The sequence below is a fragment of the Galendromus occidentalis genome, unplaced genomic scaffold, assembly GCF_000255335.2.
Source record: "Galendromus occidentalis unplaced genomic scaffold, Mocc_1.1 scf7180000077086, whole genome shotgun sequence".
Taxonomy (NCBI): Eukaryota; Metazoa; Arthropoda; class Arachnida; order Mesostigmata; family Phytoseiidae; genus Galendromus; species Galendromus occidentalis.
Genome location: NW_003805074.1, coordinates 236,576 through 375,312, shown reverse-complemented (window position 1 = coordinate 375,312; position 138,737 = coordinate 236,576). Strand labels below are relative to the sequence as shown.

At 51.6% G+C, this 138,737-nt stretch overlaps 11 protein-coding genes across 13 annotated transcripts in view; 4 read left to right on the top strand and 7 right to left on the bottom strand.

The window, feature by feature from the left end:
* The window catches only part of LOC100898494 (gamma-aminobutyric acid receptor subunit rho-1-like), a 4,061-nt gene extending 145 nt beyond the window's left edge, over positions 1-3,916 (bottom strand). The window contains exons 1-9 of the mRNA XM_003740769.1: positions 3,845-3,916; positions 3,562-3,709; positions 3,356-3,465; positions 3,083-3,267; positions 2,861-3,006; positions 2,655-2,747; positions 2,375-2,556; positions 2,128-2,262; positions 1-98 (exon numbers count right to left, since the gene is read on the bottom strand). The exon at positions 1-98 is cut by the window's left edge and continues 145 nt beyond it. Coding sequence (XP_003740817.1) covers positions 1-98; positions 2,128-2,262; positions 2,375-2,556; positions 2,655-2,747; positions 2,861-3,006; positions 3,083-3,267; positions 3,356-3,465; positions 3,562-3,709; positions 3,845-3,916 — 1,169 coding nt within the window. The remainder of the gene's footprint in view (positions 99-2,127; positions 2,263-2,374; positions 2,557-2,654; positions 2,748-2,860; positions 3,007-3,082; positions 3,268-3,355; positions 3,466-3,561; positions 3,710-3,844) is intronic.
* A 15,163-nt stretch (positions 3,917-19,079) lies between these two features.
* On the bottom strand, positions 19,080-36,050 carry LOC108863846 (CAP-Gly domain-containing linker protein 1-like). Its single transcript, XM_029110721.1, is given in 24 exon segments — positions 19,080-19,150; positions 19,266-19,401; positions 19,508-19,599; positions 19,704-20,073; positions 20,231-20,317; positions 20,437-20,857; positions 20,982-21,133; positions 21,226-21,299; positions 22,003-22,074; positions 22,190-22,355; positions 22,939-23,010; positions 23,381-23,786; positions 24,000-24,364; positions 24,452-24,583; positions 24,809-24,919; positions 25,196-25,264; positions 25,604-25,711; positions 26,013-26,153; positions 26,267-26,422; positions 26,570-26,714; positions 27,017-27,136; positions 27,749-27,751; positions 28,028-28,116; positions 36,036-36,050. Coding segments are annotated over 24 exon segments (3,573 nt in total).
* A 9,343-nt stretch (positions 36,051-45,393) lies between these two features.
* Positions 45,394-49,853, top strand: LOC100898346 (retinol dehydrogenase 16). 2 transcript variants are annotated; one of them, XM_003740768.2, is made up of 6 exons: positions 45,394-45,620; positions 46,804-47,040; positions 47,886-48,119; positions 48,311-48,463; positions 49,086-49,248; positions 49,336-49,853. In XM_003740768.2, exons 2-6 carry the CDS (start codon positions 46,806-46,808, stop codon positions 49,682-49,684), a joined length of 1,134 nt encoding a protein of 377 aa, XP_003740816.1. In that variant the 5' UTR covers positions 45,394-45,620; positions 46,804-46,805; the 3' UTR covers positions 49,685-49,853. The 2 variants fall into 2 exon arrangements, with proteins under 2 accessions (XP_003740816.1, XP_028966575.1); XM_029110742.1 differs by lacking the exon at positions 45,394-45,620 and having other exon boundaries at positions 46,756-47,040.
* Positions 49,854-56,335: 6,482 nt separating this feature from the next.
* Positions 56,336-59,525, top strand: LOC100899964 (short-chain dehydrogenase/reductase family 9C member 7). The gene is made up of 6 exons (XM_003740701.3): positions 56,336-56,448; positions 57,804-58,040; positions 58,117-58,344; positions 58,454-58,606; positions 58,732-58,894; positions 59,080-59,525. Exons 2-6 carry the CDS (start codon positions 57,806-57,808, stop codon positions 59,411-59,413), a joined length of 1,113 nt encoding a protein of 370 aa, XP_003740749.1. The 5' UTR covers positions 56,336-56,448; positions 57,804-57,805; the 3' UTR covers positions 59,414-59,525.
* A 177-nt stretch (positions 59,526-59,702) lies between these two features.
* Positions 59,703-60,913, bottom strand: ND-ACP (NADH dehydrogenase (ubiquinone) acyl carrier protein). The gene is made up of 3 exons (XM_003740699.2): positions 60,708-60,913; positions 60,139-60,303; positions 59,703-59,955 (listed from the first exon to the last, which is right to left on the bottom strand). Exons 1-3 carry the CDS (start codon positions 60,861-60,863, stop codon positions 59,836-59,838), a joined length of 441 nt encoding a protein of 146 aa, XP_003740747.1. The 5' UTR covers positions 60,864-60,913; the 3' UTR covers positions 59,703-59,835.
* A 249-nt stretch (positions 60,914-61,162) lies between these two features.
* On the top strand, positions 61,163-62,816 carry Urod (uroporphyrinogen decarboxylase). Its single transcript, XM_003740697.2, has 3 exons — positions 61,163-61,520; positions 61,657-61,849; positions 61,992-62,816. The coding sequence occupies exons 1-3, from the start codon at positions 61,452-61,454 to the stop codon at positions 62,777-62,779; spliced, it is 1,050 nt and encodes a 349-aa protein (XP_003740745.1). The 5' UTR covers positions 61,163-61,451; the 3' UTR covers positions 62,780-62,816.
* Positions 62,817-78,866: 16,050 nt separating this feature from the next.
* LOC100899599 (nuclear distribution protein nudE-like 1) lies at positions 78,867-80,107 on the bottom strand. Its single transcript, XM_003740698.2, has one exon. The coding sequence runs from the start codon at positions 79,746-79,748 to the stop codon at positions 78,921-78,923; it is 828 nt and encodes a 275-aa protein (XP_003740746.1). The 5' UTR covers positions 79,749-80,107; the 3' UTR covers positions 78,867-78,920.
* Positions 80,108-82,383: 2,276 nt separating this feature from the next.
* RpL9 (ribosomal protein L9) lies at positions 82,384-84,122 on the top strand. Its single transcript, XM_003740696.2, has 4 exons — positions 82,384-82,409; positions 82,850-82,905; positions 83,244-83,633; positions 83,958-84,122. The coding sequence occupies exons 2-4, from the start codon at positions 82,860-82,862 to the stop codon at positions 84,089-84,091; spliced, it is 570 nt and encodes a 189-aa protein (XP_003740744.1). The 5' UTR covers positions 82,384-82,409; positions 82,850-82,859; the 3' UTR covers positions 84,092-84,122.
* A 623-nt stretch (positions 84,123-84,745) lies between these two features.
* RpL10 (ribosomal protein L10) lies at positions 84,746-86,492 on the bottom strand. Of its 2 annotated transcripts, XM_018638529.1 has the most exons (3): positions 86,341-86,393; positions 86,025-86,214; positions 84,746-85,451 (listed from the first exon to the last, which is right to left on the bottom strand). In XM_018638529.1, the coding sequence occupies exon 3, from the start codon at positions 85,444-85,446 to the stop codon at positions 84,787-84,789; it is 660 nt and encodes a 219-aa protein (XP_018494045.1). In that variant the 5' UTR covers positions 85,447-85,451; positions 86,025-86,214; positions 86,341-86,393; the 3' UTR covers positions 84,746-84,786. The 2 variants fall into 2 exon arrangements, with proteins under 2 accessions (XP_018494045.1, XP_003740814.2); XM_003740766.2 differs by lacking the exons at positions 86,025-86,214; positions 86,341-86,393 and adding an exon at positions 86,411-86,492.
* A 445-nt stretch (positions 86,493-86,937) lies between these two features.
* Positions 86,938-89,275, bottom strand: Fancl (E3 ubiquitin-protein ligase Fancl). The gene is made up of 9 exons (XM_003740765.1): positions 89,052-89,275; positions 88,898-88,942; positions 88,716-88,766; positions 88,369-88,606; positions 88,102-88,244; positions 87,769-87,933; positions 87,507-87,637; positions 87,191-87,409; positions 86,938-87,096 (listed from the first exon to the last, which is right to left on the bottom strand). Exons 1-9 carry the CDS (start codon positions 89,086-89,088, stop codon positions 86,938-86,940), a joined length of 1,188 nt encoding a protein of 395 aa, XP_003740813.1. The 5' UTR covers positions 89,089-89,275.
* A 6,795-nt stretch (positions 89,276-96,070) lies between these two features.
* On the bottom strand, positions 96,071-98,342 carry LOC100899173 (uncharacterized). Its single transcript, XM_003740695.1, has 2 exons — positions 98,195-98,342; positions 96,071-97,990 (listed from the first exon to the last, which is right to left on the bottom strand). Exon 2 carries the CDS (start codon positions 97,959-97,961, stop codon positions 96,522-96,524), a length of 1,440 nt encoding a protein of 479 aa, XP_003740743.1. The 5' UTR covers positions 97,962-97,990; positions 98,195-98,342; the 3' UTR covers positions 96,071-96,521.
* Positions 98,343-138,737: the final 40,395 nt, after the last annotated feature.

The following is a 138,737-nucleotide window of genomic DNA, read 5'->3' as shown; positions in this document are numbered from 1 at the left end:
ACTTTCGACGATCTCGACCAAATCTTCTCAGACATCTCCCCCATGAGTGCTTCATCGTCCACGGCGAGAATATCCGTCAAACCCAGAGTCATAACGACCTGAGCAATTCGCTCGCTGATCTGCTCCTCGTCAAGAGGATTCAACATCCCGACCACCTCCCAGCCCGCATGCTCAGCCGGCGTAGTCATGCGAGACCGACCGGCCGCTCGCCCGCGAGCTTCGCTCCTCGCATGCAGAATTGCAGAACTTGTGTCCCCGCGACGGTAGCGTCGTCGGCGATCAATGAAACGAGGATTAAAGCGAGGTGGCCATCACGCAGACTCTCCGCCATCAAATGCCGGAGGGGCAGGAAGAGCTCAGTTGGATTTTGTTACGATTCCAAGCTAGAGCGAGAAAGTCCGGATGAGCTCCAGTACACTCATCCACCTGGAATTCTTTCGAGCGCCTCAGCCGCCGAACGAGTCCCTGGCGCGCCCACCCCGGCGGATTCACCGCAATGACCAGAATTCGGAAAAGCGCGTCGTTGCGACGCTGAACTCCACGCGGCTCGTGCGAATTTTCCACAGGGATCCGCTCCGTTTGCGGATGCATTGCGAAGGGAAAACCAGGACAGCCATTTCAGACGAGCTATACGGTGCTTAGCTAATTGTGAAAGGATCAAAAGTTCGGAATCTAGACAAACGAGCGGTTGAGAGAGAAACGGGGTCCTAATCGCGAGGAGCAGATCAGCAGGCCGGCCACAGGTACGAAGGGATGGGGGCAAATACCTAGCAGGCAACGTTTACCAACGTCGCGCCAGATTGCGAAACGGGGCGGACGACTTAGTTAATGCATATTAGCGCTCGAGATGAGTTGGCGTCTTCGCCCCGCCGCCTCTGCTGACTTCTTGCTCATCATCATGTGTGTAGTAATACTGAGGATGACGGACGGTACGGTGCGGGAACGAAAGAGGGAAGTTCGGCTGGTAGCTCAGAGGGTCTGTTGGCCCCGAAGAGCGAGTTATAGAGTGAGTGAGTGAGTCAAACGCAGGAGCGGCCGTCAAACTGCCTGTTGAAACCGTCATTGGACAGGACGACGCCACCGTGAGCAAGTTTCCCCCATTATCGACTTTTCCCCGAATCGCCCACCCAGCCTCTCATTCTGATACATCTTCTTTCTCTACTCGTCCCGCTCGCGGTAGCCATTCTCATACACGTCTTCTCGCTCCGCGCGTGCGATCTCATCTCTCTCCGGCCGATAATCGTCGTCCGCCTCTACTCTTCCGCTTGAAAATCCAATACAGGATCTGAGCGCGAAGGACAAAACGCCGCTACTCATCCGACGGTCTCGTTGTCGACGATGTCATTCCAATTGTCACGCGGATGACGTTTCCTTGGGAGAAGGGGCGAGAGGGGGGGCGATGCGGAGTCTGCCTGGTAAGATCCCACATTTGATAAAAAAGATTGACTGGTGGAAAATCAATCGATATTCTTAAGCAGCTCGAGATAAATTGATGTGCGCCGACGTCAAGTTTCCTTCCCGCATGGAGGGACCTCGGAGGATATGTCGAGATCGATGAGCATTGCTCACGCGAGAAGCCGACTTGGACAGCGCGACATCGAGCCAGAGGTTCGTTGGTGCAGGGTTAGGGCCAGGCCGAGTTGCTCAGAGCAAGTCAGCCGTGAGTGAAAGCCTCGGATTTGACTAGAATAACGGCAGAAACGTTACGGAGTAGACGAAGTTGAAGACGACGAAGAACGCGGGGAGCAGCCAAGCGCAATGCCGATCGAAGCGTTCCGCAGTCGCCGTGCTATTCCGAACGGACCTTCGGCCGCTGTTCTGAAAAATCGCGAGAATCCTCGTGCTCAGAATAACAAACAGATTCCTGTCTACTTGTCCGTATAGTTCGAGCGCACGGTGTTTCGCCCGTTTGCCTGCTTTGCTTGTTCTACGTGGTCGACGTCTATGCTCGCTCTTCAGGAGACGGTCGTCTTCCGCAGAGTTCACAAAGCAAAAAAAAGCAATGCTCGGGAGCTCATGTGCGACGGCATGTCCACCCTCGTCTTTCGTATTTTTGTTCTGCGTTCGATCGAGTAAACTTGTTGGTTTGTTTTTTCTCTCCGCGGAAAGCAAGACCGACTCACTCACCCGCTCAATTTCCCGGATGGAGAGTCCCTTCGACAAGACGCTCTGCGCCACTGAGCTGATGACGAATCCGATGCAGACGTACATGTAGATGTCCATTGCGGTCGCGTACGGAACCGGAGGTATGCCTTGCCGACCCTGAGGACGAAGGTTCTCGCGAAATCGCAAGAGGGCGTCTGATACTCGCTCGCCGAAACGGCCATCTCGAGATTCGAAGTTGCATGCGGAGGGAAGGGGGGGGATGGCCTACTTGAATAAAAACGGTGAAGATCGCCTGGAGCAGGGTGACAGAAACATTGATGCGGTCAGTGCTAGAGGTAAGTTTCATTCGGACCGGGGCGAATGAAACGATCACGATGAGCAGCGATGGGACGTAATGCGAAATGAAATGGTGGAAAATCTGACGGTGGAATGTAATCGACACGCAGACACCTGGGGACAAAGATCTCGAAAGAGGTAATTCCTCCTCACAGCATCGTCGAACGAGGCGCGAAGGAATCGATATTAAACCATGGCTCTGGACAACTCACCGTCGAAAGTCAAGAGTTCCTCATTCCATCGTCTGTATCCCCTGTATTCGCACCGTGTCACATTGACTGTATTTTCCAGCAGCCTCTCATTCCCTGGAATAGTGGAAGCGTGGGCGCTCGAGCGACATTCTCTCACCAAGCCGTTGCTAAATCTGTCCGAAGAGGTGCGGAAAGATCGAATCGATAATCTTCGGCTTTCAGCTCACCCTCATAGGTCAGGTTCTCGGCGGGGAAATTCAAAGTCAGACATCTCTCCCGCGACACTGTCGTGGTATTACCCTTGACCCTTCCGGCAGGGTACATGAAGCTCCGAGCTCGCAGCTCACAGTATTGCGAGTCTCCAGGATACTGACTGGCGATAGGGAATTTTCAGAGGTCTGTCGAGGAGCGTACACTGAATTATAGTCGAAGATGGCTCCTCAGCTCACACGAAATTCATGTTGCATTGCACGATAATCCTCTGCTTCAGGTGGTAACTGAAAGAAGCTCCCGGATTTCCCCTCCCATCGAAGATTTGTCTGATGATGAGGTTCTTGGTCGGTACTTCTTTGGTGGCTATCGACACATGATGCGCATTCTCGAAGAATGGATCGGGCAACCAAAAGTGATGGATCTGTCCAAAAAATCCGGAAAATCAATACGAATGACCGGACGCTCTGAACCTGTGAATCTGATTTTCTCCCGGGATCCGTGACACCGACGTCCACTCCACCTTGTTCGTCGGGATGAATACCGAGCCCAAGGAGCCTACTTGTGGGATTTGCTCTCGAGACATCATTGTGCGCATCCGTGCCCAGAGCTCGGAGTCTATCTGAAATAGAAATGGAAATGTCAAGCCAGGTAGATCACCCGGGAACACCGTCATCGGAGTCGAGAACGTGAGTTCTCGCTCGTCGGGTAGCGCTACTTCCCTCCCAATGCAGAACTAAGCTGCAGTCTACGATAAATCCGGGGTTCACGTTGTCCGGATCGCTGATTGAGTGAAGGACGAGCGATGCGTTAATCACCACGCCCGTAGGACGCTCGGCCGGATTCAGGGATGGAGAGCTCAGAGCCTGCGGGGAAAGAAATTATTTATCCACGCGCCTGGCATATTTGGAGCAGCGACTCAACTTGCGCGAGCGTGTGAACACAACATCACAAATGACTGTAGCTCCGGCACGATGATCTGATAATTCCTAGGATCTCACATGCGAGACTATGTGACTCATGAACGCGATCCACAGCAGCGGGGACGAACTGCGTCGGAGAGATCTCGACATCCTAGTGGGGCTTGGAGGCCTTCGCGATTCCGTCTGATTCCGTACCGAGCGTCTGCTCGTCGATGCTGACTAAATCTCTTATTTGCGTGTTTAATTATGTGATCGTCGATTGAATCTCCTGCAGCTCGGCGATTCGATCCTACCGAGAACTGATAAGCGATCGGGTGAGGCAATAGCTCGAGCTCATACCGCTTGGATTTGGCGAGGAATATTTCTATGAATTCGTTTTTCAGGTAAAACTCTATGGAATAGATCTTCCAGCGTGACCTTTTGGAATCCGGTGATATTTTTGGGCGATCCGGGCCAGCGGATAGATTGTGTGAAATTATTGTCGAAGCCGATCTATTTTCATGCAACTGATCGGAGCCCCTCGCATGGCGACACCTTCCAGTTTCACCCGAACTCAGGCTCGGAGCTCGAAGAAAGCGAAGTTTTCCCTCAATTCTGGTCCGCGATGCTTTGGGAAGTTTGCGGATACGTTTTCCACGGGAGCGTAGCCGCGTAGATGGATATTTGTGCGGACAAACTATTTAATTTCCTGCCGCCATTGTTTGCTCGAAAGTTTCGTATCGTCTTCCAGCAACGACCCCGTGAAGCGGAGACTACAGCGGAAGTTGGAATACGCTCATATTGTGGGAGCGCTATGCGGTCGTTCACGGTCTTTCATGCGACAAGCATGGCCTCCGAGTTCATGGTTCATGACGACTAGAGGAGTCAGTGAATACGCGACCATAAACGAGAGGTTCGGGTGCATGAAATCATGAGTTCCTCGACTCCGCGCCTCGGAAACGATGTTCGCTAATGCCGGTAGAAAAAGCTCACGTATGTTTTCATCTTGCTATGCGGAGTGACCGACCCAAATGAATCGGTTCTGCTCGGAATGTTCCTAACGATAGACTTCCGAGTAAATCTCCGCGGCCTCCGGTATGATGGCAAAGCGCTCAGGCTCGGACCTCATGCTCTCAGCTCAATCGCCAGGATGAGCTGGATGCACACTCTACCCCACCGATATACACATGATCGAGAGCGCCGTTCCGGGGTACAAGAACAGAACGGAAAACTATATATAGCTTCCTTTACAGGACCTGTCATTTCAGGTAGCAATTAAATGCAGCTGTCTTTGTCTGCACAGCTTTACGTGGGAGCTACAAGAACCGAACAAGGTCCGGTTTCGGTAACTCGCTCCGAGTGAATTCTCTGCGTGGTGGGGAAAAGACTTCGATAGGCAAATCAGCCCTCCCGCTAAAATCCCCCGGCCTCCCAAAGAATCATATCAATCCATGGTGAGCCGAAATCCAACTTCTGTTCAGGATTTCATCGAGGAGTGAGGCGTAATGTAAAATCCGCGGCCACCGATGGAAGCACCTAGCTGTTGCTTGCTCTGCGGACGTCACCGATACTGTGCCGATTGCAAGCCCCTATAATAATTGACATATGGATCACTCAGCAGATTAGGTTTCCGCAACGACGTGCGCAGCAAACAGCTGCATTGCGCGTCCGTCGCCATCGATTGGGTTAATGGACAGAACGCGAGGTGTTGCTTGGCCTGTATCCGTTTGTGGACCGGATCGATTCGATCTACTCACGATTGAGCTCATTGATCGAGAGCTTGCTCCCGAAGATATTTCCGCGGGGACCATCTCGTTCCAGGATTGGCTCCACAGGCTGAACGAGTCACCAAGTCGTTGAGGGAAAAAAACGTAATAATCCTCTCGCGTACTGCTAATGAAGATCGGCGGTCCCGTACTACCGCAGGCTCCGAGTGATATGGGGAGCGGAAGCTCTCCTTGTCCATTCCGAAGTCATTACATACTATCCCACAGCTCGGCAGATGCGATGCGTCCGTGATACTTCGACACATACGAAACAAGCCGGTGATTATCCCGCCTCCTCCCTACGCTATTTCGCTCATCAGCGCGATGATGCCGCGACTCCGAATGAGCGTGACGACCGCTAGCTCGAGAGCTCTATTATCGGAGTTCCGTTGCAATTGTCGATGCGTCTTTTCCTTGAGCTCGCGTCCCGCGTATCGGAGTCTTCTATTAGAGCTCCGTAAACTATTCTATGCAGAGTGGTGATTCGGACTCATTTTCCCAGGATTTTCGATCCAGGAGGGTCATTAGTGAATATTGTGCTCCGCATATGGGATCCCGACGAACTGCATCGATATATTCCGATGTAATTCGGTCGTAGAGGATCAACGGAAATATCTGGCGAGCTTGGAATCCAGCTTCAGTGTCCTTCCATCGTTTGACTCCAGGTTCAAGAGGAGATGCGTTTTTTTTTACATAGCGGAGCTCTTCATCAGGGATCGCTCGCAACGTTGTCCAATCCTCAAGGAGCTCAAAGGAGCGCCCATAACTTCGGTCGTGAGGAACTGGATATTATCTCCCTATGACAGGGAAACTTGCGAAAACGATTTGAAGCGGCGGGGCAAAGGAATAAGCGCTCAGCTGTTTGAGGACGGGGTAGAGGAGAAATGTGGGACCGGGTGGGGCTGCTCCGGGACTAGCTTGCCAGACAAGCTTCCCGTTCGCACTGACAGGCGTGTTCCTGTCTGAAAACGTGAGGACTCTCCAATTCGAGGCAGCGTACTCCTTATCGGAACGATGGAGATCGCTACTGAATTGATCCTGCAGCTATCTCGAAGTCGGCGGTACAAGCTCTATCAAGAAGTGACTTCGACGAGCCTCGTGCTGGAGAAATCGCTGGTGCGAAACTGATGGCATTCAGTTGGCCGAGAAATAGAACACCAACTGGCATGAACATCCCGAAACAACACGCGACCGACTCCCTGCAGCCGGATCGCCTACCCGGATCCATCCGCGGTGGATGGCGGAGGCCTGAGAGGGAAAAACAGAGGCTTGCCGCGGAAATCCCGAAAAACATCGAGACTCCCGATTCGAGAGCGAGCCCAGACATGTTTCTCGGCGTCCGTAACCCTCGACCTCGAGCGGTCGGATCTCCCTCAGTCCTGTCTCCTGTCGAAGAGCTTCAGACTGACAGGATTTCCTGGGGATGTATCGTTTTTCATAAATGTACGTAGTATTCTGGTTGACAGCAGAGACTGGAGTGGCTTGGTCGACGCCACGCGGGAAACCCCTTCCGCGAAACTCACGCGCACACGTACCTTGTGATCTTTACTGCGGTCGATTCCAACCGAATGGAAAGACCGTGTGAAACGTCTGCGGACTTTCGCAGACTTTTCCCCTGACGTCAAACCGTGTTGTCTTTGTCAATACAAGGTCACAGCAGACGGAACTTATAAGTCAGTCGGCATTCTTGCCTCAATCAGCGATGCGGAAGATCATAATCAGACTGTAAATACAAGGTTTATTGGTACGGCAAGCCTGCGAAAGCTGGAAAAATCCGGAGTAATGAGGGAAAACGCCTGGAAACACACCGAGGTCGGATAGACCGAGCTGTCGACACTACCGTTCGACCTGCATATGCAATCAAATCCGAGCAAAATGTGATTACCCTGCGCGGAGCACGACTTCTTCAACCGCGGGGAACGTGTCAGCTCGCTGCAGAACGGCAACAACGCGTTCTATAACGCGTAATCGCCGACCGACCAGGCCCCAACAAACAGCGTGCGCATCGCCATTCAATCCGAGCAGCGCGTTCCCGTAGCTGGCACGGCCCGCTCATTCCTCCGTCCTTCAATATGCGGCGCTTCCGTAAGCATTTCTCCCCGAGTGCGTGTGCAGGTTCCAGCGTCAGTGAGGGCACCACTCGGAGATCAATTGAGCAGCTGATGGAGTTCGGGACAGAGCACGCGTGCTGGAGGTCCCTCCTCGGAATGGGTTTTCCTCCTCGGAGGGGATTTCGATCGTAGAGGCTGTACATTTGTATTCGACCGCTCCGGGATGGACAGAGCGTCGGAGAGGAAGAAATTCAGCTGCACCTCTGTTCCTGAAAAGAATTTTCCTCTCACCCGGCTCAGAGGAGCGGAATTTCGCGATGGGGGCGACCTGGAGCGCTTTCCGCACCCTCCCGCTCTCTGCTTCGATTCGTCAGTAAGAACGACGTACGCTTTCGATTCACCCGACGTTGGACGGAGCGGAATCTGAGGAAGCCTCCGTTGTCCCTCTCTGTATCCCACACAGGGGGGAGACAAATCGGAAACTGCCCCAATTAGGCGTTTCCCTCGAGGTCAGAACCAAACGCGCAGGAGTATGTACGCTGGAGTTTTCCTTTGTGACCGAAAGACGATTCTCGAGCGATTCGGAGCTTCTTCTCATACTATATTTTTATCTGGCTTCCGGCAGCCAAATCTCCCCGGAGATTCCCATACCTCACTCAGGGCCAACCAGTAGCCGAATTAAGCCCTCAACACCACCCAGAGACCTCTTCGTGATGTTTGAGCACTGCTGCCGATCGAGAAGCTTCTGTAGGTCCTCAGCTTGCGAGTCTTTCGAATAGGCGACAGGGAGAATATCTCCACGAATCGACGGCAGACCAGAACATCATCAGATCGTTCCAGGGGAGACATGGAAAGTTAGCAGCCTATTTCTTTAAAGGACCTTGTCTCATAGGTTGGAGTGGAACTTGAAAACGTCGAGGGCTCTCTCAGAAAACGATCGGCGACCATCTCCGTTTAATCGGACTCAGCTTTGACTCGCCCGAACGATCACGCGTAAGGTCAATGCGGCCGCCATCGCCTTGTCTACTCGAGATCCAGCCTGACTCCCTCTGACTGAAATCGGTTCCAGCGACGAGGGCATTGAAAAAACTGCAGTTCAGCAGCCTCAATTCGGAGACGATCCGACATGCGCATCCATTCCTGCAGATAAGGTTACTGACGACCATATTCGGTGGTCCCGCACAAGGCGTTGAAACGTTTGGAGGAAGATACCGATCGAGGTTCGAGAAACGCAGATCGTCCTCTGGCGGCCTACCCACTCAGTCTGATAGAGTCAATAGAGGAGGTTTGCCAGCAGGATTACGACCGATCAGACGAATTCTTCCTTCACGATATCTATGTATCTGTATGCCCTTTTCCTGTCCAGAAAGAATAATTGAGCAAGAAGCAAAATAACCTCCCGGATGTTCGTTTCCGCTCCAGTGGGGAGCCGTTTCCCACCCGTTCTACTTAAATTAAAATCTCGCAGACAGATCAGGAAGACAAGGGACTTCCGAGGAGGGACTGAACAAGATAAAACCTAAGGTCAGTGGAATGGCGGAGATTTATGGGAGCACTCGGCGTAGGAGCCGCAGACGGAGCGGAACCTTTGGGGCGCTTTTAGTGAAGGATAACCGTTAGCTCGTTTTGTCAACCTACCACTGCTGAGTATATAGAGATTCCGGCAGTAGGAGCTTCGAAGAAGGTTGGAGAGCTAGAGGCTGAAGTAGCGTGCGAAGGTCCCCCGAATCCTCCACCGTATGTGCGGGAACTCTCTTCCTTTTTCTCAGAGCACCCGACGCCGACTTTGCTATCGTAATTTTTCCCTCTTGACCTTTGGCTTGTCACGGCAGACGGCGAGCTACATTCGAGCGCATGCTCAAGTTTTCGGCTCCGGTTCGTCTCGGTCACTTCACAATATTCTCTCGACCGTATGAGCGACGCACGCTCTTACGCAACAACAAAGTCATTTGCGAAAGAATTCTCTCTTCGAGAGCGGACGTCTGAGATGGACGCAAGGGGGCAACGAGTGGAGGTACTGCTCGCAAGTCCCTGTCACGGAGGCATCCGGTCCAGCAGGCATTCGCGGGCCTGACAAGCAGACCCGTCGCCGCTATAAAGCGAAATGTGAAGAAGCAGTACAGGACTTGGAATGAATAGAGGAATGAACGAGTTCTTGAGAACAGGAGGAATAACCCCTGAGGACATCCTTCATCGTTGAAGCGAGAAATACCTCTCATCACATTGAAATCAACCAAGACAAAGTCTATGCTCATGGATACTCCAGGCTTACGCTGCTCGTGTCTGCAGGAACCGTCTTTAGAAAATGAACGCATCATTTACCTGCGGCCCCAGAGGAACCACAACCATGTCCGGTGTTTTGTTCTCGATTGAGAACGGCGTTTCCTGCTCAAAAGCCCCGGCTGCCGACAATTGGAGCTCCAGCTGTGGCCGACCATGCATCGGATCGACTCGGGCGTATGGATACGAAGGTGAGGCTGTGAGACTCATTGGATTCAGAGACCAGGTTCCGGGAGCGAACGGAGTAATCATTTGTTGTCTTTTCAACGCCATCGCCGGAATATTCGGTTTTGCACCCTGGATGAGGTCTCCCAACTTATCGCTATCAGCTGCTCAATCCGATCCGAACGGAGAACTTCAGCGTATATAGCCTCTGGGAAAAACGTCGGATCGGTTGAGCACTATGGGACGCACTCTTTGTTCGCCTCCTCTCTGATGATTCGTCGATCTGCAATTTTCCCGAAGACGCCATATCTTTTTCGCGGGGTTTTTAACCGCATCGTTGGCTTCTGAGCATCGCAATGCTGACTGCAACGGAGCGAGCCATCCAGCCGCACGATTTTCGGCTTTCAGAGCGCATTCGGCTGAATCACGCTTCAGCAACTTGAATATTCATGAGACGGAAAAAGGCAGACGAGCGGACAGCGAGACGGAGTCGACGTTGGCAAGAAGAGAGCCTGCTCTGAGACAAGGTAGGCGTTCGACGTCTCGAAATTCTATACGATCCATTATTTCTTCTCCGAACGGATGTAGTTTTCTGGAAGGAGCGATGATTGAATGTAAGCCCTCGTGCTACGACGCAGAACTTCCCCGACAGGACTCGATTCGGATCGATTTGGGAAATCCAGTCGAAAAATTCTCATTGGAGACTGACTGGCTGGCAACGATATTCCCTGACCCTCTGAAGAGAGTCCAATAATGGGGAATCCACTACCGCGTTTCCCGGAAAGAAAATCAGAAGTCGACGATGGAAGTCGGAGGCACGCGAAAACTCGGTACATGGGGAACTCGAAAACTTAATTGGTGAATTCCCGCAAGCAAAGCATCGCTCCAAGATTGAACTCGACAGTCGAAATCTCCAGAGGGCACGAGTCGACAGGAAGCGAACAAGCCAGCCAGCAAGAGCAAGACGCCGAAAGGAAACTGTCATTGCCAGAATTAAATTTCCTTTAAGCCTGAGATGCAGTTCTTGCCACGAGAACGAATTTGCATTCGAAAAACTTCTGAGCGGGAAGACGAAGCGACCGATCGACGCGCTTTCCGCGACACGTACAACTCGTGTTGCGCATACAGCCCGGCGACCAATGGGATCTATTCGTCAGACATCTTGGACGTTCTGCCCGCCTGCCCGCCCGCTTGCCTGTCTGTCATCATATTCGTCGCAGGATTATCGAACTGCCAGCAGTCTCGAGAGCGGGCGGGTCCCACGCCTCCTGCAAGGTCCCTAGACTAGCAGTTCGGAGACCGTACGAGTCTCTCCGTATCGAAACACGTCCTTGGAGGAATTGAGCCCGCAGCGCTCATAGGACATCTCTCATCACCAGACGACTCTGGAGGGAAATATTTCGAGCCCATATCTGATGCTTATCGTGCTCTGCTATTTTTCCGTTCTCTTCGAAAAACTTCTTCTTCAGATTGTTCGAACGGAAAAGCTTCGGGGTACCGCAAGCATGCGATCCCGTATCGAGAAATGCCAAGTCGCGTCGCGGTCAAGCCATCCGAAAGCCTCGACGCATCGCATGGGAACCCTCAATTTGATTCTTGCATACGGGAGGCGACGCAGAAGCCCCACTTGCTGCTCCGGCCGCAAGCAAACCTATCGGTGGACTGAATGGGGAATCCTCTGAGCGCTCTCGTATTCAAGTCCCTATTCGAGCCTATATCGGGTTATAGGCAAGGGAAAGCAGCAAAAGAACTGTCCGTGTCCCTCCAATAAGAGCATCGGACCAAACTTCTATGCGTTGAGGCGAGGTAGCCGAACGTCCAACCGAGCGGCCGCCCACCCGCCCGTCCGACTGACTGCCCGACCGAACGACCGACCGAGCGACCCACCGTCGAGTAGTAAGGATGATGCTAAAGCTGCTCTTATCGGTGCCCAAGAGAATCCAACGGAAAACGAGGGAGGGGAGTAGTGGAAATGGCCACCCGTTGGGACCGCGATAGGTCTTCGATTTTAGGCCCCAACGGATCGTCCAATGCAAGACCGAAGTGGCAGTGTTGCCTCGGCGATTTCTTCATCAAAAGCCTCCAAGGGCAACGGATTCAGCGGGGCCGGTCGACGACCCGAAGGAGATGTTGTATTCATTGAGGTTCGCAGTGTGCTCCGTTTGTCGCTCGATGTCTCTCTCTTCGCGAGTCGTCAAGCTGGGGACTTACCGTGAATTCGGGAGACTCGGACGCGAGCAACCCCATTCGGCCACTACCATCGCACCGTCTTCATTTTTCGCAACGAAGTGCAAATGCGTCAGGGTCGAGAAATTCATTCCCCACGGGGTGGCCGAAAAGCCTCGGACGCAACATCATGCAAATAGCGCAGGCATTGCAAGCGCCGACTAGGTCGTATACTTCAACGAAGCTTCCTAAAAGAGATCGCTTACGTAATCGCTTCCCGAGGGCGCGCGGTCTGTTCTCCGCGAGGCCGACTGGCCGAGCAGCTGAGGATTCTGAACGAGTCGGGGCCGGAGACTGCGAGTGTTATTCAAGGTATTTCGCATTCCCGGATTTGTGCTCGTGCTGTCAGATTTCTATCGCCATCTGCGTATTTCCCTAGATTCGATGGGTTCGTCTGTTTGATTCGAATCGGTCTGAATTTCCTAAGTGAGAAACGAAATCTGAAACTCTTCGTCTTTTTCACTTCGCTCGCTATTCAAGGAAGTCGATCAGAACATGAGAAGAACATCCGAAACGAATCATCCCTGCGGAAAGCATAAACTAACCACGGCTATACATATATTCGTAGAAGTCTTTCCCTTCAATGAGAATCAGTCAGAATCAAATCGACTCTGTGTGCTTATCGGAGGTTTGTAATTAGGAATTTTCTCCGGTAGATACTCGACCCATTGCTCTCGGGAGCCGTGGACAATCGGAGCAAAGGGTCATCCATATCGGAACATTCGCTCCCTCGGAATGCCACGGGGTGCCTTAAGATATATTCGAAGAGCTGTTCGCCTAGCTGTCTGGGCCCTCGCGTCGGCGTCGTTGAGATATTAGGAACATTATATTCTCGCTTCGATCGCTTCCGATGCTTGCGAACAGGCATCGGGATCAAATTACAGAGAGAGATTCCGATGAGTTTGCCGATGTACCCATGCTGATCGATCTCATCAAAATGTCCCGAAGCCTAGAAGATGCGTGAAAAAGTTGAAAAGTTGCGAGAGCCAGCCGGAGTGACACGGGATAGGTCAACCGAGCGGGACGCCATATCTGCTCCCATATAGGCGAGAAGTCAATTCCTCGCAGTTTCTCTCTCCTTTCTTCTCATCCGCCGCGCTCGCTGCTGTTTGCGTCAAAAACTCGAAGCATGCAAAGGCTCTGCTATTTGTTTTGGAATTTTTCACGCGAAGGATTCTCTCTTCATTTCCACCACAATTCCTCCCATTGCCTGTGGCGCACAACCGTCGCCTCTTTTCCGCGCTTTTCTTGGGCAACGAACTCGTCCGTGGAAGTCAAGAGGTGCATGCATTGTCGTCGCTTGAAATTATTCCTCTGAAGATGCGCCAGACCCAATGTCCTCGTCGAGCACCCTCGTTGGTCGACGGTGCCGCAATTCTACCTGAACGAGAGAATAACGAAAGGCTCTACATCTTCGGCGAAACTTTACGTCTACCCCGCCGAGTGCGCTACCCCCGCTCCTCCGAAAGCTGAAATTATTCTTCAAATTGGAAGTTTCGAGCAACAGGAGCGAGAAGAGAAGTGAAGAGAGCTCCTTAGAAAAACACGCACGGTTGGATCGATGGCGGGGCGAGGCCGTCGATCGTTGCGGAGGGAGTCGCCGTCCTCGGAGCGCGTTAGGTAATATTGTTCTTCTCTTGAGCCTGCCACTGAAAGCGATGGAGGGATCAGAAGCGGCGGTGCCGACGCGGCGATGGCACAGAGAATGGGAACAGCTGCAAATCGATGTTGAAGAAAGTGGTCTAGAGAACTGTTTTCTTCTGTGTAATCGAGATAATTTCCGGATCTAAATCGAGATTTCCTCCATGGCCTTCAGGAGTTTTTGTGCGTCACGACCGGAAACGTCCATCCGATCCATTTTCTTCCTCTGTTTCTTGCATCGGACGCATCTCCTTGACTGTATCCTCGTAGCGCAATCTACTCTCGTTTAGCTCCTGTGTATTTGGTCTTGTCCGAGAGATCCATTTGCCTTCTTAGCAATTTTGTGCCTTCATTTTTACTTCTCGTCATCACCATCTTCGTCACGTTCGGGAAACAATCGAATGGGAAGACAGAGCATGCCGCCACTCGCTGATTCACTTTTCAGACATGGCATGCGAATTCTATTGGTTTAGGCGATAAGATCGAATTGATCTAGACTTTGTGAAAACTTCCGGAGCGACTTGGAGAATTCGAGCCCGCTCCGCCAGCAACAGCCCTAGCGCGAAACGGCAGCCGATCTCTCTCTCGAGAGAATCTCCGCAGACTCTTCAGCAGAGTATTTCCTTCTCGAAATCGCGTTCTCTAATTTCGAGTTGAAGAGTTGAGATTCGCCAAGAGCCCACAGATCCGGCCAGATAAGTTACCCCGGAGCGAACGAGCCGCCGGTCGCCGTTTCAACGCAAGAGTTCAGCCGGAGCTTCTTCCGTTCGTTCCTCTGACCACCGAGTTTGATCCTCCCGAACGCTCCACGCCGACTGGATTGCCGGCAGAAGAAGTAGCCGTCTTCCTAATTAAATTTAGATCCTCTCACTTCCAACGGTTCCTCGTGCCGTCAAGTCTTGTGGACGCGTGAGCTCTCGACTCAATGTTTCCCACTCGACTGTCCTCCAAAGAGGAGCAAGAGGAAGAGGAGAAGGAGGAGGGACATCAGCCGCCTAGACACCAATTCCAGGCCCTACGAGGATTAACGCGCTGTGATCTTCTCAAGCTTGTTTTTTTTTCGCCACCATTCCAGGAAGCCTCACCCGACAGCGATCCAGTTTCCATCTAATCCATCTCGAATCCCATCCTGGACTTCTTTCGAAGAGAATTGGGAAATTCAGACCTACGCCACCACATCTTTATCTCCAGAGCCGAGTTTTGGTAATTGAGCTCCATTGCCGCCGCTGCTGAGGAAAACCGTAAATCGTTCTTCTCCGTACTCGTTGAACAAAAGCAGCTAATGATGGAAAAAAAATTGCAGGTGCCCTGCGTTTTCAGTTCTGACTGGAGAAGGAGACTCGTAGGACTGCGTCAGGGGCTTTTATTTATTCATGTATCTAGAGAAAATTTGGTTAGTGATAACAGAAATATGTGTGATTCATTAAAATTTCGTGTTTGTCGATTTTCCTAACGAACGTTGAATCGATGCCGCCGACGATTTGTCTGGCTTGGGCGTCTTTATGTCTACCTCTCTGGGGACATCCGTCTGTTGCGAGCCTTTCACTAGTTGAAATAACGGAATCACACAGTGTATCACTTAGAATGATACAAGCAAACCACAATAGGAGAGAGGGAGAAAAATACGCTACTAACCGATGCAGATTACCACCACAAGTATCAGTATCACCGATACGGCTCCTGCCGCCAAACGCGGCTTCGTGCGCGCATACCGGCACCTTTCGGTGACCGTTTCCAGACCCAGCGCTCGTCTTCGTAATTCGATCGAGTCTCGCTTCGGAGTCGTCACAAATTGAACGCCTTTCGCCCTCTAAATCAGGACATGTTTTTTAGGGCTCATAGTGGGGAGAAGATATTCTAACCACTCAAAAGGTCTACAGATAGCTCACGCTCGTCTTCGCGGTCTTTATTGCGAGCATCGGTCGTGTCGCGTTTCCCATTTCTCGTTTTTCTGTTTCCCTTTTCGTTTCTCTCAACAGACAGTGGTTTGGTAAAATAAAGAGTCTCATTGGCATGGGCACCCCCTTTTGTTCCGATTGCAGACGGTGAGTTTGTTTGGTCAGCTTTTCCGGACTGGCAGAGGGCTCAGAGACTGGCCTCCCCATTTGCTCCCTGCGGGCAACACATTCCGCGCGGTTGCGGGGCCTGGGAGGTGAGCGTTCTTGAATTGCCTGCTCACGATACGGACGACGAGCCTCAGCATCCATGTCTGGCGAGATGAGTCCGGGGTTTGAGTCCGGGGTCTCCCTGACGATTGCGAGGTCAACATGGCGCAAGCCTGTACTGGCTCTCTCAACCACCCTGTTGAAAAGAGCGCCGGTATAGGGCCCCGACGTGAGGAATTGACTGAATGGCAGTACATATTCCAAAGTAGTTATGTGTGCTTGTTGGAGCGTCTGCTGCGTTTCGGGGGTGCCCATGCCAATGAGACTCTGTATTATTGTGTGGCGGGATTGCACGTTATACGAGGAGTGTCAAACGCTATAACCTTTCGACCACCCGTCGGTAAGGGTGAACCACCCAGCCAGACTTCAAGGTGTTTGTGTACATATTCCGAAGTTGTTATATGTGTGCTTGTTGGAGCGTCTGCTGCGTGTCTCTGAACGGATTGACCAATGGCGGTGGCGGTCTGTGATTGTCTTCTGGATGGGACTTCCTGATTGGTGGGCGGGTCTTAGTCGTTTCGATATCCGTAACACTACTTCCGTTGCATTTGTTTACTTTTGGCAGAGACCCTATATCTGTGCGACCTAGGACGCAGTCCTACGTCAAAATATCGATCCTCATAAGAATATGCGAGACCCTGAGCAGCATCCGCGCGAAGTCAGTGTCGGTACCCAGCGTGAGGCTCCACGTCCAGGGATATTGTAGGGAATCGCTCAAGCGGCATTCCGAGTAATTGAGAATTGAAAGTCTAGTTCAGTCGACGTCTTTTTTCCAGCGCGTACACCAAGTTCAGGAGTTGTGTCAGCGAACCTCTGCTCAGACTTTGTGGGTCGCGTGCTCGAACAATCATGGATCACTCGATGGCGTTCCTGATCCACAGATGCTCTGCGAACTCTTTCTCGTGAGTCTATTTCGGCCCTTCCCAGGTTCGACCCCTTGGGGAGACGACGTTGTCACGCCCGGGTCCTAGCCTACGTGCTGGAAACATCGATTTTCATCTGATTTGAACTCTCGCTCGAGCTGAAAATCATTCCCGGGAGCTCATTCCCGGCCCCATGTCGACTATGTCATCAACCCTTTTCTTACGAAGGTTTCCATTCTCCCGCGATAGGTTGTCGTATGAGTGCCCGAAGTCGCGATCCTACGCGAACTCCGGAATCTCTCAGTCGAGTCGATCTTCATCGCCATCGTTCCCACCTTCATCGCTCGACGATCCTCCGACGATCATAGAATCGCAACGCGTCCAATCGACGTCACGCGCACACCGTCCGTCGTCCGCCAGCAGCCGTCTCCTACGGAGTGAAGAAAACTCTGCCTCGGTCCCTCTGTTTGACCACAGCAATCTCATTATTTTAACGACGACAACTATCATCCTTCCGGCTCTCTTGCATTTATTTAAAATTTGAGATTATCGTGCCGCTTCTGGGAGGTCAAAGTACGGCGCCGTGGTCAGCGAACGGGATCACAGGGCGCTCAACACCGAAAGAAATGCTCATTGAACATAGAAGCTCTCTGCGAGCAAGAGGAACATGTGAAAACACTTTTATCGGAAATAACTCTATCGTCCATCCCTCGTCTGGAAAATACGGGAAGAACGTGTACGCATTTCGATGTAGTTTATGACCGGGCAGCTATTCCTTCCAAGTTTTGAGCCAGAGCAATGAATGCTGAGTGATTAATAAATCCCGGTTCTAGGAATAGAGTGAAACCTCATTCATATCGTGCTTCGGCTCAACTTCCGATTAGAAAATTTATTATCCTCTTACGCTTCGACGAACCTCGAAGAAAAACTCTCGATCCCAGGCGTTGCAAATGAGGGAGGGATCACACGGATCGTAACATAGTGACTAGTCGTTTATTTACAAAGTTCCCGCTGACTCAGCTCCAAACGAAGACTTCCTACACTCGACGAACCTTGAGAGAAGGAAGAACTTATGTACTTAAGCCTCTCGCTTGCAAATCAGAAACCTGAGCCGGGACCAGGTACCACGGTCATGAATCACGGGTTCTGCCCCTGGGCACGATGATGAGGATGAGAAGGATGTTCTTGATGACTGATCGAATGGGCATGCGGGAACTCGGTCGGTCCGTTCGATGATGGATTGAATGCAAAATGAAATAGACGAGGGGTCTTCCACATGGAGGCTAACCGGGGTTTGCTAGCGCGTTGTGGAATGCAAATGAAATTTTGTGGTACAGGTTGATTTGGAGTACGAGAGCACTCTGAACACACTACCACCCTCCGAAACAGGAGTTACCTGGATGCCTAGGAAACGCCTCCGTGGGTGGTCGTGCCGTTCGTAAGCTTCTGGCTTTCGCCGATGATGAAGGTGATGATGAAGAGAATTGGCTCAATGATGACGATGATTGGATGATACATCGCGGCGACGGGGATTGCGTGGCTGACGACGGATGGTCCGGATCCGATCGCCCAGACTCGGCATGCATTCCCTTCTCTCAAACGCAGTTCTTCCGAGTCAAGCTGATTCCAACGCTGGTTTTAAGGTTTCCGAGCCAGAAATCCTATTCGCGGAGGGCAGGCTGAAGTGCGATTTGCAGCGGAAAAAATCACGGAATATCTAGAGCGCAAATTGCTTTCACATATAATATCTCTCTACTGTACAAGGTATCGTAATCTCTTCTGGTGACCGACATGCCACCAGCACACCACAAAAGCGCGCTTCGTGACGGCAACGATCATCGTTGACTCTCCTATTGACTCCATCCTTACGAATAATCGGGATGTCTGTCTCTGAGCGGCGTGTCGTCGGATCGGCCGATGGGCCGGTCGGTCTTTTCCCTGCCCCATCGAGTCCTCAATATTCCCTCAAGGTTTCCTGGTGGGAGAGAACGCTCGATCCCACCCCTTATGTGATGGTACAGTGAAAAAGTTAAAACAGGCTTCACAGAACCGGTCAACGGGAGGAGGGGAGGAGCGTAGTATAAAGAGGTTACGGATCAGCTATTCCGTGGTGCAGAAAGAGTTCCTCTTTCCTTCGGCGCCGATGCTCGGCTTCTATGGTTGATGATTTTTTAAAGCTAATGATACATTGACGCTGTCATTCGTTCATTGTCTTCCTGCGGGCAATCGCTCTCGACATTGCGGTTCACTGGAGGGCGAGAAATGAAACTTAGATCCCCATCCGAGGTAGAACGATAGCGTACATTTAGGAAACGAAAACGGCTGGATTCCCTGGAGACGAATATACGCGTGTTACGACTCACCGTCCTCTGTCGAGTGAGCACTGTTGGCCCGTTGTGACTTCTTATTCTGACCAGTCTTCGATAGCCCTGACTGGAGACCAAGGTCGGGCCCCGTCGCTGTGTGCCACGACTGCGACATCACTGATGCGCTGTCCACCTGACGAGACCGAAAGTTTCCGTCAGTTCTCTCCGTCATCGAATTCGAAATTCGAAACGATCGGTGGAGTTAATCATTTGGACATTGTCGAAAAAGAAGCGCTCACCTTAGCGCGCATCTGATAATTCACAGAAGTTCGAGATCTTCCCGCGCTCCGAATCTCTCTCGAAGGCCGGGAAGTTGGTTGCGCCTCAACAACTGGAAAAAGAATGAGAAGTTCGGATAAACGCGATTGGATATCGTTCCGGAAACACCCCTGAGATCGCATCGGACGTGAGAAGAAAATCCAGATCCCCACTCACTGAATGATGTTGACATAGCCGAGCTGGTTGGGCCTTCTTTGTTCTCTTTGAGCTTGAATAGCAAGACGTCGCGGTCCCTGCCGAGGTTTGAGATCAGTCTATCTTTGTGTTCGGCGATTTCTTTCAGTTTGGCATTTTCCTGAGCCAACTGATCCTGAACGGCCAATTTCTGCCCTATCATTGCCGAGAGATCCTCGATGCGAGCTTTGTATTTATCCATAGCGTCTTCGCTACGCGCCAGTTTATCCTTGAGTTGTCCATGCTCGATTTCGTAGATTCGGAGCCGGTCGATTTCTTCACGGCGCATCTCAATGACCGCGTTCAGCGAATCGACTTCCTTCATGAGCGACTCGTTCCGTTCCCTCAGCCACTGAAATTGCATTGTAGTCACTTCGGGATCGAGTTATTCCTCAGCAGAGCTTGACTTCTCTCTCCCAAATCAGCACATAAACTCTATGATAGAATGATGATGAGGAACCATTTCGAAAATTGAAATTAAATTATTCGGCCCAGCGAATCGTCCGTACAGCGATCTTAGAGTCGGTGGATTGCAGCACGCTCCGCTGGAAATCCTCGGCTTCTCGTTTGACCCGGCAGTACTCTTCACTCCGTTCCTGGAAGCGATAAAATTCCGTATCAACCTCCTGGGACCCGGAGTAGGGTTCCTGCGACAAATGAAACGCTCACGGAAAAAAATGAGAACGTGACCCCGGAACTTTTGCTCTTGCTTTACCTTGAGGGCGTTTTCGAGATCAGACTCGCGCTGACGGTAGAGCTGAGCTTTGTTCTGCAGCTCGCGTTCGTAGGCAGAACGGACATCGGCCATCTCGCGGGTGTGACTGTCGAATATTTTCGTCATTTCTTCCCCGCGTGATGCCACCTCCTCGGCAGACATTTCCGCAAACTGTTCTTTCATGCGGTCGACTCTAGCTTGCTGATCTTCATTGATTTTTGCGATTTTCTGCAAATGTTCCTCTTCTAGCTGCCGCGTTCTGGCGGCGTGTTCCTCCTTAGCCTGTTCCAGCTCACGTCTCGTGGCTGAAACTTCGTCCTTGACATCCTGCTTGAGACGTTCGATCTCCTGATTCGCGACCCGGAGCGCCTCTTCGGAGAGTGTCAAGTCAGCACCCAATTTATGAGTGTACGTGTCCGTCCTGCAAGGATCGAAATCAATCAGTGTCAGCTGTTCCGGTAGCAGCGGCGGAAGTCGTGGAAGTTGTGTCTCATCATCTCGATTCGTCCCGTAATCGAAACGACCCGAAGGGAAAAAGAGCTCACTTCTCGAGTTTATCGTCCCACCGTTGGAAGGCAACGGTCAGAGCGCTGAGAGCGTGTGCAGTATCACGGAGTTCCAGTCGGACTCGGTTGAGCTCTTTGGTACGGGTTTCGCATAGTGCGCCAAGCCGTCGAATCTCAGCATCGAACTCGTCCTGAAAGTTTCATTCAACGTGAGATCTTACGATGCGTGAGACAGTATCGTCAGCCGCCTCAGAGTAGATTGGATCCCTGAGACAGAACTCACCCTTGCGGGACTTGTTATAACTTCTTTCCCGGTTTTCGTCCTCGCAGAAGGTTTCGTCAGGGCAGGCCGGGCGTCTGAAACGGGATCAGAGTTCGAGGATTTCCGAGCTCCTCTTCGACCTAGGGTCCGAGCATTTATGCTTGTGGATAGTCTTTTTTTCGCAGCTCAATGAAAATGAAAAGCAGAAATAACGCAGCGATCCCAAAAGCCCTCATTAATGAGCGTAGGAGGCCTCCTTATCACGTGGGGGCTCTAATGCTTGGGCGGAATATCGGCTGGAGGGAGCTCGCGACGTTTTCTCTCTCTGGGGTCGACACTCATCATAGGATCGAAATTTTGACATCTCCTCGGCGCGGATTAGACTCCACAGCGGAGCTCTGGATTTGGCCTCGCTGGGACTCTGACTTCCGACAAAGGAGTTCTTTCCCCTCCTCAAGTCCCGGACTCGAGTACCTGTGCTCTTGTTGCTGAGTCCAAGTTTAGATGGAGCTTTGGAGTTTCTAATTGCTGACGGTCTACCGGCTGGATTAGGCGCAGTGGGTGACAATTTTTCTGGCACTGAAATCGGTTCGATGAGGAAACTTAAAGCTGATTTCGTGCTCATGAGTTCTGGACGGGGATGAATAAGCGTGACGGACGCGAACGTCAAATCTCGTGAGAAACGTAACCAAAAACTGCTCTGATTGATTCGAATGTCAGACGGACGATGATTACATTGAAAGCAACCAGAGTTGTGCTCTGCCATTCCGTGTCTCGACAAATCGACGGAGAACTCACTTTTCGGAGGCGGCTCGGCCCAAGGTCTGCTATATTCGCGCTTTGGGGGTCCCGGCTTCGCCGTTGGCGGAGCTGAAAATTATCAAGTCGGGAGGATATTGAAATCATCACTGTGTCGATTGGATCCGATATTCTCTCACTGCTGTCTGAATTGAGGGACTGGAATTTATTCACAGTCTTAATTTACCTCTCGACGCACGAGATTCTGGTCTGCTTTCGTCGAGTTCATCCTCTCGGGGAATTTCCCCACACACGGAGGGATCTGCCGTGCGCTGACCGCAGACCGAACCGCGGGGAGACCGTCGAGCTTCTGCTCTCGCCGCCGCGAGATTTGAGTTGATTCTGCTCTTTACCTGAGGGAGGTAGAGGAATGTTTGAAAATTCAGCTGGGGGTCGATGTTAGAGCCAGAAAAGTTTTGTGCCGTGGAATAAGCCGAACCAAACGCGAGTTCCTGCACAGGATGGCAGTCCATTCTGGTCGCTGGCGGGGAAGGGGGGGGGTTGGGCGGTCCAGGAAAGAAATCTTCCCCCCTCTTCGTTCAACGACGGGTTCGCTTTCGAATGCCCCAAGCATACCAGGAGCTACTCAGGCCCAAAGCATTGAACGAAGCATGCGGAAGCCTAGAGGTAACTTAGAGAGATGGGAACTTCAAAGTCGGGCGAGACGATGAGTTATACCTATCCAATGCAGTGATGGAGCTATCGATAGATTGACCCGATACAGAATAACAGGGAAGGAAGAGGGGTGTCGAGTGAGGAACGGGAAGAAAGAGAGGGAAAGTCCATAATGCATCCAATCTCCGAGGGCTTGTCATCGCTCACGAGAAGGACAAGCCTCGGAGATGATGTTTGCCAAGCCCAAGGATTCTCGGGAGAAGGTGCCAAGCAGAGTCGCCCTCGGATGAACGTGCCAAGCAGAGTCGCCCTCGGACTCACCTCGGTTTTCGCTTTCTTCTTCTCCTGGAGATTCTGTTGGATTTTCTTTTCGACCTCATCCCATTTATTTTTCTGGAAGCATCACAGCGACAATAGCAGCATCCGGCAACACCCTTCAGTGATCTCAAGCCTCGCGCGCATTTCTGATTACAGCCATAGGCTACAGGCTACCAATTCTACCTTCCCATGAGTCTACAAAATGATTCTATTTCCAGAGAACCCCGATACATTTCGGGCTAAACGAGACCCCGCCGATTACTATCAGTTCTTCTACCGTTGAATATCCACGATGTAGCTCCGTCCCCACGGAGTCCTGCGTCATCGTTAGGCCACGTGCCTCGCGACCCGATTCATCATGTCCGCATATCCCTCTGGCTTTATGACTCGCTTCTCCGAGACTCCAATGACTCGAATCATTCGCTGGACTCCGCGCCGAACTCACCCTCTGAGGTCGAGGTCTCCGTTCGACCGGGCTCTCTTTGGTTTCCTGCAGCATGGCCTTGATCTTGCTGCCGACGTTGACATTCGGTTTTCTGACCGGGGTCGGGAGAGCTTTAGGACGAGTAGCGGTTTTACGACGTTCCGCCGTCGACTCTTCGTCAGCAGTAGCAGTTTCCGTGAACTCGCTCGTGGAGACGGCCGCAGCTTCCGAGAGGTCCGCGTCTTCACCAAGAGCCTTGATGAGGAAGACTCGTTATATCATGTCGCATGGGAAATCTTCAGGAATCTGAAGGTGTCGATCTCTGTCCGTATTGTCACTGGTCAGGCTCACCCGCTGGTCGCTTGGAGTCTCTTGCTCGTCTTCGTGTTGCACAATTAGAACTTCTGGTGGTTGCATCGATACGGATCTGCAATCAAGAGGATTCATCCCATGAATCTGCTTCTGAGGTGCTATTCAACGAGAAGACGAGAGTTTCAAGAATCTCGAATCCACGAGAGCTCCGATTTTTTATGTGAACGCTCTCTTTCCATCAAATTAATATCCGAGAGGGGTCGTGCGCTTGGCTGTCTATGTCCTCATAACATCTATTCACGAGCACTTGAGATGGAAAGTTTCGAACCTTTGCAAGGACGGCGGCCCGGTCGTATCACACATGACGCCGCTATCCTGGGAACAGACTGACTGTTTCATAACGGAGTCACCACCAGACCCGCCCGGTTCGCCCAACTCACAGTCCCCCTGAAAACCCGTATCAGCCGAGGTCGGTCTGCAGCCTCCCGCTCCTCCTCCCTGCGCCCCTGGTTTCTCGAGCGAAGATGTATCCTCTGAACTCGTGTCATGTAAGAAGTTCTCCCTCAACGAAGTCATAATGATGTCGAACACATTATCCGAGATGCGGATTTCTTCCGACGAGATAGTTTCTCCTTCTTCCGGTAATTCCGCCACCTCGTCAACCGAAGTCGAGCTCGGTATCATTCGAGTGTCCTGCAGGTGGTACATATTTATTTCCTTCTCATCCTCCCATTTCTGAAATTCAATCCGTCGAGATCGATGGGGGAAAACTCGACAAACCTTCATCTCACTGGTTCTGAGCCCTCCACAAGTCGAAGTGGCTTCTTCGTTCTCATCTTGGAGCTCCTGAATCGGCGAAAGCGACGCGTCCTGGCTTGCTGGACCCGGTTCGAGGAAATTCGAGCTCTTCTCCTGGAAGATATCGAACGAGGTGAGAACCTTGGTCAGCGATAGCTACGTTCTTCTGTCTCTCTCTCGGTTGTCGATTTTTCCGTCGCTGGTTGGATGATCTGGCACTGCAGGGAGCTGAATCGTCCCTGTTCCGAAACTGTACCGAAGCTCCAAATATTCGAGGCAGTCAGATACAAGGGTTGAGACCCATTGTTGAAAATGAATCGAAATTGGAAAGAGAATCACCTGCGAGCCAGGGAGATCGTCATCTTTTTCCGGAATGGGCGATAAAGAGCTGTCGTTCGTGGACGAAGCCGTTCCACTAGTGGCCACCGCTACAGCTGTTACTTGAGCCACCTGCAAAAGAATCAATCATGGACCTTCGAGTTATGGCACAATGGAACCATTTCAAATGGGGAAATCATGCTTCCTTAATCTACAAGGGCTGCATATAGACGGTCGCTTTCCGAGAATCCGACTTCTTCCACAACTCGAGGGCGAATCCCAGGAGTCGTTCCGGTCCCCTCCCCTACACTGGCGCTCGCCGGCTCGTCCTCCCAGCGTACCTTTACAGTTTTCTCAATCGATCGAAATCTCTGATCTGTGCAGGGGCTGGCTCATCGCGAAACCTACCTCTGAGTCTTCAGCAGATGTCCGCTCTTTCATGATGCAGTTATCCTCGCTCTTCGATCTCACTGGCGCCTGAAAAAAGAACATTGAAGACATTGGAATTCATTCACATTAGAAAAGGTCCCGAGCCGGAAGCGAATCGCTGATGTGGAAGAATTCATAGACCCGGGGCTGCACTTGAAATCTAGGTGTCACTACAGCTTCCGTCAGGGAACACTTTCTCCTCTGCGGAGCTTGGGAGCTCGGCGGCTCGCAGCAGCGAACATGACGGGCGATTCAATCAGTGGACTTTGAATTTCTGATGCTCTCGGGATTCCCTGATTGGAGTTCAAAGTCGAACAGAATAAATCGGATCTCGCTAGGAATCAGTGTTCAATTCCTAACAAGCTGGGAATTCTGCTGTATACGTACCTGGCGCTGCACGAGTTTTTGGAGGCCGAACGACAGTGACGATGTAATCTGTTTACGGTCTTTCTGGCTGATCTGTGAATTGACACACGAAATGTGTCCTGCGTAATACTGGAAAAAGAACAAGGATCTCCAAATAGGCGGGATTCGTCTACGGTGCATGCGTCCGACGCCAGTTACGCTAACTATTTCTCGATTGCTGATTGATAGAAAGAGTCCATCTGTCCTAAGCATAGCGAGGTAGAAACGCGGGGGAAGAAAAGGAAATCAATCTACTAGGCACAAAGGCTCTATTCGAATTGGGTGGCTATTTTCTTCTGGCATCGGGCTCACAGCCGAGAGCCTCAGGGAATATGATCAAGGATCTTCGGTCGACTTTCACTTCGGAAAATCTGGATCGTCGCGGAAATACCTCATCGTCTTCGTCCTCCTCCTCCTCTGATGGACAGGGCTCATCACGGAATTGGTTGCGGAGGACCAGTGACCTCTGAACTGTCTTCGGGCTTGCGTGCTCGTTGAATTTCTGCAGTGAGTCCTTCTTGTTTTCTTTGGCCTGTGGAAGAGACGGGACCAATTGAGCTGTGCACTGGAACACCGGACCGATTGTCGGGCTGGGGAGAGTTCCAGCGACCACTAGACGACCTTTGGCGGAAATCTCAGCTGTACCTTCGATTTAGATTCTAAGTAGTCTTCTATGCGCAATTCTTTCCTAAAGCTGGATGCACCCGTCGTCGAAGACAGGGATGACGTCAGGGAACCCGATAACGAAGTTGTCAAGGCACGACTGTGACCCCGTGAGTTTTCCGGGGACAGCGTAGAAACCTGCAAATGTCAAGAAATCGTCGATGGTCCAACGATAGACTATTCACACGATTTCAAATGAAGAACCACTTGGGAACTCCGACGCCAGAAGAGAACCGCGGACGTAACCGAATACGGGACTGGAGGAGCCGACGAGCGCTACTGTACCTTAGCCAAGGGAACGAATATGCCATGATTGGGCGGACATCGGAAATATCGCCGGCCATTTTTCTCGCCGTCATTCTTGCCGATCGGCTCTTCAAGTTCTACGCCACACCAAGTTCCCGCCGTTCCAGGTATGAGACCCAAGTATCTGGAAGATGGGATCTATTCATTCGGGTATTGTCCGACTTCATCGAACAGTCGTATCGAACCACGATGGGGTTCCTCGAAACAGATGGAATAGTTTGAATAGTCTACGATCGGTTGTCGGTAGCCTGAAGAATAAACCAAGCGCTGTCAGGATGCCGAAACTGGTCGCGAGTCGCGAGACAGGTGCGTTGAAGCTCCGCAGACTAGCTCAGCGTAATAAGCACTTGTACGACGTAGGTTCCGTGTGAGCCCCTCATTTTGGAAAGTCTGCAGAGTCCGACTCCACCCTTAGATGAAACTCACCTCAATACACCGACCATGTTGCCGTCTACGTATACACGGCTGCCCAGAAGGATATCTGCCGATTCCGTCTCCAGGGACGTAGGGCCGCTTTCTCCACTCTGACATCCGCTTGATGTGGATCTAAACGGAAGAGGGATTTTCTCGTCAGCGGAGCTTTCTCAAAAATAACGAGCTGCTTGTTTCGTGGCTCAGCAGGTTTCCCACAGCATCTGGTTGCCTCGGTTCCCGGTCTGATAGGAAGCCTTCGAAATCCTTCCCGAGAATCGTATGAGCTCCCAGCGAGTTTCCATGGGATCCTCGAGGACAATTAGTGTACGAGTAGAGCATATTTTGATTCCGGCTCGGGGGCTGGTTTCCGCTGGACTCAAACAAAATATCCGTTGCTCTTGTGTACCGAATGCGACGAGAGCTCCGTCTCAATGGCGAATCCTTCAGGCGATAATGATATTTTTCCCTGAGCTCTGCCCTTTATCTACGACTTCACTGGTATCGCTGGGAAGGCGTCGCTTGCGGGACAGTTTGAGGAGAGAAACCGCGGCAGCTTGTCGTGCAACGTGACGGATCTTGCTACATTTCGTTGAAGACCTGCATCAGCCGGAATCGGACCCGGACCTCGTCCCATCGGGAGGCATTCGTTTTTTCGAAGAAACTCCGTTCTATGAAACGGTATTGCTGACATCGAATGGTGTTGCTCTTGCACGAAGCTCCCCAAAGCCGTGGACCCCAAATAACCCCCTATGTATTGTGAGCATCAGATACATGAACCCGGTGGACCCCTCCGATGAAAAATCGCCATGAATCCCCGGGGGACAACTCTGGGAAACACTGCCTGGCATTCTGCAAGGCGGGATAGTCCACCACTGGATGATCGCAACAATCACTCGATCATCCTTTCGTTCCGACATCCGAGCTCGATCGGATGCGATATAGAAGATCTGAATTCAAAATGCACCAAATGATGAAAATCGTTTTCGATTACGTCGGTTGGGACCGACCATAAACATCGCTCACCTGGATGGAAGGAATGCAGCAATTGAAGTTTTCGGACGGGCGCCACCTTGACTCAGCATCCGCGAGGGCCGGGGGATGCTCCGCGCACTCTGTAATGAAACGTAAATAACGTGTTAGAAGACCTCGCTGCCCGACAGCGCTCCGAGAGTGTTCCAGCAGACTCGGAGGCCTGACTCCGACAGTCATCCGCTACCGAGCCTGTGATTTTTGACTTGAACAAACGATTCGGCGAACTTCCGTTCTGCAGGCGCGAACAGCCAGCACCATCTTGACCGGATCGAACGTGATTCCGAAAGGGGTCGGACAAAAATGTTGATTCTTACGAAATCGGCGATAATGTTCGTTGTCAGACCACTTGTGAAGTAGATAACACTATTTTATTGATTCGCGATGGGCTTTCAACGGGACCCTTTCATCTCTTCGCTTCTGTCTCCATCCCGCGGCTCGTGCGAAGATTTCTCCCCGACCGTCGGTGGAGAAGCAGAGCCGCCGGCTCGCCACGAATTTCCCGCATTCGGAAGAAGTCTGCGATGACAACAGCAGCATTCATGGAACACTTTCGAGCTCAGAAAGAAAATCCACGATCACCGCTGCTTGATTCCATGAAGAAACCTATCCACGGCCAGGGCGGCATCGGCTTGAGTAGCGATGTCAAGAACGGAGGTGCATCACAGCAGAAAAAGAAAACCATTGCGGACGAAGAGACGACTCTTCAATAAGCGGATGGTTGTTGAAGGTCCCATTCCCTCATCGGATTTCGCAAATCATAAAAATCGAACTTTTTTCCCCGTTGTTCGCGGATGAGCCAATTCTGTCGATGTTCCCCGTATTTTCCGCCAGGTAAGAGTCCGCAATCCAGAAACCGAAGTCATATTCTCCCGGGCGATCGACAACAACGGAAAACCCATCAGGAGTCAAGTGATCACCTGGGGAATCTTCTGGCTCCGGGATGCTGTGCGGATACGGCGACGTTTCCCTTCCCGAAACAGTTTTCTGAATGAATATCTAATGGTCGTGGGAGCGGGATTTTTTAGCGTAACGGTTTTCATAGCGTCCACGAGCATGTCAGCGGGACGCAACATTGACATCGTTGACATCATCTGCTAGTTTCGTCACTCTCATCACCGCGATGATCGACGCCAAGATTAGGTAATGATCCATCGCCCAGTGTGTCGACGTTTACACGTAAATACGGTTTCCCGGATCATCGGAATATTTGTATCGCCGAGGCATCATTCGACGGATGGGCAACGCAGTAGGTCAGCAGCCACGGAGACTCGCGTGTCAAGACGCCGCTGCCCAAGGCGGCAGCGCAAACTTGCCCGGCGCTCTGGGCGTTGACTTCAACAATGCTGGGGAAGGTAGTCATTTGCCTCATTGCGCTGGGGCTAATGGCGGCGCTCCGAAACGAGGCAAGCCCTAGTTGACAAAGACGACAAGCCGGAGAGGATAATAGCCATTCACCATCGTACGTCAGTGACCTGGTACGATCTTCCAGTCGATTCGAGCGACGACGTTTTTCTTCAATTACGCCTCATCGGGTGCTCCTGTGAGCGCTAATCCACAGGATGAGGATCTTGTTTCTGGATTCTCATCATATCTGACTCGCGTGCGACCCAAACCCGCGGGGAAGATTTTTAATAGTTGTAGGCCGAGAATTCGGGGGCGAGCCCGACTCGTCTGCCGAATAGAGATATTCCGGCTGTGACCTTCGGGAATTGCGAGTCTCATTCGGGATTGAGCTCGCTTGATCGAAAGTTCGCGAACCCGCGTGAAACATTTTTCACTCCGGGTCGCCTCAGACGGACATTGGGATTTTGAAAACACGGTTGTGAATAAATTCTGTCGACATTCGGAGACCAGCGCGATCACCGAAGCGGCCACGCTTCTCTTCATGAACGGAAGCGGCGATTCAACTATACTTCTCAGAAATAATAGGGATCGTAGCGTCGGTACTTCGTCGGGAGCTTCCGTACCCCGCGTCATTGGACTTTGTGTCCTTCATCGTCGGTGCTCCCTCGCTTTGCTCACCCAATGCCTTCCTGGAGAAGCCCGGGCGGAACCCCTATCGGAGGAAAAAGAGCCTTTCCTTCTAAGCAAGACGTCGCATCGGAAAATCCCTCGGAGAAGTTTTCGGTCACGGCATTTCCAGTTCCAAACATCGTGTCCAGATCGTGGTCGGAATGCTGTAGGATGCCGAGGGAATTCTCCCTGTACCCTGTCCCGCGTTTCCATCTGATCCTTCATGGGCTGCTGTCAACCAGGTCGGACTTCCATCGATCGCCAGTCGGACCTCTCCTCAAGAGGGTATTCCAGCCGTGATCCATCTGAGCGTTTCGGCAGTCGTCTCATTTCAAGGATGGAGCCCCGCAAGAACACAGACCCCCGTCCGGAAGAACTCGGGATTTTTCCAGAGTGTATGACAGTACGCTCGTGTTGACTGATAGGCATTCGGAATCAGGCTCGGTCCGCTCCCCCTCATAACCCCCCTTCTCCGCCACTGCCGAGCCTCGTTAGTCAGCAGCGATCCGAGTGGCGCTGCTTGAACGCTGCGGATCAGGTGAGGGCTTGCCTTTCGTGGTGAGTCATCGACGGCTGCAGCACTAAGCGACCTGGTTGGCGAGCAGCTTTCAACATGGCGACGAAAGGTCTTGTTGAATCGACGACAACGACTATGGTGCCACCAGCGGTCACGACGACATCTCTTCTTGTCCAAGAACAAAGAACTCTTTCTAGTCGAAGGACCTCAACCGAAAGTCCGTCGCTTCTCTGGGCCAGATACGAAACGGAAGGCGGCAGTCTTCGACGGACTCTGTCGTGAAACTCGGTAGAATATTCGAGTTTTCGTTTTCTCTCCGGAATTTCATGGGGCATTCACGTCATATCAGTTAACGGTCTTGGCTCGGGACAGGGGACCAGTCCGCGTCAAAGGCAAACGGTCCCCGGAGGCAACTCAGGGACAAGTTCTTCGCATTTTCTGACGTCGACCGAAAGACATTTTCCGCATCGAGTCGCGCTGCCGGCGCCGGCATGAACTCGCCTTGGAAACAGTAGTCAACGCTCGAGTGGAACTGGATCGTTGCTCAGGGGGTTTTCGCGCGAGCACAATTTTCGTTCCATCGGTTCCAAACGACGCAGAACTCGAGCGTTTGGGGTTCAGTGAGCACCCGATTCCGTCAAAGCCGGTATCAAGTCCAAGAACTTGATTGGACGATTATCGCGGAAACATCGGTATCGAAAACATTTTCGATTCGCGCTTTCGAATCGCAACAACGTTGAGCGCAGGTTCGGATCGCACTAATTCTCAGCGGTTTTCCGATCCTTACCTATCGCTGACGTCACTCATCGATATGTGAGAGTTGGGGCAGTCGGAAGTGTCGGCGGAAGAAGTTCACTCCGATTCGCACGTCGGCGCTAGTCTGATTGCGGTGTTTTGACATGGGCCCAGGAAATGGCGGTCAGCGGTGATGCAACTGGAGCACTTTCAAGCGACCGTCTTCGAAATATGTAGACAGGAGTATATCAGCTGATCTGTCGGACAAACTTTACCCTACGTGGAGCCGCCGCCTGATTGGACTAGGAAGCGCTGATTCGCGCATTCGGACACTGATGTAGCTCATCTTGTTGTAAAGGTAGCCAGCTCTTTATATTATGTGTAATCCTTCGAGCAAGAGTGGGTCTCTGATCTATGTATCAATCTTAAATCCAGGATAAACATATTTAGTTTGATGAGGATCTGGCCTAGGGAGGGATACTAGCCTCTGGTGGTCGCAGAACTGACTGAGCTTCCGGTTACGTTCGTCGTGTGTGGGCTCGGAGACCGAGTTCGGATTCACTTGCTAGGTGCAAAATCACGGAGTCATCGCCGCGGCAGTACAGCATTGGAGGATCTCAGTTCTGCGTTTCGTTTGGGTGTTTGGCAGGGAAATCGAGCCTCGCGACTCGCGAAGACCCGTATTGATCGACAACTTCACATCCTGAGGGAGCTTAGAAAACGGAGAATCGGAACGGACTGTCGCAGAAGCGGCGTAAGGAAACTTATCCGCCCCTGAGCGGATTCATCCTGTTTTCCCTCGCTGCGGGTCAATCCGAAATTTCTTCGCACGTCGCGGAAATCTGTCGGCCTTGGATGTCGATGAATCGGTGCGAAGACGTTCCCGTAGACACGAACCCGCCATTATGAATAGCGTGATATGAGGCTCAGCTGATCCTCGTTCATGAAGATTCGCTCCCTCGCCGGGAGGGTGTTCCTGGAGCCTACTCGACGGTAAGAGAAAGGCTCATCCCGGGGAAAATAGAGACTAGAGGCTCCAGGGATCGGAGAGAGGTCTTCAATGCGTGCGAACTCGGCATGCGCCTCTCTCAGCTAATGAAAAGATTGACTGTCACTGAGGCGTCGAATTTTCCGTTTGATAGTCGGGGAGCTCTAATGTAGAGAGGATTATTCTGATCGAAGAATGGTATTTCGACCCCACTCTCGCACAGCATGAAAATGCCTCAACAATGGACGCTGCTGTAATTCCATTACATGGGTGACCCTCGGACGCAGCGCAGTGGAAGAGAATCTTCGCTTCGGAGGGATCCGAAGCTCCTGACCGAAACGTGGTCTGCCACTGAAACGTTGAGCAAGGGTTGCTTTCTTTGAGTGACTGACTGGCGCGCTATTTGACTATCTGGCTGGATGCTCACCCAGGGAACCACGACTCCGCAAGCTTCGAACAATATTTTCGTTGCTTGTCGGAGGAAAATTCTCTTCGGCCTGCTTTTTCGCTCCTCGTCTTTTTCTCATTTCTTCGTGGATGACTCATGTTCTGTTTTCGCTTCTACTCATTTAAAGTATCGGTGCTATCCAATCGAAGGTCATCCTGTGTCGAAGGCGGGTCATCCTGCTCACCGAATTACGTACGGAACTCCTCCCAGAATATGGACGGAGGTGATTTCCGTGATATTTCACCTAGTTTCTGCGCAGAACTGCTCAACACCATGCATGACCTGTTTCTCGGTCAACGGTTTCCCAGGTGCCGTTCGCGATAAGCCGCTCACTAAGTCGCCGAACAATGGACGAAAAGTGAACGCACGGGAAGCACCACGGCCAAAGAATCGAGTTTAGAATGTTCGGGGCTCATTTGATTGCCGACTACCGGTGTCAGGGGATAATCGGTGTCAAAATAATCTCTGAAGGCTGAAGGTATCTCGTGATTCTGTGCCGATGAGCTTCTCCGATACTGACCGGCAGTCTCAGAGAATGGATCCGCAAACCGCTCGGACATCTTACGGCAGTCTTGCGCAGAACTTCCCGGATGTTTTCCCCGGAGCGTTGACAATTTCTCTCTTGCTCATGAAAGATTTTGCGAGAGTCCATGAACGGATCCACTAAGCAGCTTGCTGAATCGGAAATGGAGCCCTCGGATTAGGAAACGAGGATGGAGTCTGGAAAATTCCGTCATTCCCCTCTCAGGTTCGATCCTTCGAGTGGCCACAGAGTCAAATATCGCTACCGACGGCGACCGGCCGGACACAGAAGTCGACTCTTCCCGACATCTTCCGCCTAGTCCTGGCGAGCCGAGGCAGAAATATTGACACAGTCGACGGTCGACGGATGTGAGGATCGCTCATTGAAAAACATGAAAGTGGATTTCAATTGTCTTACATGCGCCGATCCGACATCTGGCTCTCGCTCGCTCCTCGCAAGAGACAAGTTTCGATGATTTCTCCTCTGCCGGCTGTGCGTGTTTCCGTTCCCCTCAGTGGCATGTGTCGCTCAGGATCCTACCGTGAAACACGGTACCTAGCAACTGCACACATGGGTTGACATAGCAGAGGAAACCTCTGCGTCGCTGACCAGAACGGGAAGAGCAAAACGAGACCCAATAGTACATAGAAACAGGCAGTCTAATGAAGTCCCCCGCCCCTGTCAAACACCGCAGTACCTATCTCAAGACAATCTTCCGGTCCTCACGGGTCCGGGCCGCATTCTTTGCAGATATCCGAAAGTAGCCAAGCGCACGCTACGGAGGAACTTGGACGATATGATCGCCTGTCACGAATCATCGGAAGGAAGCGTGTCTTCATAAGCGCGAAGGTGCCTCGTCTATCTGCTGGTAATTTACCAAGGACATAGTCATCATTCTATCGACACTTTCGATCAATTCATCGAACGGAAAGCCGCAGGTGAGGATTATTCAATCCGTCGGCTCGCCGGACAGCCATCCGAATTCCATAATGCGTGGCTCAGGCCTATGTGCGCCGGCGCCGTACGTCTGATCATTTTAGAGACGTCCTGCGTTCCGCGAAATCCGACTGGTGAATTATTATGGGATCATTACTGCTTGGCCGATCCGTCGTCTCAAACGCATCCTGGGACTTGACAGTTGACGTCTTCGCGGGATGTCGGATGCCGAGAATGACTTTTCCCTTCGCTCGGATAGGATGCGAACGAAAGTTTCGGGCATCAGAATCTCAGCTCGTGATCATGCCTGTCCGAAGCTTTTTGGGAGACAAATTTCAGGGATGAAGGAGAGGATCGCACATCGAGTTCGTCACATACGGAGGTTGCGATGGACAATCGGACCGAGAGTCGGTGGGAAAGGAATGCTCCTGACTATCGCTCCACCGTCGAAACTTCTCTCCATCAGACCATGGATCAACTCCCCGTAAGCCCTCCGCGTCGGGAGCGGAGCTCTTGGATCGCGGTTGTCCATTCTTTCGAACATCCGCTCATTCGACTGACTGCATCGATGCAGGGAAGTAAGTTCGAAATTCACTGACGAGTGAAGCCGAGCCGATCTGCCAACGTTCCGCTAAACTCTTTGTATATTCTCGGCATCAAAAGCCTGTCATCCCAACTCTACCAAGAAGCTGATTGATCGGTGGCGCACGATATCGGTGGAGGTCGTTCCATACGCCGTCCTTGTCGGTCACGATATCGAGAGCATTGGTTTGAGCCCATCTCCGCATCAATGGTCAAAGCCCGGGTACCAAAGTGGGCCGGAGCTCCGATCCTAGTGGAGTTCGAGAATGAAAAAGTTTGCATGAAGGCTGAGGAACTTCTCTCAGACACATCTCGAGCCCTGAAGCCAGGGTTCGGAAGAAACTTCTCTGAAGGGCAGAGGATAATCCCACATATTCTCCGTACGGCATTCTGGACGGCTCATGGTCCCTCCCTTGTCAGAAGCGTTCCAGGGAGAAGATAATTGCTCGAGTGCCATTCTCAACGAACATCGAGCTTTCTTGGAGGAAACGCAGTAATGACGGATTGTAAACAAACCAAAACAGGAGCATCGGTCTCGATGTGTGTCAGATTGGGGCGATTAACTTTTTGCAGTTAACGCCGCCGCTCATGGAGCTCGATTCACATACAAGCAAGACCTTAGACGTCTAGTTCTGGTCGAATGCTAGCACACTCATACGAACAACGATGAGATTGGGAACAAATGGGTCTTTCTTCTCCGGACTATATTTTTGTTCGATAAAAATCCTGTTACTCTCCGTCCAGAGACTCTCGCTCACTCAATCAGTCAGTCAGGAGGATAAAAACGATGCGTCGTCTAACAACGTCGACGACGCAAAATCGACAGATTGTCGTACTGGCAAAACGGTGACACTTCGCCGGAGACGAACACATAACCGAAAACATAAACACGGTCGACTAGCCCTAATGGTCAAGTGTTGTCGAGACGTCTGTCGGGCAAGTACAGACTTAGCGTCTGGTTTCACCACAGTCGTTTGCTGAATAGAGAAACACGGAAGATGCCCTACTTCGAGCTCGATCCGACCGAGCACAGGTAAACGCGACAGTGTACGGGTTCGACTCTTTACAACGAGCATCTACTCGGTACCTGCGCTCTTGTCGAATTTGTTCGGCGAATGTCATTCGTTTGACGATGACGGTCGTCCCCGCGTGAGCTTTGACGGCTCGGCTAACGTCGAAATGCAGCAGAATTCGTCAAGGGTGGGACCTGGGCTCGTTCGATGTTCGACAGAGTGTGTTTACACCCAATGGACTTACCTCGCGCGCGGCCATGGCTCCCGGTGTATCCACGAGCTTTCACTATTTATAAACGCACATCTAAGTCGCGCACCGTTTTCCACTTTAACACTCGGTAACTTCGGACCGTGGAATGGAAACACAGGGTATTGTTGTGATGACTGTGCGGCTGTGGGAGGGAGGGAGTGTGTCGGTCTGTGTGAGTGTGCTTGCTTGCCTTGCTCGCTCGCTCGCTCGCTGCAAAAACTGCAGGAGCTCCCACAGCGAATGGCAACCAGCCAGTCAGCCAAGCACGCAGGCAGGCAGCAGCAGTTCATCCAAGTTGGACGCCCTCTCGCCCGCCCGCCCGACCGCCCGCCGCCTGTCCGGCCAATTCCCCTCCACTCCGCGAGGAAAGGGCTCCCTTGCTTCCAATGGGCCAACTTACTACGGCACAGCGCTCGAGAAGTTGAACCGGCGGCGCTCACGGGGCTGCTCTTTGCGCACGGGCGAGCCAGCGACCGGAGCGCCTGTGCCAACAGCAACAGACGGTTTTCGCGGCATTCTCTCCCTTCTTCCAGTTCTAGTCATCACTCACGCCCGCACAGGAAACTTATTTCAGTGATCGTGAGCTGAGATCATCCTCATCGGCACAGCAACGGGTTTGCGGTGTCGGCTTCTGGATGAGGAAGCGGAGAGGTTTCGGAAGAGGTCTGGCCATCGCGGAAATTTTGAGGTCTTCGAACTTGAACCGTCGCTCGGAAACATCCTGGAAAATTCTCCCTCCCCGCCCCATTACTCAATATCGGGCTCCAGACACCAGCCCGGCATAGCCCCCTGCTGAGCGCCTCTCAAGTTCTGCACTGTAGACGAAGATTCCACGGTTGACGCGTGACTTAATGGCGCAGTATCTGATGCATGTGGGGCATCCGGGCCTGGTTCTGAGACGAAACAGAAGAGTTGAAATGGACTCGCGGTATCCCTCCGGGCTTCGGGCTCAGTATCGAATGTCGTCCTCCATCATCCTCCATCCAAACATCTTCGTTTGCACGAAAGCATTCGGATCTGGTTTCATGAGCTTGTTTTCGCAGCGATAAGGGCACCGAAGGTCATGACTCATGGCTGATATGCTCCCGTAGAGAGGAAAAAGTCCCCGACTGCTGAGAGAATCACAACAGACCATAGCTTAGATCCTGTTCCCAGTCTAATGAATGCTCATTGCTTGCGCGGCGGCAGCCTTGTCGACTGACACGTTTGTATGTTCATCAGACACGGCTGCGATCGCGTTTACCCACTCCTCGCTGCGCGCAAACCATTGCGTTGTCGACCCCGAATCGGCAATAATGAGGGTCCTCCAATCCATGAATCGGACACAGAGACTGGGTCAAGCATACTCGGGAGAGAGGTCTCGACGGGGAATTGCACTGGAAACCTGGAGGAGGACCTTCCGGAAAGCCAGAGTGGAAGCCTGGAGGAGGACCTTCCGGAGAGTCGGAGTGGAAACCTGGAGGAGGACCTTTCGGAGAGCCAGAGTGGAAACCTGACGGAGGACCTGTCGGGAACTGCAGTGGAAACCTGGAGGAGACGGAGATCCTGATGGAAATCTTGACAGTATCTTCAAGGAAAACTCCAGGGAGCGTCTGATCCAGAACAATATAACTCTGTTGACCCTCAGACGGTCACAGCGCGAGGTCGGAAATAACATCGTGCTCATATGAAGATACGGTGTTGGCGTATCTTATGATCCTGTCAGGACCCAGACGCCCGCGCCGCCGTAGGTATCAGGCCCATTGCGGTTTCTTCGAGCTGGAGCTCGACCCGTTATATCGCATTGCATCTCAACATCCGGATCGTCGCCGCTGAAATGGATGTCTTGCTGGCCTCGGAGCTGCATCTTCGTGCTACTGGTGTACGAAGCTCTCGGAAGGGCTCTAGAGTAGCCTCCCCCTTTTGTCATCATCCGACCCATGACATATGGTGAATCGAGCTCCCCGTGTAGCTCCCGGGCGCCACCCCAATCCTGAAGGGGAGCGGTATTCGACGAATTCTCAAAGTATTGATAATTTTGACATCCCACCCGGATTCAGTCGGTCGATTGTTCATGAAGCCCGGTGCCTCGTCATCTCGGAGCTGATTTCGATTCCCGAATAGAAAGAGCGGCTTGTCCTCGACAATGATACAACATACGGAGACGCAGCATTTGATTATTTGCTCTACGGAGACCGCAATACACAGCTCGAAGGACAGAGAATTACGGCCCGGTATCGATCCGTGCTGCTTGTGGCGTCAGTGTTGTTTCGGTCCTGCACTCGTCCATAGTTCGTCGCTACCTCGATGTTGTTCAGGTGGGTTGTACTATTAGAGCGGCGAGGGCTCCGACCATGGGAAACCGGATTATGGACGAGGTCTCTGACGATCGCGAGATAGCGCTTCTCCGGCGTCCGAGTTTCTCGTTTCCCTTGGTCAACCGAGCTCGGGTCATGCTTTGAAATGGCTGGAGCCTGGCTCCAAAATTTCCCTCCCCCAATTGTCCCAAACTTGAATGACTTCCCTCTCATACGTCTCGGCGAGAATGACATAAACGGCTCGCAGCCAGCCTGTGGCGTATCGCGTGAATGCTCCGACTCGGAGGTAGTCCTGAGGAGTCATCCAGCGAAGATCATGAGTTATTTGTCGAAAACAAGGTGCGATCGCGACCGACAATGATCCACATTATACATCAGCCGCACAGTGGGATGCGCATCCGCGAGAGATTGGAATCAGGCCATCAGTGTTTTCAATTGAATGACCCCCCTTAATCCATCAAGGCAGCGATGGACACCGATGGGGTCAACGCCATGGCTCAGATCCGCTCCAATCGAGTAAAAGTGTTCGCGGCGAAGACTCACCGGATCGGACGAATCGACAGATAGTTTAGTACCATTGATCTCGAGATTTGGGGGAGCTCCTTGTAGGTCTCGGAGAGAGGTTGGGACCGTCGTCATCTGTTACGTATGCAATCTTCGCTGCAGGTTCTAATCAAATGTTTATTACCACAACCATTGATTTTTCACAAGATCTCCTTGTCCCCTGTGTTCTGCTTCTGCGCAATCCATCGGATATGCATGAAACAGCAGAAAGAGAACACATACAGAAGCACGAGAATAATCATGAACATTCCGAAGCCGCCGTGCTTTGCCGACAGATATTGCGTCCAAGCGAGAGAACCGCAGGTAGCCGTGACCTCAGACTCGATCGATCCATCAGGCATTTTCACCTGATTGTTGTAGAGGTTGTTGTCACCGACCTCATGGAAAATCATTCTGGGATCTTCCACGTCGAGCTGCTTTGGCGGGAACGGATCGTCGACCGGCGGTACGACAGGGTTGAAAACGGGCTCGAAATGCGCCGGGAGCCGATCCTTCTCTGAATAGGGACTATTTTCCGCCTTTGGAATTCCCCTCACGCTCTCTGGACCTCCGGCCTGGGGAATGTTGAACTGTCTCGCATTCGGGGGTTGGGCGTGCTCATCGTCGACGGCGGTTTTTCCCGAGCGTCCAGAGGGTTCGGCTTCACCGAGTCGGGCTCCTGGGGGGATCTGTTCCGGATATCGACCACGCGGGAAAGGTTCGAAATTATCAGCATCGTCTAAGTAGTCGTCATCGTCGTCATGATAATGTTGGAAGTGCAAGCTATCGCTCGCTGCCTGCGGAACCAGATACAGATCCGCCAGCGGGTGGGAAGCCTGGTTTCTGATCTCAGGCTGATTTCCCTCTTTTGCCGCGGCTCTCCTGCCCGAATTCGCCGCGACAGGAGCAGCGGCTCCCGAATCTACGGAAAATCATTCAACATCACTTCCTCAAATTCGGATAGGAGGCTCCCTTGCGCCGAGGGAGACCTAGATTATTCATCCTAGCGTAGCGAAAGGGATATAGAGCCATCCGGTTGATCTACCCTTCGAGACATCTGAGCTTGTCGCGGCTCCTCTTGCCCCGGTCTCCTTTCGATCCGGCTCATGGACACTTATTTCCGAGAGCAATTGTCGCACATGACTGCCTCGACCGCCTGCGTATACCAACGTCATTTTTTCATTATGGGTTCGTTAGGGCGAGAGAGGTGACTCCGGAAATGATCATGATGGAATTGGGAAATTCCTTGAGAATTCTACAAGAGAGAATCTAGCTCCCCACCTCTTTCGTTCAGAGGTCCCGCAGACGCTTCAGTAGCTGAGCCGATGACGACTGTGGACAACAAGAGTTAGTAGGTCGTCAGTAAGTCATGATTCCGCCAATGATGGGCTGGATCGAAATTTTGGAGGCAGCAATTATGGGTCATCCGGAGTCCAGAACTCTACTCACAGAAGGCCAGCACTAACCCGGAATATATTCTCCTCCACGGGGAGTTTCCCCAAAACTCTGGGACGAGGAGCATCGTCGTTTCGAAACAAAACGCAGTGGCTCGCGTGAGGTGAGCATGTCAGAGAACATAGGTATTGTACTTTGAATCTGAAGAACAGTGTCCGTTCCGAGATCCTTTTCCGATAGACAGAATGCTTCATATTATGTGATTAGACCGTCTGCCGCAGGATCAACTTCAGGAAAGTCATTTGATTCAGAATGCCGAGGGGAGAGTTGTAGCCAGTCTTCTCATCAAGGACATTGAGAAAGGATTCAAAGCGATGATTTCCTCGAGCCATAACTTTCATCTTCCACACGGCTGTAAAGCGAAACCGCGGCATTTTCCGTGTGAGGTCGGGGGCACCAATATTCCGCTCTGCACATCGTCCTCGATGATATCTCTATCTCGACACTATCTTTCTCCGACTCCCAATGAGATTCAAAGTGGGTTGAATGCACACCAGTCAGCGATCACTTGAATTCATAGAGAAAGGGCTTGGAAGTCGATCTCCTCGAAAAGAATATGATCTGGTTGACTGGGAAATGCGAGAGCGGCGCGAGACGCGAGCCTAATACCGAATCACGGATCACTATACAGGATAATTCCAGTCCCAGTCATTCAATCACGTCCTCCAAAACATCCAAAATTTCGATGTTATCCGGATCCGGAGACATCGGATCGACGAAAAGTGTTCTTATTATCGCTCTGGGGCTCTTGATCTTCCGTCTCCACACATTGCGATCGACAGCCCTAAATTATGTGAACGGAATCGCGCCTCTTCTGAGCATTGGTCCAGCCCTTCATAGGAGTGTAGCATGTTCTAAGATGCAGAGAGCGAAAAACCAATCTTAGCGCGAAGTTGACATTGCTCATCCGTTTTTCGCGAATGTGCCGATCCCTCCGACTTCCCGAGGAACCATTTCGGAAAGTTTCTAATCCTCAGCGGGAAACATCCAGAGTCAAAGCTCAATCAGTTTCCTGGTATTGCCGTCGCCAGGGTCTGCTCAAGAGTTTCCTCAATCGGGGAGCTGGACTGCTGGGAGCTCCCGATTCGGGGATCCGTGACGACCCTCGGTAGTCTCACGCGGAAAACAGCGTGCGAATTAGTCGTCTTAAATCGCTGTCCGAGTCCACGGATAACCGACCGAGATATCGAAGAAAAATCGTACGTCTTAGCGAAAATTCGTCCTGACGCGGCTCGCGGTAAGGAAGTCTCGCTGCACAGACCTGTAGTATTGCTATGATATGATGCTGAAAAAAGACAGTTTCGTTCTGAGACGACGATGCTTCGTCAATCACAGTTTCTAGGTGGAAGCCCATCGAGGGGACTTTTTTTCAAAACATTGGTGTTGATAATTCGTGAGTAGAAAATCAACATCTAGATTGAGCTTTCGGAGTGGACGACTATCCACTCCGTAATTGATAGAATCACAACGCTGAATGAATTACTAACGCGCTCGTTCCCAGTCGCGGTCTGCATTTCCGCTGGAGAGTCAGCTGCAGCTCCAGGAAGAGGTAGATTCTTTCGTTAATTATCCGAGAATAACGTCTCGATACGTCTATGTCCTCAATAGGCTGTTCCGTCTTAGTGAACTCATCCAAGCCCGCGTTCTTTCCTCCTCAGGTGCTCGATGGAGTAGATTGCGACAATCGCCTTTTAGGAGAAACATTCGACAACTCGACCGTGGGGAGATCGGGTCAGAGGGAACCACGTCCGCAGAAGTATACTCGGCCGGTTAGCTATCCTTTTTCGAGTCCGATGTGCCGGTCGACGCATAACACCCAGACGCATTAGACATGTTGCCTTCCGCGTGGTATCCAGGGAAATTCTCAGGGTTGGGTTTTTCTAGGTTCTGGGGTCATTGGTTCGGTTTCGCCTGATTCAGAGCACCAATCCGAGGCTCCAGTGCTTGCAAACGGCAAAGTGGAAGTTGCGACCGAAAGTCAAACCGGGGTCTCTACGGGGGAAAGCCAAAACTCGGATCCGCCTGGACCAGCCCGAATGGAATCAGGAGAAATGACGGACGAGTCCCGAGACGGATTGGAAGGAGCAGCAGACCAACAGAGTACGCCTGCTCCCCCCAGTCTGGTTTCGCGCGAGGACTCCGAGGCCCTGGACTCGGCTGCTCCAGTCCAGAGCGCTCTCTTGGGCGAGAGCACTTCACAGGATTCCACTCGACCGCAGGACTTGGAAGTCGAAGCGAGGGCAGACGCAGCTACGAGTGTTCCATCCGTCGCGTCTGCCGACGAGAAGCTCGTAGAAGGTCCTAGCGCCCAACCGGGTGTAGAGCTTGATTCTGGACCCAGTGAATCGCCCGACGCGGCAGCCAACCCACCGAACGACACAGACACCAGAGAATCGCCTGGCGTCTTAGCCAAGGCAGTTGGGAAGGCCGCGGCTGAATCGGGGCTTGGAGCGGGACCTGGCGCACGGCCCGAGTCTGAACCCGTCGAGCGAGTCAACCCAGAGACTGTCGAGCGGTTCGATCATGAAGCGGGGGAGCGACTGGATAGTTCGGCGCTCGCGCGGCTCGAGAATGAATCTGTGGAGCGACGCGAGTCTGAACCCACCGGAGCAGCTTCGATAGGGCCTAACGGAGAGCCATCGGGCTCTAGCGAGACCCCAACCGACGCCCTCGGGCCAAGTCCCTCAATCCTGACCGACCCCAGTTCACTCGGTAGTGTATCGGCACAAGACAGTCTGGTCGACGTCCCAGTCGATGGAAACGTTTCCACGGGAGGAGCGGAAGGTGACGCGAACAACGCGACAGAACAACCAGCGGGCCTTGCATCCTCGAAGCCAGGCCCTGCCTATCCTTCAGCTTCGATTCTCCGTCTCGATGAAGGAGATAAGCCACTCAGTTTAGACAAGAGTGCGAATCCCGTCAGCGAGAGATTGATGCTCGCACCCATGGCGATCGCTCCGGGAGGAGCCTCGAGCGCTGAGCCTCTCGATTCGGTGAAGGCTGTCGATCCAGAAGATGTGGCACTTTCTCCTGCCGCTAAATCGTACGGCAACGATGAGAGCGACGTAGCTGCCGCGCCTGATGTGAAGAACGACGTTCCCGAAGACGTTGTTTCAGCAAAATCGGCTGACAGCCGCGACGATCTACCGGACTTCACGACGGGCTCCCAAGATCTGGACCCGGAAATGAACTCTACAGACAACCGCGAAGATCTACCAGACTTTTCCGCAGGTTCTCAAGACCTGGAATTGGACACGAATTCGACAGAGGAAGATTCAAGCAACGGCACAGCTCTTGCTGATGTCAGACTCGAGGCGAGAGCCGATAGGAACCGGAAGAGGAAGAAGGGCGACAATGGCGAGGATGAAATTAAAAAGCCCCGGGGGGAACAGCAAGGGGATTCAGGAGATAAGGGGGTGAAGAAAAACAAGAAGTCCGATAACGTCGGCGAGACGGTCACCGTGGCGAGCTTCGACTATTCCGAAGAACCCCGGGACGATTCGACTTCGAGAGCGAGTAAAGAAGACGTGTTCCAGTATTCTTACCGGAATATCAATAAGACATTCAACGGGATTTGGGCGATTATCGCGCTCTATCTGTTCGGAGCCGGAGTTCATTTCCACGTGGAGCTGTTCCGTTACATGACGAGACCGCGCGATCCCATAGAGAAGATACTGCAGAGCTGAGGCCGATCGATCGCAATAATTCATGCATGAATAAATAAAGCTACGTGATTTCTACACCTACTGATGGGGAATCTCGTGAGAGGAAGCTCCACTAGTTCAGTCGGAGTACCGGGAGGAGAACAGAATTCAGACTTCAGAATGACGAGGAGGTGTTCTGTTGTGACACAGAGGAGAGAGTCGTATCCTACTGTCTATTCGATGCTTTCAGATCGGGAAAATTAGGATTTTATAATTGTAGTCTAGTAACATAGCTTAGATAATCCGTCTAGGGCCTAGACTCTAGGCCGTATCCTGTCGGATTGAAAGAGTGGAGGCGTTGACTTCTGATGAGAAACTCATCAAAAGTAGGATATCTAGTCCCTGGGATTGCGGTGAGATCCGGAGACAAATCCTGGTGGTCATGTTGATTGCATTTCGGAAGTTTGCGGTGAGCTTCATAGGCGTCCTTGAACCCTTTCCAACACTCACAATGAGTCCATCTTGAGATTCGATTGATGTCGATCAAAGTCTAGATGATCGAGGCGAGGTTTTCCTTCCGATAGACCTTCGACCAACCTCAGGCTCTGTTTGTACGTCGCGCGTGAGGGACCAGGATGATTGATCAATCTGTCAGCCGAGCTCCGTGAGAACTTAGAGATGACTGTCCAAGAAGTCTGGACGATGTTTCTTCAAGCCAGCTCAAAGTTTCCTCGTGTGCGCCTCCTCACGCGTTTCCACTCGATGGTATTCGGAGCTTCCCTTTCGCCGTTCCGCGGGAGACAACTGAGGTGATTCTCCAGGGTTCTGATAAGGGCAATCATAGTATTCAATTTTTTTCCCCTACTTTTCCTGCTCGCTCTCGTCGTGATCATTTCCCTTGCGGAGACTCAGCTCTCGGCTCTTGTGAGAACAATTCTGTGTCCGCAATCACAGGAGGCAATTTCTCGTTACTGGAACTCGTGGATTCTTTGGAAGCGCGAGACGTATATGAATTATTCCAGTTTCCTTCGTGAATTAGCTCTTCCGGAACACTTTCCATTGTCTCATGGAGGTGCACGCATCGTTGATCAGTGCGGTAATTATTCTTAGAGCAGCCATTGACTTATGAAGATTTCCTACAGTAATCCTCTTGCTCGACAACGGCACAGAAGTTACGAAACATATCGTGATGCAGAAAAGTCGATATACGCTGAGTCTCCTGCAAGGAATCTTCATTAAGAGCTTTCTGTGGCCCGGCGTCTAGCGTCGCGCGGTCGCTCGCCGATATCGAACCAGAACTTGCTTTCTTTCAAACAAGATTCTCTCCCACTTTTCGTGGGTCCCTTTCCGGCGGCGCATGCGCTGTCTGCTTCTCTTTAGAGTTAAAGAGCGTCAACCAAGGAGCCATCAGCCGTTCTGGCGGCGGGCTGAGAAGCAGAACTTCTTCGACTCCACTTGCTTCAAGTGAGCAACATCCACGAGAAGAAAAGGTCACACCTTTCGACTACGGCCGACGACTTGGTTCATTTCACTCTGTTTGTGCGCGTGTATCAGGAGCCCTCCATCACACCTGTTCCCAAGAGCATTGACTGCGTTCGAACACCGTTAGGATCTATCAAAGGAGCACTCTCCAGTCACAGGTGATTAACTGATCCGCGATCAGCTGATACTCGCGCTTTCATTTGTGTCGCCAGAGCTCGCTGATTTTCCTTTAGATTTTGCGAATGATCCAATTCGTCAAAGTTCAGCGGAACGTGCGCAATCGAGAAATTCCATCACGACGCTCGCCGGAGGGGCTGCAATTGATGCCTCTCACACGCTAGGAGCTCGATTTGGAGGGAAGTCCGTGACAATTGACCTGAGATTCGCGCGGAGCCGTTCTCAATTCCCTCAGAAGCCCAATTCGTATGGTGTAAATCGGGCTATGCTCGATTTGAGCAGGAAGATCGACTCTCACATCTGAATCCTCGGAGAAGACTGCGACCCAATGCGGCGACTCTTGAAACCGCGGATCCGATAAGGATCATATCCGTCAATGGGAAGAGTTCCAGGTGGTCCGCGGATATCTTAGGTTAGGACAGACGTCTCCGGAGACATATTCCGCCGCCGCTGGAGGAGCACTGGAGTGCCGATGCCCCTCGCAAGACAGCTGGAAAACAATCATCGAGCTCACCGCGTGGCCCAGGCAACTTTCGCACGGGAACGAACTGCCACGGGATACGAGCCGTCGCATCTTTACCGGACCTTTCGGGATCCGATGTTGACAGCGACGTATCATGGAAATGAACATGGGCTATCCGCTTGACTGGTCGGCGGGGTCGAACTGCTCGCAGAATCGAGCGAAAACCCGAATCCACGCAGGCTGATGACACGGGAGCTGTCTACGTACGAGTCCCCCTCGGTGACACCGCGCGACAGGCTCTCATCAAATATGGAACGTTACTAGTGGAAGGCGTCTAGTTTTTCGCCTTACGCATGGTTTGAAAAAGTTCGAATGTAAAGCGTTCTGTAAGGGATGGCAAACAACAGAGGCTGAACGATAGTTTATTTATTCGCCGGCGATTCTCCTGGTTTCTATTTGCCACCCCTTCCACGCAAAGGTATCCAAGGCGATGGCTTGAGAACTTGTACGGTCTTGGGCCGTATTCTGTAAGCGGAAAGCTGCCGTCCTCGATACCTCGCGAAAATTGATCGCCTCTCCATCCCATTGTTTTTTCCTCCTTGTGAATCCCCTGACTTCTGCCGGAAAGACTTTCGGGCTAATGTTAAGTAGTCTAATCATTGCGTTCGCTCACTTCATGATTTCGCTGGATTTCACTTCAGGGATGGTTGCTGTACGCTTGCTGACATGGACCGTTTGCGCGATCGCCGTTGTGTACCTATCCAGCCACGATTCTGTCGTACATTGTGCATGGAATATGACTCAAGGATATCATTTGCCAGCGTGGTTGGTGCTCCTCCCAGTGTCTCTGGCTGTTTCGTGGATTGTCGCACAAATCGCTTTGTATTTCATCGAAATTCCCAGAGTGTCGCCACAGGGAAAATGTATTTTCATCACGGGTGAGTACAGCAACGAGTTCGCTCCTGTTTTCCCTATTCTCATCACCAATTCAGGGGACAATTATTTTTCATTCATTTGGGGAAATCGGAATCCTGTGACGTGTTCTCATTTCCCCCCGTGTTCCTTCTCTCATTTGAGCTCGAATGGATTTTTTTCCTCGAGCACTTTGGATGGGGAAAAACAAGGTTGCTGTAATTGATCGGAAAATTTTCCGGTTGGACGTGAAGAAGGGAAGGTGCGGGCTCCCGAAGGTCGCGGAAACTCGGGAGAGACTTTTATGTCAAACGCAAAAAAGTAGTAGATCTCGATGATGCAGGGACCGAATTTTCCTTCTCGTGGCTTGCACGATTCATTCTTCATATTCGCTAGCAACTGTTGGGATGGGCTCACCGCAGGACTTTGTATGCGGCATCGACAAAGATCTTCATACCGTGAACATCCAATCAATTTGAAAATTCTCATCGAGAACAAATCGAATCGGTCTTCTGGTTAATGTTCGGCCAGATTCCGGCCAGTACGGCACCTGCATACAATCGGTGATTGGCGTGATGATTCCCCTGACTGCTCGTCGAGGATTTAACTTTCCCTGTTCTCCGAGGAGAGGCCTGGTGAAGCTGGAGGAATCATCCCATGCTCATGCCATGTCATCCAAGCCGTTCAGGATCCTGGCAGTGATTGCCGTAGAGATCGATAGTTTTCCAAAAAAATGCTCATCGATGCCCGAGATGACAGGGAAGGCATGTGCACCCTGATCCTTGGAATCGACACTGCCTTCCGCGGGGCAGAGGACCATTCTCTCGGGACGGCCTCCTCATTCGAGTAAAACTTCGCCGATACATTCCAGGTTGCGACAGTGGTTTCGGTCATCGATTGGCGGATCGGATGGCTCTACAGGGTTATAAAGTGTTCGCAGGCTGCCTCTTCCCAGACGGTGAAGGTGCACAACAGCTGCGCGAGTCTGGCTGCCCGGATTCGGAGGGTGAAGGTGGGGTAACTATTGTACCCTGCGACGTCACAAGCGACAAGAGTCTCGCCGATGCGGTAGATCTCGTCAAGAAGAATATGACCGAACAACAAGGTAGGGGAACTCCTTTAGGAACAGCTTGCTCGCGATGAAGCATTGGCAGCAGACTGTCGCGACTTCAGTACATAGATCGATTGTGACGAGAAAAAAATGTAATCATCAATTTTCCTCACCCTCCGGTGTATGAGAAAGTCCTCGGAATCCCTTTTCCGATCATGAGATAACTGAACACAACCGATTTGCAGTGCTTTGGGCAGCCGTGGCGAACGCCGGTATCGGAAGCTATGGGTATCTGGAATGGACAACGCCTGAGAAAGTCAAGAAATTGTTTGAAGTGAATGTGTTCGGCGCCATGAGAACATTCACAGCGTTCGCTCCGTTACTCCGCAAATCAAAAGGTGATTAATCCCTGTCACACCTGATTCCTCACTTTCGATACGTGAGCCCCTGAGAGGCTCTTGAGATCTTACTAGATGCCGATATCAAACGCAGACATTAATAGCGATTCGCACACCGCGAAAACGCTGCTCACTATACATGAGGAAACCGAATATTTTGTGGATGGTACGTCAGCACTGCCGCGAGTAGCCGGTCGGCCTTCAGGACGATCCTCATGCATTTTCTGTGGAGCGGGTCTGGTGCCTGGTCTGCAGAACGCGCCGTAGAAGCGGAGTACTACGGATGCTCCAATGCTATGACTTATGATATGACTGTTCTTCCCGCGGAGATGAAATCGAAGTGCCGATGATTGAACCCTGGTCAGAGCCCCGTCGAACTCAACGAACTCGATCGCCGAGCGAAGACTCAAAAAGTTTGAAGCGGCGGGGAATCCCAGCGCTTGTCGCGATTTGATTTGGCTCCTCGGAAGGTCGGGATGATCATTCTCCTACCGGCTCAGATGTGGAAACGAGAGAATTCCGATCGCCGTGCTATTCGCTGAGAATCTACCTGAATGCGCTTCCCTGATACGAATCCGCCTGTCATTACCCAATTACTAGAATGGAAAACGACCCCTTTCAGGACGGTTCCTGATAACCAACAGTTTCGCCTCCCGCTTCTCACCGCCGACGCTGATCCCGTACTCAATGTCGAAACACGCGGCATTGGCTATGTGCGACGGTCTCCGCGCAGAAATGGCGCCTTTCGGGGTCCATGTTGCATCGATTGAACCAAACATGTACCGGTGAGTCCTACGAATGAATTCTCCTTGATTCTCGAGTTCCAGGTCAACGTGAATCCGAATTATGAACGCCTATGTCTACGATTGCAGCACATCGATCGTTCCGCTTACGACGAAAGAACTCGATATCCAGTGGGAATCTCTGACGGAAGAACAGCGCCAGAGCTATGGACCTAAACTGTTGAAGAAGGCGCGCATCATGACTCAAGACTTCTCATATCTCTGCCAGAACAGCCTCAGACTCCCAATATGGTGTTTCGAACACGCGATCACCGCGAAGTTTCCCAAAGACAATTATCAGGCCGACAGAACGGCCCTGCTGATCCTAGACAAAATTGTCCTCGGTCTGCCCGATGAGTTCAAGGCCCTCTTCCACAATTACATACATTGCCTCTTGATCGCAGCACGCAATCTTCTCCCTGGCAGATACATGCCCTGAGCTCGAGGCGTCTCGGAGGTCCTCCTGCGATTCTCAACTCGCTACTTTTCCCCCTGCTGTGAGGAGAACACTGTTTGCGAAAGACGAACCATTGTACATAATTTATGATGAAATTTCCTGTCGCGTCGACGAGGCTAGTTTGTGTCCGAATAAAAATCGTGGAGAATCTCATCGAGAGTCTCGTTTGTTCACGAGCGGGGTAAGCCCGGAAGAAATATTTATTCGGCGGCTTCAGAGTTCCTGATGTCTGAGTCCGAAGGTCCGAGGTGCAGACCGCTTCAAGCGCTAGTTCGTGTGCTGGTGATTAGAGCGTCATTTTCAAAATGAGCCTTCAAAATAAGCCGGAGAAAACCTCCACGAGTTTGCGCCGCTTTGTGAACCGGGGGCGCCTTCGACGAAGTTCCCATAGTGTCGCCTGAAGAGAAATATGTTTTTATCACCAGTGAGTATAGCATCCAAGTGGCTCCTGTTTTACCAATCCTCATGTCCAACTCGGGAAACATTCGTTTTCTCTATCCATCTTGAGGAACTGGAATCCTGTGACGTGTTCTCATTTCCTCCCGTGTCTTTTGTCTCATTCGAGTCTCGATGGATTGCTTTCCTCAGGCGATTTGGATCCAGAAGAGAGAGACAAGGTGACTGTAATTGGTCGGAAACTTTTGCGGCAGGAAGCGGGGTAGAAAGGTGCGAGCTCCCGACGGTCGCGGAAAGCCGGGAAGACTCTCATGTCAACTGAAAAAATATCGTATATCTTAATACTTCTGGGATCGAACTTTCATTCTTCATTTCCGCCAAGACCTGCCGTCACTCTCGAACTCTGTATGCGTCATCGACAAAGATCATCATACTGTGAACATCCAATCGATGTGGAAATACTCGTTGATACTGGATCTCATTTTCGGTCCGCCGGATGACTACCTTACCTTCCTACCCCTGCATTTGCACCGCCTCTTGATCGCAGGACGCGATCTCTTTGCTGGCAGATGCGAAGCCTGAGCTGGGGCCGTCTCAGAGGTCCTACCATGATCCTCGATCGGCTGCTCTTCTTGCCCTTACGAGAAGAAAACTGCTACGGAGACTTTTCACGAAAGATGGAACATTGAACATAATTCATGATGAGATCTCCTGACGCATCAACGAAGCAATATGGTGTCCGAATGAAAAATCGTGGAGAATCTCGACCAAAGTCTTGTTTCTCCGCGAGCAGAGTGGGCATGGGAGATATATTCGTTTGGCGGCTTCGGAGTTCCTGATGTCCGAGTCCGGGGGTCCGAGGTGCAGACCGTTTCAAGCGCCTCTTCCTGTGCTGGTTTCAGGAGCGTCATTTTCAGCATGTGCCTCCAGAATTCAAAACGACGGAGGAAACTACCACGAGTTTGCGCCGTATCGAGAACCAGGGGCGCCTTCGTCGAAATTCCTCAAGCTTCGCCAAAAGGGAAATTTATTTTTACCACGTAGTGAGTACAGCAATCAAGTTGCTCCTGTTTTCCCTATACTCATGTCCAGCTCGGGGAATATTCGTTTTTTTTATCCATTTGGGGGAATTAGAATTCCGTGACGTGTTCTCATTTCCTCCCGTGTCCCTTGTGTCATTTGAGCTTCGATGGATTGTCTTCCTCAAGCATTCGGATCAAGTAGAGAAAGACAAGGTGACTGTAATTGGTCGGAAACTTTGGCGGCAGGAAGCGAGGAAGGGAAGGTGCGGGCTCCCGAAGGTCGCGGGAACTCGGGAAAGACTCTCGTGTCGAATGCAAAAATATCGTAGATCTGAATAATTCGGGGACCGAATTTTCATTCTCGTGGCCCGCACGATTCATTCTTCTTTTCCGCTAGGAACTGCCGGGATGGACTCACTCTAAAACTCCGTATGCGTCATCGACAACGATCATCATTAGAGCCCGTGGCTTCATGCAAAATGCATATAATGCATAAAAATGCATATTCTGGGCTCTTCCTCCTGAAAATGCATATTCTGCGCTTTGGGGCATAATTCTGCATATCCCATCGATTCTCGCGGGTCTCGACGCTGAGAGCGACGTACAGCCATGGTCAACCGAGAATAGATGGGAACGGTGATGAATCGGATACATCTTCCCGGATGTAGACAAGTTGGTCTGCAACGGGAAGAAAATTTTCCTGAAGTCCGCCGATCGAGTGAGCACATTCCGCGAGATCGCTCCCGGAGTGCCGCTGCCACCCCAGCCAGTTCTGACAAGATGGGGTACCTGGTTGAACGCGGCGGTCTATTACGCCTACCACTTCGACTCATTTTCGAAGGTTTTGAAAGCTCTGGACGTCAGAGACGCTGCGAGCATCGGAGCGGCTGCTCAATTGGTGAGGAAGCCCTCTGTAAGGAACAATCTCGCTCTTATAAAAGCAAACTTCGGAGAGCTCCCGCATGCCATCGAGAAACTTGAACCGAAGGGACTGTCTTTGGTAGGAAGCGTGGGTATCTTCGAGGCACTTGTTAAAGATCTCAAGGAAACACCCGGTGATGTTGGGGATTTGGTCCCTAGGAAATGCGATGCGGTTGTGATTCGTAATGGCGGCTTCAGTATTCTCAAGGATGTCTCGGACATACTTCAGGGGGGCAGCTCCGCGGATAGTCTCATTGGTCGCGACCCCCCGGAGATAGCCTGCTTCAAGTACGCACCGATCACGTCGGTGGATGTTGAAAGGAGCTCCTCTAGTTTGAAATACCTTCTCAGCGCCCGTCGTCAGCGTTTTACGTTTGAAAATTTGAAGATGCATCTCATTGTCTACTGTAACCCGTCACCTAAATTGTGCCTGTATTAAGCAGGATTGAGTCAATTCCAGAAAGTATCATAAAACCTGAACGAAGCTCCTATTTTTTTTTGCATATTTCTCTTTTTCAATGCATATATCGGCCCTTTTTCAGGGCATATTTGCATGCATATTTCCGGTTTTTATAGTGCATGAACTCACGGGCTCTAATCATCATACAGTGACCATCCAATCGATATGAAAATACTTGTTGATACTGGATCCCATTCTCGGTCCGCCGGATGATTCCGAGGCCTATTTCCCCCATCATTTGGTCGCCTCTCGATCGCAGGACGCGATCTCTTTCTTAGCGGCTGCAAACCCTGAGCCGGGGCCGTCTTAGTCAGAGGTCCTTCCGCGATTCTCGACTCGCTGTTTTTCTCACCCTTGCGAGGAGGGGGCGAAAGATGAATCATTGTACATCAATCATGATGTAGTTCCCAGACGCTTCAACGAGGCTGGTTCGGGGCAGTACGGGTACGGAACACATCTCTGAACAGCTGCTCTGGAGTTCCTGAAGTCCGAGTCCGAATACAGCTTCGTTGATGAGTCAAGGTATTTTCTCACCTTGCTGTCACAACGATATCAGCGCGTCAGACGCGGGATCGCCGCAGAAGTGCAGCCAGAGGGGAGAAAGGCTGCAGACCGCTCCGGACGTCCCTGGCTCTGCTGATTCCGGGGGCGTCATTTTCGACACTTTCCAAGATGAAGCTCGGAAAAACCGGGACCTTGAGAAAAGTGGGAGGAAGAACTCGATAGAGGTGGCATTCTCGGGGTCCGCACCAAGCGCCTTTGCGCCTAGCTACGCTGCTGGATCGCCGCAAACTCCTCCGGACCTGAACCTTACTTGAAGAGTCGAACCTCACGGGTACTTCATGGCGACGCGACTGATCCTCGTGGGCCGTTCCCCTGACCTCCATCCCTTCTTGAGTGCCATGACGATTCCATTCGAAGAAGGCCTAGCTCACGATGGCCTTCTCCCCCCCCCATCATTAGAATACTGAAAGATTACGCCCAATCAAGTCCTCGTAAAGAAGAGAGAGGGAGATTTCTTCATGTTGAGCGACGATAAGATAATTCCGAAACTCGATGACTTTTGCTCCGGGAGATTTCCTCGAGCAGGATTCCCCCAAGGCTAGACGACTAACAACGATGGGATCCGGTTTGCGATCCTCAATGGAGTCACTCAATCCGGCATCGATCGACAGCTCGAAAAGCGCTCCAATCACAGACGGAAGTTCTGATCGGAAGTTCTTCCATCGGAATGAAATTGACAGAAGTTCCGTGCCCTCAAGCAGACTCAGCAAAATCCGCATCCGGGACTAATTTGGAGTCTTGAGTCGACCCTGCGGGTTTCGGGTATGCGGGACTATTGGCGTAACGCTGGAATTAATCGCAAGGGTTCCTCCAGAGGACAAAGCGAAAGATTGGGACGCATCGGGAAGCACACTGAAAAATATCCTGTGTCCTGCTCGTGCGAGTCGTGGGGTCTCTCGACTCGAGCCAATGCCTTGGGGGAAGAAATTCGAATCCGGGAGGGAGAGAAAAGACGACGCGTGTAGGATGAGTCGTCAGAAATATTACAGAGAACATTTTCCAACTGTGAAATCCATTGAAGACAGACCTCCCTCGTCCACAATTGATATCGTGCGAAGAAAAACAAACTCCCGTACCTCGCGCAAGAGACGGTACCTTCTAGCGTGAAACTCTCCTCCCGCGCCGATTGAATCCATCTATACCCAATACCCGCGTGAGCAAGTTCACTTCAAATGATTTATCCTGAGAGGGATCCGCAGCGCCGCGACTCGCTGTACTGTTCGATCATCTGATGCAGAAGGATGAAGGGCTCATCCTAGAGGAGTGGCGGACCAATGGACCGCGGACCGGAATTCAGAACCATTTCGTCTATCATATTATCGACTGGAGTTGGAAAGTGGCGATGACCGGAGCCCTTTTTGATCGACAGATATTGTGATCAACCTTCAGGACGCGGATGGACTCGAAAGAACACGTCAATGGACGCAGAAAATCTATATGCACGGACATTTTACGACCATTCCGGCGCTGAGTACGAAACTGCACCGAAACCATTGAGGGGACGCCAGGATCGGCCGTGAACTTGTATAGGATATCTCCCGTGAATCTGAAACTTCCCAGAGTCTTCGGCATGAGAACCTGTCGAGTCGCGCGCGTATTCTCGGCCCGCAAGAGCGGGAAAGAATTTGCTGCATGAAGGACGACGCTTCTTGATCCGGCTACTCATAAAAATCTTCGAAGACTCTCCTTTGAAATGAGAGAAGCGCATGTGATTCTCCATGATCCCCGGGCAAGTCGATCCAACTGGAACTTCATTCTGAGTTCGGGATTGCCATCGATCACGATCCTATTTGATACGTTAGCTCCATAAGGTGAGTATCTGGACTCGTAGCGAGCACCGCTGATTGTGAGAAGCAGGAAAACCCGTTCTTACGTTGTACTTCCGTCGATAGCGTTCGGACTCGGGGTGAGCGAAGTGAAGTCCACTAATCGTAGTGTCACAACTGGACTGTGAGAACCCGGCGAACCGATCTCCATGCTCGATGGCTTCTCCGTCCCGTTACCAGTACAGAGTCTATCCTTTTAGACAGTGACAGGCGTCGAGCGAGCTCGCGGTCCGGAAACTGAAAATCATAAGCCACAGGAACACCCTCTAATTTGGTTCCGGGACCGCGGTCTGGTTTGCACGGACCGTGGTGACAAGCCTTCCCATCAGCCAGGGGCCGCATCCCTGCCTCCACTCGCTTCGCGAGCCTGGCAGCGACCAGCTGATCGCAGCTTTGTCTTTTTCGCGCCGGGGCTATCCTTGCTAAGTTGAGCTTTGGCCGTGAAAGTTGCGAATCTTTCGACATCAACTGCCCGAGAATGAGGGCTGTGACCTGTGACCCTCCTAGGGTGCACCTAGGGAGGCTCTCGGAATTCGGGCAACCAAGGCTGTCCCAATGACCCCTGTCCTTCCTCAGAGTCACTCAGTCAGTAGAATGCAGTCAGAAAATCCTCATAGAGACGGAGCTGTGAAACTAAGCCCACGAAATGAGGCTCGACCCGCGCTCATGCTTCCATCCGTTTCGACTCCATAATCGGCGTTCTCGTGATGCCATCTCGACACCCCACTCGACCTCTACATGGAGAATTCTGGAGTCATTTTCGCAGACGTTTCCGGCGTCGCAGCACTTCTTGCACCGGCGGAATCGGCACAGCCTCAGTGAAAGAAAGTATCCGGTGGAGTCCAATCAATCTTTCGAGGTCAAGGGGTTTACGCTGCTCTTAATCTTGCCTCATGAATCATGAGTCATGATTTTATGGAGTCAGCGGAAATTCACATGGTGGACTTTCCATGGATCGAGAGTCAAAGAAGAATGAAAATCACTCAGGGGAAGTTCTGTTTTTCGTGACGAATTGAGTTCCCAGAGGAGGCCCAGTCCGAGATCGGATTGACTCACGCCGATTCGTTGATGGACTTGATCTCTCTCGTTGGAGAAACCAGGCGCTCTCTGTGAGGATCGTGGCCTTAACGCCACAATCTGCGTAGACGCTGGAGCGATGACAGCATCATAGCTTCCCTCCCCGTCACCCCGGTCTCTCCGCATGTCATCTTCACTGACATGCAGACCAATTCTCCTGAATTATTTCTGATTGAAGATTTTTATTTACAAGATATGCGGAATCCTAGTGTTCGGAGATCATTTCAGAGCTGAATAACCGCGGTTGAATCCGCGCGAGACACGAAGTAGAGCGAATTGAGGTCTGATCTTCCATCGCGGCGAACAGCGCATGCGCCAGAGAGATATCGTGGAGGGATCGGTCTATCGTGGAAGGTGCTTTAGATTGGGCCAGTGCGCGCATCAACATCAGACGCTCTGGGACAGATGGACAAAGCAAGTCGCGCTGCATAATCAACGCATCGTGTTTTTGAACGCTGCGAGGAAGGCGGCGACCCGCAGGTGAGCTAAGCATGCCGAGTCGCCCCTTTGACGGATAATGCCGACTATATATTGTACGTGCTTTAGATCCCGCTTTTCTGTGATTCGATAAATCGGAGAGACAGTCCAAGCTAGGGAGTAGTTCGAGCTCAGAGCTCGGATCCATGGACCTTCTCGTTTAGGTCATGAGGCCGAAAACGCCCACGCGATTAGGAGAGTGAATTAAAAAATTCATTCCTCTGTGGCTCGACCCGTATGCTCCGTCTGTTGACAGTATCCACCGGGTGTCGACACTTCCGATGTTTTCTGGATCGCGCGTGCGGTTCTTTCCGCCCCACGTCATGTGACATCTGAAGAACTTGCTTCGTGACGACCTTGATGAGACTTACCGATCGTCATGTAAAAACCCGATCGCTTCCCCGGGGTCTGCTCACTAGACTGAAACTACGCGCGTCCGAGACCCGATCCGTCCTCTGGTGTGAGGGAAGTGTCGGGAGACAGCAACCTTCATGAGAAGTTCTTTACGCCGAACGAATAAACAAGCCGTCTCGCTGAAGTTCTGGGATAATTGATAGATCCCGGCGGTATTTTGAAGTCTTCGTTCGGTGGTACCGGCGCGGTGATCCGGGCTTCTGTGTAAGCGGAACGGTGGCCGGTTGATTAGCCGCTGTAGAGTGGACGTCCTGACCGCCGGTCCCGAATTTTCTTGCATTTCGACCGAGGAGTCGAGACGTCTGAGCGCTACATAGATCGACCGATGTAGTTTCCACGGGAACGGTGTCCAATCCCGCTTAGGGGCAGACAGGAGGAGGCTCTCGATGATTCTGGGTTTCAATTCGTGAACTGCATCTACGGCGAATCTGTGTCCATATCTCGAGACCATGCTCGAGATGTATCGATGGTCGACCGAATAATCTCGAGATTAGGCCGAGTCTCAAAGGAAGCTGTCACTCAATTATCTGCTGCGCTCGGCAAAGAGACAAGCCTGTGAAAGTCGGGAACACTCGATCCACCGTTTACGGATCCAAGAATCCGGGCGTGGGAAGGGGAGGCGGGCGCAACAATTGTAGGTCTCAAGCCCATGAGTTGGTCTCGAGGGAAGTCGTCCGAACGGCTGGAAAGGAATGCTTCCTGGTTCATCTCATCGAGCCGTGACCCAATCCTGCCGCACAACACCAACGTGACGCCGACTGAGTCAATATTATCCTCGCCTCCTATAAGGAATTCTTCACGTTGGAACGATTCTCCACCATGAAATTCCAATGATTCGATCGACGCCGAAATCAATGAGACTGCCTATCCTTATAGATTCATCATTCATCAGTCCTTGGACCTGACCTTCTTCAAGCTCTTAACCCTCGAACCCCTTTTTTCAGCCATGCAGTCTGTGCGCCTGTGGGTTTGGCTGCTGAGCGCATTGGTGTCAATTCTTATATCGAAGCAGACCCATCTCATTTTCCACTTGAGCCAGCTTCTGGACTTCCTTTCCGTGCCTCAGTGGATCTATCTCTTGCCCATCTCGCTGACGTTGGCTTGGGGCATTGCTCAAGTCTGTTTCATTTGGCTGAACACACTGAAGATACCATCCAGAGGCAAGGCGGTTTTCATCACAGGTGGGTCAGCGACCGTCCCCGGCTCGGCCATTGTCGGTTTTAAGAACAAGGTGTAATTTCAACGTCTAATTTTCAGGTTGCGATAGCGGGTTTGGACACCACTTGGCTCTTCGTTTACGCGACAGAGGCTTTCTCGTTTTCGCTGGTTGTCTGTTCCCGCAGGGGGAAGGAGCATCCCGTTTAATCAAGAGCTCCCAGAAAACCCGCGGCGACGGTGCGATATTGGTTGTACCGTGCGACGTCACAAGTGAGGACAGCTTGAAAGAAGCCGTCAACTTTGTGTCAACCAACCTCAGGGGCAAAGGTGTATATCTCGAACAAAGTATTCCGAAGGCATCCGATAGCTCGATTGAGGAATTCTCGAGTATCTGGAAATTATTCAGAAATCCGTTCGCAAACTCTTTGTCTTCTAGCTCTCTGGGCAGTCGTCGCGAATGCCGGAATCCTGACGTCCGGCTACGTGGAATGGGCTTCGATGTCGAAGCTGCAGAGGATGTTCGACGTCAATGTTTTCGGGGTCATGAGAACGATACGGGCCTTCGTCCCGTTTCTGAGGACATCAAAAGGTTGGGTTTCTCGGGATTGGGGAGTTAGGCGTGAAGCTGCTCATGAGAGAAGATACGTATTGCCTAGAGATGTTTAAAGAGGACAATCCATGATGAGAGATTCGCAAACTCGGAATTCATTGAAGGTCGTGTTGTTGTCACAACGAGCTGGGCGGCTCACTTCGCTGCGCCGAACTTGGTATCATACGCGATGACGAAGCATGCTGTTCTCGCTCTTTGTAACGGTCTCCGTGCAGAACTCCTGCCCTTCGGGATCGAAGTCAGCTCTATCGAGCCAAACATGTACAAGTAAGAATCGGCCCGCATTAATGAGAAACGATCCGTTAATATGGATCGCTTGCCAGTCTCGAGTGATCTCCAAAAAGACAATGGGACTAGAGCCTTCAGCTCGGGAACACGATTTAATGAGATTTTGCGTATTCTAGTCTCGAGTCTGGGAGGGTGGCTAATAGATGATGTCTTGCAAATTCCAGAACATCGATCATTCCTCCCTCGTCCGACGAATTGGACGAACTGTGGGCTTCCTTGACTGACGAGCAGCAAACTGCGTACGGAGACGCTCTGCTGAAAAAAAGCCATCAGATGCTCAAAGACTTTGCTCATCTCTGTGAATCCGACCTAACTTTCCCAATCAATACGTTCGAGCACGCGATCGTCTCTAGATTCCCGAAGCCGAGCTATCAGAGTGATAGACTCTCGATGTTGATTTTGTCAAAAATCGTCCTCTTCCTGCCGGAACAGTTCAACGATTTCCTGCTGCAAAATGTTAATCGGCTCCTCTCACTTGGACGTCTCCTGCATAATTGACTCCCGATCCCGAGCCGTGATCATATTCAATTGTGAAGCCGGAGGAAGCTGAGCTCCTCGGAGCGAATAAAGACGATTATTCAATGTACTGTCTCAACAAGGGAACTTCACCTCACTGGATTCTCGGATTCGTTTATCGGCTCTCCCCGTCCCCGAGCCCCTAATCGCGAGGGGTGACGGGTGTCACTTGACCGCAAAGGCACTCTGTACGTTTCCAGCATCTGACCGATTCGATCTCGACACTCGTGTCCCCTCTCCGGAAACCCTGCCTAAGAGCACGATGGATGCATGGATGACAGCTTCACGTAGAGTAAAATCTATCGGAAGTGTTTTATTTTGCAAACCACATACACTCGACATCTTCACCTCTTTTTCAGCAGCAGCAACATATACAAATTCATTTTCGTCTAGAAGCGCTCCATCTACTCATAGATATCTTCTCTGTCCGCAACATATCGCACGATGTCTGCTGGTCGGAGGAGCCTCTCAGCGTCCTGGTCGGGAATCTCGAATCCAAACTCGTCTTCAATAGCCATGATAACCTGCGGATTGAGAGAGTTCCTTATTCCACGGATCGGGTTTACTCGATTCAAATATAGACGAGAAATATGGTCGATGCCTCTCCTGGGTTCAGGAAGAACGGATCTAATCGGTGCTCCGGGGTTCGAGGGGACACAAGAACCACGGAAACGAGTCAAATATCCTCCAATTTTCATGGAACTCACCTCGACGCAATCCAAAGAGTCCAAACCCATGTCGTTCAAGAGATGGGAGTCTAATTTCAGTTTCTCGGCGTCAATCTTGTCGTACAGTTTCAGAACGAGCATGACACGGTCCTGGATGAGCTGTAGACTCATGGGAGGTGTTTCGGAGTAACTTCTCGATGTGACCTGGCAACGAGCGAGTTCATCGCTGATTAGAACGAGACGCTTGAGCAGACATAGTTAGAGGGAACGGTAGAGGACCCAAGAGATAGCGAACATCGCGTCCAGATTCGCAGCGATTTCTCCCAATCACGAGGACGAGTTCGAGGCGAATCGACTCTGGAACGTTTTCAATTTCCCCCCACAAGTCGCATCGGTCGTTCTCCTTATCAGCCGGGTGGAAGGGAAGCCCGACTCGCGCACCCGGTGCGGAAAAGATCGAGCTCGATACACTCCGTGCGTTCGGTGCGTCAACCTCCCCGGGGTTTTCGAGATGAGGAATCGATGTGCTCGCTACGTTTGGAACGACGCAGGATAACGAGTCCAGAGACACAATGATCGGTGTTGTCCTTAGGCTTACAAGTGCTGACCTTTGGTTTGAAGATTTGTGACGACTTCATGAGACCGGTCGCCCGTTGGCACGCAATCGTCGACACTGAGAGGTGCCGTACCGCCATCCGGGGAGCATGGAGCCCCCCTAAAATGGCACAATTACGAACGAAAACTCCAACAGCGCGACTCGCCATCGCCAATGTGCCCCTTAACACAGGTTAGATGCAGCGCAACACCAAACACAAAAAGGCTCTCGGACGCACGAGCGGAGGAGAAGCGCCGCAGTCTGCTAGAGTATTCTGCATCGAGTGCGAACCTCGATGGCGCGGAAATTCGAATCCGTATTCTTGTCCGCCTCGAAGCTCATCGGAGTGAGCTCTTAGTCTGCGGCTGGGATTGAGGCTCGAGTTTCGCGACCGCGACGTGCAGCACCCAACGTGATTCTTGCGGGTACGTCCCTGGGTTGGAGAAGCGTCCCGAGACATGTCACCAGGTCGTGATTGTCTCACTGCGGGGCCTCTAGACACGTGTCTGTGGCGCGTGTGTCCCGCAGCTGTTTCATCGTCTGACACAGGTACGCAGATCGGCGAAATCTTCAGCTGTGTTCCCGAGGATAGACGATTCCATGGAATAACATTCGCGGGAGAACTTCCCCGATTTCGCGAGATTCCAGTGAAGTGACTCCGGTCCACTTCCGGTCACGCTCTTATAATCAAGATCACGAAGATCGAGCTTGCTCGCACAACTTTCTCGAGTGATTCCGATAGAGCCGCTCGGTGAGAATGAGCGGATTCCAAGAACTGAAAAACGACAGCATTCTGCGAGCTGCCAGGGGCGAGCCCGTAGAGAAGGTAAGCATTGACCGTCAATATTTGTCCTGGGCTTCCCCCACTAAGGGCTTCCGAGGAAGATGGCAGATGCGGTCGAACTCGCTCCGAGCGGATCGACAGTGAGCCGGCGTTGACTGACACCTTCGAAACATCCCAGGTCCCGGTGTGGATTATGCGCCAGGCCGGCAGATACCTTCCAGAGTTCATGGAGGCACGCAAGTCGCACACTTTCTTCGATATGTGCCAGAAACCCGAAGTCGCCTGTGAGATCACGTTACAGCCGATACGGAGGTTCCCCTTGGACGCTGCAATCATCTTCTCAGATATCCTGGTGATTCCTCAAGCTATGGGTCAGCTTCTTCCCCATGCCCCAGTCCCCCCCTTCTCACTATAAGAGCAAGATGTCCCAACGTCCGGGTCATCGCACGGCTGCGATTCTGAACTTAAATTCCGCAACTCGCTCAAGTCCACTCACCGAGTATCTGCCCCCAGGAATGCACCTCGAAATGAGACCAGGAGAAGGCCCCGTTTTCACCGAACCGATCCGGAGCACCGCGGATTTGAATCGATTGAAGGACGTCGATGTTCCATCTGACCTCAAATACGTCATGGACGCCCTGCGAACGACTCGTCTCGCACTAGAGGGCAAAGTTCCTCTCTTCGGTTTCTCAGGAGCACCGTGGACATTAATGTGCTACATGATCGAGGGAAAGGGTTCCAAGACTCAGTCGAACGCTAAAAAATGGCTTTACTCCGAGCGATCAGCTTCTCAGGAACTTCTGAGCAAACTCGAGCTGACCATCATCGAGTACTTGATCGAGCAAGCGAAAGCAGGGGCTCAGATGCTTCAGCTATTCGATACCAATGTTGGTTATCTCGACGAAAGGACATTCTTGGAGCATGTGAAGCCCGGTTATATCCGGATCGCCAAGGCGGTACGTGGAAAACTCGGTGAACGGTGCCCTCCGCTGTTCTTGTTCCCAAAAGACGCGCACTCTAATCTCGCTCACGTCCGCGATTGCGGGTATGATGTGATCAGTGTCGATTGGTGCGTAACGCCGGAAGAGGCAAGACGGCTTCTCGGACCAAACGTTACAATTCAAGGTAACTTGGATCCTTGTGCTCTTTATGCTGACGATGACACTCTTAGGAGACTGACAGTCGAGATGGTGCGTCGCTTCGGAAAAGAAAGATATATAGCGAACCTAGGTCATGGAATGTATCCTGACATGGATCCCGCAAAAGTTCAAGTCTTTGTCGACGCCATCCACAGTGTCTAGGTCTGTCAGAGCGAGGTTTACATCTGCATCTGCATTTCATAAGTTTGATACGGAAAGGACCGACGCGAGCTTCAAGGGTCTGACCTGAACTCGGAGCGGCGAATCGTCAATAAAATCTCGTCATTGCCATCGAACTGTCGCAAGGAAGCCTATTGACTTTCTCAGAGCGCTCTCCGGGTCAAAAGTCAAAATCGACCCATATCCTCAGCAAGACATAAATGAATTATCCATCGTGAACCTTGTTTATCGAATAGAGAATCGCTTCATCCACGAGGATGTGTATGCGTGTTCGGGAAATCGGGACGAGCTGACTGGGTATATCCCTTTCCTTCGTCACTCGCCTATGATTTCCCGGGGAGAATCAACCTATATCCGAGAGACAGGAACATTCCGTAAGTGACATTCATGGACGGCACGCCGCAACTTGGGACCGGGATTCTCGCTCGATTCCGCAAGCGTCCGCTCCAATGCATTCGTGGGAAGCCCCGGGATCTACACGCTCATTATATCTTAAGAATTCCGGCGACTATCAGTAGTACCCCGGAAGAATATCACGATAACGCTTTCGAAGTACTCCCTTAGAAGCCTCCATATTGTGTCCTCGCTGCTAGCTCGTTCGAGGTACCGGAAGGAATCCCGTTTAGAACTTCCTCGATCCCTGCTGAAGGACCTCTCCGCGCCGACGTTGGTCACACGGAGCACCTGACGGTCCGGCACCTCGAAAAACAATGAGCCTTCGGGTGACGAGAGAGCGGATTGCATGCACGAAGGAGGCATTTCGTGGAGTGAACAGGTGACCGCACCTACATATTTCTCGGAGCCCCCCAAAATCCTTCAGAACCGACCTTGGTTTGTGCTGGAAACAATCCCGAGTGTTCTCATCGAGCTCGTCGGAGTACCTCGATTCGGGGAACATTTCTGCGAATGAGAACCGCGAGCATCCATCCAAATATCTTAAGGTCTTCAAGCCATTTTATTTCCTCCATCATTGTTTCATGAGATGATAGTGATCTTGACTGAATGACAAACAACTTTCTGAGTTATTCATCGATTGACTCCTCTTTCATTCTCCATCGGCATAGGCTCATGAATCAACTTCCATCGCCGTTCTTTGGATCAATACCGTCAGCCCCTCGAAGGGCGACGATCTTATATTTCGTCATCGCGTGGGGCTTTCAGGAGACTTCTGGGAACTTCTTCCGTCGGACCTTCATTGCTCACGCCGGAGTATCCCTAGCCCAGCGCAGTCAGAATAATCCGCTGTTTGCCCTCAATGTGTCCTGTGTTCCATATCTTCAGCAGCTCTTCCGCTTCTCTCGATTCCACAGCAATCTCAATATACGCGATACGTCGGTGGCGAGACCTCAGGGTGCTGTCTCTTTATCGACGGCATACACGATGACTGTCGCTTGGGGAAGGACATTTCTGTCACGAATGCTCAAGCCAGGCTATGTGCATCGGGGCACATTCCATCGATCTCTCTCGCAATTCCTTCGCCCCAGGGCCCGCCCCATCCTTGAGTTTCTCCCTTGATCACGTGTGAAAACAGACGCCCCCCTTCTACATCGGAGTATGAGACGCGAGGGCGATTAGTGTTCATCAGATGAATGCTGCGTGAACAAACCTCGATATCGCAGACCCATGAAAACAGTGTCTTGTCCTGATGTGAATCAACATCAAAAGTTGGGAGCCCTCTTGATTCTCAGCCAAGCTCCGAGTGGATATGGAGTTGCGCCTAATCTTAAGGTCCGCTTCTCCCAACGAGTGACTCCACCGTGAAAATGGAATGAATATAACACCACCTCGTGGGGATCGACTTCTAAGCTATTCGAGGACGACGGAGGAGGGACTTCAAATTCCCCGGAATTCTGATTGGAAGGAGCAACAGAGAGCTGGTTCGCGAATCCTAAAAAGTTCTTCAGGCAGTGAATTATTATTACTTGTCGGATGGGATTCTCCGCGGAGAGCACATTCCCCTTGACGACTCGAGCTCCTGGCATGCGATAATTCTCTTCAATGAGCGGCTTCCTCGGGTCGATAGGTCATATTATAGGTTGGTAACCAAATCGCTCTCATCAGAGATCGGAGACTTCTGTCCGATATTCACCCCGCTGCCAGAGAGAGGTAGGTATACATAGACGGTATCATCATCAGAGTATGCGTCTGGAAGCCATGGAATTTCCCGACCAATCCCAAATACCGAGACGCAGAGGCCGACCAGTGTTCACAAAATCGAATCGAACGTGACTAAATGATCAGCCGCGATCGATACGGAATCGTATATCCTCTTACTCCACGAAGCTCAAACACTCGTTATCAGCACCGAATCTTCAGGGAACCGGTTCCAGGGAGGATCCGCGTTATCGGACGAAGCTTGGGATTCGAACACCGATTGGAAATGAATCAGGAAATCTATCGCGTACTCCATTTAGGATGGTCAGTGTAGCGACATCTGCGAGCCGGATCGGCAAACAGGATGTCAGAATGCTCACGTGAACACATTCGGTCACGAGAGAGTCTTCGGGGCAGTGTTTCAAATGATTCCCCGACGGGGACCACCGGAGGGCAGACTCCTGAATCGAGGTCCTCCTTCTGCTAGTTTGAGGAAACAGACAAGATACAGCCCTGAGAAATTCGTGATATCCGGTGGCATAATCTCGCTATTCATAGACTTCTTGTTCTGTGCTGCTGCGCGTGTGTCTCGCATGGAAACCCCCGAGGTATCAGGAGTTTGGGATCGGAGCTCTACATCTGAGTAGAATAAGGGATATCGCGCGCGGGTGTTCCGGAGTCGAATCAGGATGTAGTGCTCTACAGAGAATAAGGCAATCAGTCAATGATGCATTGGTCGAATTAATAGCAAGTCATTCAGTACAGGAAAAGTTTAGTGAGTTGATCAATCAAATGGTGAGACATTCGAACATGTGAACAATCGGGATACTGATCGATCAATCAATCGACTGATCTGTCCACTGATCAAGTCGCTGGTAATTAACATCTCCAGCTTGACGATCCCTGGCGAAGCTTAAATAGATACCAAAGTCAAAACCGCCCGGGTGAGGACTGTAACGACAAGGAGCCTTACCAGGAATCAAGAATGTACGAGCTAGAACAATAAAATGTAGCAAGCCAATCGAATCGAAAGCCTGGTCAACAGAGGGCTCAGAAGCGGTTTGTCCGAGTATATTGCGGGAATATGCAGACCGACGGAGCGGGCGTCGATCAGTGAACGATCAATCATTAATCACTCAAGCCGATTGATAGAGGCAGAACAGTGAAATAGCGGAACAGTCGCTACTACAATCATTATCAAAGTCAACGAACAGATTTCTCTACACTTCAACCAACACTAGAGAGCTGATCTTAGTGATTACAAGATAATACAATATCTAATTATCAGGTCAGAAACTTCTCCAGGCCAACGCTCCACCCTACGAAGCTCCTCGCATCAGTGGAAGGATCCGATCCGAAGTATTATCTTATCTCAATTACATCATCAACCTCCTCCGTGAGAAGGTTCTCGCTTCCGGAACAAATCAACGCGAATTCACCACGACCCCCTCCCGAACATCAACGCATAGTCTTCGATCAACGATGAATAGATTTCGTTACTATGTATATCGAGCGTTTTTGAGGAGAGAAAGCCTCGAGGAATGCCAGATGAGCTCGAAATGACTGTGCTAATACGGCGGCTTCCTCTTCGGGCTATTCGAGATCCAGATACTAATGTCCTCTTCTCGGAGGGAATCGTGGGCTCTCCTCGAAGGGCTCTTCTCACGACGACTTGTGTTAGCTTGAAGCTTGTTTGTAACAGTGTAACCAATACCGCAATGGTTCAACATCGGTTCAGGATAATAATTATAATCTATATATCCATAGTATTGATCATATTTGCTTCTTTCTGTCTTCTTTGTGAGTCGAAAGAGTCGTTCACATACATATATCTGAGCTTCGTTCTACACAAAAACTCTCAACTCCGAATGAGGAAAATGTTTGTGGCTCATCGTCACCGTTGCATGAACATTTGCCGCGAGGTCTCCTTCGTTTTTCGAATTACCGAGAACCAGCTGTGGCGATAATTTCCAAAAAATCCCTCGTCTTCGTAATAGGTGTCATTATTGTTGCCATGTGATAATGCTGATTGATCATCATCAACTTTTCTATCTCCCGCAATCAATTCGTAAATAGATAATAGTTAGTAAGACTCAAAAGATGTTTGCTTCTCTGCTTCACGCTTCAGGTTCAAGTTTGGTTAGCTTTTGCCTAGGGCAGTGTTGCACCATGCACCTTTAATTCGGTATACTCCAACGCTTTCCATAAGACGTTCTTCTCTTTCTAATGCGCATTTGTTGTGTTTCCGCAAACTTGAAGTCTGCAACCTCTTCCTGTCGATGATGTGTACAACATGTGAATCATGATCATTATCATCTTCATCACGGTCATACGTCATTTCCATCATCGATTTACAACTTCGACTTGTTTGGGCTTCGAGAAAATCCGCACGCGGAATCCGATGGTGGCACTGTCGTTCTGCCGCTTGGGGATTGATGCTAATCTCTTGTGTGAGATAAAGCGAGATATTCAACTAATCAACCAGTCAATCATTCAGTCGGCGGAACGGTCATATACGAAGTTAATCGATTCATCCATCGACCGACCGACCGTCACAGCTGTCCAACCATCAATCAATCGATCGATCGATTTATCGATTAACTATTCAATCAGTCAGACGGGCAGTCATATCTGTACTAATTGGAAGTCCCCCTGAGGGTCTGAATCACAATGCATTCTGAACTCGTCTCCCTGAGATATTGGCGACGATCTTTGCTTTGTCAGGTAGTTGTATGAGTAGTTGTCCGGCGAGATCTGACCGAGAAGATCCGAGGGATCGTTTTCGGGATTTTTCTCCAAGACATAACGGTCACTCGAACAAGACTCAAACCTCTAGACAAATCGGTCACTCCTACCGAACGGGTACTCAACGTAAGCCGGTGTTATTTAATCGAATCAGACGTCCGCTTCGAGTTGTTGATCCTTCGTGTCGAACATTTTCTGCTTCCGTATTTAAATAATCAGCTTCACCGTTTTCGGTACTTCATCACAGTGTTCAGGGGTTTTCTTTTGCTTTTCTTCTTCATCAGAGCGAGATTTGTAGAAGTAGTTGTAGGTGTGGAGAACTCGATCGATCTGGGTCTGCTTTTCCAGAGCTGTCATCTCTCAGTCTCTCGAATAAATCGAGAGTTTATAAATTGAGTGGTTGTGTCAAGACCATTGATTAGAAGGTAATTGTTTGCTTATTGTGGGTAGAGTCTTTGTTTTCCTCCCTCTTTCAGATAATTCCAATCAATCAGGCAGGCAATCAATCATTATCACCATAATCATCGCCGTCGCCAACCGTATCGCCATCAATTGTATAATTAGTTTGTTCCTTGTTTGTTTTGTTTATCCTCTCTCTCCCCTCTGTTTGAATATGACGAGTTTATCATACTGTGAGCAATTGGGTTACTTTGTCAGCATAGATCTAGCTTCCATTTATACGAGTCGGTACCATTGAACTTTCATTTGCGTCCGCGGTACTCTGTTTGTAAAATCGAGTAACTACTCTCTCTCTCTCTCTCTCTTTTCTCTCTTTGTCCATCCGCTCTGCGCTGAAAGGTGAACGAGCCAGTCTCGGCGGAGCTCCTCAGATGTCAAGGACTCTGTCAAACCACCCGAAGGAAATGCATAGCCTTCATATTCGCTGCTGCTGCTGCTGGTGCTTGAATTCGCTGCGACTTGGCATTATTCGTACGATCACGTTTGCGATGAATCGCTCCTCCCAAAGCCAAGGTACGTTTTGCACGTGTCAGGACACCAAAATTTGCACGCAACGAGCAGAATTGTCAAGAGCACGGCCAGTACGAACAACAGCTTGAACAGATGCCGACAACATACGCAGCATTGACAGTTGGACTTTTCGCGTTGTCGCCGGCGTTGGCGTTCGTTCTCTACGCTCTCACAAAGTTCGTCATAGGTGATAATCGTGCTCGGATAGGGATGATGGAAGCGTCCGTCGTAGTGATGGTGATGGTGACTTCCAGACCTGTGACCGGCTGCTGCTGATTCGAGATGAGAAGTTGCCGCCGGGAGCGGAGCCGCTGCGGCGGCCCGCGTCGTCGCCCCTGCGGCTGCCGCTCGGTGGTCAACCCCTCCTCCCAGCGACGCCGACTGTGCCTGGGCCGTTCTATAGTTCTGCGTCGTCGACATAGCGACGGCAGCAGAGGGATCCTGTGACGTATGGTGCCGAGGATAACTACGAGGCTCTCGAGGACTTTGACTCCGAGCGTGTCTTCGCGGAGGAGGCTGCAGCTGACTCGCAGAGAGTTTGACTTTCCCTTGGTAATCTCCAACTCCATCGATGAGCGTCTCTTTACTTTTCGTTCGAATCTGCTGTTGCGGGAAATGATGTGGCAGCGATTGTTGCTGCTGCTGAAGGAGATTGTGATGAGACGGCATTTGAAGTGTCTGGGGCGTCTGGATAGTCTGATATATGGCGTCCGATTGAGGGAGGGGTGGCAACGGATCTGTGGGCGCAATGTGGCTTTGAGAACGATGTCGCTTGTGACGACGATGTGGAGTCGGATGCGCGGACAAGGGAGCGGCCACCTCGCCTGTTGGCATCGTTGCGGTCGGTGACATCCCTTGGCGACAGAGATCTGCAACGAAGACCGCTCCGGACTGACTGACTCTGCGATTGAGATGGACCGTAAACTGATGGGATAGATGTTGGACCTCAATGAATATTATAGTACGCGCCGTCGAGATGATGTATATGTCGCTCGTTCCAATTACCTTCGGGTGTGCTGAGACTGAGTTTCTTATTGATGTTTCGTTTGTTGTTTGCATCGTCGGAAGACAAAGTGGGTGGAAGAGCAGAATGCAAGGTGTTCTTAGGCAGGGACTAGAACGACATCTCGGAGTGCTTCGAGGAGGGTCGTGTCGGATCGCTCATCATTACCGTTGACCCCCGAGCTCCTGAAGCTGCCATGCCTTGCCCCGGGGGTGGATGTGTGTGCGAAGACCGGTACGACCCTGAAATCAGACGTACCATGAATGTCGGAATTTCCTCAGGTCGCTGAAGAACTCCATCTAATGACTCTATCATCGAGGTCAAGCATCACGAGGGACAGATTTTCGTCACCAATGTGTCGATGACTGCCCAGGGAAGATCACTCAATAATTCGAGACACGTGTTTCTAAACAATAGTTTCCCTCTATCAGTGGATCCAGGGACGTCGAGACAGCAGATAAAATGGAACTCAGTATCGCTATCGATGTTACACATCGGAGAGATTTCCCGCGAATTCTGACTGCTCACCCTGAGGATACACCCCGTGTGTCGGTTGTTGTGAGCTCTGCGACGCGTGGTGAATGTGCTGCTGTTGGGGTTGCGGTTGTTGGTGGTGCTTCGTCGAGGTGCTGTAAATTGGCTCCGTCTGGTGAAATCCAGACGGCGGATGGGAACGGCCCGGTGTTGTAGAGCCCCCATCGCGACCGCCCTGCTGTCCCACGACTTGATCAGCGCCCAGTTCCAGTAGAGCCACCACCTAGGAGAGAAATCGGAGAAACTCGATTAGCGTTTGCTTCTGGCTGCTGATTTGATTGTATTCTCCGGAGGCGTTCTACGCATCATCTGAATCCTCACTTTGAAGCCAATCATCCGCAACTGAGACGCTAGATTGATTATTTCCCCGACAACTCACCTGCTTGAATTTGGCGCGAATTTTGTGAAGCTTTTCAAACATGTCATCGTCGGCGACCGTTTGCTTCGGAAAGTTTTTGGTCATTTCTAGGAGGCCGCGCAATGCCGCGAGTTTCCTGTAAAAGAGAGTATCCCTCTGACTATCGAGCTCTCTAGGAGAATACCGCTGGCCCCCGCTTCCTCTAGCGCTGTCCGGCTCATGGACAAAATTGCGAACTTCCCAACATCAAGCCACGAAATGAAAGCATCCGACTTCGTGTTCCGTCCGTCGGTGGATCCTGGCGTAGGCCTGGAGGAGCTTGCGTCGCTCACGGTAGTACAGAACTCTCTGAATGGATGCTCACCTTGGTTTCGAGGGGTCCTCGTGCTCTAGAATTGTAATCCACGCATGAACGAAGCCTTGATAGAAGCCTAACTCCGTCGCGAGCTGAGCTCCTCTTTGTAGGCCTAACTGATACCCTTCTTTCCAGCCAACTTGTTCGCCGAGTCCGAATCCTCGACTGAAACCCATTTGTCGATAGCGGAGGTTTGCAGTGTCCCTGCAATTATACTGTCAGTCAGAGCGACCAACCCTCGCTTAGGGTTTATTTTCTGCTCTACTCGTTTCTTCTACCCCTCATCTCAGCCGTAGCTTATCAGCAGACATGTCAAATCAACAGCTGTTCCGTCAGCGAGATTCTTCGCGGCCAGTGGAGCAAACAGAAGCAGATTTCCAGCAGAAACCTCCGTCTGCTTCGTACAGCCATTGACTACAACTACCGCCGCCGCCGTCGCCGCCATCATCATCACGAGTGTCCAGGGGCTGTCTGTGCGAGGAGTGCCTGGCCTCTCCCCCTGGTGAGAGTGTTCTCCTATGATCGGTCTACTCGATTATCGGTCCTGGGGATCTGTCTTCACGCGTGGAGCGGGGAAGGTAACGAGCGATGTCCGAGAACCGGAGTATTATGAGTTCATTTCCGCCTGCCAGGAGGAATTCGCCGGAATCCCCGACCAGGCGTGCCTGATGAATTTTCGCTCGAGATCACAACGAGCAAGGTCGGTGCTTTCCTCCAACTGGAGACTTTGATGAACTTCACGGAGGACTCCCACTGGCGTGTTTCGTCGCCCCTGTCTGCTCCCCGCAGAAAATCGAGAATCGGCGGGAAACTCAGGCCATGGACCATCCGGAGCGTGTCTGCGGATGGAGTCACGGGGGAATTCGACGGGATCTACGTCCACGACGCGAATCCCGATGAAATCCCGCGACCCCCTCGCAGCCCCGCTCCAGACCACTCTCAGGCCGGCAGTTGACTTGCAGCGGAAACGGTGGTGCAGTCGGTGGCAATCGAGGCGCAAAAAGTGTAGTCATGCCTCTCATCTCATTATTCAGAGTCGGCTCGTAGTTTCGTCGTAGACGCATCAAAGCCTAATAAGACTGCTCATTAAAGAAGGAGCCAGGCCCAGCTTCAAAGTGAGCAACGAGCTTGCGTGCTCTTGGTGCGAATGCCGATTCTCGGCATCACTCCCGTCGCGTGTCGACTTGTTCCATGCTGGATTCATGGTGGTCCGGTCGAGTGACCCCTCCCGAGACACGCACCGAGACTCCACCGACGAACCTCTGCTCTATGTTGCGCGTCGGATATTCCCCTCCTGTGTTTCTGTGGTACTGGTACGACGCCCGCGACCCGACGCCAATCGGCGAGCAGGCCACCTCTGAGCGAGGCGTAAATGTGTGTGCGTGTTTCGTAATCCGATTCCAGGGCCTGCTCGATGCCCCTCTGCTCTCCTTATGATGACCACCCTCTTCTCTCTACGGCTGTCTTGCATTGCGCCAGCTGACGAAAACAGCTTGCCAAACGTGGTGAGCTCCGACCAAGAATACTCGACGGCGGCCGGTGGACGGGCGGGCGGGCATACTGATCGAAAATGTTATCATCTCATAGAATGAGAGCGGAAAAATTCAACTGATGCCATGAACAAAAATATATTTCTGTACCTTCGTTCCTCAGTGCTGGGAAACGGACCCTCCTCGGACTGGCTGTGCCGCGGACGTGGTCTCCGGGCCCTAGGTATCGATGGCGGAAAAACGCGCCGCACACAAAAATTGAAAAAACCATCATCAGTGATCAAGTATTTCGCGGGGAGGTGGGGATCTTCACGGTTCGGGACAGAGGTATAACGACACCGCACAGTTGCGGTCGTTCGGGATGAGGTCTTCAAAACCCACGGTGACCTCAGGATCTCGGGAGCAGGCTTCACATCGAGGTTCAGTTCGATCGAAATCGATAGAGGAAAAGGAGCGGTCACAGGGAAAGCGTGGAAGACATGATCGAGAAATTTACAGACACTTCCGACTCGAATTTAGATACTTCAAGGATTCTTTGGGTCGGCCGGGAAGCTGTGCCGACGTGCCATTTCGGGGTGGCTTTAGTTGAGCAATAGAGCGAGGGATCGACCAGCGAATACACAACTCTCATATTACGGGCCGGGGGGAACGGCGGGAATTATATCCCCGTGAGGTAGGCTTTCGGAGAGGGTCGATAGAAACTGAACTCTCTACGGCGATTTACCGCAGCTTTGAGTGAGGTGAGTGCCACTAATGATACAGTGCGAGATACCGACAGCTCGAGATCGGAACCATCCAATCGATTGAGCATTCGATTGGAGGAGGAGGAACTCTTGCAATTATTGGATTCCCGATAGGAGCCTCTCTTGGGACGGGGAGGTTATCCCAACTGGCTTCCATGAGGTTTAGTTTTCAATGATTGAAAAAATGAAGGCTTTACCAGGAAACTCGATTTAGCCTCGATATATAGAACCAAGCAAGCATGAAATCTAGCGGAAACTGAGCAGCGAATCGACCTCATACGCTCGCCTTATACGGGAAATAGATTATTGCAAGCGGTGGGGAAAACAGGACGAATTGAGTGGAAGTACTCCAGTCACGCCCACATCAGAGACACGACTGAATCGGGGAGGATTCGGACACATTGAAGGACTTGATGATCCAATGTCTCCTGATGCCCCTCACGTGGACTAGGCATCGCGCGTCGGATCTTCGCCTCTCGGATGGGGACCCTTTTCGACAACGGGGGACGGAAGCGCGAATTCGCGGTAGACTACGAGAGCCCAGAGCTGCTTGCCGTGTGTTGGAGGGGGAACTTTCTCCACGGAACTTTCCTCGTCCGCCGACCGCTCCTCCTCGCGGGAGATGCCGAGAAGGCAAGACGTGGAGAGGCAGGGAGGTAAGAGGTTGCGATCTCGCCCGCTCGCGGGAAGGAGCAATGGAGGACCGCAAAGAACGAAATAGAGGAAAAAAGAGTGGCAACCGCAGCAGAAGAGACAACAAGAGAAAGTTTCGTCCTTACGCTTATTGCTGCTCAGGGTCGGGCCCCGCCACCTCTCCTCTGTGCGTCTGCTGCTCGCTCGCATCACCAACCTACAGTACCAGAGCAGCCGCCCAGGCGAGGACGACAACGACTTTTCCGCTTTTTCCGACACTCTCCGCACCCAGCATTATCTTTTCCTCCTCAGCAAAAAGAGCAGAGGCTTCGACCGACAGACCTAGCGTCCGCGCCTCCACACACGCGGCAAAAGCGGCCTCGGCGCGGTAGGGAACTGACTGAGACAGCGAGCAGGACGAATAGAGAAGGATGCCGGGAGGAATGAGGGGAAGAGAGAAGCGAGGCGTCGTCGGCGTCATTTGGAATCGAAATGTCGTCGACTCGCGTTCTCCCTGCGGTGCTGCTCTGCTCGAGGATCTCCCGATGATTCTCTGCACTCGCCGTTACCGCGGCAACCCACGTCCGTAACCGCGATTTGCTCCCGATTCAGCGAGCGTTCCGATTTTTCCGCAAGGCTTTCCCCCTGAAGACTCGTATTCTCGTCACCATATTTTCGAGAGATACAAGCTCAAAGAGTCGATTCCGCGGAAAGAGGTCCGCCCGAGAAGCAATTCGCGAGTCGAATTCAATGGAACTCCGGCTCGAGCCGGAGGTATTGCCGGGTTATTTTCTGCGGAAAGGAGGAAAGAATAGCTCCGAGATGAAAGAAATAATCACCGAGGCGAGAGGAGACTTCTGAAAAGCCGGAAATCAATGGAGCGGGCGAGCTACCGAATTACTGATCGAAACGAAATTCTCCGACCTATCGTGAGTCGGCTCGCGAATCCATCAATGTACACATCACGGAATAGTTCCCCAAATCCTTTCCTTGGTCCATTTTCCAAAGTTATTCCTCGTGAGTTCCGCATCGAGTTACGAGAAGTCTGCGTGATCGCAATCCGGTAGGGATATAAGAATGCTGAAATTTCGCTTCTCAGATGAATCATCTTCCATCGGGGACCGTTCGAAAATTCGATTCCTGGCCTTACAAGTCCGAATGAAGCTTGCGCGGAGATCCCGGTCTTGACAGTACGTATATGCAAATTTTCCAGCGATCAGATTATGAATAGAAACACATCGAAACATTCAGGTGCGGTAGCGATCTCTTTACTCGCAAATCTTGATCTGTCCAAGACACGTTAGAAAGGAGGAAAGAATGAAGCGCGAGTCTCCTGGCGAATATAATCATTCCGACGACTGTGTGAGTTTTGCGCACGGTCGATTTGCTTCTGTCAAAAGGTTGGGGCTTGTTGAGAAGTTTGGGATATTTTTTTAGCGTCAATTTTACTCATCACCAGTTTGAGGGGTTAATGACTGATCTTAACGGGTATAGGAGAGGAAAAACGGTACGAGGCAACGGGCAACAGCTCGGTGTAAATCGAAGCACGGCCAGCCTCCGACAGCGATTCACCCTCGAGCTTCCACGCAGGGTTGCAATGGCGGCCATCGAAGACACATGGCTTCTAGGCGGCTGGAGCCGCCACCGCGGCCATCACCATCCATTCAAGCCTATCTACTCGGATAGAAACACAGACAATAAAATCGCAATGGGTAGGAGACAGAATTAATCAGTATTTGTTCACAGTGGAAAATACTGAATCGATAGGGGGAAGGTGTTCCTTCACATGTCCTCGCTCCTTTACGCAGATAATCATCATTATTATCATCGGGGCACTCACACTCTCACAAGCGTACTCATATCCCACTAGCGTCAGATTTCGAATATCGAGCTGGCACAGCAGATTTACGAACTCACCTATTTTCAGCGAAGGTGATGTCGTCGAGGACATTCGGATAGTCACCGGACGCTGGGGCATTCATGGCTGCGCCCTGCTCCTGGATACGAACCTTCTTCATGAGGATTCACAACGCTGCGTCGACGGCACGGCGACGAACAAATGATCCTGATTGAATCAGCAACGACGACTTGGAAAACTATTGCCGACGACGCTTTCAGATGACCACCTGATCCCAGCAGCGCATTGACCACCGGGACCAACACCTTATTTTCCTCCCCGTGTTCGAGGACCCCAAAAATTACAGAGCGACGACGGCGACGTCGGAGGACTCCAGGACGCTCCGAACCAGGTAAACGACCCCCACGCTGAGCGAAAATCGGTGTCGGTGGTGACGGTCGTAGCGGTGAAGGACTTATTGACGACAACGACGACAACAACGACGACCACAACGATCACTCACTCGTCGAGGAACAGAGCGAATCTCGCTCAGGGGAACAATATACGAATGGGGAAGGATATTCGGATATCCTAGGTCAGAGGCCGCGCAACTAGCGCTCCCCTATGCCGTTATCGACCATTCGCTTCGTTCGCAACCTTGATCTGAACCCACGTTTCGTTCGTGGCTGATAGGGTTCGGGACCTGCTGATTCTTGCTCGGGCTTCAACGGATCGAGCGAGTATCCCTAGGATCTGGTGAGTGGACACATCTACGGCGAGGAGAGCACAGAATCCTCGTAGGTTCAGGGGATGGATCCTGAAGGGGCTCCTGAGGTTGTTTCACCGAGAGAGCTCCTCTCCCCGATTGCTCACTGGAGGTTCACTCATGCGGTCAACGAATCACTGGATCAATTCTCCGTCTCCGAGGCTCAGCTGGAGGTGATGTTCGGACTGTCTGCCGTTTCTGGGGCCACAGCCGTGCTCGTCCAAGTCGCCATTTTCTAATTTGTGACACTTCTCTCTGGGATGATCGCCGTTGGCTGTCGTCGAGCTCGACGATGTCCTGCTGTCTCGTGTCGTCGACGTTCTTGGTGCGGTTGTTGCCGTCGTCGTTGTTGTTGTTGTCGTTGTTGCTGTCGTCGTCGGGTTTGACGATCGCTCAGTCAGGAGTTGGCGCTCACTCGTGACTCCTGACTCGTTGTTGGCTCTAGTGTCGTCTGGGCCTGCGTGCTGCTGCTGCTGCCACCCTGAGCTCCTCCTGGGAGAGTTTCCGTCGGTCGCTCGTCCGCTCGCTCGCTCACTCACTCACTCACTGACTGGCTCACCCGTTCGCCCGGATTGTTCAGGACGCTACTCGGTTTGAAACCACCGCGACGTTCGGTCGGTGTGATCGTGTCCTGACGCGGCAGCGCCTCGCTGGTTGACCTGGAGCTTGTCCTGAGCCGGAGCCTCTGGCCTCCGCACTTTGCGCCTCCACTCTCCTTCCTCCCTTCAAGCTGGTCACAGAAGATGGCTGGCAGCGAGGATAGCAGCCAAACGCGGGCGGGCGGGCGGTTGGTCGGTTCGTCGGTCGGTCGGTCGGTCGATCGGACGGACGGACGAGCAGGCGGGCGGGCACGGAAGGAAGGCAGACTGGCTGGCTGGCTGGTTGGCTGGTTGGCGGATGGCAGTCTTCGTGCTGTGCTCCTTTCCGATCAGGATAACCCCGGAAAGGAACCGGGAGCGAAGGCGCGGGAGCCACCTGGCGGGTCGGGACCGAAACTCCGTCCCGGGAGAAGCGACCGCGCCAACATTTACCGATCCGCGAGTGCTATCCTACCCGACACTTATCGGAAACATGTCATATCATTCCGCAAACCGAGCGATCTCGTATTCCGATTGTCCCGCGCCCACAATGATCCTCTCGGGAGCTCCCTCACCTTCCGGATTCTAGTTCAGAGGGCGTCGATATAGCGGTTCTGGCTCTGAGGTCCTCGCCCCGCATTTCTCAATTCCGGGGTCTGAATGTGGGGTCGATAAAGTACTAAAATTCAAATCGATATGATCTTACATCCCCGTCGAAAAGGTTCGGAGGGAATGCGAGCCAGTCCCCCGAAAAAGCCCACCGGGAATCATCACTCACTGACTCAGCGGAATATTCGTTCGATATCTCATCGAACGCGCGGTTAGACGAGGCCAAATATTGTTTCAAGCCGTGTTAACATTCAACCTTCAAAACAGAGCAGCTCTCGACCGCTACCTTCCGCTCCGCTCGATCGCTGGCTCGTCTGTTCATCGGTTTCTCGATGCTCCGGAATCATTCCTCCCGATGATCACCTTGGTAGCAGCATTAAGCATCGACTCGGACAACGAGTTCAAATATTACAGCGACTCACCGAGAAAATAATTCTCGATTCGAGATGCATCAAAGAAATGCCAGGAATCATCCTGGGACCTACCTTAACATACCAGAGATGTCGAGAACAGAACCTCATTGATTCCCAGGACCCGGAGATCTCGGATCGGAATTTCGAGAGCGATAACCTCTTTCCAGTCTCCTCTGTTTCGATACGTTCCGGCGGTCGTCGCGATCACACCTCATGACATTCCTCTATTTACCAGACCCCACTCGCAGATTCCTGCACGGAGAAGTCATTCAGAAAAAAATTGTCGCTTCATCCGCAGCCTTCACTCCGCAGCCTTCACTCCGCATCCGCGATATGATTTCCGGCGGAAGTCCCAGGCATTCTCGGCGGTTCTTGCTGACGCGTCACGCAGCACTCATCTGGACTCTCGAATATGACGGCATGCTCAACGACCGACGCCCCCAAGAAAGGACAGAGCCATATAGTGAGCGCTTCGTGGCTTGAAAAGCTCTGAGCTGTCCGGGCCAGATTGACTCTCCGACTCAGAATGTTAGCTGAGATATCCAACCGTCAAGAAAGCTTTCGGTCCGTAAGCAGTGGGCGAGCTATCAGAACCCAAAGTACTGTTTCATACATCCCGCTTCGCAGACACATGACCTACATACAAGCTGCTTCTCTAGCTTCGGATAATTTCGATGTGTTTCTTCTTCGCGCAGCTCCAGGAGAATACGTTGGGTTCGATGTGACGGATGTAGAAGACGATGGGAACGTATTCGAAGAGGTTCAGAGACAGTATGAGCCGAAGATGTTCCGATCTCTCCTTGATAAATTAATTTATTCATTCATTCACTCGAAGTTCCCCCTTTCTGAGGCACTCGCTCCGAATAACGAAAGAATCGCATGATTCTCGATTTTGTACACACGCGCTTGCAGCTATTTTATTTACAATGTACATGCCCGTCCGGACCACGAAAGTTGTGGCTCAATCTCTTCATTCCAACATATCCCAAACAAGTTCTACTTGCGACGATTATGGTGCTCAGAGCCCGAACTCGTCGTACCTTCCTCGCGAATGGATTCTCCGTTATTGTTGGCTTCGAAGAGTTTTTTAGAATTTGTTCTCCTACGTGTCGGTGGTGGAGTCAGAGCGACATTCATCAACGTGCCGACTTTGCGTAAAAGATCATTGACGATGTCGAGTGCGTTTGCCCGGCCGGACGGAGATGAGCCGACGGTTTTCTTCTTTTCAGGCGTGACCGGGGCGCCCGCTCCTTGGACACCGCCACCTGTTGATGAAGATCCATTCGGGATGGTTCTCTTCTGTACGTGGAGTTCTTGCTTCAGGTCCCGTGTCTCTTCTTTGAGTCGTTGAACCATGGCTGAGAGCTGTTCTTTTTCATCGAGTTCACTCTCTAGGAACGCGTTACGTTCGATCGCGTTGTTGAGCCGTGATTCGAACTCTTCCAAAGACGCGGCCAAGGCCCGTTTCGCTCGTTCAAGGTCGTCGTTGTTTTGCTCAAGGCCGCGGACGTGCCTCTGGAGCTCCTCGTTGAAGCTTCTTTCCTTATTGAGGTCGTCGTCCAGCTGCTCGAGCTGCTCCTTGAGCTCCGTTGTGACTAAGGTGAACTTTTCAGCGTAAACATCCCGTTCCTGCTCGAGTTTCTGATTGACACTTTTCAGATCGCGGTTTTCTTTCTCGAGTTGCATCAGCTGTGTCTCTAGCTCCAATTCGAGCTCCTTAGAGCTCGTCTGGAACTCTTCCAATTCCGCCTGACACTCGTCGTACTTCTGTTTGTACCAGACCACTTCATCCTGCAGCGAGTCGAACTTTGGTGCAGCTGCCATTTCTACCTCAGGCTACAAGGCACTCTGTCATCGACAATGAAAACCACGACAGATCCGATAAGGCACTCAGGGAGAGTACGAACTTTGTCAACAACGAAAACCACTAAAGTTTCGATCAGGCACTCGGAAGGAGAGTACGCACTTGGTCACCTGAGATGACCGAGTCGTCTCTCGATATGGTTCGGTTTCGGAAACACTTCCTCCCTCACTCTAAGAACGTAACTGGTGAAACAATATCGGAAGGAAGATCGACGGGTTTCCGGCACCGAGAATCGAAGACTGCCTAATGGAGGTGGCCGATCAGAGACAGGCATCGAATTCCTGCCAATTCCGCCGGACGACGGATCGGACGGTTCCTCCAAAAGGGGCGGCCATGTTGGCAAATGGCGTTGATCGCCCGCTAGGCGCGGTTTTCGAATCTTCGGGAGTTGTTGAAGATCTATCCTCCGAACCTTTGCAAGAATCAACTCGAGGACCCGCGGGATGAGAAACCTGAGAAGCGACTCTGCGCTCTATTCACGAATCACAAAGCTCTGACGAGAGATTCAACTCCGAGGCAAGATCGCTGAAGCTGACGATGAGTGTTCTGAAATTCGCTCCGATCGCAGGATATGCATTTCAATGAGCGAGTCTCCATCTCCCGAAACTAGCGCGAATGATCTTGATGCCGAATCCTTCGTGCAGGCAGATATCGGAAATCCTAGAGGTCTCTGAAGTCTTTCTCGGTAGCTCTGCTCGGAGTCTTCCTCAGCTTCAATATTGATACCCTACAATCTCTGTTTACTTACGCTTTCTTCGTAGAAGGGCAGAATCAGATCGGCTTCATTGCCGGACGACGCCTGAAAGTTGCAAGAGCCCGTTTATCTTTCTGTCGGCCTGTTCGGTGTTCTCCACATACCCCAAATACAAACAAAAAGATAAGCTTGGAACTTCTGAGAAGCGTGCTGAAGTCTGGGGAATGAGCTCAAGGATGTCCCATCGATTGCGGAGCAGCGAGCGGGGGTCTCCGATCTCGGCTGCGGCAGGGAGCTTAGTCGGAGTTCGCTGGTCCATCGAAACGAGACATCTAACGATCCCAATGAAGGTTGGAAACAAGGCGCGTGGGATAGTAATTGCGTAGTCTTCATGATTCCATCGATACCTCTGCTATTAATTGGTGAGTTTATACGAGGCGTACCAGGAGACCGAACGACTTCGAGCAAAATACAAGTCTTCAGACATCAGTCTCCAATTCGATGTAGAAGGACGCCCGCGCTCGAATATCTTCAACAAAAGGATCAAAGAGAGGCTACGAGAGACCCAAGAGGCGATGTGGAGAGACAACATGCTCCTCAAGGCGAGCCTCAGTACCTACGCCATGGGAAATGAGACTCGAGGTGTGACTAGCTTCACCTACGATAACAGTAAAGGGAGCGCCCTCCTAGCTCTGGCCAGAGCCAACATGTTGCCAACCAGAGCTCACAAGATGTACCCCGGAATCGACAAAACCTGTCCCAGGTTTGGCATCTACGAGGAGACGATGGAAGACGTCATCTTCGAATGCAACGACATCTACCACACGGCGGAAGAACTCCTGTGCCGTCTCGGACTCCACGAAGAAGCGAACAATGCAACCGAAGTAAGGAGGAAAAAAGAATCCTGGAGGACTGGGACAAACAACGATCTACCGAATTTCGCGCCTGATATGAAAGGCTGATCGACTGTGTATACACAAACAAACGGATATACACCTCAATCTGGATCACAATAAACCATTAACCATTAACGATTTAATTACCGTGAGGTGGGCAGATCATCTCCCTTCCTTATCCGACGAAGAACTTTCCGATCACGAGGCTCGAAATCTTCCCTCGCTCATTGGGATTCCCGTATCGTTCGCGAATCTTCGTTTTGTAACGTCATTGAGGAGGAAGAGTATCATAATTATCGATGCGAAACTTATGTTTCCCGGGAATTCCCGCTATCTCGACTGTTTCCGACGCTGCTATCGGGAGGGTCCCGGATACCTTTCCTCGAGCCTCCTCGCATCTGTACATAGTTCGAACCCCGTTGAACGGAGGCGGCGTCTTTCCCCGGGTCCTGCCAATTCTCGACTCGTCTGGAGCTGCCTCCCGTCCCCCCTCCGGAAGTCGTGAGAAGCTCCATGCCGCCGCGATCTTCCTCAACATCTGAATTGTGGGGAGCCATCTACGAAGACCGATCTCTCCGGTTGGGAGTAGCGGTAGATGCCAACCTTCTTCTTACCGAATTCGGGAGTTCAGCGGAACGTATCCGAAAGAGGCGATGGACGCGGTTCCGAACAGAGGAGTTCCTCCCGCAACTGAGTTGTATCCGATTCTGGTCAGAGCTTCAGCGTCAGAGAGAATGAAGCTGTCAGAAGAAGACGCGAGCCGGCGAGGAACCGTCTCCTATGTGTTCGCCTCCTATGAACCTGGAACCTGATGCGCCTGTCCACGAAACGTGTTCAATATCAGAGATCCATGGAATTCTCTGAAATACCGCTTAGCTTTGCTGCGCTTCTAACCTATGGTGTGCAGTCTGTGCAGTGTACGGGCTCCAAGATACAATTTGACTTTGGCGCGTCATGCATCCATCTGGCCGTCGAACATGGCGACACGAATACGAAACCACTGTGGAGTCTTTTTCGGTGGCCCTTTCTCGGTACGTGCCGCAGGTTGAGAATTATCCGCAAAAATCGATGAATTTATGCTGGATATTTACTGAAAACATGTGTCAGATCGATCTTTCAAGACTCCTGAGCGACCTCCGCGTTGAATACGATCGAAACGACGGAGTTCCTCGGAGCAGCAGGCTCCGGAAGGCAGTGTTGTGACCGAGGGCAGTTCGAACCCATTGAAGGAGCTTGCGTTGCTTGAGTTCATAGATCAGACGCTTTGAACGGCAGAAAACCGTGTTCGATGACGCTGAGTTTCTAGCTAGCGCTGGTTGAGCGATCCACGCGGCAGTGGGAATCCTGTCAGCCAAATCGAACTCACAGAGCTTGGCTCTCGTCTGAGCAAGCAAAACACGTGTGCTATTGAAGTCGCCGGACGCCTCAGATCCACAGAAGTCAATCGTTTTGACGTGACTTACTTTTTCAGAAAGGTTGCAATGAAAACCATCGTCAGCGAGCAAACCGTAAAAATCCCGGACTCGGGTGAGTGTTTCTTTCACTGATTTTGCTGTTGGGCTCCCAGATGCAAACGAGCCCATCGAACGAGCTGTGCCTCAGTCTCGATTCCAAAGGCTTGACGGGAAGGTGCGGGAGAAGAGTGAATTCCGTCATGATGAAAGCCTTAATCCATTCTATGACGAGGAGCATCAAACCTGCGGAGGGGTTCCGTTTGAGGTTTTCTCGGACGGAGCTTCCGAAACGGGCGGAGATGCTTCCCGGCAAGATTAGAAAACCGGCCTGAAACTATTTGACCGCGAGCGTGCGATCAGACATCCGTAGACTGTCCGAAACTAAAGATGAACTCCGATCTCGATTTTCAGTGACCTGTAAGGTCCGCTGCCGGGTGGTCACCATCACCGGACCTCGGGGAACTCTCACGAAAAAGTTCAACCATGTTCAGGTGCAGATGGAGATGCCTGACTCGAGAACCCTGGTCGTGCGCAAATGGTTCGGTATCAAGAAAGAGCTCGCCACCGTCCGTACCGTGTGCTCTCACGTCGAGAACATGATCGTTGGAGTCACCCGAGGCTTCCAGTACAAGATGAGGACAGTCTACGCTCATTTCCCCATCAACGTCGTCATCTCCGACAAGAACACCCTCGTCGAAATCAGGAACTTCTTGGGCGAGAAGTTCATCCGTCGCGTCAGGATGCAGGTCGGCGTCACCTGCATCAACTCGCCGGCTCAGAAAGACGAGCTCATCCTCGAAGGTGAGCAATCGTTTGATTCCCCCTGGCAGACTCGACGCGAAAATCGAGTACATATTTTGAAAATTCTTCTTTCCCATTATCATGTGCCTCGATCGAAGAGAAGTTGAAGTGATGATAACGACAATCCATTCACTGAGATTCGAATAGATTCGGTGGAGGCGCCCCGTGGCTTGGGGTTCTCTCAGTCCACGGTGTGTTCTTTCCGGAGCTTTCGAATCACAAGACGTGTTGTTGGCTCTGATTCCAGTCCAAGAGTTTCGAAACCGATTGCACGTGGGATAATGTTCTCCCCGAACCTAATCAAGCCTCTCTCTCGACCTGCAGGGAATGACATCGAGTCGGTGTCTCGTTCGGCTGCTCGCATTCGGCAATCCACCTTGGTGAAGAACAAGGATATCCGTAAATTCCTTGACGGTATCTACGTCTCTGAAAAAGGCCACGTTGTTGCTGAAGCTTGAGCTGGTTGAGACAATAAACTGTAAAGGAAAACTTATTGCGTACTTTTTGAGTAAGATGAGATTGAGCCAAGCTCTCGCTATCGACGGCTCCGATACAGTGGAGTTTTCTTTTTCTCGTCACCTTCATTCATCAGAAACTCTCCCGGAGGTTTTCATTAAGCGAGATCCAGCGGAATAAGGCTGGAAATGAATAGGTGCCCCGGATTGGGATTATCTAAGGAGCCAGAAATCATAAGGGGAGCTTCATGGATCAAGGATCAGAGCTCCTTGTGGATGGATCCCATTCGAAGATTAGGTTCTGATTGCTCGTATGAGCATAACTCTAGAGGTCCTGAGGGACACCCCGGAGTGCTTCAGCGGAGTCTCAAGCAGTACACATTGTGCATTGGAATTCGACTCCCGACTCTGCAGAGACTGAATGAACCTCAACAATGAGGCCACAGCTGGTTCGATGAAAAACTTCTGGCGAATTCGCGGAGACGGAACGGGGGGCGGGAGTAATCCAGAAAAGATTAGAGGTGCGAATCGCGCAAAGCCCCTCAACGGACAACTCGGAAAACTCAAGGAAAAGCCTTCTTGATGAATACGTGTACGACAATATTGAGCGATTGAACACGGAAATCTCTGCCGACGAACAAAATAAAACAGGATGAATTCCAGTCAAGGCGACATTTATTCAAAGTTCCCTCGACCATTTAGACCGCCTTGAGTTCTCGTTGGATCTGGCACCACTTCTCGAATGGTCCGTGACCGTTCTTGTACTGGCAAATGACACCGTCGGGCTTCAGACGACCATCTTGACGCATGACTTCGTAATCTTCCTGGTCCCATTTCGTGAAACCCCATTTGCGGCTGACGTACACTCTCTGGCGACCGGGGAACTTGAACTTGGCACGACGGAGAGCCTCGACGACGTTTTCGCGGTGCTGTTCCTTCGCGCGAACGGACATGATGATCTGTCCGATGCGGACACGGGCCACGGTTCCTTGAGGTTTACCGAAAGCTCCTCGCATTCCAGTCTGGAGCCTATCAGCTCCGGCACACGATAACATTTTGTTGATTCGCAGGACGTGGAAGGGATGGAGACGAACACGCAGATGGAAGGCGTCTTTACCGCAGGTCTTCACGAGGTACTTGTTGGCGCAGATACGAGCGGCTTCGAGAGCTTCGGAAGAGAGCTGTTCGAATTCTCTCGACACGAGATGCACGCAGAGCGGGAACTCGTCGACGCGGGCCTTCTTCCTACCCAGGTCGTAGATCCGGATCTTCGGGTCGGGGACACCACGACAGAAACGGGACTTGGGGTAGGGCTTGTTCTTACAGTAACGATAACATCTCGCCGGACGGCGTCCCATGGTTCCTGTAAGGAGAATAGCATGGGTTAAGAGACAGTGCGTGAGGACCGGTATGTGGATCCCCTCATCGGGGCTTCCTCCGTATTGAAGCATGGGATATTCATGATTAGACATCGGAGAAGTCGATTCTTGATTTCAGAAAATCGAAGCTTTGTACCAGGCTTTAGAGACTCCATCATCTGTGGGATGGTGGGGAACTATGACTAACCAGGATTGATTTGGGGAGGCTTTGCTCCACGTTTAAAGCGATTTCGTTCAATCTCGCACAAAAACGTGTGTCAAGCTCCCGAGGTGTCAGAGAATTTCGGTTACACGCCGAAGCATGGAAACACTTCGGAAGCGTAACGGAGTTCATATTCATGGCTTCATCGAAATTGTCGCGAGCCTTGGAGACCTGATCCTCTGAGCGACAGGATCAGGGACTATGACTAACTAGTCATCGCTTTAGGGAAACTTTTGCTCCAAGTCTACTCGAAGAATTATGTCGATGTAAACTTGTGTCAAGCTCCCAATCGCCCCACCGCGAGACGGCGCTCGGAATTTCACACCTAATCACAGATACTCCGCAATTTCGCTACCTCGACATTATTCCTTCACCGGACATCGGACGGAACTCGCTGCCGGATGGAATCGAGACAGATTGTGACCAAGTTCTTCGATTTCCCCGAAATATGGTCTGGATTCTCGGGACAAGCGTTCTTTGCACAACTCGAATCCAAGCCCAGGTCTCTACAGCGGTAAGAGAGCCCGGCTTTGGCAGATAGGACGCTTCATGAACGATAAACTCATTGAAATCGGAGGTCGGTTTCGGCGTCGCACCTCGCCGCCAATTTACTCCCCTCTGCGGACGCGAAATGCGCCGGGACTCAAAGACTTTTCTCACTTTTCTCATACCGAACGAACTGGAGATCCCAACCACAGTTCAACTCTCACAAAACGCTTTGAAATAACAGTGAAAACGTACCTTTGGAAGCGAGCCACGTGTGACTACAAACTTCCAATAGAAAAGGAAAGAGCCCTAACCGGATGTTAACACAGTCGTGTTGAACCGAAACCACTCGCGCCAGCATGTGAGGGCGCGCGATCTTTTGAATGGCGCCGGCGCGACCGGGAGCTCTCACGATTTCTCGTGGGACGCGTGCGCTTCACGGTGGATTTACTTGAGCGGAGATCGAGAGAGGATGTTTCGGATTCCTAACCCTAGTTCCTCTCTTTCAAATGTCCAGTTTTCCAGAGAACCAGCTCCGAATATCTAAGGACAGAGAATTCCAGGATGAGACTTATCAGAATAAAATTATTCATGAGACGATTTCAAATGCCGATATCAGGGAATGAAATCGATCGCCCCGATCGCGAGCACGAGGAATTTTGCGGACTTCACTTCAGACGTTTTATTCGCAGCGCATCTGAGACTCAATCGATCTCACAGTTAGAGAGAGTCTTCTCGGCTCGGGTTAGCGGAGTCAGAATGCAGTGTTTTCCAAGCGTGCATCACTGAGCGGCCGTGAGCAAGATTTGTTTTTCACAGTAGACGCAAGGTGCAGTCAAAACAGCCCTCCGCAGCCCGTGCTCAGCTTCCTGTTCCAGAGCCCAAATCCTGAAGCACTCCTCGTGATAAGGCCGGTGACATTGCGAGTTCTCGCAGAACACCTGCAACAAAATGCGCATAATTGAACGCTCCTTCCTGGATTCGTCCAGCGAGGAACATAGCGATTGAATATCCGGCATGCGAATGGGCTCATGCCTTTGGTGTTTGATCGCCGAGCAGGTATGCGTAGCATATCGCGCATGCAATCGAGCATTCGGCTGTCTCCTCTTTCGGCAAAAACTTGATAGTTTCCCCGAAAGCTATCCTTAGATTTTCCAGAACGTCGACCACTGGATTCCACTTGCGGCTCCATTTGCGGTCTTTGAAGAGACTCGCGAAATCCTGGAAGGAGCTCCGGCATCCGAAGAACTCCAACTGCGAATCAGAGTACTTTTCGAGAATTATGATCGAGGGATCGAAATATAGAGCGCGCGGAAGAGGAGCTGCTCATTGTTCCGCTCAATGGACTCACGATCGGGGGCTCTCCTGTCTGCAGCGGATCGAGGAACGTGATCTGAAGTATTGAGGATTTTTCCAGAGCGACTCGACGATACGCTTGTCTCAAATCAGAGGGATCGATGACCCAGGTAGATTGGTCCAGCGCTACAACAAAATGCGAACATATCATGTAGAGATGAGGCATAGCTCGGAGGAGTTGAGGGGGCCAAGCATGGAGATGAATCAGCGACCGTTTGAGAGGTGTTCAAATTAAAAACGATTGTCCGAGAACGCACATTCGAGAGACTCATAGAACTTGCGGAGTTGCTCGGCTTTCGTCCTGAAAGAGTTGAACGCATCGAGGAGGTCACACTTCCTGGAGGAGAGCTCTTTGAGGAGCGATTGAGGGACGGTAGCCGACTTGATGGCTTCCGCAGATAAGCTGTAGGTCATCTCGAGATCTGCACGCGCATGACAAGACCAGAATTATAATCGTCGCTGCTTTCCGTAGTCCCCATGCGAATTTCGTCTCGGAACCTTGTGACAGGCAAAGAGTACTTCAATCGATTGGTTGAAGCTCAACTGAAGAGTAGAGTCATAGCTCGAGTCAGTTTGAATTTCTCGCTCACCGCCCACCCGCAAAGTCACCAAGTCTTTGTCGATTCCGCAGAAGTATTCCCTGCCGATTTTCTGCAGCTTCTCGAAGACAGATCGATACGTCAGAGCGTTCAGCGGTTGATACTCCTTCTGATTTCCATCGTGGTCTCGGAGTCTGGAAAATCAGCAGCATCTGCTCGTATGTTGAATCAAGGGGATATCTGGCTCGTGAATCCCCCGCTCGCCTTAGATGGAGAGGATGGTTGAGCGGGACATGCAATCGCGAAAAGAGGACTGACGTTTCTGCGGCGCTTAAGAATTCATGGAGGAAGCGATTCGGATCCTTGATTGAGCGGATCTTTGCGAAAAACTCCGGGTTCTGAGTTTCAAGCCTCTTTTGCAGGGTCGATAGCTGTACGTCTTCTGTTTGCAGTTTGATTCCGTCGGCATCACACCGTAACTCCAACTCCACATCGCGAGCGCCGCATTTCACGGATCCACGGTACAAGCTCAAATCGCTCTTCAGGGGAATGAGGCCTGGTTCAGTCAGAAGCGAGAAGTAAGCGAAGGACGATCAATGCGGTATTCGTTATCAGGACGCCGAAAGTATCCTTATTAGAGCATTTATCGCTTCCATTCGTCTCACCAGGGAATCGGGATAGGAGGGAGGTTGGTTTCAAGGCGCAGGCTGCTGCATCTGTGAAAAAAGCGTATCACTGGGACGATATGCCGAATTCGAGTACTGTGAACTTCACAATGGAGTAGGACCAAGATAAGCATATGGGTCTGGAGATGTCCTCTTGCACTGAATGACAATCGCCTACAAACCTTGGCTATGTCTATAAACGTCCGCGACCGCTAGGTCCTCCAAGACTGGAAGGGGAAACGGGTCGTCTTGAGTATTTTCTCACTTCGGTGGACCGCTAGATCCTAAAGGGATCCTATACCTAAAATTGTGTGATGAATATTCGAATAACCTCACAATCATCGTCGCGTTCCTCAGAAGATGCCCCGCTCATGATATTGTCGGGGGAGCGGACTCATGTTCCATCCGGGAAAAATCGGTCGACAAAATGCACGATTGACGCAAAGGAGCCCGATGAGCTCCGCTCAACTTCCTGCGTCCACGGGTGACGTTCTCTCGGAGTCAGTAGTTGGCGCCGGCGATTCAATTCCAAACAGCTGGGATTCTGCCGCCGCGGCTGTGATCACAACATCACCTCTCTCCGACGGCAGCGTGTACACGGCGCGAACCGTCAATATTCATTCATTGGAGCTGACTACGAAATTGACTAAGGCTTTGGATTAGCCGCGAGTTATCCGTGCACATATTAGAGTTTCTCGACACAATAATGAAGATAGAAACTCGCTTTAAGCACGCGAAGAGGCTGCGCTCGAGTGACCTATCTGACATGATTTCTGAGAGTATCGCGGGGAGGCTCCAAAACAAAAAGATTTCGTCAACTACCGGAGCCTTCGATTCGAGTGCATCAACTCGCGGAGATTCGGCTTGATAATATCCAATAGGTGATCGATGGTGAAAATGGTTAAAAAAGTCGAGGTTTCAATGCAATGCCATCGAGACTCGATTATATACCCCTATAGAATAGAGTCACACTGTCTGTCCGTCGACTGACCGATTCTTTCCGCTTTGCTCCCCCGAACAGACTCACAACTCCTTTCAATAGATGCCCAATCACCTCAGTGGGGTCAAGATATATTTTTCAAGCTGCTTAGACGCATGCTCTCCGCAAGATTTACCAGTCCCTCAAGTTAGCCTTGCTTTCTAGCATATGGGTAGCTCTTCAACCATGGCGCCCTTATGGCCAGTGATACATATGTTTCAAACCTTAACTGAATCATCTTTTTTTGGCATGCGTACAGGAGCTCCTACAGATTATATTCAATTTTCGTTCGCGATTAGTCTCGGATGAAGCCTGCAGCATTCGAACTCGACCTCAGCAGAGCTCTTAGCTCCCAATCATGAAAGGCAGATCCGTTCTCAATCAGAGCTTATAATGTGTCTTCAAACTCTGCTCGGAGCGTTCAGAAAAATGTCTCTGCTTCAAGCGCGGCATATTCCATGAAGATTGACTGCTTTGGTGAGACTAGGCTGATTGTGGGTCAATTATTCGCGACGAAACATAGACGGACGCGATATATCACTCCGTGAGGTTCATTGTCCGTAAGGAGCGTGGCAATGTGAATATTCAGCCGGAGATTCGCGTGCATGAGTTTCGCAAATGTTGAGTCCATGCATCAGATAATCATCAGAATTGAGCATCTCTACGGAATGTGCACCTTGCGAATGTCCCCCATCGGGGAATCCGCTAAAGCGGAGCCCGGCCCCGAGAGAAAACCCGAAACGATCATTGAACGAGGGCAGATCCTACTCAAGTTTCGTAACCCAGATGGAGGGAAGATTCCGAGCTTCCTTTGACGAATTGGCGACGCCGATCGCTGCCGGAACGCCGACTCCGCTACCGCGGGAAGAAAATTAGTTGGATCCAATTTTTCCCTCCCAGCCCAGCTGAGTTACGTACATGGTGCGGTCAACCGTGAAGCATAGGGAGGGAATGTTCCGGGGGGTCATTTTGTTATTTTCCCCAATACTCCGCGAAGAAATTCTCAACCCACAGCAGAATGTTCCATCAAGCAACTCCCACCTTCTTGACAGCATCGAGCAACCCGCCGAAGTCTGTACGTGAGGCTTCGAAGGGGCTCCGAGTCTCTGGCTCCCCGAGGCGAGTAGTCCGGAGCTCCGGAGTTCTTCAAGTTTTTCCTCAGTTCGGAACTCGCCGGGTTTTCACCACGGAAGAGAATGTGTCCGGGAGGAAACAACAGATTTCAAACGCTCGAGCCACTGCTTTTCATTCCGTTCTTATTTCTCATTTTGAAGAGCAACGTCTAGATCTCCGTCCCGTGTGGATCAGCAGGGAGAGCTTCTCTCCGCCAGAAAAAAAGTTTAGCGTCGCGTTTCCCGCCAAGCGCGGAGTTAACGTTGATATAAGTACAGAAGAATGGTTTTGGAGCCCGCATCCCACACAGCCGGGCACCCTGCCTCCGGTGTCAATGGCGCTACGAGCGCTCGCTAATGAACGCGCTCGAATATTAAACTCATTCTCGCAGCGACGAATAACTGGGTTCCCTATGCTGCCCGGCCGAATCCTGTCCACTAGAGGGAACGAAAAGTTGTGGGGATGCTCCATAGGGAGTGAGGGCGCCCGAGGAAAGTCATAAAAATTGAAATTTCTATTGTAATAATCCGCTGAGAGAGGAACATGCACTGCATTGCAGTAAGTCGACGGTCGTCATGAATACGCATGACTCGCGCCGGGCGGATATACTAAGATTTGCTTGAACAACTCAGCCAGGCATGCTTGATCCGCAGAAGCAGTTTTTCGATCGGTTCGAATCCCTCCCCATCTTCCGCTCGGAGCCCCCTCCACATATTGCTCCCCAAAGAAGCTATTCGCGATCTGCTCGAACAGGCCGACGGACGACAGTCGATAGCTCTCCATCTCATGCAAAAGAATCTCTTGATGCACCGGGCCGAATCCGATCGAGAGTGAATACGAGCGACGGATTAAACGTGGTGAGGGAGCCGACTTCCGCTCGGGGAACCCTCTATTCGACAAAGCTCCCGCGAGTTCATTCAGACTGGAGTCCTTCCTGAAAATTGAGATCGACAGAACTCCGAGCCCCGCGACGAGATTCCCTGGGTCTGGAAGAGACGAGAACTTGAGAAATTTCCACGCTACCATCGTCGAGGCACAGCCGTGAACCGGTCGGGAGTCTGCGTCCATTCCTGACCGAGCTAAAAAGAGAACGAAGCGTCTCGATAGGAACTCGTTGACCGGACCACCGGCTATCGCATTCAGCGTCCAACAATTCGTCGTCATCGCCATTCTATACTCTATGTCTCACTCTGATATGTAGCTCGAGTTTCTGATTTCTTCGAAATCAGACCACGTTTCTCCCTCGACTCATTGGGAGAGAATCACGATCATCCCCGATTTTCCCTTCCAATTGCTCTAATTCTATAGATAATTATTCGTATTCGCATCCCATCCTGTGCGAGGAGCGGAGTTTCGAATCCCGGATTCCCGGCTTTTCCAAGAGACGAATGAGGAATCAATTCCGCAAGGGTCCCTTGAAGGGTCGCTAGCGACCGGGACTCTGTCAGACAAGGTTCATTGAAATGTCTATTACTCTCCAGTCTAATGAGTGCTGGCTCGCGAATCGAAGTTGATGAGATCAACTCGCCACTGTCTTCTTGCCTAGTCAACAAGAAATTGGTGAGTCAGCCGGTCTTGAGGAAAACCGCGTTGTTTACTTCGCTGGAAACCGCGGCTCCAAGCGAGAGACTATTCTGCGACTTAATATTTCAAAGAGCATTGCGCACAGAACGAAAGTTGAACGCGAATCGACTTGTTTTCAAATATCTTGTGTCGACTAGAGCAGATATGGGATCAAGCAACGCCGACAATGAACGCCGATCACGGAACGAGTTGATCTAAGCAGAATCTGCCTGATGCTCTTGGCGCCCGCAACCGACGGCGGAAGCGTTTTCCCTATGAGAGCTTACCGAATTTCAGACTCCCGCTCGAAACGGATCAGGTCTCGACATTCTCACGCAGCAGTATTAGGTGGGTTGAGTGCTAGGTGGTCGAGGGGAGCTATGTATATTACGATGGAAAAAAGTCTGAATCATATTATGTCCTCAGAATCGAATGAAGTCCACGTATCCACGACTCCACGTTCTGTTGATGCCAATATGCGATCCTCGATAAGATCATAAGTCATAATGTTCTGGATCGAGAGCGATATCCGGGAACGGAAGTTTCCCGCTGCGGACATGGCGGAGATATCACCCGTACCTGCTTGCTGAACAGAAGGAGTTTGTTTGGTCGAATCCTTCCGGAAACGAATCGATGGAGCCGCTGACTATGGAACTTCCCTGTCGGGAGTCAGAGAAGAACTGTGGGCGTATAGAGGATATATTGTTCTGAATCCCACAATAGGCTCCCTCGCTAAGACTTCCGTGTTTCGATTTTTTTCCCACGGAGTACGAGATTCCGCCCAGAATCGTATATTATTATTCCCACGATCAGGGCCGAGGTCAGAGCTCAAGATCGAACTCCTCACGATCCGGTCGCGAGCCTGATCCCGACAGGGATGTGAATGAATAGAAGATGCCACGGACGACTTTCGGAAGCGCTTCTCGACTCGCCTAACGAGTCTTCTGAGAATTTTGTGACATTGTGGATCGGTCGTCATTAGCACCGACAGCAAGTCTCGTCGGCCGACCAAGTGAGGAGGAATACTCCATCTCATGATGAAGCTCATTGAAATTTATGCGCTTCATCACCATCGAACACAGGATTCGTGGTGAACGGTCGTTCGACTCCGTTCGCATTGTGTCAATACAGCTAGAAGAAACAAAAACTCGCACCTTTGTTAGTCAAGGGCTGACCCAGAACGTTCTGTGAGTCGGCGCAAATGGCATACAGTGTAGATGTTCAAAACGTCAGCCAGTCAGTCTTTTGATTTTTTCGTCGAAGGAACCAGGAATCATCCAGTGAGCCGGAAACGCTCTGCACCAATCCCTAAGTCGAACCGAGCCGACCGCGCGCGATATCTGAACGAACTCTGGAATCATTTGGGAGTCTCGACTTTCCACGGCTGACGCTCAAGGGTCCTCGAGTGCTCACTCCGCACCGTAAACAGAAGTTTCCTGGAAATTCGGAAAGTCCTCCACAAACAATGAGAGGCTCCTCTTCCGAAGACATAAACTCGGTGTCTACAGAAGTTCATGGAAGTGCCGGACAACCTACGTAAATAGTAGCCCATTCTCTGCTTGGGTCTCCAAATCGAAGAGGATAATTCTCAGATGATCTTCTAACATTTCGCGAGGGGGATCCCACCCTCGGGCGGGGGAAAAGTGTATGTTATTTCCTCGACGGATTTCGGGCGGCTCGATGATCGTCCCATGCTGAGTCGGCTCCTCGTTCTGGGTCGTAGCGCACACTCCACGTCCGTTCTGATGTGCAGACCTAGAAGTACTGCCGGTAGGGAGACGGAAATGTAAGTGACATTTTTTCCTTGACGAGACCCGAGGAAATTGGAGGCTTGTTGCTGAAGCTGTTTGCCACCTTACGCTCATTGACTCACGGGATCTCTTACGCGCTCCATCGATTAGCTCGTGATTCACGCGGCATCATGTCGTTAAGGTTCTTATCGTCGAGCGATACGACGACCATTCATCGTTCTCCCATCGCCGATTCACCTTTGAGCCCTTCACGTTTCTGTGTCGTGGGCTAGCATGAGCGCTATCGCCGGCGTTTCGCTCATCCACTTCTCGTTCTCGTCCGGTGCCTCCCCTCACTTGAGCTCCGACAACTGTCTTGCTTTTGAGGGACGGTGGTCGTCGACATGGACTTAGTCGAGTAGGCGCTCGACTTTCTCGCGGGCATCTGCCGCTGAGGGGTTTGTTCGCGGTGGAGTGACGACAGTCGACGCGTCAATTCTAACTCCATAAAGCCTGCACAAGCGTTTTCTTATGGTGCTCCTCTCGGTTTTCCGCTCTTGAGGGGCGGCGGTAGTATCGAGGGTACATTTCAGCCGTCGTAAGAAAAGAAACGTCGATAAACTCCGTCCCGTCAAAAAAGCCACTACAGACCTAGACCTCTAGGCGTCGCCGCAGACCGTCGTCGTGTCCGTCGCGCCGCCTACAAGTGAACATCGACCGTTCCGTAGATTCTTGCTCGAGTTTCCGCGGAGCATCCCGAAGAAACGCTCCCAAACTCTAGTGTCTCGGGACTCATTCTATTCCGTCGTAATTCTTTAATCACCGACGTCCCTGATCGGATCGATCACACTTCTCCTCCGATGTGGGTGGAGGGTCCCGAACTTCTTATCAGCGGAAGTATCGTTCCTCCTTCGACTAATTTTCTTGAAGAATCGCCTTTGTTGAGTCGATAAGCCTGGCAGACCTCTAGAAAGAGCGGGAGGTATCGTAAGGAACGGAAGGAAAGCACGGTGGGAAACGACGACATCAACAACAACAGCAACATCATCGAAAGCAGCGACAACAACAACAAGAAACACGTCAGAGAAAGCACAAGCAATTATCAAAAACGACATCAGGCGCAGTTAACGTAATGCGCTTTGAGAAAAGGCCCCTCCATCCGCTCTGTAAGCTGTCCATCAGGAGCCTTTCATCATCGAAATGACGCCGACGGTCATGCTGGTATGAGACATCAGTATTTTTCTTCCACGGTGAACAAAAGTCGGATGTGCTCCCTGAAGCGGGATTGAGGCATCAAGACGGCCATTACCTGAGCTCCGTATGATTTCGATGCGTGATTTCAATTCGAATCCGAGTAAAGGGGTTAAGGAAATTTATCCGAGAAATCCTATCGGATCCCAGAGTGATTGCAAGACAGTTTTCTCAGGCAGACAAGGGATCCTCGCAGGCATCGAATATTCATTCTGACTTCCCCTCGCGATCGATCGCTCTACTCGGTTAGATGCAAGAGGTCCAATTCGTTGACTGGTCGGTTGAAACGCCGACGGATTCGGGTCGGGAACCTCATCGGCAAGGGGCAGACTGACCCAAAAGAAGATCCGGAGCGGGAGCGAATGCTGAAGGAAGAAGAATCTATATTTGAGATCGCTATTTCGGTTCGCTCAACCCCAACTTGACCCTCAGAGAGACTCATCTGACGAGTGAGTCGGGTCCCCGAGCCAGACCACCGACTGAGAGTCTGCTCCGTCCGAATCTTTCCGCGAGGAAAAAACATGTTATCAGTGAATAACTCGTGGTCATAGCAAACTAAATGTCTTGCCCTATTTTCTATCGTTCCTGACCAGCTCGCCTTGGCCGCATTCGACGTCGACGGCGAATGGGTCTTACTGATTTTGGAAGCCATCCTCGGGACCACCGACTCTTTCGCTCGTAGGGCATCTGGGATCGTACAATAATTTGAGAAATCATGATTGAGTTTACCTGATTCGGTAGGAATCCCATGGATTAGCGATAATCCATAGTTCTCATTTTATTCACAGACCTGTACATTGTATCAACATCGGACTTCCGGACATTGCGATCGGATTCACGTATTGTACAGAGTTCTTAGGAACATTCCAGTAAAGAAGAAGTTATAAAATCAAACAGTCCATCTTCGCATTCGATGGTCCTTGGTCAGAACGGATAAGTTTAAAGTATTCGTTATGTACATTTTTAAAAGACCTACTCGCTAGAGCTCGTGTCACTTGCTCAAGCTCGCAATAACTTATTCGCAATAACTCATAAACAATACCAAGCTCAACGATTACACTCTCATCATCTCCCGAACCAACATTTGTGACGGTTCACGAGGCAATTTGACCAGACAGCGTTTGACTATTGGTCCGTGTCCCAGCTTCTCATATCCACGACAGGGGCAGATCAGCCGAATTTCGGGCTTTCGTCCGAATGTCTTGCGACGAACACTGGGTCGTAGCCGGTTTTCTTCGTGCACAGCTCGAGCTTGCTGAAAAGGAAAACGAAGATCACCGAAATCGCTATAGCCGAAAGACTTAACATTCCGTACAACGCTGTCTTCAGATTCGTGTCGTCTTGAGTCTGCTTCAGGATTCCGTCGTGGAGGAGCACGGGCTTCATTGGCAGAATGTGAAGTGCAGGATCCCGTGAGTCGACTTCGTTCCATGGCTCGTCACCAGATCTATCGACTGTTTCCTTGATTTCGGGAGTCCTCGGAGTCTCCGTCGCGGGCGTAACGGCTTGTCCCACCGTCTCCGTCGTTCCCGATGAGATTTCTGTTTTCGGAGCCTCAGTGGCGATGGGAGGCGAAAGCGTGATAATTTCACCGTCCTGGATCTTGACATCGGACACATAACCCGTTTCGTCATCAGTGTTTTCCTCAGTTTCTGTCGAGTCGGTTTCCGAATCGACTCCCGGGTCTCCGACGGGCGGATCTCTGACGACTTCCCTGCATTTCATCTTCGAGAAAGTGGTTTCGTCGATTATGAAATCGCTGCAGGCAGTGGCTTCACTCCCTGGTGCACCCGGAGCACACACATTCCCGGCGAAACTAGCGTGAGCTCGGAGAGTTGAGCTCTCGACGAATTCCCGCTCGGGGTTTAGTCCGTGGAAGCTCGTTGGCGACACAGCTAAAGACTCTGCCGCACATTTGATCGCTCGGATTTGTTTCTGAATGACGGTGAGATTGAGATCCTTCGCGGTCTCTTTCGGGGGCAGCCGGAACTCCAGGGCCATTCCGTCCGCTCTGTTTTCGTTCTTCTTCAGGAGGAGCATGACTCTGAGTTTGTACAGAACTTTGTTTTCACTCGAGAGAAATTCGAGAGCGAAGAACAAGGTTCCAGGCCTGGTGACGATTCCCGAAACGAAGACGACGCCCGTGGACGGACCGATTTCGAAGGATATTCCATACGGCACGGTGGGTTCGACTTCGATCGGTGTCGAGCTCCGGAGTTTCAGGAAGTCCAAGCTAACGTTGAAAAATCGATCGATCTCCACTTCCACTTCTGGGTATACATAGAGGAACTTGTTGTCGCACCTGAAAGTCCCGGGGAGATCCCGCCTGACGGACTTGAGCGTGAACTGTTTATCCCGTGCATTGTCGACGCAATCCAGTTTCGTCTTCGGCAGGGATCGAAGTCTTATGAAGTTTTCTTTCTTCGGCCTCGGATTTGGAGCTACGGTGTTGATTTTCAGTTTTGTCACATTTTCCAAAATATTCGGCTCCGATACGAAGGTTGTACTGTCCGTACGCTCCAACGACACAAGTCCTGGATAAAGATCGGAGCCGTGCACAAAACGTGGCAACGCCACAGCTAGTGCCAGCACTAGGGTTCTCACTCGCATTGTTCCTCTCGATAGGGGCACGGCCGGAGCTGCGAACAGATCAAATGAACTCGTGAATGATTCGAGTTGGTCAGAGCGCCCGACGACCACGCGCCGTCCGCTCGTGTGCTCGTTGTTCGGTTTGATTCGCTGACAGCGGGGCGAACACTTGAAATGGAGAGTACGACACGACGGCGGCGACGGCTGCTGCTGCAGCAGCTACGGCTCTACGGTTCTACGCTCAGCCCACTAACCGGCTAACTGACTGGCGGACTGGCGGCTTGCCCCGTTCGTAGTATCCCGGAGAGAGTTTCTCTCAACTCGGATTTTCAGACGGCGCACCCTGACACTGAAACACCTGAGCGTCCGCCAAACATCCGAAGAACAAACGTCGACCACACGTGCACGTTTGCTCCCAAAGCGTGGCATCGATCTTTGCGGCAATGATCTTGGCAGCGCTTACGTAATGCCTCGAGTGTTTGAAGTCTCCGGCGGATTTTCTGACTCACGCACTTGACAGGCGCGAATACCAAAAATGCATATGCGAAGATTTCCGAGAACGAGTGGAGGGGCGTGAAAAAATCGCGAACTCTGGTTTTAATGAAACTGAATGAGCGTAAGCGAAAGTTCGTCAAACAGAAAGACTGCGCCATTTCTCAGAATAGGAGTGGGAGAGCGGAATCAAAAACAAAAATATTCGGTGGTAAAGAGAATCGGCTAGATTAAAGAAGACTGAGCTCGTTTCTGAGGGAACTGTGGCTGGCTCGAACTCGGGGGATATTCCCCCCTCCCCTCATGTAGATGTAGCCCGAGCTACCGCGAAATTCTACTTTCCTTCGGAGAGAAAACTTCTGACGGCTGCTCGTCGTCAAGCGAAATTTCATCAGACAGGCCATGAGGTCATCACGCGATGGCTGTTCTCAATTTTTTTCACTCCGCCTTCCCGTCTCCTACGCCTGCTTTGTCCACTTCAGACTTGAACCAGATACTTGCCTCCCATTGAGGGCTAAGGGTGTGAGTGAGTCATTGCATCGATTCCAGCAAGCTAGTCGGTCTAGCAGCCTTTCGACGCAGTGTGCTTACCTAGCTTCTTGGAAATGAACGATAGACCATGGACGGGTTTGAACTAGCTTCCATTGTCAGACGAGTAAATCTTCGACCCGAAAACCAACACGGTTCAGCAGTCTGCGCTCGGCGGTTTGCTGTTGCTGTTTCTACATGAAAGATCTCCGACACATTCGCAACACTTCGGTTGTGTTTCTGGCTAAGAGTGAAGGCGACAGTGACCGACTTCCTCCCAAGATCGCAGGCTCCGCAGATCTCATCGATATTTGGACTCTGCCGAGATCCCGGAACTTTTCTACTGGCGGCAGGTGGAAAATTATTCCCGGGCTCCCTCCGCGTCAATCATTCCCAAGCGCCGTGAGCACCGGTGAATTCGGCCCAGGAAATCATTGGATCATACGGAGCATCTGTCAAGTTCTCTCTCAGCTTCTGGAACTGATCGGGTAATAGGAGAAGATTTCTAGCAGCCAATTGTCCTGATGAACGACAAGGAGAACGACGTCGCGGAACAGTGCGCCTGAGCAATTGGAGACGTGACATCGAAGCAATCGCCCGCTATCCCCCACTGGCGTAAAGAGAAATGCTCTCTATGCTCTCAAGATTTTCTATATTTTCATCAGCTCGCAGCTCCTTTGGATATCTCATGGTGATTTTGAGGTTCCGAGAAATACCCGCTCGTCTACGATGCCCAATTATGTCGACGAAAAAATCACGGACAACTCCGAACGTAAACCCCGGAGTCGTCGGTGAACACTGACATCTCCCCACAACGATGACGAATCCTGAACGTTTTCTCTTTCCATGGAGGAAATCCTTTAACTTTTAACTAATCTGTCGGACGAAGGAAACGGACGTCCCGTTCCGACATCGAGTCGCTTGTGTTCCATCCTGCTCGATGGAAGGTTAGGAGCAGTAGAACATTCGCTCTTCCCCTCCCCCCGGATCCTTCCCCGAGTTGTTTCCCCCGTGACCTGAGATGTTCTCGAAGAAGGCTCAAACACGCAGTTTCTTGAGGTCAGCTAGACGATGAATGACCCAATCATTGCTGCCAACCCATCATGGTCTCGGCTCTCGAGCGCTGATCTGAAAACATGATTCGTAATCAGCTTCTTAACGCATCGACATGTGTCCATCTTTGTCGAAGGCCCAGCAATGAACGTCGCCTCTCCCCTGGATTCGCAGTACATTCGTCCCCGATATTCCGTATGTAGATGCTGAGAACCGAGGAGTCTTCCAGACGGTGTTTCCGAGCGGGTGCCGAATTCCAGATAGGTGTATGCTGAATGCTGAGAATCCTTAGAAATTCACCAAAGAGACGTAAATCAGAAGATATAGGAGCTTACGGTCGCAGCCTATTTTTCGCAATGACTCGAGCCATAAATCTACTTGAACGCTAGATTCCCCGTATTATTGAATGAGTCATTTGCCGCTTGAGAGGGAGATTCGCCGCAGGCCACACCGTTACCAGACACCAAGTCATGAGAGTCGCAAACGGCTCTCGATGGTCCATCGCCCGGTCTATTCTCTTGAAATAAACACAACGTCATCCTCGAACGTATTCGACCAACCGACAGACACCCTTAAAAGCGTATTGATAATAGTCTGTCAGCGAAGACGAGATATTGAGCATCAAACAGAGCGATATTTGCTTCCAGTGCCGAAAAAATTAAGCTCGCGGCGTTGCTCCTCAGAGCTCCGGTCCACGGATAGCCAGTCGCTGAAGATGAGGAAAAGGTGAAGGTTGTCGAACGGTGGAGTCGTTGAGTCAGCATTCACTTGTTGTACCTAGACCAGAGGGACCGGGGAAGTGGATTGGTCTCTCTTGTTGAAATAGAATTTGCGCCTCATCACACACCTTGCCTGGGGCCAGGGAAAATAGCTCCCGATCGCGGCTCGAACTCTGAGGTCAGGTATCGACGGAGATGTGGGGTGAGGTAGTGGAGCGATCGAGAGCGGTCGGGTGAGCGATTGAGCCGAAGTCCAATCGAACAAATTCTCTGTCCGCTCAATCAAATCTATTTGCACTTATTTCGAGAGAATTTCGTCAGACGAACACATTCATCTGTTCTCACTCACACGGTCATATCTGCAGTCCTGCCGCGACACAGTCTGCAACGGGGCTCTCTCCGAAATAGCGTCAATATTCTAGGGAACGTCCAGCTTCGAGGAGAGAATGGAATCCCCAAAGTCTTTGCTCGACAAACGGGTATTCTGGAACACAGGGATATCTTTCTCTCAAATCGATGGGTCGATTCATCGACTCGATTATTGTTTCTATACAGAGTTCCCTTCTTCCCGGGGCGATCCCCCCTTACGATCAAAGGCCGAGAGATCTCCGGAGTCTCAGAGTGGTCTAGTGATCGGAAAGTGAGCGGGCGGACCCGTCGATCGGCGTGCTCAGTCCACCTCTTTCCCGCAACAGATGCCCTTCCTCCCTCCGGACGTTCTTTCCATGGACTCTTTCCCTGAGCCACGTGCGCAGTCTTCTCCGAGACCACGGTTCGGATCTCAGAGTCTGGGACGCAGACAGCACAAACGGGGCCCGAAGAGCCCTACCTAGCGCGACCCGACGAGGAAGCTCACCGGTACCGATCGGAGCGAGAAAAGCATCCGTCGAATCTTTCATTGAATATTATTCGCAGGCCGCAGGCCTCCATTATGGAAGATTTATTCAACAAGTGAATCCGTCGCGAGGAATTTGTGTGTTTGTGAGTGAGTGAATTAGTACATAGATCGCCGGAGTTTGTTGGATTAGTGAGGGGGGAGAGTGAGTGAGTGAGTGCAAGGAGAACTGAGCGAGGAGGAAAGCCAGGAGCGGATTTTTTCATAGTCTGGATTTTTTCCTCGGTGAGCGAATTTTCAGAAATTCCTGCCTCCACATCACATTCCCCAATCCCCGGAAGTTGCTTTTCCGAACGAACTTGATGTTTTTGGAAAGTATTCGGACCTCACGCAGGATGCGCGGCGGAGCTAAGTCCGTCGGCTGGGCAGACGCACCGTACGACCGCCATGCGCCATGGAGCGTGGGATTTGACATTAAGCTTGCCAATAAATAACGCGCAACGTTCCCTCTATTTGTGTAAGGTCTATGATCTATCAGGAGAAAAACATCATAAGTGGCCTCGCGGGACGGTTTACAACTGGCGTTCATCTGCGTCTGTTTTCGCGTAGCTGTTCGTGAGCGCCCAGTTCCCATGGACATGAGTCCAGCGGTGACTAGAGCTTTCCGTCGAACTACCCTCCTCCCCACTCACGGGACCAAGCCACTGATTCCTTCCACTGCTCACATGCGCGATCTCTCTCGGCGGAATCTCGTTCGTTCAGTCGCCAGTGACCACGACGAATGTGATGGGAGAGGCCTCCATGTTCATGGAACACACCGCGAGCGCGATGTCGTCGTCGCCCGGACCGTTCGCCTGAATGTTAGGCGGGCTGTAAAGTTTTGGCATCGGCAAGCTTGACGCACCGTGCCCTTAGCTCTCGACCATCACCCGAAAGGCCTGGGATCGAGACCCGAAGGAGAGACATCAACGGAGTGCGCGCCAGAGATTCCGATAGAACGCAGATATGACTCTGTAGACGAACCTGCTACCTCTGAATGAAACAAACATTAGGAGCGATGTTTTTCTCCAGGAGGTTCATCGGTGGAACGTTGTTCTAGGTCTTGGGATCAGAGGTCAGGCGATCGTTTCTTGGATAAACACATCCTCCGAAGCCATTGATGTCTTTGGAAACTTCCCTCTGATGATTCTCCCGGAGAAACCGAACCGCTGCATTCCCGCAACGTTCGAGTGACAAAATGGAAGAGCCAAGCGGATAACGGAAATGCCCTAGCAGCGATGCTGAGCTCCCCCCTCGAAGTATCGTTCCAGCCATTTTTCCGCATGGAGGGATTATGCCGAATATTCTCGGAACGGCAACGCCTGGTTGTGGAAAAGACAGATCTCCTCTTACCGAGAAACGAAGCTCCGTGCTCGTCCCTTTGACAACTCGTTTGAAACCGAGCGGAGAAAAAATCTGAGAGACATCAAGAGAGATACCGAGACAGGCACGGGTTGGGAGGGAGGCAGTGTGACTGAGACTAAGTAAGAGCAGCAAGGAGCCGTCGACTGGAGCGAAACGTTCGGCGATCGGCAAAAAAGCTCGGGAGAAAAATCTCAATGATCCCTCCCACGTCCATACGCCTCTAAGAGCACCAGAAGTTTCCAGAAAACTATTGGTAAGGCCCTCGACACGATTCGCAGAAAACAGATTCCCCTGTAGCGAATCGCGAGAGGGCTACGTTGTGGATAAGGTTGACGGTGCGATTCGCGAGCCTCTCATCGGGCATGGCTATCAATGAATAAGCGGAAATAGTGGAATATTGGATTGATGGAAACATTGGGCTCGACGAATGCGTAAGATAGGACGAAAGGCGCTGCCACGAGCATTCCTGACCCAAGCGGCGTAAATTGGCAAAGCACGACTGCGACGAGCGCCGCTGTTATCAATACGCGCTCAGCTCATCGGCTGATGCAGACGACTCCCAAAACTACGCTCATACCGAATGACACCCAAAACTACGGTCATACCGAATGACACACACTATATGTTGTCATACCTGTCATACGGTAGCACGCGGCCGTATTGAGTCGCCCACGCGGCCTCTCTGCGTCAGATGACAGTGCAAGCTGCACAAGACCCAATATGCCCATCGTAGCTCATTGCTACCAATCCACGATGACAATAGAGCGAGGTGGATGCTGGGAGAAGTGCTCTCGAGAAAAATATTCCGCTTCAGAATGACGAGAAATCCTGGAGTTACTTTGTTTGCTCCTGAGTGGGTTTCACGTGCGGGACTTTCTTAGAGCCCGATCGACGTTTTTCGGCCTGAGGTGGAGTTCGCGCGAGAGAGAGCCTTGTGGCATTCGTGAGATAGACATAGATCCGTCCATCTATCGGACCTGTCCGATGTTTTTTATCCGGCAACACATCCGAAGAATGTCTTCATCCGTGCACGGGGAGCCAAGCCAAAAGTCGTGCACTCGTTGTTCGCTCCCATTCCAGTTAGGCATGCAGGCGGCTGCTGTCGCTCCGGGACGGCTCCCAGAGGAAATCGGGAGGGGAGAGCCCCACGACCCACGGGGGTCCAGGCAGTGGGTCTTAGACGAAGGGCAGCGTGGGATGGAGACGTCTTGTTAGTGGTGACTGGCGACTCGATCCGTATGATTGATGCACACGGCGAATAATAGCGACTTGGTCAAAGGTCCATGATGACGGGATGATAGAGTCTCCCGAGGAGAACGTGGAGCAGCACAACGTGGAAGCGTGAAAGCTTTTTTGACAGCTATCGGCCTAAATACGCTCTGGGAGCGAGAATAAAAACCCTGTCCTGTACGTGAAAGAATCGATATGAGTCAGTTCCGTGAAGCTGGGCCACGTCGTTCCTTCTCCTCACGAACGCGGAGGCCAGGTGCTTGATACCGAAAACTGGCTAATGACGCGTTTTGTATCTCATATCTCACCGCGACCTACGGTCCGCCTCGACCCCTAATTACAGCGGCTCCCGCGGGGAGAGCTGTCCTGCGAATTCTCTCGCGGGTCTGCATCCATAAACATCAATCGCGACTCCAGGACGACGATCAGCGGCATGCCTAAAAATTCCGTGCTTATCAGAGCTTGTGTTCTTCGTCATCACCTTTCGGAGATTTTTGCCTTCGGATGAGATGCATTGCACAGGGTATTTGAGAGAGAGGGAATTATCCCGTCCGGCAGCTAGATGCGATCACGATCGTGTCGAGGTGCGAATCTTAGGGGATTACCGAATGCATCTCGCGCACGTGAAACCGACATGCTCCACAAAGGTACGGCAGGGCGAGAGATGTCAGCACAAGGGCTTTCTTTTGAAACCACCGAACGAACCGAGTGAGCGACCAATTGACTGACTGAGTGACAGACACAGTCGCACACCTACCCGGAGGTGCTGAACTTGACAACCCGCCCTCGTTAAAAGACTCCCAACCTGAAGGATGAGAGAGTGACTGGAGCACCGAGAGAAACGCAGAGGGAGGAGAGAGAGAGATCATATACGTGCGAACATTGGAGCGAACGTACCTGCGTAGATATTCCCGACGGCGGGTCAGGTTCGGGAGTGAGTTTTCTCAAGAGGAGCGACCGAACGAGAATGCCGAGCTTTAGGGCCGGAATTCCTTCGCGGGCTCAATTCGATAGCTCATTCAGCACGGATATACTCCGGAAGACTTGCCGAGCCGCTAGAATATTGTGATGAAGAGTGGAAGGGCGCAAAACGACAAAAGCAGTACCCTACGCGGATCCTCAGCCGGAAAGGAATGATGCCCGGACTGAAGAGTTTGATTCGATTAAAATTGATGGCTCCCCGGGACACGGCACTCCGTACTGTTCCCGTAATCCGAACTGCTCTCGAGCTACCGGGACGGACTGTTCCCCTTATTCTTGGGTCCAAAGCTTTCTGGGCGGCTCAATCTGAGTCGGGGAGCGAGCAGAGTAGGAGAAGATTCGACGGGTCGAGTCCTGTCCTTCTCGGATCGAGGCATCCCGCGATCGGTGCATAGACGTGGGACGAACACATCGAACGCTGAGAGATCTCCCTGGCAATGGTGGGAAATGTGCGTGACTTCGAAGCTGAAACTTCTTTCTCCCGAACCATCGGAGGCTGGGTTCATTCCCATCGTCTACCCTCGGATCGTGCAGTTGCGCGCGAAAGAATTCGAAAGAAGTTGAATCAAGTGTCACCCAACTATGTCCGCGATCATCTATCAAATGCCATTGAGCGAAATACGAGAATGTCGAGACTGCAAGTCCCATTCCTTTCCGCTCACATGTTCATTCTGAATGTATGACGAGGGGAGTAGATCGAAAGTCGAACTCAGTTTAAATACTGCACCGGCTCAGCGGATTCCAAGCGAGAATTCAGACGACGCGACGCCCTCATTGCTTGTCTCGGAGCGAGTCGATTAATCTAAGGAGGTAGGCTCGAAGCCTGAAGCACTATTTCCGTGATCGATCGAATACTTAGTCGATTCATTTCTCTCTCATAGAATTTTCAGTCTGAGACCTTCGTCAAATTCGGGGCGAGTGTGATCTGGTCTGGGTCGACATAGATCTGAGCTCGTGTTCAATGGGAAAAATTGTCGGGAAAAAAAAGATCTGCGTCAAGAGGGACGATGTGTGCGTACTCGATTAGGTGATTTCGGAATCCGCGATCCCACAAGTTGAGGATTGCGGGAACTGAACGGGGGCTCGGTGCACCGGGGTGTGCGCCTCTCGAACTAATCGGTGGTATACCAATCTAACCTCGAAATGGGCTTAATTGAGGGTGAGACGACTCGTCCGCTCAAAATACGAAATGATAAGTCATCAAGGTTTTCTAGACGCAATGTATTGGTATTCCAATCTGCCCCCAGGGCTTCACCGAGGGAGGGGGGAAAGGGAGCTCTGGTACATCGATTTTATCTCGACTCGAAGCTTTCGGTAAATGAGCCGGAAAGCCGCTTTTTCATCCGCAGGAACCACCGAGTGCAACTCATACTCGCCGATCATAGCGCCTAGTCCTTGAAGCCGGAGCTTTTCCTGTGAGGAGCTGCAGCGATGCCCGAGCGCGCAGACGATTAAGCAGAGGCCAGGCACTCGGGAATGAGGGTCCTGATCAGCGGGGAGGAAGGAAAGAGGGAGCGCGCGGAGCTGCAAATAGTTTACACATGGTACACGCATACACACACCAGCCTCCAATAATAACACATAATTCGATCTGAGAGGAACTCGTGCTGTGGAGCAAAAGGAAAGATCGCAGTCATTCCCTCTGCCGATCAGCCAGAGCCCCCCCTTGCCCGCTCACGTAACGGCGGAATGGATAGTGTCTACTCAAAATATGAGATCAGGCCCTTGTTATTTTTTCTCAGAATTTCTGCTCATCCGCTGGCGTCATCTGTGATTTTACAAAGCCGATAGCTCTAGGTCGCCGATCGCGCTTCCTGCACCTAATCAGCCAACCGAATTCCGCTGCGTGGGCGTCGGGAGAGCACGGAGGTGCATTCTCTCAGAGCTGGTGGTGAGCCGAAATCGCGAGGGACGAGTTCGCATCTGCCACCGATTGGAGCCCTTGCGGTTCTTGCAGCTACTCCCGTGTCGTCCCGAGATAAAAGTCCCGCCAACACTCCAAGCCCGGCTTCTGATCCCTCAGACCCTCGCTATCTCTCCGGGACCCTGTTCCTAATCAACATTGTTCACGCGGCGATTATTCCACGCGTTCCATGTTGAGATGTTGAGTCTGAGGCTCAATCAACATTAGAGCTCATAAAATAAGGTTCATTATTTAGAGGCGTCTTGTCTGAAAACGCAGCTCCTCCTCGCCCCGACCCGAGCCCCCACTCGGGGCTGGGTTCTAAGCCTGCGCAAGCGATGCTAACTACGCGGTAACTAATTCACCCCGAATCTCGGTCTCAGAGCTTTTGTCTCGCTTGCAAAGAAACCAACTTCCACCCACCACCAGGTTCCAGCTCCTGTGGACTCGTGGTTGCTCGCGGCTCGGATAGCCGGGTGATTGCATCTCTCAGTGGTCGCGGGGCGAAACCCGGTCCAGGTCGAGTCCGACTCCAGATACCTGCTACACAGACCAGCAACCGGTCGTCCTGCGGTTTAACGCAGGACGGTATCAGTGCCCGCAGTGACAGTGGAGATCCGTGGCAAGGGTGCCGAGAGGGGTCGGGGCGCAGTTCAGCGGGTGAAGATTCAGACGACGAAGAGGACGAACTTTCGCATGGGGTTGCTGCGCCGCCGGAGCGCGAGCTTCATCGTTATCTTCGTTCAGCGACTTCATTGCACGACGCGTCGTTCTATTTATCTCTGTGACAACTGATTTGAACCCTCATTGCTCCCCAGCACTCGGGAGATGTCGGACCGGGTGAGAGAAAGACGTCCCCGAAATTAGAGCTATTATTTTGCTGCTCGAGTCGGTGCTCCCCACAGACTTCGAGCGAAGCCTCCAGGTCGACGGAGTTCCCTACGACGCGTCTCACTATTGCGAGGAATCGGCATAGGACCTTATTTTGTTCGTTTTGTCGCGATCGGAGGTCAATGTGCCCGCCAATGCAAGTACGAGACTCGCGTCGCACGTCCAAAGGAACCTCGAAGTTTTCGACGGAGTTTTCGGAGGATTCCGCCGAAGGTTCGGAAGTGGCGAGCGAGTGGCTCGACCCTGCGAGCTATCTCGAAGACAATGTGAAATGAAGTAGATCCTTAACTGTGCACAACGAGACGACAAATCCAACGCGGTCGGTTGCCGCGGATGCTGCATAGGTGGACTCCGGCTGAAATGCAGTCTCTGGTAAAGTGTTCCGGGTCGGTGTGTTGTCTTTGGTAATGGCCTCCCTCTCGGGTGACTGCGCCGGAGATCTAAGACACGGAGTTGGAAGAGTAGCTCGACCGCTTCTAGCCTCTCTCGGCTTCTCCCCGTCCATGGATTCCAAATTTAGTCAAACGCTTGGAGGAGAGAGACCCGGCTTTAGAGTCGGAACACTACATCGTAGTCAGTCAGTCAGTCGTTCTGCCACCCAGTCGGACAAACTGCACCTATATCGCTCTCTCTCTCGCTCTCAGCTGTTCGGGTCCTGTTGAGAAAAGAAAAAAGAGCGCCGGTCATAGATTCGTCCGATGGACAGAATTCTTATTTTTTAGACCTCGATGACTTCCGAAAAATGAAGCTCGCCTCGAAACGGAATCTTGTGATCATTCCAACCTTGTTTCTGAACAGTGTGAATCGGGAACGTTGGAGCGGTGCTGGCTCCGGTTGTCGGTCGGCGAGAGACTCTTGAATTCTTCACCGACTCGATCCGTCGAACTCCAAAATCCTGCTTGTAAACTCGTTCTGTGCGGAGTACTTTCCGACCATTGAGGAGTCCCCGAGAAATACGTCGACCGATCTCATTGACGAGTTTCTGCCTACTAATAGTCTACGAGGTCAATTACACAGAACGATCACAGTTTCTCCCAACACGCTTGTCGCCATTGACCCTCGAAGTTTCTCAGCTTGACACATGATCCACAGAACACCGGTTAGGGCTGGGTGAGTTACCTTCTCCTTTTTGAAGACGGGCCGATCGGAGCCCAGTCAAGTAGAAAATACAAGTTGCAGCACGCCGACATACGTCGCTGGCGCCGGCTCGAAGTCCCCGGCCGCGGCTCGCGGGACGGATGCTCCTCACTAACCCGACATCTGAGGGAAGGAGATCTGAGCGAAACCCAACGCTAGAACCTATTACGAGAATGAACGTAGATGAGAGGCTAATGCTGATGCACCGAACGATCCGCTTCATGCCTCCGAGCTCTACAGGTGAAAATTGATTCGTGTCGAGGTATTCCCGTCGAACACGCAGTTTGTGAAGTGCGTTGCGGGATTCGGAATCTGTGCGAGATCGGGGTCTGAGCAGCTTTTTCTACGAACGCGCACTTTTGAAAAACGAACAACGAGAAAAAAGCATTGCTCAGCACTAGAATGAGCGCCGAGAGTTAGACGGAACAAAGGGTATAGGACTTCAAAGGAAGAGCTCGAAAATAAAAGGAGGGGAGAACTTCACGTGGCGCACGGGAGTCCAGACAATACTGTTCTCCGCGCCCATCCCTTCCGTACGAGCATTCGTGCAGTCGTAAGGGATCCGAGGCATGCTGCTTCTTCCATTTACCTGACGTATTTCCCTCGACTCCCTCATCCTCCTTATTTCACTGCTGCTCTTCCATACGGTCCGTTCGTCCATGCGTCAGTCGGTGGGTCGGACGGACGGACGGACGGACGAGAGAAAGGCGAGCAGAGTGTTGTTCGTCTCGTGGTCGCTCGTGGCGAGCCCAATAACAGTTGCCGAGCCATCAATTGCACAGCGAAGGGGGAAAAAGCGGTTCGTAAAATAATTGGGAGGCTATCTTTCAAAACAATGTTATGGCCAATCGGAAATCGCTGTGGGAAGCAAATGGACTCCATCGGATACCATCCGGCGATCGCAGCGTAGGACGCATACGGCACCCCGTCTTCCTCCTTCCGATCCCATCCGACGGAGGGTTGGGCGCAAGCTACCGAGTTCCGACGAATCCTGAAACCAGATTCTCTTTCTCGGATGTATTCGCAACGATTACGATACGAGTTCGTCCCTCACGAGAATCAAAACGTGTCGGAGAGCCACCTAGCCGCTGGAAGCGTGTTTATCGACAGGAGATTAACTTGAGTAATTTATTGATGTCATGACTCAAAAACCAGGAGCTCGTTAGCGCGAGCGGTTATCCTGGTGGGCAGATGCGGAGCCATGCAGACCACGAGTGTTTGTCGATGAAGACCCCAAGGACTCATCAGACAGCTCGGAGCAGACCTCGAACAGACAGGTAGAACGGCTGAGGAGCGAGGCCTGTGGCACTGCGGTGCAGTAACTTCGTTCGAGATACTTTCCTCACCCATTCAATGTGTTTCTGCTTTCGGTAGCACTCCAGCTCGGACCACCTGCTGCTCTGAGATGTGAATCATCAATTTGGCAAGCCGAACGCGTCTGAGTAGCCGCCGACGACGACGACGAGTAATAGTTAAGTATGGAAGACGCCGACTACCAAATCCTTCTTCATGAACCACCAGATGCCGCTCTCTCCGTCGGAATTCCCCCCCTGAACGTAGTGGTGGCCTTTACCTCATCGAAGGGCTCAATGTTGCCAGTGTGAACGAGCCAACAATTTTCTGTTGTGGCTCCTCGGGTGTTTCTCTCTTTACGAATGGGTTGGACGAGCTCTGTTTTTATTCATGCGACCGTTGTGTATGCGGAGCTTGAGCCTCTCCTCGTATCTACTCTGGTGGAAGGTGCTCGAGGGCGAGGGGCGCACATTTGTGATTGCCAGTCGTCGTCTGGACAGCATCAAGATAACAGCTCCTATAAGCGGTCGACCATATGACAAACAAATGAACCAATCCGCAGTCGGATAAGGATCAGGTGGAGTTTCGCGGATCGACACGGGTTGGGAGAGCGAACCTCCAATGCAACCGATCTGATGCAGCTGTTGAATCCCGTGCGAGAATGAATTAGGTTTAATTTGATCGGCTGCTCGGGAACATCGGGAGCTTTCGATCTCAAACCTCCTGGAGACGGAAGAGTATCTTCCGGTTCACTCGAATAGAATCTCGACTTGCGTCGGGAATTCGACACGGTTGGCATGCCCGATTCCATCCTTTTGATCAGTGTTTTCCCGACTCTTTTTTGCTCAAGCACCACGCAGAAGTCGATCTCATGCTCATTGTATTGTGGGATCCGCCGAGATATCCCAACGGGGGTTCGTTCGCAACATCGACAAGATATGTGACCGCCGTGTAAGAATGTTCGCTTGCATCCAATCTTCCCGTGGAATGTTCACAAGATCACGTGACGTTTTTTACACGCGGATTTCTTATGACTCTCACCGATCGCACAGACTCGGGGTACGGAGCGAAAACGGGGGGAGTCTCGCCATGGGTGCGGCGCTGCCGGTAGAGCGTCACGGCTAAAGTGTGGCATTCGCGCCGGCTGCTTTTCCCTCTTTTTTTTATAGCGCTCGTCTATTCACTCATTGTACCCGATCCTCCACAGTTTTCTCGGCTTCCTGTGTACGGCCAACCCTAACACAGAGCTGCGCTAACGCACGTGCACGCGACAAGAGCGGACGTTTTTAACAGCGATGATCGGAGCTCACCGCAATCGGGTGCGCGGCTTGTATTCCGTACCGAACGCATTGCGTGGGACTTCAACCCGAGAATTCTAGCAAGTAGGTACAGTCTGGGTTCTGACGCGCATCGACGAAATGTCGACGAGGACCAGTGCGCAACAGCGAAGTAGGTGGAGCTCTCGGCTGAGCATCAGATATTTCCTTCCCTTGTTTTGGGTGCGTTCCCGACCGAAGCCCTGAGGGACACGAGTGATGACATCCTGAATCCAGACGGCTCAAAGGATTTCTTTTTTGTTGTGTCTGTCTGCCCTGGGTGCGCGGATTGGATAGACCCTCTCTTCCGAGCTCTCGAGGACTTTTGCAGGGGGCGGAAAGTTGCTGAACTGAAGGCAGAGTCGAACTAAATAACTTACTTCGAATTGCTGCCGGAGGATTTGCCATTTTGACAGATTCGATCGGGAAACGCGGTCTAGAGGAAAAGTCGGGAGGAAAACCGAGATACCTACAGCGACAATCAGGATGAGACAGGAGCGTGAACGAGCGAGCTCGAAAGATGAACGCGAGCACCAGCGTCCGACATGGTACCTTGCGGCCTAACCAGCGGGTGGGAAAAAGACGGAGTGGGTCGCCCACTCTGACCGAGGTTCAGATGTGAAGGTGCTTATTAGAGTTACGGATGACACTACGCCCCGTTCGTCGTCCGACATACGGATCAAGTGACTGACGAAACTAGCTGCCCAACACTGTCAATCTCCTCAGCGCTCACGTAGGCACACGCACTCCATCTGCATGGTGCGTGATGCGTCCAAGACAGCATATGTCTTCACGCAACATCAGTTCGAGCTCGAACGTAATTCGAGCAACTTTCCGCAAAGTCTCTCTGTGAACAACAGAGAGTCATGGGAATCAGGCTAGCAAGCGGCTTACCGACCGATTCAGGTCATATCAGTGATCATTTCTAATCAGCCCTACGGAGTGAATTCCAGTCGCGCTGATCCGTAAAAGATATCCAAGGGGGCCGCGCACCCTCAATCTCCTGAGTGAAGATTCCGCGGCTTACCCCCCATCCACGGAGTTCGATTGTCGACGGGAGAATCGCCGCTTTTTTTTCGCTTCGTATCCCCTGGTTGACGCCCAGGTTCCGCTCGTTGAATCGTGGAGGAAGAACGAGAATTGCGGCAAATAACGGGAGTCGCGGAACATTGTGGGGAGCGCAGGAGAACACATTACGTTCGTCGATGTCTTGTTGTTATCAACGGGGAAATAATGATACGACTCGGGCGAGGCGGGTTACGACTCTGGGATAGCCGACCGGGCTCTTCGCGGACAACCATGTCAGCTTAGGCTGTCGGCTGATAACAACGCCGATATTTATTTAAAACCCTATTGAGGGTCTCAGCGAAGGGAACACCGCATGCCCTATCTAAAGCAAGACTGCGTGTGGACTAGTGTATTCTATCGATCTTCCCAAAAATATGTCTTGAGGAGCCATTCGCAACTCGTCGAAATCGTGAATCACCTTATCATCGCGGGGAGACCCTGCCGTCATCGAATTCGGAGCATTCCTGCTTGAATGAAGAGGTTCCCACGGCAAGTGATGACAGCAGCCCACTAGAAGGAACACTTTGGACGATATGGATTAAGAACGCTGGAAGGCCCTACTCGTTATCGATAAGATGCTCGATTCAGGTCTCTCAATTCCGCTCCGGTGACTCGCAGCTGACGGGACCATGGTCGCGTGAGATCCCAAATGAGCAGCGATCGAATCTTTGACGCTCAATATTGTTCAAGTCCATGATTGCCGGACGGATCGAGTCGAAAAGCGATCTCCCGGAAGAGGCGGACGAGAGTCGCCAGCAGCGGCGGATTTACGCAGTGTGCTCCGCAGGCTGGGCGGCGGTTTTCGGGGGGCGGCGGAATCCTGGTTGGAGCTTCTGTGATCCTCGACAAGTCACTCAGTGAAATCATTCGAGAACTAGACGAGGACGTCAACTCTGTCCATGAGTTCGGAGCTGCCGGATCAATGGCGAGGAGCCGTCTTAGAAACGAACAGCGAGACATAATTCCTTTGATACCCGATCAACTATTTTGGAAAGTAACTCTTCATTTTCCTCTTCTGGGATCGACTGAATAAGTGTAGACAATTTCCAAGTCTATGGATCCTTGGGCTTTTTGTGGAATAGAAAAGAAAACTCAAAAAATTGGAGCAAGCGCCCAGAAGAATCGAGATTCATTCTCAGATGGGTTGTATCAGGGCTGCGGTCCTGATTAAGCCTTGGGGACGGCGATTTCGTGAATCCGCCGCTGGTCGCCAAAATCGATACGATACGTGAATTTTCCCCCATCCATAATCAAACCGAAAGAAGATTATCGTATTTTGATACGAAAACAATCTGGCATACATGACTAGGTTCTAGCTTTGCCTCAGCGGCTTTATGAACCTCGACGACGCAATCGTTGTGTGAGTTCGATCGATAGGTCAGTCTGTTCTCCGTTCGGTAATCCAATCAATAAGGTCGATCAGCCTCACTAGATCAAATAATCATAATTCTTGGTGAGAACCAATTATAATCGTCATCGACAGAGTCGTTGAATTTAAGAAAATCGAAATTCGGAGAGTTGCCCGAATTCCTCGTGAGCAAGCTCGGGGCTGAAAACCTCCCGTGTTCACTCTCAATCTTTCACCGAGAATTCCATTTTGTGACGGCCGCCCCGCTCATTCGAAGCGGAGTACAAGAGGAGGGTGTGATAATTATCGACGAATTTATCTTTTCCCTAATTGCCCATTAGCGATCATTGTGTAAACAACTCGGGATTAACTGGTGCGTGACTGCATACCTTCGAAAGAACCAATCCTCAAGAGTTGGACCGCACCTCAACCTAGCTGTGAGAGCTTGTTGGGGACACCGATTCCGGGATTTCGTTCATCACAAAAACGTCGTCACTGTTCTCATCGCCGAGTATTGATTCGGGATCACTGTGTGATATTTGAATCAGCAGAAGCTCGCTGCATTCGAAGTCGCAGTCAGAGGAAGCATAGTCTGACACCGAGGAACATCAGATCAACTTGTCGAGGTCAGACTCCCGGGATACGGCCTCGCCGCCATTATCCTTGACAGTCTTATCCCGGCCGGCGCCGGCGCCTCGATGTCGCTGCCACAGAGGCCTGAGGTCAGTCCGACTCATAAGTTTATTATTGGTCGAAGGTCCCTTCGCGAAGACGTCCTTCATCCCCGGGAGGCGTCTGCGCTTCAGGGCGCGTTGAGCAATGCAGCTCCAAGTATGGCGATGATTGCGATTGAATCGACAAGAGCTAAAAAAAAATCGGGAGAGACGCAAGGAAGTTTTCCCGCATTCGCTCTCGTCGCTGACTGCGTTAAGTTTCGGTAGTCGAATGAATCGAAGGAGCACCGGCCCCTTCAGTTATTCGGGCCGGTCGCGGTGCCCATGCTCGGAGCAAGGATGGACGCCGAGACTCGTATGGGAATGTTCAGGGCGTTCCATTTACAAATCGAATAATTATCTTGTCCGCTAGCATTCAATTCGTCTTCATTAAGTGCCGTCTCTATGTACAATCAGCAGTCGGCCCACGGACCAAAAGCAGTAGCCTTAGTCTCAATCGCGGTCAACGACTCCTCATGCTTGATTGCACGGCTGCCCATATGCTGTGATTCCCGAATCTTGATCAGACTTTAAGAATCGACACAAGGAACTCCGCGACGACGGAGAATTCACTTGGACAATGTCGACCGATCGATTCGGCGGAGGAGTTTTCCTGGATTGAGCAAGAGTCCAAGGTATCCCGGACAGGCGGAAAGCCACCGCCTCGCGGTTCGTGTTGTTGGTATGCTAGTTGTATCAGACATCGTGTTCTTAAAAGAGGGATTGGAGAGGAAGCGGTGGAGGGAAGGAACTGGCCATACGTGTTCTGCCTACTGAGCGCTCCGAACGCTTCATTCGAGTTCCCTCTAGCAGCTCCTCCTGTACTCCGGGCGACCCTCGCGATCCTCAAGAGGCTTGCTCATCTGATTTGGCTGCAGCGATGTTCACTCGCGTCATCCAGACCCGAATCGTACTCGGGCTTCTCGCCGTCATCGCTCGCATTGTCCGATCAGGACCGCGCGCGTCCGCAGACTAGCTCGAAGCTTCTCCCCGCGAATCTTCCGAGGAAAGCAACGCGCAAACGCTCTCGAATGGGGACAGCGACGACATTTTAAGTTGAAAACTGGAATGTCCTCCCGTAATCTCTGATATCCATGAAATCGTTCCGGCTCTACGCGGGGACTCACACGCTCATGTTCGGGGCTGTTAGCGAAAACCACCGGGTCATCAGAAACGAGCGCGCAGATCCAGCATGCTGCTGTTTTTGGCAATGCGGTTAAGTGCACCGTTAAGGCAAACCGGGAAACCAGCAAAAACACATCTGGGGTTGCGTGGCGCGAAAAAGAGAGCGGGTGTGAATGAGGGCAAAGGAGAGGAGACTCACTTAGTTGCGACAGAGAACGGAGGAATGAAGCCCCGATGATTTGGCGCTCACTAAGCGCTTCGGCAGCTTCGAACGAAGGGCTTTTGGGAGCGGTGGCTGCGCGACTGATGACTCGCGGAGAGAGCTTCAACATTAATGGCTGTCCTTTCTTCTCCCATTTATTCGCCTCCAATAGGATCGAACACTTAACGCCCGCCGGTGGAAAGCAAGCAGTCATTTGGAATCGGAACGTCAACCACTCACTCACGCCCGAGCTTTCCATCCTATGAACGTTATATGACGCCGTGAAATCAGTATCGGTCTTCGGGAGCCTCGTGGAGCTCGCGTTCGATGCAAGAATGAATTTTATTCCTCATGTGCGGTGGCACTGACTGAAGGGGTAGAGACGCAAAAACTCAAAACCATAATGGAAAAGCGTCCCAAGCGGAGTGTAAGTCTTAATTACACGGTTCTCCGATCTAATAAGCTGACATTATTTCCAGGCGGTGATGACATGGAGACGGAGAGCCAGAAGTCCATCGTTGAGGTAAGACCGAGTTGCTTTTCGCTTCGATCACGCCTGGGGTGCAAGCGGGTTTGTGAAGAAGCTGAATCAAGGAATAAAAACAGGGGAGTAGCCCCGATTTATTTGCTCTCATCAACAAAGATGAACCTGGCAAATTCAAACCTCTCGAGCACTCCTAGCCCTCGCCTGGCAGGACTCCTGACTGAAACTCTTCGTCTTCGGGACGTACCTATCTTGCGATTCTCTTCTCGCTTCCTCCTACCACAGCCACAACGTCCAGACATGCATGATCGTTTTCTGAGTCTCAAAGTGACGACGGAATGGGCGAGAGGAATATTCGACTTCGAAAACGGAATACTATATGGAGAAGAAGGAGAAAGGAATGGATGTTCGAGCTTGGATGATGGAAATCCTTTTCGATATCAGGGAATAGGCGGCAGGAACGTAGCCATCCCGTCTACCGATCCAGAACTCGGCTGCTGCTCGCTTGGGGAAGGTGGTGCGATTCCCAACACCGAGGTCTCGGAGAGATAAGGATTTCCGGCATCTTTTTCTGACGATGTCCAGTTTGAAATGCATGAGCTTCGTATGACCCTCGTTTTTTCCTCTTCCATGAGAGGGAAGGAACGCCGCGAGAAGGCCGCGGGATTTTCCACGCTGAGCGCAAAAAGTGACTTGCCGACATGTCCTTCTCGCTCTGATCCCGGAGGTTTTTCTATTCTTCGTCGACGCTTTGACTCGGTCTAAGGATGAATAGCAATGAAGTCCTGCTCATTTTTTTGTCCAGCAAGCTCCCTTCCATTCATCTATCCATTCATACATTCAGCGTCGCTGCCTGTTGCTCGGCGCCCGGTGCCCCTTTAACTCGGTCGGGATAGTCGTTTTAATTAAGCGGACCGAGCAAGCCCCTCGGAGATTCTGCGGAGTCTCTCCCCGTTCGCATGTCCCACTGCTCCTCGCTTCCTCCGAGTTGCCGCTGTTCAAATTTACTTCACGGCACGCGGCCAGCGGACTCGTTATTTGAAAAGGTTTCTCGCCACAAATTTCGAGCAGACTCAGACGAAGGCCGAGAGACATTCCGATCATCCAGCCACTCTAGATCCTCCTGACCGGTTCACGCGATTTCTAGAATGAGCTATCGGCGCCGGAAATTCAGTCTCCTCCAGCCGGTTTACTATTCACGCTGGAAGTGTACCCCGGACGTCTCGGAGATGGGGCAATCCAGAGTTTCAAGAGCAGATTAAGGTCAGCAAAGCGGCGAGACGGAGTTTGCCGAACTCGTACTGTGTGGATGACATACGCAAATGAGTCTAAACGAGCCGCTGAGTGCGCTCCTCGAGCCTTTCGTTATGTGGAGCAGAATCGATTGAGAACTCAAGGACCACGAGGATCCGATGGAACTTCCGATTTTCCTCTTCATCCATGCAATCGAGGAATGCAAACTTGAAAATTGCCCGAATCGCGAGAGTCGAGGGCTTCTTGCTCCTCAGGGTCCATCGATTCGATGTCAGTGGCTACCAATTACTCAAATGAGGGTTCTATTTTGAGTCGTGGAATGCCCTCGGGTACGTTCCGTCCCCTACCGAAAATCACATCTCCCAGATGAGGAGAGATCTCTCCGAGAGGGGGTGTCGACCACAATGGGAGGCTGTGATTGCCTAGAGAATGGTATGAGCAATGATTTGTCAACATAACTCAGTCAACAGGCTCTCGTTAAAGACCGTTCGGGTGCATCCATCAATCGACGGGCTCCGCCCTGTAAGCTCGCGGGCTAAGGCGTCTGGTTTTGGAGCCGAGCTCCCTACAAGTAAAGCTTCATAGCGTAAAGCACGTTTTTTTGCAGATCTACGTGGACTGGGCGAATCACTACCTCGAAAGGAGCCGTATCACTCGGACTCTCGTAGAGCTCGAGAGAGATATCAAGGATGGGACCTTGTTGGCCCTACTCATCGAAGCCGTTGTGGCTTGCAAAGTGCCAGCCATCAACTTCAGTCCCGACACGTCACAGCACATGGTGAGTTCCGCCACTTCGGAAAGTCGTCGATTCCCACCTGGGTTTGTCGATGAAACGATTCCCACAGATTTTCCGCAGTCCTCAAGAAATACGTATCCGTCCGCTTTAATGGCCCTCAAATTTTGATTCAGATACATATTATATTGAAAAAAAAAAACTCCCAGCGCGCTCTATCCACGCTCTCGAACGAGCGTTTTGGCGTAAGCCGGGCCAGAGGTCGTGTGCTTTTGGGCCACTCGCAATGGCCGATGATTTGGCCCGACATCGGAAGCATTGACTGAGCGTTCGGATGTTCCAATCAGGGTTTGATCTCCCCGAGAACAAAGACGACAGAGGGAGAAGCCCGCTGCAAAGAGGATGGCCCACATGAAGAGGATAGACGAGGGCTAAGAGATCCAAGACTGCGACCATATTTGCTGCCAGTGCTCGTCAGTTACTCAGAAGGGCAGCCATCGACGCTCAATGAGGCCCGGGCCCGAGGGTGGCCGGTGGGCGCGCTTCCGCGAGCTCAGAGGATGCCCTTCTGCTCGAGCAATGGCAGAACTCAGGAACTGGGGATTCGAAGCAATTAAACAAAGTCCCGCAATTCACCGACTTCGAGCGTTGAAATGAGCCGCTTGACGAGACCTCATCGACGGTAACTTCACACTCGAGCTCGGGCAGCGGAGAAAACGCTTCAAGAAACACCACATGGCGGCCCATCAGGGCCACCGATAAGCTCTTTCCACGAACCATCTATTCTGAGCATACGCCCCGCCGTCCGCTCGATACGTTTAACTTGTTGAGAATCATCTAAAGGAATAAATAGCTTCCGGGAGGATCGCAAGCATGATATTTCCCCGGTATTTTTCTCCATTAGTTCCTCACAAAGTTCCTCTGAGTTTCCCCTGCTGCGGTGATTGCAAGCGCCCCATCCCCTTGAGTTCCATTTTGTTCCCTGCCTCCACGGATCTCGCGCTCCTGGGCTCCAGGTTTTCCCCCCGTCCAGAGTGTTTGAGATACCTATGCTGAGGAGATCAGCAAAATCAGCTTCCGATAGCAAGTGTCCCAAAGCGCCAAGGATTCTCACCCTGGTCGCGAGGCTTTGCACAGACTCCGTCAACCCTTTCCCCCTCCAACTAGTCCGTTAGCTCCTGTGGCCGTTGTTCCATCGCTCTAATTGAGCCGAACGCTTATGGGATTTCCTAAGTGGACTTAGCTTGTGGCCAAGTCTGCGATCGCCTCCAGCCTTGATGTTCTTTGGAAGATGTTCCACGTACGACATCGCTCATCACATCTCCCCACACAGCGCTCACCTTGCTCCGTTTCGTTGAGCACCGGGATGTTCCCAGTTGAGGGCCGTCGCGAAGAACGCCCTGAGTTTTCCCTGCGATCCTCGGTGGCCTGAGTGGTCGGCGGATGGTGGGTGTCCGGCAGGCAGGCAGGCTGGCTGGCTGGCGTCAGGATGGTTGAGTGGGTGGGGTAGCGGTACCGGTGACGACGGAGGAGGATAATCCAATACATTGATTCAGGAAAGGATCCCTACCGTCGCGGAGCAGGACGATGGCCACAATGGACAATGTTATCTCTATGAACATTGGGATGAAACGGCTCTCATCTTGACAAGACCTCCCGGCAGCGACAACGGACCTCACAAGGAAGACGATGAGGAGCAGGAGGAGAAAGGAAGTGGGGTCCTGGTCGGCGATTCGAGCAGCGGTCGTCATAGACGTTGATGTCGTCAACAGAGCAGCGATTCAAACGATTTTCACCACTCCAACAACGGACTAGCTTGAGCGGCGATAAATTGCTCAGCGTCGAGCTTGATTGCGCTTGACTTGAGTTGAGATCCGTAGGCTATCGGTGGCAGTCTCACACATCCCGTCACGTTGAGGACTACGGATCAGCTCCAACAATCGATCGGTCCGTCCCTTCCGCACCCACGGAGCGAATCCAGCCGACTGTGCATGTACGGCGAGAGAGAAAACTTCCTCGACGGAATCCCCGTACGTTCGCCACGCACCGGATCGAACGGACCGGATCGCCGTGCGTACTCCGTGACCCTGAGCCTCAGGCTCGTGAACATACGGCCCCGCATTGGAGGAACCCGCACAGCGATCGCAATATCAGCGTTTGCGGAATGCGAGAACGGGAGAGAATGAAAAATATCTGCTGATAACGAATCGACGGCAAGGCTAAACGGTGGGCTTTGCTCTGTGTCCTCACCAGATGCCCCCTTCGCGCGATAGCTCCGACGATACGATGAAAGCCTGACCGGGAATCAGCCCTACGGATTGTTGCACGATGGTTAGTTGAGCGGGCTCCGCACCGCCTAATACACGAACCCCGATCATTAATCATTTTCCATCATAAGATGATAATGACTCCCGAACAGGGGAAACCCGGGAGTGAATTTCGAAGAGGTAGTTCCTCTAAGGAAGCGGGGATGAGAGGAGCAGGAGGTGGAATTCTGAGGTATACTAGTGTATCTCATCGATTGATTGATTTCATGCACGCATAGCCACGTGTCGGCTTCCCTCCTGAGTAGCGGACAACAAAGGAGCTTTCAGGAGAATGAATGTGCACTGATTGCTTCCTGTGAGTTCCGAAAGTACACACACATGAGAAGATATAAGCGGTACAGGAAAATCAAACACATGGGAAGCGAACCTGCGTTGTGACACCACGCCGATCATTGTCAGGAGAGAGGTCCACTTTGGTGATTGTCCAGCCGAGGCGAGATTGACCGAACCGATAGGCTTCGAGGAGCCTCGAGGATTAACGGAAGCACGAGCAAGTGCTTCCGTGCTCTCCGCGAGCCTAGTATCAATCGAGCTCCGCTGCCGTACAGTTCCAACCAGGAGTGATCGAGAATATCCTCAGAGGAGCGGAACGTGAGACGTCGTCTTCGTTCTGGCTTATCAGTGCTTGCATCTGACTGGAGAAGCCCCTTTCGAGAATTCCCCGCTCAAAAAATCCAGAAATAAATTACCGATCCAATTTCTTCATCTATCTTCACACTTCGGGATATCGTCCTTGGGCTGCCACTGCAGTCCGGGGACGTTGCGAGGTCGGTTTCCTTTATTTATTCAGTCGATCCCTCGTCCGGAGTCTCCTGAAAGGTGGCGGACACGTGAGCCACACTCTCCTTTCCTCCATCCTGCGCTCCTAGGTGATGTGCATCGAGTCATGGCGCCGCGTTGCTCATTGAGCTTCTCGTGCTTTGTATGTACGATCGAGTGTGCGCGCCCTTTCCTGCCCGCCCGCGCGCGCGTGTATGGATGCACATGTACCTGTATAGCTTTCTACCTGCGTGACTTCGAGCCGAGTTGGAGAATTAAATAAGCTTATTATTGTTGGCTCCGAACGACAGAACCCCCCGAGCTCCCGAGCCAAGCTCGACTCTGAAATGTATCCCGACATTTATCAGCGGCAAGGGTTCTGCTACCGTCATAGATACAAACCGATAGTGAGGGCGAATCCTGTCCGCAAGCTGTCCAGGACATTTCTCCTGCTCCGAGGCGTGACATGAATGAGCGCTCGGGCTCCACTTTGAATATTTCCGCAGGCGACCAGAGCTCACGATTCTATTTCATCACCACTCTGACCGATCAGGAAGCATTCCTCCTTGTTTTTGAAGAGCGCGCATGCATACATATGTCGGTAAGGACGCACGCCCGTCTCGGGTCGCTGTGACCAATCAGGAGAAAAGGTTTGAATTATGACAAAATTACTGTCATCTGTTTGGATGTCGAAGGCTCAAGCTCACTCGAGTTTAAATCTCCTGTGACACACGAACCATTCAGATGAATTGTTCTTCGCCTGCTCGCCCGCCTAACTGCCTCGTCGACTGCGAGCAAGCAAGTAATAGCTTACTGGAGGATGTCGACGAAGATGAAGACTCAAAGCGACGACCCCTTCCTTCCGGAGGATGAGTCAGCCATTCTCCGCTTGTTACCTCGGTGGCTGCCCCCGGTCTCGCTCCGCAACTGCTACAGGAGCCACCAGCTCCGCTATAGCGAATAGTTCTTGTTTTATCTAGAGCGCTGATATCACTCGATGGCTCGGTCTGATGGACTGATCTCGTGTCATCGATACTTCAAAGTAATAGCTCGATGTACGGAAGAGATAAACTCGCTCGGGGCAATTGAATGACCTCATAAACTCCTAAACCTGAGCGAATATTTCCCGATCGTGTTGCGGCAGCGAGGAGGATAATTCGGGATAGAGTTGGGAAGAATCGCGGAAAATGCGAACGGGAACGACATTGGCGTTGCATGAAAAGAACACGTTCCTCAGAAGGTCGAGTCCGGGGGAACCGTTCCAAGAGTCTCACACGCACCGCGGTGGGAGAAGCCCTCGCACGATTTTTGAATGGGCTTCCCTCTTTATCTGTTCGCGCGTGAGCCGAAATGCAAACGTGCAAGAATGGTGGCAGTGATGGAAAGCGATGATGGTAGCCGCGGAACAGAGAGGCAACAGAAGAAATGATGTAGGGAGGAGAGAACCGAAATCGAAATAGGAGAGTAACGGGAGAAAGTCAGCGTGCGCATAGTAGACTCAGCAGCAGCAGCGGGAGCGGGACGAGCATGAGGAGGGAGTGTATCGAATGGAAATTGCGGTGCGAGCAACAGGAGAGTGAATCACCTTGCTAGCAGGCTCGCTCGGCTTCTTGCCACTCCGATTGCCTCGGGGTCACCGTCGAGGCGAGACACACTCCGCTCGGGTGAAATACGACCAAGCTCTAAGTCAACTTCAACCTGTGTGTTCTTCCGTTCCCTTCGGAGAATTTAAAAATTCTACAGCCCGTGGAGAGGAAGGTCGGCGCATTTTTCTTCGTCATTCTCTCGGGTCACACCGTCAGCCAAGCTGTAGACCGATCAGCGTCGAACGTGAGCATCCGCGGTTTTGGCAGATTCATCGGTCGAAATGGCTGTGCGAGAAAGATAATGAACCGCTGCCGACGGTCATCCGACGACAAATCTCTTCCGGTGGACCCACGTAGCTCACAACTTTCTCCGAGCGAAACTCCCTCCAGTATCGAACTCGGTCCGAGCTCATATCAGAAAAGCAATGTCAGATACACATGGATCCCCCGAGAGGAACGTTCAGCTCGGATCTATTTGGGAGGTCAGAGACACGAGTCTTACAGTTAAACGTGTTTATGTAAGCAGACTTCTTTCTTTCTTTATTCAGCCGGTACACACCGGAGCTCTGCTCGAGGAATAATGGTCTTTGTCAAAAACATAAACCTCTGCCATAAGCAATAGTACGAAAAAAGAGCAGCGAAACCAGGAGCGACCAAGGTTTCGTCATAGTGTAAACAAACTGGATCATGGGCAAGCGATCGATTCGAGTCGCATGAGAACTGACGGGAAGCCCCAGAGGATAAAACTCGTGACGATGATTACGCTGAGATTTTCGTTGATAGAACGGAAAAACTCTAGCTCAGAGTCACTCGCACGGTTCAAACCTTCACCTATTGGGTCCCGACCATATCTGGAGCTTTCAAACAATTCTGTTCCTGCTGTTTGCATCGTCTCCGATAGACAAGAGTGACGTCTGTCTAGATGTTTCTCTGTTCCACCCACAATCGGGAATCCTCTAATATTTAGCTTCGGGAATGCCGACTCCTTTCGTCGGCGAATCAATCAACGCCCCTTACGTGAGCAGAGCCTCGTCGTTGAATTAAAGCCGGGGCCGGCCAAAAACATAAAGGGACTATTCATGCTATCGAACCAGGGTTCGGGTATGGAAAAGTCTATCTGACAAAAAGGGAAGGCGCGGTGCCTTGATTGCGCAAACTTCACCTTCCGTATACCCTCCCACAGAGGAACTTGCCCACGATGGAGGACCCGATCGACAAACCTCAACTCGACACAGGTTTCTGTGTTTGGGACTCCCTGAGAGCGACAACTAGGCAAGCTGACGCCACCGGTTACCGCCCCTACAGCACATGGTGTCCCAAAAACAACAAATGTTAAACAGCTTGATAGAACAGCAACGAGCGAATTCGCCCTTGAAGTAGTCATTTATGGGCTGAGTCGGCTCGTTTCATTCGCCGAGGGGAGCGGGCAACACTGGCAATCTAGGGGTTATGGCGCCGCGCCGGGATATGCTAGGCTTTCGTCCGCGGGGCGAGCGTCCGCGGGCGCGCTCCGAGGAGGGCGGGCGGACTAGATCCAGACCATTGCCCAAAAGGCAAGCGTGTTAGTCACCGAACAGGGGACCGAGAGAGGACCGCCCCACATTCCACAGGTATTCAGGAGTCTGGAGCTCATTTCCAAAACTCCCAAGGAGCTAGTGACCGGGTAGAGCTGCCAAAAACACTCGGCTTACCATCAGTGCAACGCCGACCGTCTACCCAACAGGCACAGCGACTCAGACTCTGACACCTGAACAACAAAAGTGAAGTGAAGAGTGGCAGGACAACGAAGTCCTCGACGACGGCAGTGTTGGCAGGACGTGAGTGACAAGGACAATGAACTACCTCACGAACATCGGAGAACTTTCCGATGAAGAGCTGCCTGTCAGTGAAACAAGATGCGACATTCGTAGAGCGGACGAACTCGAGAGCGAGTTAGCTGAGATGTGAGCTCTTGGGGTCAAGCGAGATGCTCGAGCCGGGAAGTGCAATTTTAGGTAGAGAACAAACCCATTCGGGAGCGCCGGAGCGTGCAATAGCATTGGAATAATTGTCTCATTCAGAGTTGCTGGTCCGTTCGCGAGAGAGCTCCGACTTGTGAGAGGCTCGCTGAAACTTCCGCCTGCCTCGAATAATTCGCATTACTTCAGAAGCCTCGAATGTGACAATCGACATCGTGGTCTAGCTGGGAATATTTCGATGCGAATGTCGTCAAGAGCAACAACGCCAAACTGACGGATGCAATCGTGGGGAAGCCGACACCGGAATCAATTCCAAGCATCGCGTCAGGGGTCCTACCACGACCGCACAGAAATTGAAGTCGCAGAACATCGAACTTCATGTGATCGCTCCAGTCTCGGGCCGCGAGTCCTCAGTGGGATGCTGCAAGAAACCTCTATGAGACTTTCGCTGAGGAGGCAGAGCCCTAAGAAGAAAACTGGGGAAGAGATCAGGAGAGACTGAGCCTGCCTGAGCGAAAACTTTTCGTCTGGGGCAAGGAGACGGAACATACAGTTTCTCCAGAATACTGAACAGCAGGACGGAGTTGGAGACCGGGGATCGAATAGGACAATTCATTCATTTTTGACGAACCCCGGCCCAATCTCGGATTGGACACTGGACTGCTAAACTGGATGAGCTTCATGGTATGTGGGATGAGACTTCTCGTTTCGGAGGGGAAATCTCGATTCCCTTACACTCCGCTCACCGAACTACGTCGTGAATTCGAACCTCCGGGATCGATAATTTCGAAGTCCTAACCACTGCTCACTTGCTTGAGAAGGATATGCAACCGCTTGATTCTCGAGACGCGCTCGCTTCACCCCCGTGCTGAAGCTCCGTGAGATCGGTTCACTGAAACGGCTGCGGAGGGAATTTCTAGTCGCCCCAGCCACAGAGCATATCGAATGCGAGGCTCAACATGTCACCCTGAAACCATTCATCAAGGATCAGTGCCCGGCGAGCGCATTCAGCGATTCGGACCCGAAAGTATCCCAGGAGCATGGGATCAATGGAACTGAATAGCCTATCGGACCGAAACAGAGAGGAAAAAAAGTGCGTGACGAACTTTGCGGGATGCGGTGATGGTGGAACCATAGAGAACCCGGAGACTTGAGTGAATAAACTATTCGTGAAATCGTGCCAAGCCGAGAGCGACAAGAGTTCGAAAGTTGGCCGTGAGTCACCGGTAACAGTACGTCGTGTTGTGAAGTGCTGCCCGCGGTTTTGCGCGGGCAGACAGCGTTGTGCTACCCTCCCCCGACGAGTGGAAAGCGCAAAAGACAGAAAGTGGAAAACGTGTGGAAGAAAAAGGTCTTCGCTTCCGAAGAGTTCGACGTTCGTTCGGTGTCGTTTGCCATAATCAATCGCTGGCTTTTTACATCTGTGAATATCGAGTGTGGGTGTATCTGTGTTTTTGAATAAGTGCTTCAGTCGAGATCATCACCCGCAACCCATCGAATATCCTCAGTCTCAGTCCTCGCGTCCTTCTCTTCGCATTTCGCATGCTTGTCAGCTGTGAAACCATCTGAGTCGTCTCCTTGTCTTTGTCTCGATACCCTCCTTCTGGATGAATCTACTGCACAACAAAGGATAAATAGTCCGGAGATATCGCCGCGCATATCGCGCAGAGAAGAGTAGTGATCGCTCGAAGCTCATCATATCGGTGTTACGACCGGGAGTTTTCTCGCTCTCGCATCGGAAGAAGTCTTAGTGAGTACTCGAGGGGTCCGCGCGATAGCCGGGATTTCTAGACATCTGCTCAACTTAGCCATAAAGTTTTTGTGGAAAAAACGGAGCTCACGTCCCTGTGACGCTCAGAGCACAGCCATGATTTCTTACGATGATTGTAATTCGGCTCCGAGCATGATTTGTAACCGGGTGATCAACGGCCTATTGAGGCTGTGACAGGGTTCTTCGGAGGGAGGAATTCAGCTCCATTCATATCATTTAGTCCAATAACGCGCTCGCCTGATCGAATGGACCGGAGAACGGATAGCGAGCTCCGAACGAGGACCGCAAGAGGTTGATCCATTAATTATGCAATCGAAGCAAGGAATCAACTTTACATGAGGCAGGAAAAATCCTCACGCTCCGTTCGTCTCGGAAAGCCCACTTACTACGCCGAGAGGCGTCTCGCACCCACGTGCCACGAGAGCCGTTACCATAGCGGTGGTCTCATAGATGGAACCGTATTGTCGTGGTGATTGCCGAATTTATGTTTCCTGAACCCCTCGTCGCCTTGGAGCGAGCGCATAAAGCTAAACGCGCAATCGCAATGGAACCAATAGAGTTGGCTCAGTGAATAGTCTGAAGATCGAAGGGACATCGATTGTGTCTGACTACGAAGGTGGGTATCCATACCACCCATCAGCGTAGATTCCACAGGATTGGTCGTGACCGCAAGCCTGTGGTGACGTAATTATGCGACGCCCGTGAATTCGTCAACGCTGCTCGCTCGTTTGCTCGAATTACGCTCGGTGGCAGACGGAACGATCATCCCAAGAGCGTTCCCTTGAAGCCCACTCCTTTCCAAGTGACATCTCCCTAGCCATCGAAGAATTTACTCCCCCGGCGACACAGAGTTTTGGCTGGGAGACATGGAGGAGAAAAAATAGCGAAAAGGGAGCACGTCGCTCAATTTAGTGTAATTTCTGATATTCCTCCGATCTTCGCATCGGATCGTGACGGTTCTATCTGCTCGCCGTGTAGAATCTATTTCGGCACCAATAATCGTCCACCAGGATAAACGGCGCCCTAACAATCCGCAACGTTCGGCGAGCTACCGGTTGTCCTGCGGTGAGAAGTTTTCGCTTATCTGGTATCTGTGAAGAGTCAGAGATTTTCTGTGGATCGCAAGTCCGGCCCCGCGCATTATTCGGGGGGGAAATCATGAATAATCAGGAAACGAATTCAGATATGCCCATCTTAGGGACCCAAGAAAACAGTCGGTACCGATCCACCAAGAACTTGGTCATGGACGGGGATCTGGTTTGACACCGGACTACGATTGTGATCAGCGCTCCTGTCGAGAATCTTGACGTGGAACGTCTTTAATTCTGCTGAGCGACAACATCGAAATACTCCATGCAATGAAATTTTTTTCGCACGTTGCGTGACCAGAACGGATCTAGCAGTTGAATGCACCAATGGGGAGGGGAGTGTCGCAGGTATCTGCCATTCGATTTCGGTGGACATTCTAGGGGCTCTGAAGGTCTCTGGGGAAAATTCCCGGGCACACCTGAATCATTGGTTTAGGATAGTGTGTCGATAGAGGGTTTTCTCTGAAGGTTTCCGACTTGTGCGAAAATTTCGAAAACGAATGCGGAGATCCTGATCAGCTGGAACCGCGGGACACCACTTGTTGAGCGGACCGGAGCGATCCGCGGAGGATTCTCGGGAGATTGATAGAATCTGAGGTTGCGACCCGAGGTGTTCGAGATGAGGAGAAAATATCGGCAGTGTGAATTTTTATTGGACTCCGTGGAAAGTACGGGGAACTTGGGTTCAGTCTCTCCAATAAAGCGCCCGAAAACATTTTGGGATCACAAAAAACGATGTTTTCGACTGGGAACCCTTCTGCTAGAATTCGAGTCCCCATCTCTCTGGACTTCCCAACGTGCTTGTACTGGCAGTAATGTCGGAGAATTCTACGAGCCGACTCGCGGAGAGGACTCGAACTCGCACCGGGAGCTCGGCGCGACGCCGGGCGCGGCGTGCCGGATTCATGCCACCGAAGGTATCCATGCAATGAGCATCTACGTCTCTGCTGACTTGAATAACTTATTGGGAGATGAGTACACGCAATCGAGCGACGGAGTGGATGCGCAAATCCATTTCTGTGGCGGGAGTGAACTCACTTTTCATTGAAGGACGCGAGTAGGAAGACGTTTTCACGCAACATGACGGTGGGGTCGTTGACATCACCTGCGCGGGTTTTGTGATCCTCGAAGTGGGTCTGCACGCATGCCTTTCCGACTGATTCCACGGAAAAAGATCCATAGACTCACACTTTATGGGCAACGGCGTTACCTCATTTTGCCATTATCGGTGATAGCACAGCCGGGCTTGAATTATGACCACAACAATTGCCGCACTCGCTTCCCGAGGACTGTTTGACTAGCGGTACTTGACTATCATTTAAAATCTCTTCAACGGAATCGACGTTACGCGGGGAAGAAGACATCTTGCCTGGAGCGCTTGCCTTGCAGGCGACCTCGCGTTTGTTTCTCCGATAATTATTATAGGCGGCAATATGTCAGCGGACGGATTGATTCATGGTTAGATGCACAGAACTTCGGAGATGAAGCCGCGCCACCGGCAAGATAAATAAGGGAGTCGGTCGGAGGCGAGTACAAGATCTGACCGCGTTGATTGATGCTCCGGTTTTCGAAAGAGGGAATGGAATGACTGCAATTAAACTTCGAAAAGATGTTCGGCACCTCCACCATATCCCCGCGTGATATCATTACGATTCGTGTTGAGAATACTGTCATCATTTTCCAACGACGCACGCCGAATCCAGAAAAAAAAGAATCTCCTCATCATGAGTATCCTGGGTCAGACATTTTGCGAAAAAAACCGCAGAATATTCAAAAGATGAGATAGAAAATGGTCGCAGTATCAATGGGAAGGATGACGACTGGTCTCGAGCATAAGGAGATCTATCGTAGATAGATCGAATGTGTCAATCTAGCGGAAGCTTCCTTAAATTTTTGAAGATCTGAACTTTCTAGATCGACGCTCTGGAGCGCAATCCCGTGTCCCGTCAAGTCACATGCTACTAGCTCAAGGAATAGACGGATGAATCGAGCCCCACGGGGGAACACAGAGCGGAGGAGAGGAAGCGAGTAGGGGAGAGAAGAGGCAAGAAGTTTACGAACATTCGTCTCGCATCGATCTGAGCGTGGCCGGAGGAGATACGCACCAGTTGCTGGAGAGTCATCGGGGATCTATCGCCCCGTCGCCCTTTTCGTAGGCTGCTCGGGTCGTCCTTACTTTGGTTCGTTGCCATCTCGCTTCGGAACGCTCCGTGCCGAGCCTCGCGAATCGATTCGAGCCCGGCAGATAATTTTGATAAAGCCGTATGGTCGGGGGCATCGTTTCAGCACAATCGACATGTGATTCCAAATCTATTACACAGATCCCCGCTCGAATCAATCTCGAGGGAGAGCATCCGAATGATAATGATAAGCTCCGCCCACTCCAAATATCGCGGAGATTTTTGATCGATTCGTGGAGATGCGATCGAGACAGAGTTGATTCTCGAGTCTCGTCCGGTAGAGCTCGGATCCCGCTTTGCTAAGGGTAGAGCCCGGAACCTTCCCTCTCAAGTTCTCAAGATTTCAACTTCTCTTTCGACTTTTTCTAATTCATTTTTTTCAAACTCCTAACCGCGGTCTCTGTTCCTCATGCCTTGGCTCAGGTGGCTCCGACTCCCCAGTGCATTGTAGGAGTTGCGCTTCCTCAGAGGGCTCTTTTTTCTTGCTAGCTCCATCGCGACCTCAATATTTGTACTCCGCACGCCTGGAGTAAAGTTTTGAATGCGGCTACTCGCTAAATTAACTTATTGGGATAAAGTAAACAGTTTCTCTTTTGTGCACGCGTGCCGCTCAGTTCACTCCCGGTGAGAGATTTCCCCCGAAGGACTCCTCAGGACTAGACTGCGCTCCCATTCCTATTTATTCCCTTCCTCCTCGATCACCGAAAGCCATATATTTTCAACCGGATATTCGACCGATACCTTGGCGTTCTGCGATATTCAGTATGATTCGCTTGATTGAAAACTACCATCTCCGTTTTCAAGTGATTATTCTAGACTCCGCTCCAGGGAGACCTGGAAAGCGATCTCGAAAGTCTCCGAGCTCTCTCGAAGACAAGCGGGCCAACGGGAAATGAGGTGAGAGGCATCACTCATTCACCTCGGTGCTCGAGTGTGAATTCGAAGCTCGTGCTGTAACTCTTGAACCCAGCGGGAGTCCCCGTTGTCGAAGATGCCTCGTTTGCATTCCAACATGTTGTTGCAACAAGTATTCCAACTAGGGGTCGTTCAAGCATTAGCGTGCATTTTCAACAAGTGTTTCACGAGCTGGATCCTTCGCTGGTCGCGGGGCGCTCGCGTTCGCGAGGGCTCCGTGCCGAAAGCAACAGCAGCTCCGAAGACTCGTTCCCTCTCTCGCAGTCTCTTCTCCTCCCCTCCTTCATCTTCTCTCTCTGGCTCTCTCTTCATGCCTCCTAGCCTATCCCCACGGACTAGACAGACGACCTAGGCACTTAAATGGCTCTGAGTCACAGAGTGGGACGCGGGAGTCAGTGCTCCGTGAATGGGGAGCCTAGTGTTGGATATGGGATATAATGCGGTTTGATTTACACCACTCGGGATACCTGAAGCGTCTGAGACGGAGGGAGAACTACCGAGAAGTAGAGAAAGAAATATCCGAGAGAGAAGTCTAGGAGCTTAAAGCCATCGTTGCTCACACCGACGGACTCACCGAGGGAGGGAAAAACCTGCAGCAGAAACCTCTTGTAATCTGTGGCATCGCAGAGCTACCTAGTGAAGACTCGGATCAATGACCAGTTCGGAGCTCGGTATTCCCTAGCTAGCCTCTATTTCCACGATATCACCACCGCATCAATTCTACTCGTTAAAAAGTAGAGTGTTCTACTTCTGCGACGCCAGCGAACTACCGAGCTGTATTTGCGACGATTTATGCTCCGTCGCACATTGCTTGCCGAGGGCCGAAGGACTGCTGTTGAGAAAATTCAGTGCGCTACACGATTCTCTCTCGATCCCGCAAATGATGCTATACGCAAGCGTTGTGAGCCTCTCCCAAATATTCCGATTCTGGCGAACGCTTCAGAGGTATCGGCATTCATCTAGTTTGCCGCGGTTGAGGGTGTGGGGACTTATTAGCAATAGCATTCGGGATTCGATGAATCGAGACGATGCGTCTGTGTGATGCGACGCCGACGAACGTCACGACGCCGACGGATGCTAGATGGAGTTCGGCGTAGTGGGGAGGTCCACAAAAAGTGGGTCCTGACTCCTGACCACGCTCGGAATCGAATGATTCTCCATTTCCCACGGAAATCTATAAGCAATGGAGCCGCGAAAAATGCTGAAACCACCTGAATCATAAAATCCTTTTCTCATCTCTGCAGCACTATAGTGCAAAACAGCATCGAACCGCATTTTTTTTCCGCTCACCGCAGAGCTTTCTCGAGTTCGATGCTCCTTCCCCACCTCAGCGCCCGAGCTGCAATATCTGCAATCTTATTGCTCACCGTCTTCGGCTGAATACGCAATCATCCCTCGAATAAGAGGGAGACAACAGAGAGGTGCGCGGCCACCACGCTTTGAAGATCCACAGCGATGCTCCGATCGACTCTCCAATCTAAGAGGAAGCGTGCCGAGAAGGCCGGAATCTGCTGGCGGAGATTCTGTTTAGATAATCTCATGGTGTTTGTATTATTAACTGAAGTTTCGAGTCTGAATCTTTGTGTCAAACTTCTTTTCTCCGAATGATGTCGAGTAATACGGCAAGTAAGACTCGTGGACATCCCACTGGTAGGGATCCATCGGAAAGTGATGCACTTTCACCTCTTTGATCCTCTCGAAAGGAGCAGCAAAGCACTGACTGAGCTTGAGGATTCGGCCGGGCGGGTTCGCTACTTTCGATATTCACTGGTTCCGTTCTCGCTTCTGCAGCCGACCTTCTCTTGAGCTCGGGAGAGACGTTTGTGCAATTTCTCGCTCCACCTGCCTCGGTAAACTGTGACTCATCATATGTGGACCCTTAGGATTATAGGCGGAGAACCAGGTTCAGGTACGACGAGCACCCACCACGGCATGCCCGGGCGTTTGCTTCTCGGCTTTCGAGGGAAGCTCGAACCTGACAAAACATCGAGACAAAACAGCTAGGCTCCTGAATCCCCCATGCTGTTTTTTCGCTGCCCATTAGATCATTCGTCAGAAGAGAAAGTGTTCTCGAAAAACGAAGATGCGGCGCGTGAATGACGCCGGATGACAGACCGCCATCGGGCACCGTTTACAGATCAAATTCGGGAATCCTCCTTGATACTTCGTCGATTCCACTTTTCATATTTTCTGTTATTGACTGATCGACAGATTAGATGATGCGACTCAGGAGAGTTGATTGGATCCGCGACCCGTTTCCATGAGAGAAACCTTCTGGAGTGAGGCACCGCGGATGGGAAGCTTGGCGTTCATACATATCAGAATGTTTGTGCAGCGGCATCGCCTAAAGAAGAGTATCTATAGGCGAGTCTGTCCTGCCGCCTTTGTGATTCCGATCTTTGTTAGCGTCTACCGGTATGTTTCAAAATCGATCCAATGAAACGGATAGGGACGAACGTGTTTAATATCGTTGGCGTCATCGATCGGAGAATCCTACTTTCTGGCTCGGAAGCGAGGTTGGCGGCGTAGAAAAATTCGGCAAATTCAAATAACGCTTGCTCTTTGGACTGGAAAAATCGCCTGGATCCGCCAGACTGAAATGAAGCGCTCTCTTCCCGATTCGGAGCGGACGGTTCTTGAGCAATGTCGCTTTGCCCGAAGAAATTATGCCCGATATGTTCCAGATTTCCGAAGTAACGAAACGCGAAGCCCATTTCGGTCGGAGCGATTCTCCCTTCCTGACCGAAAGCGCTACGTAGTAAGATTCGATTCGAAATGACATTCGTCATTTGAGAAACATCCACGAAGATTTTTGATGCGCTTGCAAGTGTCTCTGAATTGAATTTCTCGGAGAAATGTCAAGAGCATCAGGTTCTCGAATGGAGACATAACACGATTTCGATCGTAATTCTGACGGTCGCCAGTGACTGATATCCGACGCCGTTCTTGTCGTGACTCACAGCACTACCGCACTGAGCCGCGGCGAGCGCTGCGGCGCAAACAGCACAGAAGGAAGAAAGAGAAGGAGTAGAGAAATCTGTAAGACAAATGCGGAACCATCACTGGCTCTGGTGAAAAATTCTCGGAATTCAATCAGAGTCGACCTCGGAGACCTCGGTCAAATGAGGTGTCCGTACTGAGTCATCAGCCCCATCCAATACACAGCTCTCCTCGATCGCTTTCCTCGCTCCTGACCCCGGTGCGCGAGATGCAAGCAAAACATCTTAGAACGGAATTCCACGGCCCTATCCCCGTCCCTTATTGATCTGCGCAGTGATGAATCGGGCTTCACACCTCTTCCCCTCAGATTGTCGAAAACTCACCTGGACGTTGTCGAGCTGAAAAATCATTCTCTGGGTCGCACAATGCTTTGGAACCTCTAGGAGGAGCACGTTCCCGATGAGGTGATTATTCATGATAAATCGACGCTTTCCGGACAGCGAGGGCATTTATACGTATCCATTGTAGTCTTAAGTCGCTGCGGGACTCGAGACGGAGTCGCGAATCCGAACTTCTGTATCGAATGGTTGTTCAGTGTACCCCGGGAAGGGCTCCTTGATTTCTCCGTTTCGGTTTTCTTTCACGATTCCGTCTCGGCAAATCTCTGGCTCGCCACTGCATTGATCTATTTATTTCAATAGTGGCTTGGCAATGGTGAACGCGCTCCCCTGTTTCGAGAAGACCATTGTGTTGTTTCGATCTTATCTCTCCATCGATCTTCTTTACACGGTTGCACAGGACGTTTGTATCCCGCGAGTTTCACCCTTTATCTCCTTTTCTGCCGGAGGGAGCTACCCTCGGACAAGAGAGCGGTGGAGTTCGTCGAACTTCCTCATAATCCGTCTATCGCGAGTACTATTCGAAACATTGGTGAGTCTGAGTCATTGTCTTGAATTTCGCTGAGAGGCTGCCCGAAACTTGGACCTTGGCGCGAATATCGAATCAGCAGATTATCACGCAATCTAGGAAGTCCATGATGAAATTTCAAAATCAAAAAAACAGAAATATCGGTCGGATAAATCCGTCTTCACGCCGTCTTTCTTGTTCCGTCAAGCAGGTCGGTCGACTTGTTGTTCGAGGTGGGCTCCGAAGAGCTCCTGCGTTCCCCCTGAGATGCTCTGACCAGGCGTGAGTTCGCTACCTGTGCAAGTCCGATCCTCGGGGGCTATCTGTCTCAATCTCTACAATACTGTCAACGCAAGCCCAAACTGATTCTAACAGTGCTTCTGCTCCTCGGCGCCGTCGTCGTCGTAGTGAAGTCGTTTTTACTAGCTCCTCAGCAAATAGATGGCTAGCAAGCCAGCCACCCAACCAGCTACCCTGCCAGGGACGCTCACCGCCTCCGTAGACCCCATCGTGTATCTGGTTACGAGCACTCCGATGACTTTTCAGTGCTCGTCGGACGGCATGACCGGAATTAAATTTTAGGTGGATTCAGTTACGAACAAGTCGGTCGGTCGGGAGCAAATCGAGAAACTTGATCTCTGTAAATAACAGCCGTGTTCTGAATTCAGCTCGGGCGCTTGATATCGACAGAGTCAGTGTCCTCCGATGTAGGGCAAAACGCTCGACCTACGGAGGGTTTCCCCGGAGCGTCATTCTGGAGCTTCCCCGGTGAACGCGGGGTTGGGATCAGCGGCGAGCGAGTTTAGCAGGGATGTGCTCTTTTTTTGTCTCGATGTATTTTTAGCGAATTAGTTAGGAGCTCTCGGCTCTCTATTTCCTAATTCCTCGCTTCCGCTCGGACTTCTCCTCAGCTCTTCGGAGTGCCCATGGATGTCCAGATGAGCGACGTCGCTCCGAATGGAGCCGTCGAGCCGGGCAAAGAAGAAAACGCCTCACCACATCGGCTGCTCTTAGGCCTGGAGGGGCAATTAGCGTTTCGATAAGAACAGCTTTGAGCTACCTGGAGTGAGAAATAAAAACGCATCGACCGGGACACCGAATCGAGACGGAATCATCATCACCCCGACCGTCGAACAGCCTCGGTCTTGATTTTATCGGAGAAAAGTCCAGCAGTTGGACATTCATGAGTATGTCCGTCTTGATGGGATCTCAGATGAGCATTCACGGCGGCCTGATCTTCCTGAGTATATTCTACGGAGTAAGCTCCATCGTCAATACGTTGACGGTTCGAGTGAGATCTTACCCCGAGGAGACGGAGATGCCCTGATCGACGGAGCTCTCTTGGAACTCATGGACTGGCACACGTCCCATCCGCGATCATAGACGCTGCTCCTCTGGAAGATTGTAAAACCCGTCCAACAACTGATTGACGTCGTGTGTTGAGCGTGTGCTGAACCCGGTGCTCATTCCCTTTCTTCCGTGTTCCTTCTGGAGAGCGATCAAGTTTCTCTCGGCAATGATTTCCAGCTAAGAGGGCCCCCGCGAACTGAAACGAGAGACAGCACTGCCTAAATGATGCCGCGGCTAAAATCAACAAACTGTCGATTGTTAAGTGCTGTTCTCCTCCATTGCCTACCTATTCGACAGTAGCTCGCTTCGTTCATCTCAGCGGACCGCTCGTTCGCTTTCTCGGCGGGGCTAGAGACGGGAGACCTGAGGTGCGCCCGCAGAGAGCCATGGAAGAGCTGGAGCAAAACTCGAACTCGGGTCAGATCGGACGGCAGGAAGTGATCTCCGCGCGTTCGCGAGTGGGGGAGCGGACCAGCGCGTGTCCTCTCTACGGTGCTGATAACGTATTGAATAATGTATGTCGCCCAAGAAGCAAAGTTGTGTCTTTGAAAAGCCCCCGGGTTCCGAGCAATCGTCTCTTCCTCCGTTTAGGTCATACGGTAACGGAGACACTGCTTCGCGTACCGCGGTGAATCTCCAGGAGCTTCAAAGCAGAGTCATTCACCGGCCATTCATCTAGTAGTTTCCGGAGCAATGCTTGAGGATATCCGGTGAACGCTGAGGATGGCTGGAATGTCTTACATCACCACATTTTTAATGACCATGAATCAGGCTAGTCTATCCACGCTATGAATGAGACTCTCGGAATCGATGCGTCGTGGTCACCGTCGCTTATGCAAAGACGGCGCAAGTTGAAAGAGGATGCAACAGCTAACCTGACGTGTAGTCGGTCTGCTTCTGCTGCCTATCGCTGGGGTGGCTAAAGTCCGATTCGTATTCATTACCTGGTCTGGCCTTTTCGCCGGTAGCTCAACTGCCGAAGCCAGCTGCCGTCAAGACAGCGGTCTACCCGGGACAGTGCTGCTGGGGAAGACAGACAGTCAGTCAGGCCGGCGGCTTGGCAGATGCAATGTAAATAAACCAATGGGTTTTCCTGAGCCGTAGGGGCAACCTTTCTATTCATGGAATCCTAACCCCAGGCCGTGAGACCAAGACCCAACGAACAATCCACGCGAGACACGTTCATTCTTTTCGTATGGAAGGCGCCGTGCAGGGTTGAGTTCGGGGAGCTACATCTGAATCGAACAGTCCTCGCTCGGGGAACCTTCGGTTTCCCTTAAGGAGCTTCAGAAGTCGAATTTTTACTTCGGAATGATGTCTCCGTTAGAAAGAAGGTTCTCCACGTATCATATGCATGAGAGCATTGGCCCTCGAGTTGTCGACGAGAATGGAGCTGGAACTTCGCTGTCGATCAGGATCCCGTCCCCGGGAACCTTCCCGAAGACGGTGACGGACGGGGGGATTGAATGAAAACTCGACGTATTGCGATCGGAGCTCCCGGGCTACAGCCGGCGCAGTGCTCTGATTCGGAGCATCATCGCAATCATCACTGCCGCTCGAGTGGGACTTCATATGGAATGACGACCGAGAGTACAAGCGACGGACGATATTGACAGGGAGGAAGGTGGGGAGGATCACGTCAAGCAGAAGAATAAGAATGCGCCTTTCAAGTCTCCCTGCACTCTCGAATTCCGCCGTGGCCGTGTATTCCGCATGACGACGGTAGATGCAGGGGACGTCAAGCTTCATAACGGATCCGACCTTTCGGAAAAATCCCAGACCCGGACCCCGCGAGTCCTCTCAGCGGAGGCTTCTGGTGTTCGAATCAGAGCTGTTCAGATTACGCAGCTCTCATGCGTTCCAATCATTCAATCATCGGGATCGAATGTTCAATTCATCGACTACTTCCGATACCACCGCTTGCGTGAATGAGCGTAACGGATCCTGTGATGCATTGCCCAGACCCAGAATCCAACCGTGGATTCCCCTGTAGTCACTTTCGGTCTCGGTCAGCGTGGCTGTCGGCATCAGTCATATGATCAAGCATCCTGGGATGTGCGCTTCATTGGGTGGAATGAAAAGACGTCAGGATGCCGACACGTTCCGCTGAGCGAAGCACTACCGCGATTTTTCCCATTTGCAACCACCGCGCCGCTGCTCGGAGATGACAATCGCGCCTCTGATTATCTTCTTTATGATGGAGGCGATAATCCGCTAACGGGCCCTGCTTCGCGGAGTCATTAGCGCAAAAAAAGTATCGAATCTTTTCTTCCAGCCGCCGCGATCTACAGCGGGCAGAGGTTCTGGG

What these genes read in the sequence shown, in the direction of transcription:
- LOC100899173 (XM_003740695.1), bottom strand. Translation starts at nt 97,961, where the DNA reads ATGCGAGTGAGAACCCTAGTGCTGGCACTAGCTGTGGCGTTGCCACGT.
- Urod (XM_003740697.2), top strand. Translation starts at nt 61,452, where the DNA reads ATGAGCGGATTCCAAGAACTGAAAAACGACAGCATTCTGCGAGCTGCC. An exon ending in GGGGCGAGCCCGTAGAGAAG is followed by an intron (nt 61,521 to 61,656) that starts GTAAGCATTGAC and finishes GAAACATCCCAG; the next exon opens with GTCCCGGTGTGGATTATGCG. An exon ending in GGTGATTCCTCAAGCTATGG is followed by an intron (nt 61,850 to 61,991) that starts GTCAGCTTCTTC and finishes ATCTGCCCCCAG; the next exon opens with GAATGCACCTCGAAATGAGA.
- Fancl (XM_003740765.1), bottom strand. Translation starts at nt 89,088, where the DNA reads ATGAGCGGGGCATCTTCTGAGGAACGCGACGATGATT. An exon ending in CCTCCTATCCCGATTCCCTG is followed by an intron (nt 88,607 to 88,715) that starts GTGAGACGAATG and finishes TGACTGAACCAG; the next exon opens with GCCTCATTCCCCTGAAGAGC. An exon ending in TTCTTAAGCGCCGCAGAAAC is followed by an intron (nt 88,245 to 88,368) that starts GTCAGTCCTCTT and finishes CTGATTTTCCAG; the next exon opens with ACTCCGAGACCACGATGGAA.
- ND-ACP (XM_003740699.2), bottom strand. Translation starts at nt 60,863, where the DNA reads ATGGCGAGTCGCGCTGTTGGAGTTTTCGTTCGTAATTGTGCCATTTTA. An exon ending in CACAAATCTTCAAACCAAAG is followed by an intron (nt 60,304 to 60,707) that starts GTCAGCACTTGT and finishes GCTCGTTGCCAG; the next exon opens with GTCACATCGAGAAGTTACTC. An exon ending in ACTCTTTGGATTGCGTCGAG is followed by an intron (nt 59,956 to 60,138) that starts GTGAGTTCCATG and finishes CTCAATCCGCAG; the next exon opens with GTTATCATGGCTATTGAAGA.
- LOC100899599 (XM_003740698.2), bottom strand. Translation starts at nt 79,748, where the DNA reads ATGGCAGCTGCACCAAAGTTCGACTCGCTGCAGGATGAAGTGGTCTGG.
- RpL10 (XM_003740766.2), bottom strand. Translation starts at nt 85,446, where the DNA reads ATGGGACGCCGTCCGGCGAGATGTTATCGTTACTGTAAGAACAAGCCC.
- LOC100899964 (XM_003740701.3), top strand. Translation starts at nt 57,806, where the DNA reads ATGCAGTCTGTGCGCCTGTGGGTTTGGCTGCTGAGCGCATTGGTGTCA. An exon ending in GTTTCTGAGGACATCAAAAG is followed by an intron (nt 58,607 to 58,731) that starts GTTGGGTTTCTC and finishes AATTCATTGAAG; the next exon opens with GTCGTGTTGTTGTCACAACG. An exon ending in ATCGAGCCAAACATGTACAA is followed by an intron (nt 58,895 to 59,079) that starts GTAAGAATCGGC and finishes TGCAAATTCCAG; the next exon opens with AACATCGATCATTCCTCCCT.
- RpL9 (XM_003740696.2), top strand. Translation starts at nt 82,860, where the DNA reads ATGAAAACCATCGTCAGCGAGCAAACCGTAAAAATCCCGGACTCGG. An exon ending in CGTAAAAATCCCGGACTCGG is followed by an intron (nt 82,906 to 83,243) that starts GTGAGTGTTTCT and finishes CTCGATTTTCAG; the next exon opens with TGACCTGTAAGGTCCGCTGC. An exon ending in AGACGAGCTCATCCTCGAAG is followed by an intron (nt 83,634 to 83,957) that starts GTGAGCAATCGT and finishes CTCGACCTGCAG; the next exon opens with GGAATGACATCGAGTCGGTG.
- LOC100898346 (XM_029110742.1), top strand. Translation starts at nt 46,779, where the DNA reads ATGATTTCGCTGGATTTCACTTCAGGGATGGTTGCTGTACGCTTGCTG. An exon ending in AAAATGTATTTTCATCACGG is followed by an intron (nt 47,041 to 47,885) that starts GTGAGTACAGCA and finishes GATACATTCCAG; the next exon opens with GTTGCGACAGTGGTTTCGGT. An exon ending in GAATATGACCGAACAACAAG is followed by an intron (nt 48,120 to 48,310) that starts GTAGGGGAACTC and finishes ACCGATTTGCAG; the next exon opens with TGCTTTGGGCAGCCGTGGCG.